Genomic DNA, 144,179 nt, shown 5'->3' with positions numbered 1-144,179 from the left:
GATGAGACCTGTTTGAACAGGTCAGTTATCTGAGGGGATCTGAAGGACAAAGTGACGAGAACTGTTTGAACAGGTCAGTTATCTGAGGGGATCTGAAGGACAAAGTGATGAGAACTGTTTGAACAGGTCAGTTATCTGAGGGGATCTGAAGGACAAAGTGATGAGAACTGTTTGAACAGGTCAGTTATCTGAGGGGATCTGAAGGACAGAGTGATGAGAACTGTTTGAACAGGTCATCAGTATCTGAGGGGATCTGAAGGACAAAGTGATGAGAACTGTTTGAACAGGTCATCAGTATCTGAGGGGATCTGAAGGACAAAGTGATGAGAACTGTTTGAACAGGTCAGTTATCTGAGGGGATCTGAAGGACAAAGTGATGAGAACTGTTTGAACAGGTCATCAGTATCTGAGGGGATCTGAAGGACAAAGTGATGAGAACTGTTTGAACAGGTCATCAGTATCTGAGGGGATCTGAAGGACAAAGTGATGAGAACTGTTTGAACAGGTCAGTTATCTGAGGGGATCTGAAGGACAAAGTGATGAGAACTGTTTGAACAGGTCATCAGTTATCTGAGGGGATCTGAAGGACAAAGTGACGAGAACTGTTTGAACAGGTCAGTTTCCTGAGAATTCACAAAACTGAACAGTTTCAGTTTGAAGGAGATGTCAATCCATAAGGACTGACCCACACACACTGCACCAAACCTGCTGAAAGAAGCACGTCCTCATGCTAATCTTCCCAACACACTGCACCAAACCTGCTGAAAGAAGCACATCCTCATGCTAATCTTCCCAACACACTGCACCAAACCTGCTGAAAGAAGCACGTCCTCATGCTAATCTTCCCAACACACTGCACCAAACCTGCTGAAAGAAGCACATCCTTCCCAACACACTGCACCAAACCTGCTGAAAGAAGCACATCCTCATGCTAATCTTCCCAACACACTGCACCAAACCTGCTGAAAAACGCATGTCCTCATGCTAATCTTCCCAAAGCCACAGTTAGCCCAGCGTCACATTTCACATGAAAACTTATGTCCCACAGTAGAAATGCACTCTCCTCAAAAAGTGAATAAAATTAATAATTTATTTCGAAAAAAACAACCCAAAACAATAATAAAATAGATAAGAAAAAGAATTTCACAGAAATCAGTTTTTGTAAGAAATAGTTCAAAACAATACAATTTGATGTATACAATATACAATACAATTATAAACAAAATATGCATCATATTTTGGGTAACAGGGGAGGGGGTGGGGATCGAATTGCAAAATTTTACATCACAAAGCATGTTTATGTAACTATATTTCCATAATAAAATCTGATTGACCAGAATTCAAATGTTTGAAAAGTGCTTTAATACAGATATATAATTTGATTATGTAAAAATCTTTTGCACAATATTATGATTCAATAATTAAAAAATTTGATAATGTGAACTATTGCAATTCAGTATAATGATAAAAAAAGGTCATGTTTAAAAAAAAAAAAAAATCTGGAAAAACAGCTTAAGAATAAGATTTTGTTTGATGATATAACAAGAGAGGCAAGGCCTTCAAGACTCACTTGTGATACACTTTAAAAAAAAAAAAATAAAATAAAAAAATGTTAAAATGTGTTCCATAAAGCTTCGGGTTAAAAAAAAAAAAAAAAGTCCTAACCAGATTCGAACCCCGCGTGTTCAGGTGAGAAGAAACTGTCTTATCCATGACACTATCGTGGCTCCTTAACTGACGTTCTTAAATTTAATATTTGAACATACTTTTTTAAAGGGCAATAAATCAATTGCGGTATTCGCAGTGAGAACGCTGTTTAAATCATATTATTCTGGTGTATCTTGGGCATTCAAAAAATCTTTAAGGGCAATAAAAAAAATTCTTTTTAAGTCCGCGGTAAAGAAGACATTGCCACAATCACACTGCAACATTTAGCCGTTTTCTCTAGATCTAGATAGATGTACAAGTTTAGTTACACCCGCCGGGAATGTAGTACAACACGGTCGATTCAATTTCTCTTTTGTTTATTCTAGTTTTATAGTTTTAAAATTGATATGAAAATTTAGTATTTTGTTAAACTAATAGCATGTAGAGCCAAGTACAAGTACTACTAAACGTCGTATGAAGTGAAAAGGACTTCATTTTGAGAAAAGTCAAGACTGGAAATTTTTTCGTTTCATCGTGATCAATTCAAGGGTATTAACTCGCATGGTTTACAATTTTTAACTGTGAATTCCGACTGATTCTATGGATATCTTTATGGCAGTTTGGGGAATAATCCAGTAAGTGAAGAGGCGTTCACAAATCTTTCTCTGAATAAATATTTAACGGTCTCCTTCTCCAACTTTCCATCACATGTTATTGTGTATTGTCCATTGAATATAGGATTGAACGGGCAGGTCAACAACTTGAAACAAAATGGCGTTGCTCGCGTTCACGAAGAATATGAGCACGCGCTTTGAATGTGTATAAATATGTGTACGCAATTGATTTTTGCCCACGACCTTCAGGGCTCAGCCAATAGATCTATAAAGTCCACTCGTCGTATTGATTTAGTATTTTCCAAAAAAGACCACTTGGGTGAATGAACATAGTGAAAGCACTGTACACTGAGAGTAAAACACACAAGCTTTTTATGTATTAAGTATAATTTCAAAATGTAATGTTTAAGATGAGAAAGATCAGTTTAAAGTAAATTAAGTCCCCTAGCATTAATTACAGAGTAATTTCCCTTTTTTACTATCTGCACAAAAACGTTTGCAAAATAAATAAAACTTCCATGCTTAGCAAAAGAAGTTCCTGTTTGAACAAAAAATGATAATAATGACTGCTCTTGTTGTTGTGTCAGAATACCACATAAAAGTGCCAAGTTTAGAGAATACAAAAAATATAAATATAACAGTAAATGCAGTTTGCATATAATTTGGCTTCTTTTTTATTTTTTTGTGCCCATTCCAGAGGTGCAATATTGTTTTAAACAAGATGACTGGAAAGAACTGAATTTTTCCTATTTTTATACCTAATTTGGTGTCAACTGACAAAGTATTTGCAGAGAAAATGTCAATGTTAAAGTTTACCACGGACACACACACACACACACACACACACACCGGGTTAAAACATAGACTCACTTTGTTTACACAAGTGAGTCAAAAATGACTTCATTATTTTGAAAACAACAACACTTCACAACACTTGATTATTCAACAAAGATTTGATTCTGATTGTGCAGTTTAACCCCTTGACTGTTGTTGATGAGTACGCTTGTCAGTGAAGGGCTGTCACCTCACTGAGGTAAGACACAGCTTACAGGTCAGGACGTCAGTGAAAGGTTGTCACCTCACTGAGATAAGACAGAGCTTACAGGTCAGGATGTCAGTGAAGGGCTGTCACCTCACTGAGATAAGAACAGAGCTTACAGGTCAGGATGTCAGTGAAGGGCTGTCACCTCACTGAGATAAGACACAGCTTACAGGTCAGGACGTCAGTGAAGAGCTGTCACCTCACTGAGGTAAGACAGAGCTTACAGGTCAGGATTTCAATGAAGGGCTGTCACCTCACTGAGATAAGAACAGAGCTTACAGGTCAGGATGTCAGCGAAGGGCTGTCACCTCACTGAGGTAAGACAGAGCTTACAGGTCAGGATGTCAGTGAAGGGCTGTCAAATCACTGAGGTAAGACAGAGCTTACAGATCAGGACGTCAGTGAAAGGCTGTCACCTCACTGAGATCAGACACAGCTTACAGGTCAGGACGTCAGTGAAGGGCTGTCACCTCACTGAGATAAGACAGAGCTTACAGGTCAGGACGTCAGTGAAGGGCTGTCACCTCACTGAGATAAGACAGAGCTTACAGGTCAGGATGTCAGTGAAAGGCTGTCACCTCACTGAGGTAAGACAGAGCTTACAGGTCAGGATGTCAGTGAAGGTCTGTCACCTCATTGAGATTAGACAGAGCTTACAGGTCAGGATGTCAGTGAAGGGCTGTCACCTCATTGAGATCAGACACAGCTTACAGGTCAGGATGTCAGTGAAGGGCTGTCACCTCACTAAGATCAGACACAGCTTACAGGTCAGGATGTCAATGAAGGGCTGTCACCTCACTGAGATCAGACAGAGCTTACAGATCAGGATGTCAGTGAAGGGGTGTCACCTCACTGAGATCAGACACAGCTTACAGGTCAGGATGTCAGTGAAGGGCTGTCACCTCACTAAGATCAGACACAGTTTACAAGTCAGGATTTCAATGAAGGGCTGTCACCTCACTAAGACAGAGCTTACAGGTCAGGATTTCAATGAAGGGCTGTCACCTCACTAAGACACAGTTTACAGGTCAGGATGTCAGTGAAGGGCTGTCACCTCACTGAGATCAGATACAGCTTACAGGTCAGGATTTCAATGAAGGGCTGTCACCTCACTAAGACACAGTTTACAGGTCAGGATGTCAGTGAAGGGCTGTCACCTCACTGAGATCAGACACAGCTTACAGGTCAGGATGTCAGTGAAGGGCTGTCACCTCACTAAGATCAGATACAGCTTACAGGTCAGGATTTCAATGAAGGGCTGTCACCTCACTAGGATCAGACACAGTTTTATTGGTCAGGATTTCAATGAAGGGCTGTCACCTCACTAGGATCAGATACAGCTTACAGGTCAGGATTTCAATGAAGGGCTGTCACCTCACTAAGACAGAGCTTACAGGTCAGGATTTCAATGAAGGGCTGTCACCTCACTAAGATCAGATACAGCTTACAGGTCAGGATTTCAATGAAGGGCTGTCATCTCACTAGGATCAGACACAGTTTTATTGGTCAGGATGTCAGTGAAGGGCTGTCACCTCACTAAGACAGAGCTTACAGGTCAGGATGTCAGTGAAGGGCTGTCACCTCACTGAGATCAGACACAGCTTACAGGTCAGAATGTCAGTGAAGGGCTGTCACCTTACCAAGACACAGCTTACAGGTCAGGATGTCATTCACCATTCTATATTTTCCTCTTGGGACTACATTTTCATTGTTGGGGGGAATGCTTTACAGCACTAACAAGCACACTACCATCAGCACCTTCCTTGGCTGCAGCACTGACCCCAGTCCACCAAGCTTCACCAGTCAAGGGGTTAAAATCCAACACTGGCTTCACCAGTCAAGGGGTTAAAATCCGACACTGGCTACACCAGTCAAGGGGTTAAAATCCGACACTGGCTTCACCAGTCAAGGGGTTAAAATCCGACACTGGCTACACCAGTCAAGGGGTTAAAATCCGACACTGGCTTCACCAGTCAAGGGGTTAAAATCCGACACTGGCTTATTGCAAAGGAGCTGTGAACAAAGTCAGTGAAGACAAACAATGACACTGATGACTGAAACTGGTGTGTTCCCCAAACCAACAGAAGAGCTTGCTGTTCCTCATCTGTACACACCTGGAACTCACTGCCTTTCTTCATTCCTCACCCTCCCTCACTCATGGCCTTTCAAACAAATCCACAGTCTCCCTCCCTCACTCATGGCCTTTCAAACAAATCCACAGTCTCCCTCCCTCACTCATGGCCTTTCAAACAAATCCACAGTCTCCCCTCCCTCACTCACGGCCTTTCAAACAAATCCACAGTCTCCCCTCCCTCACTCACGGCCTTTCAAACAAATCCAGTCTCCCTCCCTCACTCATGGCCTTTCAAACAAATCCACAGTCTCCCTCCCTCACTCATGGCCTTTCAAACAAATCCACAGTCTCCCCTCCCTCACTCATGGCCTTTCAAACAAATCCACAGTCTCCCTCCCTCACTCATGGCCTTTCAAACAAATCCACAGTCTCCCCTCCCTCACTCATGGCCTTTCAAACAAATCCACAATCACTCACCCTCCCTCACTCATGGCCTTTCAAACAAATCCACAAAAAAATGCACTGATATTAATATCATTATCATTATTGTTATCATTATTATCCTAATATTTATTACTACCATTATCATCATTATCATAATCATCACCAGTAGAACAAGTAGTATATTATCATTATTATCATCATTATTATCATTTTGATTATTACCATTAATATCATCATTGTTATCATTGGTGGTGGTGCTGCTGTTACTGTTATCATCATCATCACTGTCTTAATCATCATTTCATGCAACCAAAGGAACAAACTATAGGTAGAACCCCCCATGCCCACATCAAGAACTCTGCCCAAAGGGACATCACTGGAACCACCAAGTCATGCCTGTTGTCAACAGTACGGTGTATCATTAGGTTACAATTAGTACCGTCACCAGTTAGCAAGCCCATATATAAGACCCCTCTTGTTGTCTGCTTAATACTGATGACATACTCTGTCATCTCATGATCATCCTATTAACCAATTAAAAAACATGCAGCCTTAATCAACCACCCAGTCCAATAACATAACTGAATGCCTGCTTATCACAAATCCAATCAAATACCCTGAAGCATTAGCCAATCAAAAGAAGGCAGGATTATCACGCCCATCCACTGAAAAATGACTGCCACAAGCTTTGCTACAATCACCCAGTCAAATGAGAGCATGTATTTTCGTCAGCCAATCAAAAGAGTGAAGCATCAAGACCCTGCTGGCGGAGATCATGTGGTTGGATGTTACAGGTTTGTCTTCATCCAATCAAAGGCCACCTCATACACAAGCAGCATGATTGCCCCACCTGTCAACAACAACAAAAACAGTTTGTGTGACTTGCTGTTCAAGTCTCCTGCACAATCAAGACAAGACACACACACAAAAAAATACAAATTCGGATCAGATTCGTTTTTTAAGCAGCAGCAGCCACAACAACAACAAAACACACACACACACACACACACACACACACACACTTACTCAAACATACACACACAAACATGCACACACATACATACATACTCAAACATACAAACACATGCCAACACACACACACACACACACACACACACACACACACACAGACACACACACACACACACACACACACACACACACACACACACACACACACACACACACACACACACACACACACACACATCACATGCACTGACCAGGTCCAAGTCGTAGAATTTTGGGCAGAAGACCTTTGTACAGTGCGAAGTAACTGAAGACACAGACAGAAACATTGTACATGTCAAAGTCAGCTTCAGAGTACTTCTATCGTCTGTCAGCAATACATAAACACACACACTCATGCTCTCTCTCTCTCTCTCTCTCTCTCTCTCTTTCTCTCTTACCACACAAAGAAACTGGGTTTTTTTTTCAGAACTGCGAAAAACAATGTTAGTATGTGCAAATGTATGTGTGTGCATGTATGCATTAGCAAAAAGCAAATATAGGTTACTGACAAAACGATGTAGTCAACAGCCCATATCACCATACAGCACCATCCACATGTAACAAAACGATGTAGTCATCAGCCCATATCACCATACAGCACCATCCACATGTAACAAAACGATGTAGTCAACAGCCCATATCACCATACAGCACCATCCAAATGTAACAAAACGATGTAGTCAACAGCCCATATCACCATACAGCACCATCCAAATGTAACAAAACGATGTAGTCATCAGCCCATATCACCATACAGCACCATCCTAATGTAACAAAACAATGTAGTCAACAGCCCATATCACCATACAGCACCATCCAAATGTAACAAAACGATGTAGTCATCAGCCCATATCACCATCCAAATGTAACAAAACGATGTAGTCATCAGCCCATATCACCATACAGCACCATCCAAATGTAACAAAACGATGTAGTCATCAGCCCATATCACCATCCAAATGTAACAAAACGATGTAGTCATCAGCCCATATCACCATACAGCACCATCCACATGTAACAAAACGATGTAGTCATCAGCCCATATCACCATACAGCACCATCCAAATGTAACAAAACGATGTAGTCATCAGCCCATATCACCATACAGCACCATCCAAATGTAACAAAACGATGTAGTCATCAGCCCATATCACCATCCAAATGTAACAAAACAATGTAGTCATCAGCCCATATCACCATCCAAATGTAACAAAACGATGTAGTCATCAGCCCATATCACCATCCAAATGTAACAAAACGATGTAGTCAACAGCCCATATCACCATCCAAATGTAACAAAACGATGTAGTCAACAGCCCATATCACCATTCAGCACTATCCAAATGTAACATCAATCAACAAACTGCTACAAAAGCTATTATACTTGTCAACTAAGTCACACTACATGTACACTCCAGACTAAGTAACAGGGATCCACCAATCCATTGTGTGTGTGTCTGTGTCTGTGTGTGTCTGTGTGTGTCTCTGTGTGTGTGTCTGTGTGTGTCTGTGTGTGTCAAGTCAAGTCAAAATTTTATTTCATGATGGTAAACTGACTAAACAACAATTGCTTTTTTTTTTTTTTTACATCAAGCCATCAATGAAAAACAATGAAAAAATATTTTCAAATAATAAAGGAGAGACAGAAAAGAACTAAACAGATGAAAAGCAACAACAAAAAGGCATATATATCCAAGAATAGTTTGGTGATGAAATACACAACTACAACTCTATTTCACACACACACACACACACACACACACACACGAACACAAATGCTCCAGCACAAATACATCACACCCATCCCATTCACATACACTCATTCCTTCAAATGAAAATTAGAATACAAAGTCACTGCCAACACAAGCATATACAAAACATTTCACAATTAATAAAATTGTGTGTGTGTGTGTGTGTGTGTGTGTGTGTGTGTGTGTGTGTGTGTGTGAATGAGGACCAACACAGCACTCAGCGGATGCTGACACGCCCACCCCCCTCACCCCTCCTCCCTGTACACCAGCGCCATGGTCTGCAGACAACTCCTGTATTTGATCTGCCCCGCCACGGGTTGTGGCCCCTGGATCCGACTCTTGGCCACGTCGAAGGGAATGTTGACGACAGATGCCACGGTCCCCGCACACAGACCAATCAGAAACCTCCGGAAGAAATCCAGGGTGGTATCCTGGACAAAGACAGAAACAGTGTTCATTCTCTTGCCACCAACTTTCTGTGTGGAAAACAAAACCACTCTCCAGCGCCAAATATGTCAGAGACTGTGTCGATGCCATCCCTGGCTGCCTTCCAGGCCAGGATGGCATTCCTCCACTAACCCCTACCTTCCCCCTCCCCAACAACACAGTAACTCTCAACCACACGATTCGGGTCATGTCCCAACAACACAGTAACTCTCAACCACACGATTCGGGTCATGTCCCAACAACACAGTAACTCTCAACCACATGATTCAGTTCATGTCCCAACAACACAGTAACTCTCAACCACACGATTTGGTTCATGTCCCAACAACACAGTAACTCTCAACCACACGATTCGGGTCATGTCCCAACAACACAGTAACTCTCAACCACACGATTTGGGTCATGTCCCAACAACACAGTAACTCTCAACCACATGATTCAGTTCATGTCCCAACAACACAGTAACTCTCAACCACACGATTTGGTTCATGTCCCAACAACACAGTAACTCTCAACCACACGATTCGGGTCATGTCCCAACAACACAGTAACTCTCAACCACACGATTTGGGTCATGTCCCAACAACACAGTAACTCTCAACCACACGATTTGGGTCATGTCCCAACAACACAGTAACTCTCAACCACATGATTTGGGTCATGTCCCAACAACACAGTAACTCTCAACCACACGCTTTGGGTCATGTCCCAACAACACAGTGGACTTGTTCACTTCAAACTGGGTCAAGGGGGAATAAGTCAGTCAACTTCCTGTTGTGCTGGAAAGTTGGCTGCAGTTGTGACACTTTGTTATAGTGTGAAATACAGTCCGTTTAACATGATAATGTGAAAAACAATCCGTTTGACATGACAATGTGAAAAACAGTCCATTTGACATAACAGTCCATTTGACATGACAATGTGAAAAACAGTCTGTTTGACATGACAATGTGAAAAACAGTCCGTTTAACATGACTCTTTGATTTCAACCAAAGTTGAATATGATAGTGAACTATCTAGTCAACTAAATTCATCCATGGTGGCAAAAAAGTTTACAGAAAATCTGAAGAAAAAAAGAAAAAAAATCTGTTTAACCCCTTGACTTCTGCTGACATGTTTGCTCATCAACAACAGGCAGGTCAGTGAGGTCACATCGGAGGTGACAGGAGGTCAGGAGGTCAGTCACCTTTCCTTATCTGAATTTCTTCCCCTTGTCAATGCTTTACTTTTGCTCCTCAAATCAATCGCACCACTGAAGTACCAAAAGCAAAAAACAGAACACATGGTGATGGTTATGACAGAATATAACAACCAGACTGATGATGACAAAATGAACACTGTTATGAAGTACAATAATGATGGTTATGACAGAATATAACAACCAGACTGATGATGACATAATGAACACTGTTATGAAGTACAATAATGATGGTTATGACAGAATATAACCACCAGACTGATGATGACAAAATGAACACTGTTATCAAGTACAATAATGATGGTTATGACAGAATATAACAACCAGACTGATGATGACATAATGAACACTGTTATGAAGTACAATAATGATGGTTATGACAGAATATAACAACCAGACTGATGATGACATAATGAACACTGTTATCAAGTACAATAATGATGGTTATGACAGAATATAACAACCAGACTGATGATGACATAATGAACACTGTTATGAAGTACAATAATGATGGTTATGACAGAATATAACAACCAGACTGATGATGACATAATGAACACTGTTATCAAGTACAATAATGATGGTTATGACAGAATATAACAACCAGACTGATGATGACATAATGAACACTGTTATCAAGTACAATAATGATGGTTATGACAGAATATAACAACCAGACTGATGATGACATAATGAACACTGTTATGAAGTACAATAATGATGGTTATGACAGAATATAACAACCAGACTGATGATGACATAATGAACACTGTTATCAAGTACAATAATGATGGTTATATCAGAACATAACAACCAGACTGATGATGACATAATGAACACTGTTATCAAGTACAATAATGATGGTTATATCAGAACATAACAACCAGACTGATGATGACATAATGAACACTGTTATCAAGTACAATAATGATGGTTATATCAGAACATAACAACCAGACTGATGATGACATAATGAACACTGTTATGAAGTACAATAATGATGGTTATATCAGAACATAACAACCAGACTGATGATGACATAATGAACACTGTTATCAAGTACAATAATGATGGTTATATCAGAACATAACAACCAGACTGATGATGACATAATGAACACTGTTATCAAGTACAATAATGATGGTTATGACATGACATAATAACCACACTGATAATGACATAAACTAAAACTGTCAAAGTACAAAACCAACAGTTACGACAGAACATAAATACCTTAGATGCCGAACACTGACCTTGACCTCAGGCACTATGGATTTGACATTGTGATAGAAGCTGAAGTAGATCATGTTGAAGACGCCATGTCTGCCAAGCGTCGATGTCAACCCTTTGTTTAACCCTCGCAGTCCCAATCCATCACGAGCAACGATTTCTCTGGCTGTTTGAATGGTGCTTTTTTGCTGCACACGCCACAGCACCAATCTTTCCTTTACTTAGCTATGCATCTTTATCCACCCCCTGCCCAACCATGGCCCCCACCCAACACAGCCCCAATCTTTCCTTTACTTAGCTATGCATCTTTATCCACCCCCACCCAACACAGCACCAATCTTTCCTTTACTTAGCTATGCATCTTTATCCACCCCCTGCCCAACCATGGCCCCCACCCAACACAGCACCAATCTTTCCTTTACTTAGCTATGCATCTTTATCCGCCCCCCCAGCCCCCCCCACCCCCACCCCCGCCATGCCCCCCACCCAACACAGCACCAATCTTTCCTTTACTTAGCTATGCATCTTTATCCACCCCCTGCCCAACCATGGCCCCCACCCAACACAGCCCCAATCTTTCCTTTACTTAGCTATGCATCTTTATCCACCCCCACCCCCCACCCAACACAGCACCAATCTTTCCTTTACTTAGCTATGCATCTTTATCCACCCCCTGCCCAACCATGGCCCCCCCCCCCCCCCAACACAGCACCAATCTTTCCTTTACTTAGCTATGCATCTTTATCCACCCCCTGCCCAACCATGGCCCCCACCCAACACAGCACCAATCTTTCCTTTACTTAACTATGGATCTTTATCCCCCCCCCCCCCCCCGCCATGCCCCCCACCCAACACAGCACCAATCTTTCCTTTACTTAGCTATGGATCTTTATCCACCTCCCCCCCCCCCCAACACAGCACCAATCTTTCCTTTACTTAGCTATGGATCTTTATCCACCTCCTCCCCCCCCCCCCCAACACAGCACCAATCTTTCCTTTATTTAGCTATGGATCTTTATCCACCTCCCCCCCCCCAACACAGCACCAATCTTTCCTTCACTTAGCTATGCATCTTCATCCAACTCCCCCCCCCCCCCCCAACACAGCACCAATCTTTCCTTTACTTAGCTATGCATCTTTCCCCACCCCCCATGCCCCCCACCCAACACACACTCACTTGCACACATATCTGCACATTCACACACATACATACATTTGCACAAATGACCGCATTCACACACATACATACTGTCACGACCCCCCTAGGGAAGAGGTCAAGAACTATTTTAAAACCTAACGCCCAACCCAATTCACCCGACAACACAACCACAGAATACAGATATTTCTCGTCCACACAAAATTTATTCTCTTCCGCTCTGTCTATCCCACTCACGCAACCTTACACACACAGCCTATACTTGCAAAAAACAACAACAACAAAACAACCATATACTATAACTTCAACAACAAAAAACGAACAGAAGTCGTATACAAAACTACGGATTCTCCCAAATGTAATCGAAAGCAATTTTCCACACACACACTCAAGGAGAAGCAAATCACCCCCCCCAAACCAGGACTGGTACACAGATGCTTTAGTCTTTGACGGGTTCAGGAAGTTTTCCTCTTAAGAGGAAAACAACAAAAACAAAAAAACTGACACACGGCCCAGACAAACTTCGGCGGGTTCGACCCAAGGCACAAGCCCCCGGTCAAAAGGCCTAGGTGCCAGGACTCGGCATACAATGCCAAGCAATGGACCAGGCTGCAAGTCAAAAGGCCCGGAACACAGGACACCAGTCACAGGGCAGGAAGGGGCGAAGACCCAGGACAGCAGTCACAGGGCAGAAAGGGGCGAAGACCCAGGACAGCAGTCAGAGGGCAGGAGGGGGCGAAGATCTGGGTCACCAGACGAAAGGCCCGGGACACACAGCACACAGCGAGAGCTGGAACATTACGGAATGTTCCCCCCGTACTGAGCAATACTAATTCTAACGATATAATTAACAAAAAAAAACAAATGTACAGCACATTCAAAAATGAAAACCTGGAATATAATTCCATTGACAAGACGAATTATAGGAGTAATACACGGCACTCGCACTCTCTACACCTATCATACAGAGCCAACGCCCAATTTTACCCAACAGTGAACTAAGGTAAAATCGTATCATTTTAAAACTCAATAACAATAAAATTGGCAAAAATATTAGCCGACACAAGAAAAAGTACATATTCACTCGGTGGTAGCACACGAGTAATTAACGAAATAGATTGTGTCAAAACCTAACGTACAGCTTTCTTGTCGAACATCTTTACACACCTACATCCCTGACAGAAGTACAACCAAGCTAAATAGACAAGTGGCTTCTTACCTGCCACAGGTGGCGTACACTAACGACCACCACAAAGACACGACGACGACGAAGACAGACGAAGAAACACCGAAGTGGCTCCCATGGAGGACAGCCGGTCCTCACTTCGTATGGTGCCTAGATGTCGGGGTAGCTACCCCACCAACAACAGGAACGACCCGTACACTACGGCAGTCGGGCTGCAAAAGCCCCGAATATTGTTGCTGCCCAACAATATTTCATATTCGCTCAGGTGAGCGAGTAATATGCATGCACGTGGTTCGTGCGCAAATCAAGACTTCTACCCGAACTGAAGGATGGGAGAAGGAGGGAAAGTGAAAGAAGAGGGGGGAGAAAAACGAAGACGGGCCACACGCCCTAACTGTCGTCACAAGTTGTGACAATACCCCCCATTCAAGTTCAAACTTCACGTTTGGAACTTAAACACACCGTCACAACGACTGACGGACAGACAGACACGTGACAACTCTCGCCTTGCACTTCCGCATTCCCGAACGTCTATTAGTGGTCAAGGACAGTTACCAAAACAAAACAGTTTGTCCAGACCAACGAAACAAGAGAAGAGAAATTTATACGAAAGCTATCTTAACTTTACAGCTAGTAAGGATACGCGGAAGCGTGTGCTTCCTAATTTAAGAGTAGAATATAGAGGTATGTGCAGAAGTCAAATGGGACTGCGCATACTCTTCTTTGATTAACACTGCCGAAATCACTTTTCGGGAAATCCCGATTCTTGCTCCGGCAGACGACTGAGATAGTCGGCTCCAACATTTTCTTTTCCAGGGATAGCTTGCACTGTGAAGGAGAAAGGCTGGAGCTGCAGCGCCCACCGTGTCAGTCTACCGCTGGCCGTTTTTGCTCTGTCCAGGTATTGCAGAGGGGCATGATCGGTCTGGACGACGAATGGTTTGCCGTACAGGTATGGCTCGAACTTTTGTATGCCCCACACGAGCGCCAAGCATTCTCTCTCGATCGTGGGATAGTTCCTCTCGGCTGAAGGGTACAGTCAGAGGCATTTTAAGTAAAGGCACTCTGGAAACCCGCCCTTTAGGTACAGTTTTTTGGCACCTGTCGCAGGAAAGAACGAAGCGTTTGATGTCCCCGCACATACCTGGCCAATAGAAATGAGGAAATATTCTCTGTTGCGTCCGCCTAAACCCCAAATGACCAGACATTGGAGCCTCATGACCCAGGCGTAGCACTGTGGAACGCAAAGGCTTCGGTACACAGATCTGGGTCGCCTGGCCTCTGTGATCTTTAAACTGCCGCATCAGCACCCCATGCTTTTTAAAATAAGAGACCTCGCCTGAAGGGGTTTTCTGTAAAAGGCCTGAACCAGCCCTATCACGTGCCTGATGAAAATCAGGATCGTCATTTTGCTGGTGCTGTAAGTCTTCCCGTGACACATGGATCTGAATATCCTTGACGGGCAGGGGAGGCAAGGGTTTGGTATTTGCTGCAGCCTGGGCTCTTGTTTGAACGGCGCCCACAAGGCTGGGATCAGCATAGACGGGCACGACCATTGAAGAGCCGTCCCCTCTCCAAACACAATTCCCGATGAGAACTTCCTCAACAGGAGACTCCATGACAGCCACGTCCAAAACGCCCTGTATGAACGGGGACTGAAAGTCCACCCTGGCGATGGGCAGAACTGAGGAGCACCTTGACTCTGCCAACACCACGCGAACTGTGGCCCCAGTAAAACAGTCAGGTCTTACGAGTCGCCTGGCTACAACAATCAACTGGGCTCCCGTGTCGCGTAAAGCTTGCACTGTGTGGCCATTGACAGAAACCTCGCAGCGAGGCGAGTACTGTTTAGAAGCACAAGACGTGCAAAGCGTCGGGGTCATTGCATTAACACCCTGTGCAGGTGAGACATGAGCAATGAGTGAGACCCTCTTGGGTTGCCGGCACTCTTTGGCCAAGTGACCTGGCTTCCCGCAGTTGAAGCAGGCAGGTATTCTTGTAAAGTCTCTTCCCTTTACGTTGTTTGGAGCTGAATCCCCTGACCCATGTGGAGGTCCTTTTTTCTCCGCGCCCAGATTGAAACTGGGGTCGGAAACCCTACTACCTTTTTTGGAAACTCGAAATTCAGCTTCCGCCATGCGACCTGCTCTCCGAGCATTAACAATTTTAGTAGTGATATGGGCAACGTCCTCAACTCTATTGGGTTCCTCACGCCGAACTTCAGTGACGAGATCGGGATTGAGTGTGGTCAAGAACTGCTCCTGAAGGACCAGATCTTTAATGTCCTCTGCATCAGATTCATCCCGTCCAGCGGCCACACACCACCGGGAGAAACAAACCTTCAGCCTGCCCAGAAACTGATCAAACGTCTCTTCCGCTAATTTCCGCATTGAACGGAACCGTTTGCGGTAGGAATCTGCATCCAGACGGAATTCGTAAAGCAGAGCCGCTTTTAAGATGTCATAATCGTGTAGTTGTTCTGGTTGTAACCGTAGGCAGGCGTCTCTCGCCCGACCCTGCAAAAGGGCCACCAGGCGGGCTGCCCAGGAGCTACGCTTCCACTTGTTTAATCCCGCCACTCTCTCAAAGTGGTTAAGGAAGCTATCGAAATCGTCTTTCTCATCATACGGCACAAGCGGAAACTGATGAGCCGTGTGAGCTTCTAGCTCTTCCTGGCGCAGTTCCATTTTCCTCTCGAATCTACGTCTTTCCTCGTCATCTTTTTTCTTCCTATACTCTTCTTCTTTTCTATCCTTCCATTGTCTGTACTTTCTCTCTTCCTCCCTAGCCTGACGCTCTTCCTCCCTAGCCTGACGCTCTTCCTCCCTGGCTACTGCATCAACCACAAACCGGGCCAACGCCTCTCCAGACAAACCTAAGTCAGTGCCCAACACCCTGAACTTTGAGTACATGTCCTGAGAAGGTACGGCATTAGACTCATTCTTCAAGCCTTCATCGAAAGCACCTTCAGGATTAGCCTCCTTCAGGTGGCCCTGAATCCATCCGGACAATTCAGTCTTTTTTTCAGCACTCAGAGAAGGTGTACTGCCTTCTGCCCTGACCCCCCGTGACCCCGAACTAGGAGTAGAGGCCGCAGAAGTTTTTCGTGTTACAGGCATGTTTTCTTAATTCACAATGTGCAACAACTACACAAAACTTGAATTAAGATTAAGTCTCTAAGTCACTAACTCCAGGTCCCCACTTCACTCAACCGTCCAACAGTAAGAACCTAACAATCTAACAACCTTAATCACCCCCACAAAAGCTAACCAAAACGAAATGCCTGCAACATAAAACGTAGACGAACAAGACGATCACACCCTACCCCCCAACCCGTGTTACATTCCCTAGAACTTGCTACCCCGCATCTCCACCATTGTCACGACCCCCCTAGGGAAGAGGTCAAGAACTATTTTAAAACCTAACGCCCAACCCAATTCACCCGACAACACAACCACAGAATACAGATATTTCTCGTCCACACAAAATTTATTCTCTTCCGCTCTGTCTATCCCACTCACGCAACCTTACACACACAGCCTATACTTGCAAAAAACAACAACAACAAAACAACCATATACTATAACTTCAACAACAAAAAACGAACAGAAGTCGTATACAAAACTACGGATTCTCCCAAATGTAATCGAAAGCAATTTTCCACACACACACTCAAGGAGAAGCAAATCACCCCCCCCAAACCAGGACTGGTACACAGATGCTTTAGTCTTTGACGGGTTCAGGAAGTTTTCCTCTTAAGAGGAAAACAACAAAAACAAAAAAACTGACACACGGCCCAGACAAACTTCGGCGGGTTCGACCCAAGGCACAAGCCCCCGGTCAAAAGGCCTAGGTGCCAGGACTCGGCATACAATGCCAAGCAATGGACCAGGCTGCAAGTCAAAAGGCCCGGAACACAGGACACCAGTCACAGGGCAGGAAGGGGCGAAGACCCAGGACAGCAGTCACAGGGCAGAAAGGGGCGAAGACCCAGGACAGCAGTCAGAGGGCAGGAGGGGGCGAAGATCTGGGTCACCAGACGAAAGGCCCGGGACACACAGCACACAGCGAGAGCTGGAACATTACGGAATGTTCCCCCCGTACTGAGCAATACTAATTCTAACGATATAATTAACAAAAAAAACAAATGTACAGCACATTCAAAAATGAAAACCTGGAATATAATTCCATTGACAAGACGAATTATAGGAGTAATACACGGCACTCGCACTCTCTACACCTATCATACAGAGCCAACGCCCAATTTTACCCAACAGTGAACTAAGGTAAAATCGTATCATTTTAAAACTCAATAACAATAAAATTGGCAAAAATATTAGCCGACACAAGAAAAAGTACATATTCACTCGGTGGTAGCACACGAGTAATTAACGAAATAGATTGTGTCAAAACCTAACGTACAGCTTTCTTGTCGAACATCTTTACACACCTACATCCCTGACAGAAGTACAACCAAGCTAAATAGACAAGTGGCTTCTTACCTGCCACAGGTGGCGTACACTAACGACCACCACAAAGACACGACGACGACGAAGACAGACGAAGAAACACCGAAGTGGCTCCCATGGAGGACAGCCGGTCCTCACTTCGTATGGTGCCTAGATGTCGGGGTAGCTACCCCACCAACAACAGGAACGACCCGTACACTACGGCAGTCGGGCTGCAAAAGCCCCGAATATTGTTGCTGCCCAACAATATTTCATATTCGCTCAGGTGAGCGAGTAATATGCATGCACGTGGTTCGTGCGCAAATCAAGACTTCTACCCGAACTGAAGGATGGGAGAAGGAGGGAAAGTGAAAGAAGAGGGGGGAGAAAAACGAAGACGGGCCACACGCCCTAACTGTCGTCACAAGTTGTGACACATACATTTGCACACATGACCACATTCACACACATACATTTGCACACATGACCACATTCACACACATACATTTGCACACATGACATTTACACACATCCATACATTTGCACACATGACCACATACACATATATACATACATTTGCACATATGACCACATACACACACATACATACATTTGCACATATGACCACATTCACACACATACATACATTTGCACATATGACCACATACACACACATACATACATTTGCACATATGACCACATACACACACATCCATACATTTGCACATATGACCACATTCACACACATACATACATTTGCACATATGACCACATACACACACATACATACATTTGCACATATGACCACATACACACACATACATACATTTGCACATATGACCACATACACACACATACATACATTTGCACATATGACCACATACACACACATACATACATTTGCACATATGACCACATACACGCACATACATACATTTGCACACATGACCACATTCACACACATACATACATTTGCACACATGACCACATTCACACACATGAACGCATGTCTGTGAATACATTTTTGTCACAACAGGTTTCTCAGTGTGAACATACATGCAGGAGTGCATACACATACACACACGTTTGGAAGCTTGTGCACGCACACATAAACACATGTCTGCACACACACACACACACACACCACACACACACACATACACACACCACACACACACAGACTTGTTGAGAACAACAAACCTCAGATAAATGCAGTCTCTCTGACTGCAGTTTGACTTTGACCACTTCAAAGGGGTTGATGACAACAGCCTCTGTCATGCCGGCAAACAGTCCTGCCAGCGTCAGAACCTGGCGCCATGACACACGCAATGACCAGTGACACCAAGACACCGATAGTCATGACAACTATAAACACAACAAGAACAGCATGACAACGTTCACAACAAGCAAAAGAACAAAGAAATCCATAATAACAATAATAACACTTCATTCATACACCCTTTCTCCAAAGTTTAACTGGAAAATCAAACTGAGCGTGTAGACATTTGGATGAGATAATAAACCAAGGTCTTGTGTGCAGCATGCACTTGGCACACTGTAAAAGAACCTGTGACAAGAAAAGTGGTGTCCTCTGGCCAAATTCTGCAGAAATCCACTCTGACAGGAAGACAAATATGTGCTTGCACTCAAGGGGTTACTAAGTACATTGGGTTATGCTGCTGGTCAGGCATCTGCCTAGCAGATGTGGTGTAGCACGTATGGATTTGACTGAATGCAGTGACACCTCCTTGAGAAACTGAAATAGGACATCTTAGCGAGCTTTCAAACTTCTCATGACAACGAACTAGGACTGCTTTATATTGAGAACAGGGATCCCCAGAAATGTTCTTCTGTACATATCTTTTCATGTGTTAATATCAATAAACACACACTTTTTACCTCCTTCACTGAACAAAATGAACACGATACAGATAACAATGGAAAAAAAAATCTGAAAATGGTTGTTTCCCCTACCCCCACCCCATCCCTTTTTTTTTTCTTTTTTTTTCAAAGACCAAACACATGTAAATCCCAGATCCAAAAGATAGTCACATTTAAAAAGAAAAAAAAACCCACCTAAATGGATTTCTGCACCACTGATCAACATGAATAGTTCCTATGATTTCATGAAAAACCTACACCAAGACCTGCTGATCACAGTGCAAGGATGGCGGGCGGTTGTGGTCAAAGGGAATCAACCCCGTTAAACTGCCAAGACAACGACTATTTCTCTCCCTTTGACATGGAGTTCGCCTCTCCTTGGTGTTCCAACTTGATCTCTGGTTGCTCTTTGCCTGGCTGACCACACTGACCACACAGGGTCACGTTGCTGACCACACTGACCACACAGAGGGTCACATAGCTGACCACACAGGGTCACGTTGCTGACCACACTGACCACACACAGGGTCACGTAGCTGACCACACACACACAGGGTCACGTAGCTGACCACACACAGAGGGTCACGTAGCTGACCACACAGGGTCATGTAGCTGACCACACACACAGGGTCACATAGCTGACCACACAGAGGGTCACATAGCTGACCACACACAGAGGGTCACATAGCTGACCACACAGGGTCACACAGCTGACCACACACACAGGGTCACGTAGCTGACCACACAGGGTCACACAGCTGACCACACAGGGTCACATAGCTGACCACACACAGGGTCACGTAGCTGACCACACACACAGGGTCACGTAGCTGACCACACACAGAGGGTCACATAGCTGACCACACAGGGTCACGTAGCTGACCACACAGGGTCACGTAGCTGACCACACAGGGTCACGTAGCTGACCACACAGGGTCACGTAGCTGACCACACAGGGTCATGTAGCTGACCACACACACAGGGTCACGTAGCTGACCACACACAGAGGGTCACATAGCTGACCACACAGGGTCACGTAGCTGACCACACAGGGTCACATAGCTGACCACACAGAGGGTCACACAGCTGACCACACACACAGGGTCACATAGCTGACCACACACAGAGGGTCACGTAGCTGACCACACACACAGGGTCACATAGCTGACCACACAGGTCACATAGCTGACCACACAGGGTCACGTAGCTGACCACACACACAGGGTCACGTAGCTGACCACACACACAGGGTCACGTAGCTGACCACACAGGGTCACGTAGCTGACCACACAGAGGGTCACATAGCTGACCACACAGGGTCACGTAGCTGACCACACACAGAGGGTCACATAGCTGACCACACAGGGTCACGTCAGGCCTGGGAGTTGCACCTCATCTATGTGGTGCTGGCTGTACCACTCACCCAGAAATCCAGTTGTTGGGGGGAAATTTGTGTGCTGGCAATGGATTCTTCAATGCAGAAGCTCAAAGTGTAGTCTATAGTCAGCTACTGGGAATTCTTATTTGACTAGTTTTGATCTCTTTTTATGCTGTGTATGATCATTTTATGTTGGTATTTACAACGAGCTTGTGATTGCACAAGTTAATTTCCATGTGGATTAATACAGTGTTTTTTATTTTGATTTTTGATTTTGATTTGATTTCTAAAAATGTAAATGGCCAAGCTTGTAAGTTGTGGGTGGTTTAGATCGTTCATGTGTCCTAGAATCCAGTCATGACTGGAGGATTTATGTTCAGACACTCTGGACCTACTCAGGACCTTGAGGAAAAATCATAAAACAAACAAGTGAATATGATTGCTCAATCTAAATTTGAACTCACTAAGATGAGGTTTAAAATTCAAATTAATTAAAAACAACTGAAATAAGACAAGTTTACAAATCTGAAATATATGAAAAATATTTTTTAAAAGGCTACCCAAATACTGACCAGCTGAATAACCTCATCACAGCCAAAAGAGAAAGAGTTATGGACCCCTGCCTTACCACAGGCTGGGAAATGTATCCCCCTTACCACAGGCTGGGAAATGTATCCCCCTTACCACAGGCTGGGAAATGTATCCCCCTTACCACAGGCTGGGAAATGTATCCGCCTTACCACAGACTCGGAAATGTATCCGCCTTACCACAGACTGGGAAATGTATCCCCCTTACCACAGGCTGGGAAATGTATCCGCCATGACCAAAGGCAGGGAAATGTATCCGCCATGACCAAAGGCAGGGAAATGTATCCGCCTTACCACAGGCTGGGAAATGTATCCGCCTTACCACAGGCTGGGAAATGTATCCCCCTTACCACAGGCTGGGAAATGTATCCCCCTTACCACAGGCTGGGAAATGTATCCGCCTTACCACAGACTGGGAAATGTATCCCCCTTACCACAGGCTGGGAAATGTATCCGCCATGACCAAAGGCAGGGAAATGTATCCGCCATGACCAAAGGCAGGGAAATGTATCCGCCTTACCACAGGCTGGGAAATGTATCCGCCTTACCACAGGCTGGGAAATGTATCCGCCATGACCACAGGCTGGGAAATGTATCCGCCTTACCACAGACTGGGAAATGTATCCCCCTTACCACAGGCTGGGAAATGTATCCGCCATGACCAAAGGCAGGGAAATGTATCCGCCATGACCAAAGGCAGGGAAATGTATCCGCCTTACCACAGGCTGGGAAATGTATCCGCCTTACCACAGGCTGGGAAATGTATCCACCATGACCACAGGCTGGGAAATGTATCCGCCTTACCACAGACTGGGAAATGTATCCCCCTTACCACAGGCTGGGAAATGTATCCGCCATGACCAAAGGCTGGGAAATGTATCCGCCTTACCACAGACTGGGAAATGTATCCACCATGACCAAAGGCTGGGAAATGTATCCGCCTTACCACAGGCTGGGAAATGTATCCGCCTTACCACAGACTGGGAAATGTATCCGCCTTACCACAGGCTGGGAAATGTATCCGCCATGACCAAAGGCTGGGAAATGTATCCGCCTTACCACAGGCTGGGAAATGTATCCGCCTTACCACAGACTGGGAAATGTATCCGCCTTACCACAGGCTGGGAAATGTATCCGCCATGACCAAAGGCTGACTTGTAACGTTCAAAGGTGAAGAACTTGGTGGCTCGTTTGGGGGTCTCTGCCAACAGGGGAGGTAAGATGCCCTTGTAGAACGAGAATGGTCTGAAACAGCACCAAGACATCGTTCTGTTGTGACGACATCAACAACTTCAGTTGTATCATTTACCACCTCAGTTTTAACCTTATTAACCATTTCAGTTGTAACAATCTTGTGGACACTTACTCTTCTTGGCGGTACATCTTGTGGGCACTTACCCTTCATGGTGGTACATCTTGCGCACCCTTCATGGTGGTACATCTTGTGGGCACTTACCATTTATGTTGGTACATTTTGTGGACACCTACCCTTCATGGCGGTACATCTTGTGGGCACCTACCCTTCATGGCGGTACATCTTGTGGGCACTTACCCTTCATGGCGGTACATCTTGTGGGCACCTACCCTTCATGGCGGTACATCTTGTGGACACTTACCCTTCATGGCGGTACATCTTGTGGACACCTACCCTTCATGGCGGTACATTTTGTGGGCACCTACCCTTCATGGCGGTACATCTTGTGGACACTTACCCTTCATGGCGGTACATCTTGTGGGCACCTACCCTTCATGGCGGTACATCTTGTGGACACTTACCCTTCATGGCGGTACATCTTGTGGACACCTACCCTTCATGGCGGTACATCTTGTGGGCACTTACCCTTCATGGCAGTACATCTTGTGGGCACTTACCCTTTATGTTGGTACATTTTGTGGGCACCTACCCTTCATGGCGGTACATCTTGTGGGCACCTACCCTTCATGGCGGTACATCTTGTGGGCACTTACCCTTCAAGGCGGTACATCTTGCGCACACTTACCCTTCATGGCGGTACATCTTGCGCACACTTACCCTTCATGGCGGTACATCTTGCGCACACTTACCCTTCATGGTGGTACATCTTGTGGGCACTTACCCTTCATAGCGGTACATCTTGCGCACACTTACCCTTCATGGTGGTACATCTTGCGCACACTTACCCTTCATGGTGGTACATCTTGCGCACACTTACCCTTCATGGTGGTACATCTTGTGGGCACTTACCCTTCATGGCGGTACATCTTGCGCACACTTACCCTTCATGGTGGTACATCTTGCGCACACAGTCCACAATGGAGGTGTAGTGGTGGGGGTCCCCAGGACCTCGCTGGATCTGGAACCGGGTCTTGATCAGATCCAGAGGGTGCATGATGGACACCTCCACAAACCCTGCGTACATGATAATAATGATGATGATGATGATGATGGTGATGGTGATGATGAAGATAATGATGATGATGATGATGATGATAACGATGATGATGATGATAATGATGATGATGATGATGATGATAATAATGATGATGGTGATGATGATGATGATGATGATGACAGTGATGATGATGGTAAGAAGTAGAACAAGAAGAAGAAGAAGAATGGTAATGAAAATAAAGATTTTTAAAAATATTAATAATGATAATAATAATATCAACTATACTCATAATGAATGGCACTAGTAAGTAAAGTCAGACTCAACACCCTAGTAATCATCTGTTCACACACAGCCACACCTAAAAATGACAGGCCACACACAGCCACACCTAAAAATGACAGGCCACACACAGCCACACCTAAAAATGACAAACCACACACACCAGTGAGCAGAAAACCGCTCTAATTAACAGTGGAGAAAAAAAATCACAAAAAATGCATTACAGAACAACAGAGATTTTAGCTGGGATTTGAACAGAGGGGGTACTGGTTGGTGCCAAAGACCAGCAACAGCTAATTCCAGACAGTGGGAGCATGAATACCATCACTGCAGTAGCCAAATTTTTTTAAGTTTATTTTTGGTTTCATGGGGGCGTACTTTTAAGAGTTTTTCCCTGGAGAACCAGAGGCTTGTATGTGAGGAGCGCTTTAGACAGGTTAGACAGGTAAGGTGAAAGTGTCCCATCAAAATGGTTGTATACAAGGACTACACAACTTGACTGGTAACCAGTGCAGCTCTTTCAGAAGTTGTGAAACTGATCACACATCTGTTTGCTCAGAAAGAGCCATGCAGCACTGTTTCCACCTCACAGTAGCCATGAACGTTCTTCTGCTGGGAGACAAGAAAAAACACAACTGCAGTAATCAAGACAAGACGTGACAACAGTGGCAACACGTCACCATCATCCGTCAGCCTGTGCTTTGAAATGCACACTTCTTTGTCATGTGAGGATTGTGCATAAGAAAGCACCATGAGATGCTGTAGCAGAACTCACCAGTGTTGGATTTCTGATCCACTGTTGCACCCAAAATGGAGTTGAAGGTGGGAATTGCAACTTTGTACTGAATGTGGGCAGAAACTGGTAACCAGTGAAGAGAATGCAGAAGATGAGTGATATTGTCAGTCTTTTTCAGTTTTTGATTCAAAAGATTAATTTTGCTGCTGCGTTTTGAACTTTCTGGAGTTTTTGTATTCAGTATCTAGGGCAACCAGTGAGGAGTGAGCTACGATAATCAAGTCTGGACAACACAAGACAGCACACCGGAGTTTGTGTTACTTGAGTAGTAAGAAGATGTCAGATGGAACTGATCTTTCAAATTTGAAAGTATTCAGCCTTGCAGAGATTGTTCATGTGTTTCTTCATTGTGAGGTTTGAATCGAACATCACACCCAGATTTTTCACTGAAGACACAAAGCCTACATCTGAATCTCCAATTTTAAGACAGGAAGGCAAAGAGTTGTTTACAGACAGTCTGCTTGAAGAAATAATTATAGCTTCAGTTTTACAATCATTTACTTGTTGTTTGTTTTGATTCATCCATGCCTTAATGTCAGCAATACACCACTGAAATGCCCCAATGGGAGAGTCAAGATCAGAAAAAGTCGTTTCTTCACAGAGCTGGTTACCATCAGCAAAGGCATGGTGATTTACAGAATCTGAAAGGTAATGTTGATAATGATATAGCTACCTATAGAGCACCTGTCCTTGGTCTGAGACCAAGCTCTAAGCACTTTACAAACACAGAGTCATTTGCACAACAGGCTGCCTACCTGGGCAGAGCTGACTGATAGCTGCCATTGGGTGCTCATCATTCTTTTCCTGTCTCATTCAGTCAGGTTTCAGTCACACACACACACACACACACACACACACACACACACACACACACACACACACACACACTTATACAGACATGTAACATTTTACATGTATGACCATATTGTTTATTTACCCCGCCATAAAGGCAGCCATACTCTGTTTTCAGGGGGGAGGGGGTATGCTGGTAATGTTATTATTTCTGTAACCCACCAAACGCTGACATGGATTACAGGATCTTTAACATGCATATTTGAACTTCTTTATGCGAATACACACGAAGGGGGTTCAGGCACTAGCAGGTCACACATGTTGACCTGGGAGATGGGAAAAATCCCCAACCCACCTGGGGTGAGCACTGTCAAAGCTGTGCCATATGAAAGACGAATGGAGGAAGCCCACATCTACAAGACCAAAAAGTATGCTAGTCTAGCCAGCAGCCTGACAGATTCTGGCTTCCAAGCCAAAGTCCTCGACATGAAGATTGGTGCAAGAGGGTTTGTGAGCGCATCTGCCTACATATCTTTATGAAACAGCTGTCGATTTCTGGCAGAGAGAGGACATGGGCTCTCAAGGCAATGGCAGAAGCAGCAGAAAAGAGTTCCAGATGGATCTGGTTGAGGAGGAAGGAAAGTAAACTTCATAAGGATTAAATTTTCCTACTCAAACTAGGTGTCAGATAGCTCAGTGGTTAAAACGTCTGCCAGAAAAGGTGACTCAGTCCTGAAGTGGCGACCACCCTGGAGCCATGGGTCTGAACCTGCTGAGGACCAGGGGGAAACAGGCAGCTAAACAAGGGCACCCTGGAGTCATGACCTGGGTGTGGCCCAGCCATGTCAGTGTGCAAGGAGTTAAAGGCCGAAACACTTACTTCTTCTCAGAGGACCTTGTAGTGTCCACCTCTCCCTAAAGTTTCTTATCACTGTGGTATGGAATGGTAAATGTGTGTGTGTGTGTGTGTGTGTGTGTGTGTGTGTGTAATATTTTAGTCTTTGGTAATAAATTCTGTGGTATGGTATGGAATGGTAAATGTGTGTGTGTGTGTGTGTGTGTGTGTGTGTGTGTGTGTGTGTGTGTGTGTAATATTTTAGTCTTTGGTAATAAATTCTGTGGTATGGTATGCAATGGTAAATGCCAGGCTCCCCGCCTTGGTGTGTGGACTTTACATAAAGGAGTTAAAGTACGATTAACAATTATGTTTAATTTTTGTGCTCTTTTGCTCGGTAAATTAATTCCCAACTTAAAGATTCGACTTGTTGGCGTGTTCTTATCATTGTGAATGTATGTATTTACAGTTTTTCGTCTGGAGCTGCTGCTAGGGACAGCCCTGACAAACAGGGTGGTTGGCATGAGAACTAGCATTGTTCTCAGGTTTGGCTTCAAGCAAAGCCTCACACCGAAGACACTCTCAAATATTAGATTCTTTGGTTCACAGCAATGCACGTGTAAACCAAGCCATCAGAAACGGCCTTGACTTGGAACACATAAGGTCAAGGTTCAACACAACTGGAGCACCGATATTGACGAACAGATTACCTGCACATCCTCCTGCTACAAACTGCATGGCAGCTAACGTTGTCGCAGAAAACTCCTTGGGAGGTTTTACAGCGGGGACTGCCATAATGCTGTTGTCTCAAAAGGTCAGGGCGTCTGCTGTTAGGATTGGTAACTCCAAGTCTTTGGGAGTAGCTTTATAAGTTGGGTTTTCTTCATGAAGAAATGCATATAACATAGAAACCATATTTGCAGACTTAATCTATATGTAATTAACCCGCCGAATTTTTTGAATTTTTATTTTATTTTATCGGACGAAGTTTGTGGAAATTACAGAAATTCAAATCGTGCTCACCAACAAACACTCCCCGACAGGGGAAGCTACTCAGAAGCAGATGCAGGTTATGGTGCACCACCACACGAGCGATACAGTGTGCATGAATCTCAGGCAAGGCCTTAAATTGCCAATAGTATTTCAGTGTTGAGTAGAACATGACATAAACGTTAGTATTTGTATCAGCTTATTGTCATGACGCGATATTGTACAGTTTGTTTCAATATTAAGACATCAGTTATGTTTGCCCTTGAAGTTGAACTCTTTCATTTTACTAGTTTTATGTTTTCTACCAAAAGGCGAAATATTCTTCTTCTGCTTCTTCCATGTACACCCACGGTCAACATTTTGACCATTATTGGCATTTTAGGGAGTGCGCAGGGGTGAGGAGGGGGGAAGGGGGAGGGGTCTAGTGTAGGCCTGAAACCTTTGAAGAAAAGGTGTCAAGGCTGGGGGACAGGACGGCGTCTGCTGGCAGGCTGTTCCAGTCCCTGACTGTACGGGGGGAAAAGGCCATGTTGCGGTGTTCATTCTTGGCAGGGATCCTCTTTAGCTGTTTGCTGTGACTTCTTCTGGAACGGGTCACAACGGGGGCCTGTTGGTTGCAGTGTACGCACACCAGTTCATTGATGATTTTATACATCATGTTGAGGCGAGCTGTGCGTCGGCGTTGTTCCAGGGGGGGCCAATCCAACTCATGCAGCATCTGATCTACACTGGCAGTATTTCTGTGGTGGTTGAGAACAAAGCAGGCTGCGCGTCGTTGGACCTTCTTCAGAATGTCACAGTCATTTTTTTTTGTGGGGGTCCCTGACGCAGGCTGAGTATTCCAGCACAGGGCGGATCAGAGCTTTATGTGCCATTTGTTTGATACGGTTGGAGCTGATTTTTAGGTTTCGCTGGAGAAAACCCATTGTTCGGTTTGCCTTATTTGTAATGCTGGTGATGTGCTGGTCCCATCGCCCATCACTCTGAATTGTGACCCCAAGGTACTTGGTGGAGGAGACATTATCCAGCTGTTGGCCATGGAGTATGTGACCACTTCTGGCGTCGGCTTCCGGCTTTGATGTACAGTCAGGACGCTGCGCTTGTTAGGGTGAAACTCCATGTCCCACTGTGTCTCCCACTCACTGCACTTGTGAGGGTGAAACTCCATGTCCCACTGTGTCTCCCACTCACTGCACTTGTTGGGGTGAAACTCCATGTCCCACTGTGTCTCCCACTCACTGCACTTGTTAGGGTGAAACTCCATGTCCCACTGTGTCTCCCACTCACTGCACTTGTGAGGGTGAAACTCCATGTCTCACTGTGTCTCCCACTCACTGCACTTGTTAGGGTGAAACTCCATGTCCCACTGTGTCTCCCACTCACTGCACTTGTTAGGGTGAAACTCCATGTCTCACTGTGTCTCCCACTCACTGCACTTGTTGGGGTGAAACTCCATGTTCCACTGTGTCTCCCACTCACTGCACTTGTTAGGGTGAAACTCCATGTCCCACTGTGTCTCCCACTCACTGCACTTGTTGGGGTGAAACTCCATGTCCCACTGTGTCTCCCACTCACTGCACTTGTGAGGGTGAAACTCCATGTCCCACTGTGTCTCCCACTCACTGCACTTGTTGGGGTGAAACTCCATGTCCCACTGTGTCTCCCACTCACTGCACTTGTGAGGGTGAAACTCCATGTCTCACTGTGTCTCCCACTCACTGCACTTGTGAGGGTGAAACTCCATGTCCCACTGTGTCTCCCACTCACTGCACTTGTGAGGGTGAAACTCCATGTCCCACTGTGTCTCCCACTCACTGCACTTGTTGGGGTGAAACTCCATGTCCCACTGTGTCTCCCACTCACTGCACTTGTTGGGGTGAAACTCCATGTCCCACTGTGTCTCCCACTCACTGCACTTGTTGGGGTGAAACTCCATGTCCCACTGTGTCTCCCACTCACTGCACTTGTTGGGGTGAAACTCCATGTCCCACTGTGTCTCCCACTCACTCAGGGCATCAAGGTCCTCCTGCAGTTTTGTTGTAGTGGGTATTTGACTTGATGGGGCAGTCAGTGGCAGTGTCATCTGCAAAGAGTCTGGTGTTGGATGAGACGTGGCTTGGTAGGTCGTTCATGTAGGCCAGGAACAGGCAGAGGCCCAGGACTGAGCCCTGGGGAACCCCAGACTTCACCTGGACAAAGTCGGACCTGCTCCCCTCCACAACAACGGCCTGCCTCCTGTCTCATAGGAAGCTGGAGATCCATCGATTTGCATCCCCCCTAACACCATAGTGGTCATGTTTATGGATCAGTAGGCTGTGATTCACCTTGTCAAAGGCATGGCGAAATCCAGCACTACAATGTCAGACGGTATGCCTTTGTCCAGGTTTGATGTTAGCTGGTCTGACAGCTCAAGCAGTTGTGTCTCACAGGAATGTTTCTTGCGGAAGCCATGTTGGTGTGGAGTCAAGATGTTTGAGGACTCTAGATGCTCCCATCACGTTGCTAACAATCACGTGCTCAAGAATCTTGCACGCGACGCATATAAGGGAGACTGGCCGGTAGTTACTTGGTTTGTAGTGCTCTCCCTTCTTATACACCGATGTGACATGTGCAGTGCACCAATCATCAGGGACACAGCCAGTGGATAATGAACGCTGGAAGATGCACGTGAGGATAGGAGCCACCTCACTGGCCAAGGTCTTCAGTATACGTGGGGAGGTGTTGTCTGGGCCTGCTGCTTTTGCCGAGTTCAGGTTCGCCAGCAGCTTCTCAACTCCTGCTGGTATGATACTGAAGTCTGGCATAGTGGGGAAATCCTCTCGACTGCCCGGCATGCTTCATTTTTCATGGACTTCTGTCAGATTGTAGTCTTTGCCTTCGCTGAATGCTGTGAAGAACTGGTTGTTTAGGGCCTCAGCCTTGGCCTTCGAGTCGTGACGAGGCGGCCTTGGACCTTCAGGGGGGGAACACCTGACTGCGATGTACGCTGATGTTTGATGTATGTCCAGAACCGCTTCGTGCATGGTGTTCTGTCCTGCTCTTCTTCCTGTGGAGTGAACAGACAGTTGACGTAATGCCAGTAAGCTCGTCTCAGTTTCTCTTGCGTCTCTCTTCTCAGGTACGCTCTATCCCTTTTCCGTAGGAGGCGTCTCACTTCTGTGGTGACCCATGGGTAGGAGTCAGTTTTCTTGGGAGTCTTATAGGGAATGTTGCGTGTGATACTGCTCTGGATGGTGGTCTTGAATTTTGTCCACAAATCTTCTGCGGAGGTTGAGTCATTTGAGGCCATATTCAGTGGTGCAGTCCAAATGCCTGGGCGTAATCCAGAGTAAACTCCTTCAGTCATTGACTAATCACTTTTGTTCTGCATTGTTTTTGTTGTTGTTTTTTGGTTGTTGTTGTTTTGTGTGTGTGTGTGTGTGCGTTTCTTCTTCTTCTTCTTCCTTGTACACCCACAGTTAACATTTTGACCATTATTGGCGTTTTAGGGTTATGCGTTTTTTTTGTGTTTTTTTTTTTGTTTTTTGGGGGGGTTGGGTTTTTTTGTTTATTTGTTTTCTTTTGCTTTGGGTGGAATGGCTGTGGATGGTGGAATAATGGGGAAATACTGATGTATTTTGATTGTTTTGATTTTTTCTTCTTTTTACTCATTTTCACTTCTTAAGCTTTAGTCCCTCTTTAGGGCAAGGGCTGGATGTAAAAAAAGCATGTTACTTGCTTATCTATTACCCTCAATAATAAAGATTTTGTCTTTGTCTTGTCTTGTCTTGTCTTGCTGGATAAAATTAATATCCTCAGCCAGCCACTTCTCACTGTCAGCTGTGCCACTTACATGGAAGGACACACACACACACACAAACACACACACACATACACACACACACACACACACACACACACACAGAGTGTGTGAACATACACATGTATGTGTGCATGTACACTCAAAATGTATTTGGTGGACATAATGAGGTGGGTTGTGTTTACCATTGTGTTGTTGTATTTTGTGTGTGTGTGTGTGTGTGTGTGGTCTAGATCCACTGAATTTTATGAGAGAAACTGAAGCAAAATGTCTTCAAAATAAAGCCATTGCACATATGATATCAACTTGAAACTGAAACTACAGATACTCTGAAATAACCTTACTACATTCTGTTGTTGTTTTCTCGAATGTCCATAAAACACTAACAATTCAGGGCATCACTTGTCCCATGATGTTCAGTGTTGTGTAACATTCACTGTTTATTATCATTGAACTGAGCTAAGAGCCAACATATAGTTGATAACATTACTAACAGATGAGCAGCCATGGTGAAGTGATTATTGCTGCGGACTGCTGACTGAGAGGATGCAGGTTCAAACCTCATCAGAGGTGGCTGGGGATTTTCGCCCATGACTGCTCTGTCCCAGGACTGATTCATTGAATTTGTGCTGTAGGCTCCAGTGGGAAGACTGGAACCACACATTTGAGGGTCATCCTCTTCTTTGGGAGTGTTGCTCAAATTTCCTGTCTGTATCTCAGCCTGGTTGATGCCAGGATATATTTTAAGAGTACAGCCTTGTCAGCTGTTACCAAACTTAAATTGACTGTTGCTCAAATTTCCTGTCTGTATCTCTCAGTCTGGTTGATGAGTGCAGCCTGGTCAGGTAGTGCCATACCTAAATAGAATTTGTTGCTTAAAATGTTGAGTCCCAAACCTAAATAGACTGTTGCTCAAAGTGTCTGCCTATATCTCTCAGCCTGGTTGATGCCGGGAATGGGATATATTAGGAAAGTACAGCCTTGTCAACTTGTCCCCAATTTAAATAGACTCCTGAGATGACCTGATTAGGCTTTAGCAGCATCTTCATCATTCCCATTATCATTCACCGTCATTGGAACATGGAAAACAATCTGTCTCAAATTCTGGGACACCAAAAAAAACAACAACAAAACAAATAAAACTACTAACTGTGTGCTGAAATAGAATGGTGTGAGGGCCTTTTGCAGGTGACGGACACCTTGTCCCAGCTGTGGTAGTACTAAGTGTGTGCTGAAATAGAATGGTGTGAGGGCCTTTTGCAGGTGACGGACACCTTGTCCCAGCTGTGGTAGTACTAAGTGTGTGCTGAAATAGAATGGTGTGAGGGCCTTTTGCAGGTGACAGACACCTTGTCCCAGCTGTGGTAGTACTAAGTGTGTGCTGAAATAGAATGGTGTGAGGGCCTTTTGCAGGTGACAGACACCTTGTCCCAGCTGTAGTAGTACTAACTGTGTGCTGAAATAGAATGGTGTGAGGGCCTTTTGCAGGTGACAGACACCTTGTCCCAGCTGTGGTAGTACTAAGTGTGTGCTGAAATAGAATGGTGTGAGGGCCTTTTGCAGGTGACAGACACCTTGTCCCAGCTGTGGTAGTACTAAGTGTGCTGAAATAGAATGGTGTGAGGGCCTTTTGCAGGTGACAGACACCTTGTCCCAGCTGTGGTAGTACTAAGTGTGTGCTGAAATAGAATGGTGTGAGGGCCTTTTGCAGGTGACAGACACCTTGTCCCAGCTGTAGTAGTACTAAGTGTGTGCTGAAATAGAATGGTGTGAGGGCCTTTTGCAGGTGACGGACACCATGTCCCAGCTGTGGTCAGGACTAGGACGACTGGTTGGCAGCTTTGCCCACAGTCTGCCCAGACTCACATCAAAACTGTCTGCAGTGCAGGACTATGCAGGTTAAACATCTCTTTGATTTTGACATCGTTAGCAGTCACAAACCTGATGTTTGTATCTAATGTGTAGGTTTTGTCTTCTTTTGTTTGTTGCGTGTTTTGTATTTGCTGTTGATATGCTCATTTTTATAATTTATTCTCTACAATATACCTGTAAAGTTCACTCAGATTTCTTGTATTTTAGAAAGAGATGTATCAAACTATGGTCACATATTTTGATGGGGACATTGTTCCCATGAACTAAGTCTATCTAATGGGCTAATGGGGTACAGAAATGATTTGATCACTTTGGGGTAAAATGAAGAGAAAAAAAAATCTTGCATCCAGGCTACTACTACTACAGACAACACACAGCTGTAAAGGAAACCTGCTAAAAAAAAATATATATATATAAAAAAAACTGAAAAATAAACCCTCATGATTTGTTTAGCTCATTTTCTTCAAGTCTTGTGTTAAAAACAGATTGCATGTACAACATTTTATCTTGCATCCAAACTAACACAGACAACACATTGTTGTGGAGACCTGTTTTTAAAAAGATTTTTTTCATATTCGCTCATTTTGTTTCAGTTGTTAAGCCTTATGGAAACCCTCTGACCCGAGCCGGCATGTGGAGCAGCTGGGTTGCCTCCCCTGTGTGGCGCACGATGGCGACGCTGAACCAGATGCACCGCTCGGGGCCCCACCGACCCAAACCCCGCAAAAAGGGGCCCATGGATGGCCGCCCGCAGCTCAGGGGCGTGGTGCTCAAAACGCTCGTCAAGAAACCCAAAAAGCCCAACTCCGCCAACAGGAAGTGCGTGCGCCTGCGACTGAGCACGGGTAAAGAGGTGACAGCCTATGTCCCTGGGGAAGGTCACAACCTTCAGGAGCACAGCATCGTACTGGTGAGGGGGGGTCGTGTTCCCGACCTGCCTGGGGTCAAACTGAAGTGCATCCGCGGCAAGTACGACTTGGCGCATGTCAAAAAGTGAACCGTGGGTGGTGGTTATCATTATCGGCGTTGTTGTGAACACGTGTGTCTCTAGAGAGTGAGTGAGAAATAAATGGTTTGGTGTTTCTTATTTATGCCTTCATTTCTTTTTGTTTTGTTTTTTAACATGCGATGTGAATGATTCTTAACTGCATGTGGATTAATGAAAAATGAATATCAATGAGTATGTGATCACTTTTCTACTCTTTTTATCTTTTCTTGCCTCATCTCTCATGTCTGCTATGTGGCATCAACCTGAAAGCTGCTCATCCCAGACCCTTTATACACAGCCACACTCAGGTTCATTTCGTCACAGCCTCAACTGCCAACAGGAATGGGTCTTTGTTAGGTCAGCATGAGGTCAACAGCCTCAGCTGCCAACAGGAATGGGTCTTTGTTAGGTCAGCATGAGGTCAACAGCCTCAACTGCCAACAGGAATGGGTCTGTTAGGTCAGCATGAGGTCAACAGCCTCAACTGCCAACAGGAATGGGTCTTTGTTAGGTCAGCATGAGTTCACCGGAAAGAGGAGACTGTTCAGTCACTTCAGTGATGTGCATTTTGGGGGAGGGGGGGATCATTGTATTGTAATGTCATGTCAGATGTAATGTTGTGTAATATAGTATGTGTTTGTGCTGTGCTTATCGATATGTATATTATCTACATATGGATGGATGTGCAAACAGGTGTATTGATAAATGTATGAATGGATCTAGATATGTTGTTTTGTTTCGTAAATTTAAAAGAATTTACTTGATCCCCCTTTGTGTGTATATATATATGCACGCAGATCAAATGCGCACATCACAGATCCTGTGATTTATGTCAGTGTTTGGTGGGTTATGGACACAAGAACATACCCAGCATACACATCCCCCAAAACGGAGTATGGCTGCCTACATGGCAGGGTAACATATCTGTATATGTGTGCGTGACTGAAACCTGATTCAGTGACACAGGAAACAAATGATGAGCACCCAATGGCAGCTGTCAGTTGGTTCTACCCAGGTAGGTAGCCTGTTGTGCAAATGACTCCAAGTTTGTAAAGTGCTTAGAGCTTGGTCTCCTACCAAGGGTAGGCGCTGTATAAGTATCCGCATCATCATGATGCAGTGATGACAGTCATGAGACACTGAACTGCGCAGATGGACAGTACCTCGGTTAGTGGCTCCCTACAACCAAGGCCCACAGACCCCTGTTTTGAGCAGCCATGAGTGCTCTAGACCAGAGCTTTCCAGCTGTGTCACTTTCAAACTGGCTGCAGTCCACGGTCTTTGGAGCAGCAGCAGTATTCAGCTCTAGGCCAGAGCTTTCCAGTTGTCACTTTCAAACTGGCTGCAGTCCACGGTCTTTGGAGCAGCAGCAGTATTCAGCTCTAGGCCAGAGCTTTCCAGCTGTGTCAATGTCAAACTGGCTGCAGTCCACAGTCTTTGGAGCAGCAGCAGTATTCAGCTCTAGGCCAGAGCTTTCCAGCTGTGTCACTTAACTGGCTGCAGTCCACAGTCTTTGGAGCAGCAGTGTGTTTCCTTACTGTGGACCTGTTGCCTGTGCTTCTCACCTGGTGTTCCGCTTTGTCAGCACAGGGAGAGCACAACGTTCACGTCATCACTCTCCTCTGCAGTGGTTGGCCACCACCCCTGTGGATCTGGAGGAGAATACTCTCTTTGGGATTAGCAGAGGGTGGGGGCAGCTGCTGTCACTCACCTCCAACCACATCCACAGCGCTCTGTATCTGTGTATGTGACATAGCGTGTGTCACCACAACTACAGCTGTGACCATATCGCACAGTATATGTGAGATGGAAGCCATGTCTCTCTTTCTCTCTCTCTCCACACACGCACTATATCTCTCTCATACAAACATAGGCACACACACAACACACAACACACACACACTCACAGACCACTATCAAGTGTCACTGACCCAAACAGAAGTCTTGCACCATGTCAACATGAACTTTATTTCCACATCTCACCACCATCCACTTTGCTTCACATCAACATGGACAAGACACCACCACAGGCAACTGCTAATAGTGCAACTTTTTTAGTACAAAATACCATAGGCACATGATTTTTTAAGACTGATAAATCTTTGTTGACAAAAATAGTCACAACCACCACAGACAGCTGAAATACTGACACAGGGGTTCAATCAAGGGGAGGAGACTGACGATGGAGGAGAGGTGATGAAGGGAGTGGGGGAAGAACAGGTGAGGTGCCACACTGTCACCTCCTCCCTCCACTCGGCGGAAAAAGATGGTGTCTGACTGTCAACGTGACCTGCGCTGTTCAGTCCATGAAAATGTGGAGGGATGTTTGCCAATGGAGGACATGCAAGCATGACCACAGAGCACTCACTGCTGACGGTACCACTTGCTCGATCACATTTAGGATGGCACTTGGAAGATCACAGAAACCACTTCTGTGCTGCATGACATGCCCAGACACACGCATATCACACGCCACAGGTCCAAAGTCACATGCAATGAAGATATCAGATCAAATGGGCTCTTTCCATCCTCCCCTTGGAAAACTGTGGCTTTCCTTCCAAGAAAAGAACATGTCTTTGTTAAATCAAAAGCAAGAGTTGCTCATTTTGCTTCTCTTGCCTTGTTCACCAATGTGAGCTCTGCCTATAATCATGAACTGCCACCAGACTGAAATATTTCAATATCCTCATAATGATCATCCTCGTACTGCAATGGTCATTTAATCTTCATCATTTTAAATAGACTTGGCTAGATGCTATCATATATGTGATCAGCAGAATCTCAGAACAGTAAAATCAGATTGAAAACCTCTGTGCAAAAGTTTTTTTTCTTAGTTCGCTATATACTTTAAAAAAAAAAAAAAAAAAAAAGAAGAAGAAGAAGTTAGAACTTTTCTTTCTTCTTTTTAAACTGAATGTGGGCAGGATTCATGGGAAACAACTCTTTCCCGTGTCTTTCTCAGCTCAGCAGTATGTCGGCATGCACTAGCAACAGTAACCAGCATGGGGCACGGCAGTGCTCATCTTGACGTGATTAACCAAACCAGAAGAAAAGAAAACTGGCATGCTAACTCTAATACTTGAGAACTAACATCTGGTAACAGGCATTCAGTAAGCGACAACTTTATAACAGGAAATAACTGCCGAACACAACTGACACATCTTGGTCAGTAAAACACTTGGTTTGTACAAGCCATTGTCAGAACACTGGATCTGTAGTACAGATCACTGTTTAAACACTGAAATTGTACAGACCAGCGTCTGAACACTGGATCTCACTGTCCATTGTCTAAACACTGGATCCAAAGACCACTGAACACTGGATCCAAAGGTCATTGTCTGAACACTGGATCTGTAAAGACCATTGTCTGAACACTGGATCTGTAAAGACCATTTTCTGAACACTGGATCCACAAACCATTGTCTAAACACTGTATCTCACAAACCATTGTCTAAACACTGGATCCACAGACCATTGTCTAAACACTGGATCCACAGACCACTGTCTAAACACTGGATCCACAGACCATTGTCTAAACACTGAATCCACAGACCATTGTCTAAACACTGGATCCACTCACCACTGTCTAAACACTGGATCCACAGACCATTGTCTAAACACTGAATCCACAGATCATTGTCTAAACACTGGATCCACAGACCAATGTCTAAACACTGGATCTCACAAGATCACTGCCTGAAGACTGGATCTTTGCAGACCTGTAAATCTCTAGACCCTGCATACTTATCCGAATAATTAGATTATGTACACCATCTGTGGACCTGGTCTTGTTACAGAAAATACAATGTAGATCTATCCAGAAATACCAGTATTTTCCCTTTAGTTTAATGTCTCTTAGGATTTTCTTCCACTGACATCAGCATTTTCCCACCAACACCAGTAGTTCCCCTTTAATGTCTCTATGGTTATGTCTTCCCCACCAACACCAGTAGTTCCCCTTTAATGTCTCTGTAGTTACGTCTTCTCCCACCCCTTTTCTTCAATCAAAAGCTTGTAGACAAGCAGTTCTTAAGACGGCAGTTTCTTCAAACAAAAAGGAATGTTTACTTCATGGACACCTTAAGTAATGTTAGCGTTTGTTGAAACAATGTCCAGGGATACTGTCAAATGAACAAAAACATGGAACAAACTAAATGCACCCATGGACATTGTGTTGTGAACTGACACTGGTTCAAGAGACATGATGCTGCGTTCTCTCCATCAAGCAAACACGCTCATATATTGAAGTTCACTCCACTGTTGAACTCTGTGTGCACCATGAATATCATGTTCTCACAGTAAACAATGTTTCCACGGATACTGTGATCAATTATACAAACAGCACAGGCATTTTGTCAACAGCCACTGTCATCAATAAAAATGTAGCAAAGCACACACAGTGTTTACTGGAAGCAGTGTATGTGTGTATATATATATATATATATATTTTCAAAGACAGCAGTGTTCTCAGAAATCATAACTTTGTTATAAAGGCAGCGACACAGCATTCACGGAAGTTATGTTGTGTGCACACACCCCCACCACACAGAAGCAGTGTTCCCCGCACCTTTTGACAGGAGTGGGAGGTTAAGTAATTAATTTCTTTTCTTGTAAAACACAGTCAACCTGGTGTCCACACACACAGGTATCTTTCACTCAGCCATCCAGAATTTACTGAATATCTTGTGCCCAAAGGTGTGTAGTCCTTGTGCCCAAAGGTGTGTACAGCCGTCAAGTAATGTACTGTTATCATTGATGCTCATCACCCAACCAACTGACCAGCTGTCAAGTAATGTACTGTTATCATTGATGCTCATCACCCAACCAACTGTACAGCCATCAAGTAATGTACTGTTATCATTGATGCTCATCACCCAACCAACTGTACAGCCATCAAGTAATGTACTGTTATCACTGATGCTCATCACCCAACCAACTGTACAGCCATCAAGTAATGTACTGTTATCATTGATGCTCATCACCCAACCAACTGTACAGCCATCAAGTAATGTACTGTTATCACTGATGCTCATCACCCAACCAACTGACCAGCTGTCAAGTAATGTACTGTTATCACTGATGCTCATCACCCAACCAACTGTACAGCCATCAAGTAATGTACTGTTATCACTGATGCTCATCACCCAACCAACTGTACAGCCATCAAGTAATGTACTGTTATCATTGATGCTCATCACCCAACCAACTGACCAGCTGTCAAGTAATGTACTGTTATCATTGATGCTCATCACCCAACCAACTGTACAGCCGTCAAGTAATGTACTGTTATCATTGATGCTCATCACCCAACCAACTGTACAGCCATCAAGTAATGTACTGTTATCATGATGCTCATCACCCAACCAACTGACCAGCTGTCAAGTAATGTACTGTTATCATGATGCTCATCACCCAACCAACTGTACAGCCATCAAGTAATGTACTGTTATCATTGATGCTCATCACCCAACCAACTGACCAGCTGTCAAGTAATGTACTGTTATCATTGATGCTCATCACCCAACCAACCAGCTGTCAAGTAATGTACTGTTATCATGATGCTCATCACCCAACCAACTGACCAGCTGTCAAGTAATGTACTGTTATCACTGATGCTCATCACCCAACCAACTGACCACACAGAACCTATCAGGGCTGACAGCACTTAACTGTTCATCAATCCCATTGATCCTGAAAATATCAGAAAAATGTTGGTAACAAAAAAAGAAAAGTCAGCACAAAGAAAAGTGCAGTCATATTCATGCACACAAACCTGGCACATGCCTCAAGTGTTGATCATTGTTTTGCCAAAGGACTGACAGAGCAGTCCACGTCAGCATCATGCCTTAGCTCCACGTGCATCAGTATGACTGTACTTCAGCCTGATTTTCTTTCTGAGCAACCAAAGATGAACATCCTGTACCAAATGACTTTGTTCTGATCATGAACACTGTGCATGTACTGTTTCGTGCCAGGTGCTCTGAGTCCATTATACAGAGAGTTTGCGCCATGTAAGTACTTTCCATTATTATCATCATTATTAAGTACTATATTGTTATCATTATCATCATCATTATAAACACAAACAATCCCTTCCCTTCCCATGTCTGTAACAAACCTGGTCCACAGATCCTCCTTTCCTATCATGTGACACCTATCATGTGACACTGGTCCTCCTTTCCTATCATGTGACACCTATCATGTGACACTGGTCCTCCTTTCCTATCATGTGACACCTATCATGTGACACTGGTCCTCCTTTCCTATCATGTGACACCTATCATGTGACACTGGTCCTCTTTTCCTATCATGTGACACCTATCATGTGACACTGGTCCAAACAACATCAGCATCCTGATTGGTCTCTCTGCTAACACTGTCCAAGTAAACAACAGCTTGCTTGTGCATGCAACTTTTGCATACATGACATAAATCAGTTTCTTGAAAGAGAAAAAATACATTACAAAAATCAGAATGTTGCTACCAATGCTTATACTAAGCACAGGATACACATAAGCATGGAAGACACCCCCCCCCCCTCCTCCTCCCAATTGTTTTCTTTTTCTAAGGACATTTCCAAAGATGAAAAAGACTGAAATGTCCAGGACCTGCCACGGAAATTATCATAGCTTCTGTGGATTTTCCTCCGTGATTGACAGCTGCTCTGCACTGTTGATGGTCTGTTTGACACCGATACCACACCACCACCCTCCATCCATCCCCTGCTCTGCACTGTTGATGGTCTGTTTGACACCGGTACTACACCACCACCCTCCATCCATCCCCTGCTCTGCACTGTTGATGGTCTGTTTGACACCGATACCACACCACCACCCTCCATCCATCCCCTGCTCTGCACTGTTGATGGTCTGTTTGACACCGATACCACACCACCACCCTCCATCCATCCCCTGCTCTGCACTGTTGATGGTCTGTTTGACACCGATACCACACCACCACCCTCCATCCATCCCCTGCTCTGCACTGTTGATGGTCTGTCAGCTTCATGGTTCTCTTGTCATTTTTGGCAAGTGGCATAACCCAATGCTCCAGTCACGCCCTGAGTGCATGCATGCATTTACTGATTTCCTATCACAGTGGGTTTCTTCTACAGAAATTTTGCCAGAGGACAACACTTCTGTGGCTGTGGGTTGGGGGTTTTTTGTGGGTTTTTTTCAGTGCACCAAGTGGGCGCTGCACTGGTCCTCAATTTATTGTCTAAAAGGACTTGAAACTCAGTTTGATTTTCCAGTCAAACTTGGGAGAAAGGGCGAGATGAGGATTTGAACCCAGGTCCTCAGGGACACTGAACTGGCAGATAACCTTATAACCATTCTGCAACCTTCCTTCTTTCACATACACAGTCATACACATCCGCACACATATACCCACTTAATTTAGTTACTAAAGGTGACTTTCTATTTTTATAGTTTTTTTCATGTAAATTCCTCTAAGTAGTATAGCACATACGCATATTTTCAGGACAGATTTGCAATGAATAAACTAGAGCTGTGACTGAAGAGTTTGTTGGCCCTGTTGAAAGGATGACAAAAACTAGTATCAGTTTGAGGTGGGGGGGGGGGCCCTTCTTCCCCTTTGTCAGTCATGTCAACACATGACTGCTGGTTCATGACGATGGCACATCGGGGAGGGGGGGGGGGGGGGCACTTCTTCCCCTTTGTCAGTCATGTCAACACATGACTGCTGGTTCATGACGATGTCACATCAGGGGGGGGGGGGGGGGGGCACTTCTTCCCCTTTGTCAGTCATGTCAACACATGACTGCTGGTTCATGACGATGTCACATCAGGGGGGGGGGGGGAGGAGGGGACACTTTGTCAGTCATGTCAACACATGACAGCTGGTTCATGGTGATGTCACATCAGCAGAACTATCAGAAAGGTCCACAGCTGTACACTGTTCACTTGACACAGCCACCCTTTTTTCTGCTTCTTTCAGCTTCACAAGGAGCATCACTGCATTCCACAAAATCCATGTACACTACACCGCATCTCCTAGGCAGATGCCCGACCAGCAGCATCACCCAACACGCTTCGTCAGGCCTGGAGTGTAGGCATCAACAATGAACAGTCAGGACAAACAGCAAGAGATTGTTCAGCTGACAGACAGCAGTGCCTGGCTCTGTGATGGCGTCACAGTGAGGGCCCCAGTGTTAGATGTCACCAGGACAGACTGAAAACTGAAAGATGATTGGCTGTCTCACTGAACAGATCGCTAAAAACACATCACATGGAAGAGAACTGAAAGAGGATTGGCTGTCTCCCTGGACAGATCGCTAAAAACACATCACATGGAAGAGAACTGAAAGAGGATTGGCTGTCTCCCTGGACAGATAGCTAAAAACACATCACATGGAAGAGAACTGAAAGAGGATTGGCTGTCTCCCTGGACAGATAGCTAAAAACACATCACATGGAAGAGAACTGAAAGAGGATTGGCTGTCTCCCTGGACAGATAGCTAAAAACACATCACATGGAAGAGAACTTAAACCTTCCTTGGACTGGACGCCTTGTCCCGCCAAGACAACAAAAAAAAAAAAAAAAAAAAAGAAAAAGAAAAGAAAAAAAGAAAGAACATCACCAAACTCTCTGTATAATGCTGTCCCATCAACAGAAGAAAGGAAATCAAATCAATTAAAACTGCCTTGTCATGAGAGACGCAACAATGCACTGTCCTGGTGCACTGTGGGATAAAAGCCACAACGGTTGATAGATACCTCAGGAACGTATCTCCGCCCCCACCCCCACCCCCCACCCCTAAAAATAAATATTGAAGGTCTGCAACCTGCAGCTTCTCACACAAATGTAAATCAAGTTTAAAAAGCTCCTGGTTCTTCCAGACTGATGAGGAAACAAGCAAGAAAACGGTGGCTGCCTGCCTGCCTGTCTATCTGACAAAGTCAGCGGCAATACCTGTGTTAAAATAAAACACTGGAAAGAAAAATAAAGCTCACTGTCTACCTGACTTCAACAAGAAAACAATTGCCTGTCTACCTGATCAAGCAACTCCAACAAGAAAAAAAGTATTGCTCCTAGATTTAAAATTCAAAATAAACATAATAACAAATCTAAACAAACAAAAGAATGGTTCGTCTGCTTGACGAGTAAAAAAAAAACCACAAAAAACTGAACAAGCTTCATACTTTCTCCTTAGCAATAAAAATTACCCTACAATTTTTTTTTTTTTTCCCTAAAAAGAAACATAATCTGTGATGCCAAGACATTCAAATTATTAAAACAAATTCAAACACACTTTAAAGTCATGCACTATCTCAAATAAATACCTAACTGTCACTGAAGTAAAAACCTATTTCATTCAACTCAATCCTACCGTGGGCAGAGTTGGGGGTGGTTACTATGGAAACAGACACCAGTCTTACATGAGTTACTCACTGCCGCAAAATTCGCAAAATTCTCAAATCGTCTGTATCCTGATCCTGTTGGGATGTCAGATCATGAGCACCTCAAAAACTGCAGGCATCATCAATCAATGAACACACATTCCTGTTGTTTCAGACCAATGATCCAAAGTCGGACACCAGGTCTAAGGTCAGACATCAGGTCCAAGGTCAGACACCAGGTCCATGGTCAGACACCAGGTCCATGGTCAGACACCAGGTCCAAGGTCAGACACCAGGTCCAAGGTCAGACACCAGGGTCTGAGGTCAGACACCAAGATCTGAGGTCAGACACCAGGTCCAAGGTCAGACACCAGGGTCTGAGGTCAGACACCAGGATCTGAGGTCAGACACCAGGTCCAAGGTCAGACACCAGGTCCAAGGTCAGACACCAGGGTCTGAGGTCAGACACCAAGATCTGAGGTCAGACAACTAGATCCAAGGTCAGACACCAGGATCTGACTGGTGCTAACCTGAACCGCTAGCCATGCACAACACTGCCCTTCCACACACGACTGGCACCAACAGTCCTATATCTACAATGTATAAAACTTCAATACACTCCCAATCATCCTGACGGCAGAACCACAAAACATACAATGCGTGTTCCAAAAGACATCCTGCCTCATTGTCTTTGAGCACATAATTCATAAATAAAGGCATCATCATTATCAGTGAAACACAGCAGACACACAACAGCTCGTCTTCTTATCACTGAACGCCCAGCCAACCACACAGAATTCAGACTGGTATGGTTACTGTCTTTGTGAGAACAGTCTGCACAGACTGGTATGGTTACTGTCTTTGTGAGAACAGTCTGCACAGACTGGTATGGTTACTGTCTTTGTGAGAACAGTCTGCACAGACTGGTATGGTTACTGTCTTTGTGAGAACAGTCTGCACAGACTGGTATGGTTACAGTCTTTGTGAGAACAGTCTGCACAGACTGGTATGGTTACTGTCTTTGTGAGAACAGTCAGTCTGCACAGACTGGTATGGTTACAGTCTTTGTGAGAACAGTCTGCACAGACTGGTATGGTTACAGTCTTTGTGAGAACAGTCAGTCTGCACAGACTGGTATACTTAGTCTTTCTTGAAGGCCTTGCCTCTCTTGTTTATTTTGTTGTTTTGTTTTAATGCATTATGCTCTTTGGTTAACAGTTCTGTCTGGTCAAGGGTTTTATGAAAATTCCATGACTTCAGACGTTCATGATTGAACCCTATGATAATCTCCTGTCTGACATAACTGCCGTGCACACAATTCCCAATTAAGACAGCTGTGACTTTATCAAAGGCACATCAACATTCCTTGATCCACACATCCATTCCAAAACTCACTATAAATAAATAAATAACTAGAGAGGGCGGTTTCACTGCTGAGTCTTGCCCTGAACCCCTGCAGTAAAGTCCAGCATTGGGGCAGTTTGAGCAGTGACAGTGCTCTCCCCTTGCCGCCCTCACCATCATCACAAGTCACTCCTGGGTCCTTTTGTCTGTAGAGGGTTGGTGACTAGACCACATTATATAATAAATAAATATTCAAATTTTAAAAAAAAGAGAGAGAGAGTGAGAAAAAAAGTGTAATTTAAGTGTAGAATTTCATTCCTCTAGCTTCACAACAAAAAGATGTATTTCTTCTCCTGGAACTCAAGCTCAATGATTGTACTTTCCCTGACACAGAGAAAAGGAAACCAAACATTTTGTTTCATCATGATTCTATCATCCTGTGATAAATAAAAAGTATCCAAGAAATATCATTCTATTTCATCATACATCTTTCCTTTCTGTTCAGTTGAGAAATACTGTTAAATAGAAAGAAAGAAAGAAAAGAGGAGGATGGAGAAATAGAGGGAGAAGGGTGGAGAGGTGGGAATGGAGGGAGTGGGGGGGGGGGGGGGGGGGGCAGACAAAAAAACAAGACTTCAAAAAGAAAGAGGGTCAGTTAATCTGATTCCTGACACTCCAGATAAAATGTCCTGTCCTACAATAGCACATACATGTACACTTTGTCACACAGGTGGCCATGCCACTCCAGCCCCAGTGACAGTCAGAACCAACCACTGTCCATCAACACCAGTGACAGTCAGAACTAACCACTGTCCACCAACACCAGTGACAGTCAGAACCAACCACTGTCCACCAACACCAGTGACAGTCAGAACTAACCACTGACTGTCCATCAACACCAGTGACAGTCAGAACCAACCACTGTCCATCAACACCAGTGACAGTCAGAACTAACCACTGTCCATCAACACCAGTGACAGTCAGAACCAACCACTGTCCACCAACACCAGTGACAGTCAGAACTAACCACTGTCCATCAACACCAGTGACAGTCAGAACCAACCACTGTCCATCAACACCAGTGACAGTCAGAACCGTCCATCAACACCAGTGACAGTCAGAACTAACCACTGTCCATCAACACCAGTGACAGTCAGAACCGTCCACCAACACCAGTGACAGTCAGAACCAACCACTGACTGTCCATCAACACCAGTGACAGTCAGAACCGTCCACCAACACCAGTGACAGTCAGAACTAACCACTGTCCATCAACACCAGTGACAGTCAGAACCGTCCATCAACACCAGTGACAGTCAGAACCAACCACTGTCCACCAACACCAGTGACAGTCAGAACCAACCACTGACTGTCCATCAACACCAGTGACAGTCAGAACCAACCACTGACTGTCCATCAACACCAGTGACAGTCAGAACCGTCCATCAACACCAGTGACAGTCAGAACCAACCACTGTCCACCAACACCAGTGACAGTCAGAACCAACCACTGACTGTCCATCAACACCAGTGACAGTCAGAACCAACCACTGTCCATCAACACCAGTGACAGTCAGAACCAACCACTGTCCACCAACACCAGTGACAGTCAGAACCAACCACTGACTGTCCATCAACACCAGTGACAGTCAGAACCGTCCATCAACACCAGTGACAGTCAGAACCAACCACTGTCCACCAACACCAGTGACAGTCAGAACCATCCATCAACACCAGTGACAGTCAGAACCAACCACTGTCCACCAACACCAGTGACAGTCAGAACCAACCACTGTCCACCAACACCAGTGACAGTCAGAACCAACCACTGTCCATCAACACCAGTGACAGTCAGAACCAACCACTGTCCACCAACACCAGTGACAGTCAGAACCAACCACTGTCCATCAACACCAGTGACAGTCAGAACCAACCACTGTCCACCAACACCAGTGACAGTCAGAACCATCCATCAACACCAGTGACAGTCAGAACCAACCACTGTCCATCAACACCAGTGACAGTCAGAACCAACCACTGACTGTCCATCAACACCAGTGACAGTCAGAACCAACCACTGTCCATCAACACCAGTGACAGTCAGAACCGTCCACCAACACCAGTGACAGTCAGAACCAACCACTGTCCATCAACACCAGTGACAGTCAGAACCGTCCACCAACACCAGTGACAGTCAGAACCAACCACTGTCCACCAACACCAGTGACAGTCAGAACTAACCACTGTCCACCAACACCAGTGACAGTCAGAACTAACCACTGTCCACCAACACCAGTGACAGTCAGAACCAACCACTGACTGTCCATCAACACCAGTGACAGTCAGAACCAACCACTGACTGTCCATCAACACCAGTGACAGTCAGAACCAACCACTGTCCACCAACACCAGTGACAGTCAGAACCAACCACTGTCCATCAACACCAGTGACAGTCAGAACCGTCCACCAACACCAGTGACAGTCAGAACCGTCCACCAACACCAGTGACAGTCAGAACCAACCACTGACTGTCCATCAACACCAGTGACAGTCAGAACCGTCCACCAACACCAGTGACTGTCAGAACCAACCACTGTCCACCAACACCAGTGACAGTCAGAACCAACCACTGTCCACCAACACCAGTGACAGTCAGAACCAACCACTGTCCATCAACACCAGTGACAGTCAGAACCGTCCATCAACACCAGTGACAGTCAGAACCAACCACTGTCCACCAACACCAGTGACAGTCAGAACCAACCACTGTCCACCAACACCAGTGACAGTCAGAACCGTCCATCACCACCAGTGACAGTCAGAACCAACCACTGTCCATCAACACCAGTGACAGTCAGAACCGTCCACCAACACCAGTGACAGTCAGAACCAACCACTGTCCATCAGCACACAGCATGCATGCATCATACAGGCATATCAAATGCACACACACACACACACAAATCTCCCTATCACCTATCTGTGACTCGCATGCAGTCCTGATTCGATGTGTTCAATTGTAAGAAGAAACAATAAAAACGTGTGACTGCATCAAGAGAACCTATATCTAGATACTGCTGCAGTCAAGTCCACTTCATATTGTACAAACATCGATTCGATGAAATAAAAACCTGTGACAATATCAAGACACCCTTTCCAAACACTGCTGCAATAAAGTCTGCCAATGAACATTGTACACAATCACCAGCACGTTGCTGTGCTGTCAGTCTGAAGGACACTTTGAATCAGATATACATGCACCTTGCTCACTGCAACAGTCATAGTAAAATAAAGAAAGAAAAAGTATTGGTCAGTAAACTGAAGGTTGAACAAAACTCCCTGTGAAGACCACTCACAGGGCAGTCAAACACCTTTCATCCTTATCAAGATGGAATGCAAGGGTAATCAAACACCTTTCATCCTTATCAAGATGGAATGCAAGGGTAATCAAATACCTATCCTTCTTATCAAGACGGAATGCAAGTGTTAAACAATTATCCCGGGTTCACATTGTTAGAGACTCTAAAACTAACCCACCCTGTAAAATGCTTGTTCTGTAAGGTTAGAGCTCACATAAATAATTAGACATAATACCCATGAATGATAATTGACAACCATATCAATCAACCATAATAAAAATAATACTTAATGATGATCAATAATAACATCAGGGTCACATGCCACAAAATCTCCACTATTCACCCTCCTGTCCGATCCACAGCCCCCCCCCCCCTTCCTGGTGCAGTGTCCAATCCCCCTCCCCCCACCCTCCCTTCCTGGTGCAGTGTCCAATCCCCCTCCCCCCCACCCTCCCTTCCTGGTGCAGTGTCCAATCCCCCCCCCCCCCCCCCCCCTTCCTGGTGCAGTGTCCAATCCCCCTGCCCCCCCCCCCCACCCTCCCTTCCTGGTGCAGTGTCCAATCCCCCTGCCCCCCACCCCCTCCCTTCCTGGTGCAGTGTCCAATCCCCCCCACCCCACACTCCCTTCCTGGTGCAGTGTCCAATCCCCCCCACCCCACACTCCCTTCCTGGTGCAGTGTCCAATCCCCCTCCCCCTCCCTCCCCCCACCCTCCTGCCCTTCCAGGACCACAGTGGAAACATAAGCACGTACAGTCACCAAGCGACCACAGAGAAATCTGTTGTGATAAAAAGAAAAGAAAAAGAACCCTCAGCAACTGAAGGAATGCTCATCATTCAATTACCGAGTCCACCGCATCGTTCATCCAGCCAATCCATCAGACATCCGTACACAACACCAGTTGTTGATGTATGACACTGGCATTGTCACTCATAGTCCAGACATCCGTACACAACACCAGTTGTTGATGTATGACACTGGCATTGTCACTCATAGTCCAGACATTCGTACACAACACCAGTTGTTGATGTATGACACTGACATTGTCACTCATAGTCCAGACATTCGTACACAACACCAGTTGTTGATGTATGACACTGACATTGTCACTCATAGTCCAGACATTCGTACACAACACCAGTTGTTGATGTATGACACTGACATTGTCACTCATAGTCCAGACATCCGTAAACAACACCAGCTGTTGATGTATGACACTGGCATTGTCACTCATAGTCCAGACATTCGTACACAACACCAGTTGTTGATGTATGACACTGACATTGTCACTCATAGTCCAGACATCCGTACACAACACCAGTTGTTGATGTATGACACTGACATTGTCACTCAGTCCAGCTAACCTCACAGGGCCATATCAGTAATATCCAGAACAGAAAATAAAACCTTTGTGGTAGTTGTGTTAATAATTCCTCTGTTCAGCGTTATTGCAGCACTGAAAAAAGGGACAGCATCCAAGAACAGCAGGACAGCAGCACAGCACAGTGAATAAGGCACTCACAACAGCATCAGTGCCAGAAAAACAGGCTCTCTCACAACAGCATCAGTGCCAGAAAAAACAGGCTCTCTCACAACAGCATCAGTGCCAGAAAAAACAGGCTCTCTCACAACAGCATCAGTGCTAGAAAAACAGGGCTCTCTCATCAAATCCCTCCTGCATAAAACACATACACACACTTTTCTCCGTCCTTGCAAGTGATGATGAGAGGCCAGACTTGATGGAGGAGGATAACCCACTGAGAAGACTGAGGCAGAGCGCAGCTTTCTACAACTGAGGAAGAGCTCAGCTTTCTACAACTGAGGAAGAGCTTTCTACAACTGAGGAAGAGCTTTCTACAACTGAGGAAGAGCTCAGCTTTCTACAACTGAGGTAGAGCTCAGCTTTCTACAACTGAGGAAGAGCTCAGCTTTCTACAACTGTACAACAGGGAAAAGAAGGAGACTGGTTCTGGTCAGTTTCTTTGTTAATTTCACTTTTCACACACACACACACAGTGACACACACACACACACATGCATATATATATATATATATATAGAGAGAGAGAGAGAGAGAGAGAGGTGGGGGGGGGGGGAGAGAGAGAGAGAGAGAGAGAGAGAGAGAGAGAGAGAGAGAGATTTCTCACCCATGCAACCAACTTTTTAAATTTTGGCCAATTTAGGGGGAAGACAAGCCTTGTGTAATATCTGAAGAATTCTTGAACAATCTGACCAGCCCTTTGTTATGGCCGAAAACAATCTTTTGTTGGAGGGAGTGTAATAATGATGTTTCTGTCCAGGTTGTAAAGAAGGTATCACTGAACATCTCTAGTTGTTGAGGGGAGTGGAATAATAATGTTTCTGTCCAGGTTGTAAAGAAGGTATCACTGAACATCTCTAGTTGTTGGAGGGAGTGTAATAATGTTTCTGTCCAGGTTGTAAAGAAGGTATCACTGAACATCTCTAGTTGTTGGAGGGAGTGTAATAATGATATTTCTGTCCAGGTTGTAAAGAAGGTATCACTGAACATCTCTAGTTGTTGGAGGGAGTGTAATAATGATGTTTCTGTCCAGGTTCTAATGAAGGTATCACTGAACATCTCTAGTTGTTGGAGAGAGTGTAATAATGATGTTTCTGTCCAGGTTCTAATGAAGGTATCACTGAACATCTCTAGTTGTTGGAGGGAGTGTAATAATGATATTTCTTTCCAGGTTGTAAAGAAGGTATCACTGAACATCTCTAGTTGTTGAGGGGAGTGTAATAATGATGTTTCTGTCCAGGTTGTAAAGAAGGTATCACTGAACATCTCTAGTTGTTGAGGGGAGTGGAATAATAATGTTTCTGTCCAGGTTGTAAAGAAGGTATCACTGAACATCTCTAGTTGTTGGAGGGAGTGTAATAATGTTTCTGTCCAGGTTGTAAAGAAGGTATCACTGAACATCTCTAGTTGTTGAGGGGAGTGTAATAATGATGTTTCTGTCCAGGTTCTAATGAAGGTATCACTGAACATCTCTAGTTGTTGGAGGGAGTGTAATAATGATGTTTCTGTCCAGGTTGTAAAGAAGGTATCACTGAACATCTCTAGTTGTTGGAGGGAGTGTAATAATGATGTTTCTGTCCAGGTTCTAATGAAGGTATCACTGAACATCTCTAGTTGTTGGAGAGAGTGTAATAATGATGTTTCTGTCCAGGTTCTAATGAAGGTATCACTGAACATCTCTAGTTGTTGGAGGGAGTGTAATAATGATATTTCTGTCCAGGTTGTAAAGAAGGTATCACTGAACATATCTAGTTGTTGGAGGGAGTGTAATAATGATATTTCTGTCCAGGTTCTAAAGAAGGTATCACTGAACATCTCTAGTTGTTGGAGGGAGTGTAATAATAATGTTTCTGTCCAGGTTCCCTAGTTGTGGGAGGGAGTGTAATAATGATGTTTCTGTCCAGGTTGTAAAGAAGGTATCACTGAACATCTCTAGTTGTTGGAGGGAGTGTAATAATGATGTTTCTGTCCAGGTTGTAAAGAAGGTATCACTGAACATCTCTAGTTGTTGAGGGGAGTGGAATAATGTTTCTGTCCAGGTTGTAAAGAAGGTATCACTGAACATCTCTAGTTGTTGGAGGGAGTGTAATAATGATGTTTCTGTCCAGGTTCTAATGAAGGTATCACTGAACATCTCTAGTTGTTGGAGAGAGTGTAATAATGATGTTTCTGTCCAGGTTCTAATGAAGGTATCACTGAACATCTCTAGTTGTTGGAGGGAGTGTAATAATGATGTTTCTGTCCAGGTTGTAAAGAAGGTATCACTGAACATCTCTAGTTGTTGAGGGGAGTGGAATAATTATGATTATGAGATGGATAAGATGGGTGATGACAATGAAGTAAGCAGTTTATCACCATTCCTCTCCCCCCCCCCCCCCCCCCAACCCCCCCGCCCCCCCCCCCCCCCCCCCCCCCGGCAGTTCCCCAACCATCTCCCCCCCCCCCCCACAAGTCCACAGCTGACACACTGCCTGCACCAACAGCCTGCCCCCTGTTCCTCTGACCATGATGCCCCCTCCTCTCCCCCCACCCCCCACTGTCTGTCACTGCTCTCCCCAACAGACACTGACCACCCAAGTCTGTAATCCATACCACAGAAAACAAAGATGTGCATTATCATGAGGAGTGTGTAAGACAAGATGCTGTTCCTGCCATCCAACGTAATATCAGGACACACACACAAAAACTGCCTGTCACTGCCTTCACCCACAGAGACCAACCAGCCAGTCTGTATTCCACAGCACAGTAAACGTGATGTGTGTTATGGGGAAGTGCGCAAGACAAGGTGTCATTCTGCAGATAGGAGATTGTCACTGCCTCTCACCATACAAACCAACCAGGTGTGTAGTCCACACCACACTGCACAAACAGGTACATTCTGACGGGGAAGTGAGTTAGACAAGGTGTCATTCTGCAAACAAAGTCTGTCACTACTGCTCTCACCACAGGAAACAGTCTCTATTCCATACCACAGACAACAAAGATGCACATTATCATGAGCAGTGTGTAAGTAAGGAACCATTCTGCAGACACATTGCCTCTCACCCAGATTCCCACTCTCTATTCCATACCACAGAAAAACAAAGATGTACGTTATAATGAGGAGTGTGAGACAAAGGCGTCGTTCTGAAGGAGACACAAGACAAACGGAAGAGTAAGATGGCAGACAGACATTGTCACGCCCCTGTCAGCAACAGATAACCCACCACTCTGTATTCCACAGCACAGAAAACCCACCACTCTGTATTCCACAGCACAGAAAACCCACCACTCTGTATTCCACAGCACAGAAAACCCACCACTCTGTATTCCACAGCACAGAAACCAAAGATGTATGTCACTATGAGGTGTGTGTAGAGACAAGGCGTCTTTCTGCAGGGTCCTGAACACTAAGAGGTGTGTGTAGAGACAAGGCGTCTTTCTGCAGGGTCCTGAACACTATGAGGAGTGTGTAGAGACAAGGCGTCTTTCTGCAGGGTCCTGAACACTAAGAGGTGTGTGTAGAGACAAGGCGTCTTTCTGCAGGGTCCTGAACACTAAGAGGTGTGTGTAGAGACAAGGCGTCTTTCTGCAGGGTCCTGAACACTGTGTAGAGACAAGGCGTCTTTCTGCTGGGTCCTGAACACTATGAGGAGTGTGTAGAGACAAGGCGTCTTTCTGCAGTCCTGAACACTAAGAGGTGTGTGTAGAGACAAGGCATCTTTCTGCAGGGTCCTGAACACTGTGTAGAGACAAGGCGTCTTTCTGCTGGGTCCTGAACACTATGAGGAGTGTGTAGAGACAAGGCGTCTTTCTGCAGTCCTGAACACTAAGAGGTGTGTGTAGAGACAAGGCGTCTTTCTGCAGGGTACTGAACACTGTGTAGAGACAAGGCGTCTTTCTGCAGGGTCCTGAACACTATGAGGAGTGTGTAGAGACAAGGCGTCTTTCTGCAGGGTACTGAACACTGTGTAGAGACAAGGCGTCTTTCTGCAGGGTCCTGAACACAAAATGATGATCAGTTGTCTCTCCTAGCTGCCTGCCAACCGGCAGTGATATGTTGCAGTGAAATGAACAGCTGTGGTGGTGGTGGGGGCGAGGTGTACTTGTGTCATCCCCATATGAAGTGCTGCAGTGCTGAACACGAAGCGTGGCTGCCCAACATCACAAAGGCTCAGCAGCACCAGTGTCAGAATGTGGAGCCTTTGTCACCGCTATCTGTAGAGAAACAACACAGCACACCTATCTGTAAAACACGGTGCACCAATCTGTAAAACACAGCACACCTATCTGTACACAGCACACCTATCTGTAGCACACCTATCTGTAAAACACAGCACACCTATCTGTAAAACACAGCACACCTATCTGTAAAACACGGTGCACCAATCTGTAAAACACAGCACACCTATCTGTAAAACACGGTGCACCAATCCCAGCACACCTATCTGTAAAACACAGCACACCTATCTGTAAAACACAGCACACCTATCTGTAAAACACAGCACACCTATCTGTAGCACACCTATCTGTAAAACACAGCACACCTATCTGTAGCACACCTATCTGTAAAACACAGCACACCTATCTGTAAAACACGGTGCACCAATCCCAGCACACCTATCTGTAAAACACAGCACACCTATCTGTAAAACACAGCACACCTATCTGTAAAACACGGTGCACCAATCCCAGCACACCTATCTGTAAAACACAGCACACCTATCCGTAAAACACTGTGCACCAATCCCAGCACACCTATCTGTAAAACACAGTGCACCAATCTGTAAAACACAGCACACCTATCCCTAAAACACAGTGCACCAATCTGTAGCACCCCACAGCACATCCCCCTACCAACACCCACCAGTTTTCTTTCTAAATCATGATGCTATTTCAGTTTTCTTTCTAAGTCATGATGCTATTTGCCCAGCTGGCTGTCAAGGGGCCACCGTTCTTAACACCAGGGGACCGAAACACAAACTAACCTTAAAAGGTCAATTAAAATAATGTTAGACAGACCAACTCATCCATGTCTCATTCTGTCCATAATAAAATTGAAATCAAATTGAAAATATTGAAAATAACGTAAAAAGGAAATTCATCCACATCTGTTTCAGTACACATTCCATTCTTAGCGCACATATAGGTACCCATGGTAACAATAGGGTTTTCCCTGACAAAATTCAGAGCAATCCACTTTGATAGGAGACACCTGCAGGCAGACAAAACAAAAAAAAGAAAAGAAAAAACAGTGTTGCTGCACTGTAGCAATGCACTGTCCCTGGTGAGAGCAGCCTGAATTTCACACAGAGAAACCTGTCTGACGTTTGACATGGTTGCTTATGGTCCATATCAGGACTGTCCAACAATACGAACATTCAGCCGTCTTAAACACAAAACTGTCACATCTATTTACTATTAAGAAAAACCAGCAAAACACATTTCATGGCATATTATCTTAACCATTGCTCCTAAAGGCAAATAAGACTAGCCTGTGCTGAGGACGCCAGTCCATCATCCCCCTGATTACAAAAATTAAAATGGACAGCTAGTGCCCATCTCAGTGTTTAAAATCTCACTAACTAACTGCCAGGGAAAAACATCACAGACAGCACATCACAGACAGCAGAAAAGACAACAAAGTGTCAAGGCTTGCTGGGACAGGGAAGACAGAAAAACATCAGAGACAGCAGAAAAGACAACAAAGTGTCAAGGCTTGCTGGACAGAAAAGACAACAAAGTGTCAAGGCTTGCTGAACAGAAAAGACAACAAAGTGTCAAGGCTTGCTGGGACAGGGAAGCCCACAAAGTGTCAAGGCTTGCTGGGACAGAAAAGACAACACAGTGTCAAGGCTTGCTGGGACAGGGAAGACAACAAGTGTCAAGGCTTGCTGGGACAGAAAAGACAACACAGTGTCAAGGCTTGCTGGGACAGGGAAGACAGTAAAACATCAGAGACAGCAGAAAAGACAACACAGTGTCAAGGCTTGCTGGGACAGGGAAGACAACACAGTGTCAAGGTTTGCTGGGACAGGGAAGACAGAAAAACATCAGAGACAGCAGAAAAGACAACACAGTGTCAAGGCTTGCTGGGACAGATAAGACAACAAAGTGTCAAGGCTTGCTGGGACAGGGGAAGACAACACAGTGTCAAGGTTTGCTGGGACAGGGAAGACAACAAAGTGTCAAGGCTTGCTGGGACAGGGAAGACAACACAGTGTCAAGGTTTGCTGGGACAGGGAAGACAACAAGTGTCAAGGCTTGCTGGGACAGGGAAGACAACAAAGTGTCAAGGCTTGCTGGGACAGGGAAGACAACACAGTGTCAAGGTTTGCTGGGACTGGGAAGACCACAAAGTGTCAAGGCTTGCTGGGACAGGGAAGACAACACAGTGTCAAGGTTTGCTGGGACAGGGAAGACAACACAGTGTCAAGGCTTGCTGGGACAGGGAAGACAACAAGTGTCAAGGCTTGCTGGGACAGGGAAGACAACAAAGTGTCAAGGCTTGCTGGGACAGGGAAGACAACACAGTGTCAAGGCTTGCTGGGACAGAAATGACAACACAGTGTCAAGGTTTGCTGGGACTGGGAAGACCACAAAGTGTCAAGGCTTGCTGGGACTGGGAAGACAAAGTGTCAAGGCTTGCTGGGACAGGGAAGACAACACAGTGTCAAGGTTTGCTGGGACTGGGAAGACCACAAAGTGTCAAGGCTTGCTGGGACTGGGAAGACAAAGTGTCAAGGCTTGCTGGGACAGGGAAGACAAAGTGTCAAGGTTTGCTGGGACAGAGAAGACAAAGTGTCAAGGCTTGCTGGGACAGGGAAGACAACAAGTGTCAAGGCTTGCTGGGACAGGGAAGACAACAAGTGTCAAGCCTTGCTGGGACAGGGAAGACAAAGTGTCAAGGCTTGCTGGGACAGGGAAGACAACAAGTGTCAAGCCTTGCTGGGACAGAGAAGACAAAGTGTCAAGGCTTGCTGGGACAGGGAAGACAACAAGTGTCAAGGCTTGCTGGGACTGGGAAGACTACAAGTGTCAAGGCTTGCTGGGACTGGGAAGACAACAAGTGTCAAGGCTTGCTGGGACAGGGAAGACAACAAGTGTCAAGGCTTGCTGGGACAGGGAAGACAACAAGTGTCAAGGCTTGCTGGGACAGGGAAGACAACAAAGTGTCAAGGCTTGCTGGGACAGGGAAGACAAGTGTCAAGGCTTGCTGGGACAGGGAAGACAAGTGTCAAGGCTTGCTGGGACAGGGAAGACAAAGTGTCAAGGCTTGCTGGGACAGGGAAGACAACAAGTGTCAAGCCTTGCTGGGACAGAGAAGACAAAGTGTCAAGGCTTGCTGGGACAGGGAAGACAACACAGTGTCAAGGCTTGCTGGGACAGGAAAGACAACAAAGTGTCAAGGCTTGCTGGGACAGGGAAGACAACACAGTGTCAAGGTTTGCTGGGACAGGGAAGACAAAGTGTCAAGGCTTGCTGGGACAGGAAAGACAACAAAGTGTCAAGGCTTGCTGGGACAGGGAAGACAAAGTGTCAAGGTTTGCTGGGACAGGGAAGACAACAAGTGTCAAGGCTTGCTGGGACAGGGAAGACAACACAGTGTCAAGGTTTGCTGGGACAGGGAAGACAAGTGTCAAGGCTTGCTGGGACAGAGAAGACAAAGTGTCAAGGCTTGCTGGGACAGGGAAGACAAGTGTCAAGGCTTGCTGGGACAGGGAAGACAACAAGTGTCAAGGCTTGCTGGGACAGGGAAGACAACACAGTGTCAAGGCTTGCTGGGACAGGGAAGACAAAGTGTCAAGGCTTGCTGGGACAGGGAAGACAAGTGTCAAGGCTTGCTGGGACAGGGAAGACAAGTGTCAAGGCTTGCTGGGACAGGGAAGACAACACAGTGTCAAGGCTTGCTGGGACAGGGAAGACAACACAGTGTCAAGGCTTGCTGGGACAGGGAAGACAACAAGTGTCAAGGCTTGCTGGGACAGGGAAGACAACAAGTGTCAAGGCTTGCTGGGACAGGGAAGACAAGTGTCAAGGCTTGCTGGGACAGGGAAGATGGAAAAACAAAAAAGTGAAGGAGGAAAAAGAAAAAGAAAAAAAAAAAGCAGAAATAAAGAGAGTAACAGAAAAGAGGAAAATTTCTAACACCAAATTTCCAGAGGGCGGGGATGCTGTTGACAGTGAAAGGCACACCCCATGGCACCCCACAGGGGAGACAAACCTGTTGTGACAAAACGTAACACAAAACAAAGTAGCGCACCTCCCCCTAGCGCGTGTTCCGTCATACTGCGGCACAGAGAGTCCAGACGAGCGTTGATCTCAGTGTCCGTGGCCTGCTGGTCTGACCCTGACCCTGACCCGGGGGGCGGGGGAGGAGGAGGGGGGATGGAGGACGGAGACAGGGACAGTTGGGAGGAACGGAGAGGTGCCGACTGTGTCCTGCTCACCGCCTGTTTGCTCTGAAAAACATGGCCACCACAATCACCTGTAGTTTGTTGTAAGTCATAGTTTGCTCTGTAAAACATGGCCACCACAATCACCTGTAGTTTGTTGTTGTTAGTCATAGTTTGCTCTGTAAAACATGGCCACCACAATCACCTGTAGTTTGTTGTTGGTAATAGTTTGCTCTGTAAAACATGGCCACCACAATCACCTGTAGTTTGTTGTTGTTAGTCATAGTTTGCTCTGAAAAACATGGCCACCACAATCACCTGTAGTTTGTTGTTAGTAATAGTTTGCTCTGTAAAACATGGCCACCACAATCACCTGTAGTTTGTTGTTGTTAGTAATAGTTTGCTCTGTAAAACATGGCCACCACAATCACCTGTAGTTTGTTGTTAGTCATAGTTTGCTCTGTAAAACATGGCCACCACAATCACCTGTAGTTTGTTGTTAGTCATAGTTTGCTCTGTAAAACATGGCCACCACAATCACCTGTAGTTTGTTGTTAGTCATAGTTTACTCTGAAAAACACGGCCACCACAATCACCTGTAGTTTGTTGTTGTTAGTAATAGTTTGCTCTGTAAAACATGGCCACCACAATCACCTGTAGTTTGTTGTTAGTCATAGTTTGCTCTGTAAAACATGGCCACCACAATCACCTGTAGTTTGTTGTTAGTCATAGTTTGCTCTGAAAAACATGGCCACCACAATCACCTGTAGTTTGTTGTTGTTAGTCATAGTTTGCTCTGAAAAACATGGCCACCACAATCACCTGTAGTTTGTTGTTGTTAGTAACAGTTTGCTCTGAAAAACATGGCCACCACAATCACCTGTAGTTTGTTGTTGTTAGTAATAGTTTGCTCTGTAAAACATGGCCACCACAATCACCTGTAGTTTGTTGTTGTTAGTAACAGTTTGCTCTGAAAAACATGGCCACCACAATCACCTGTAGTTTGTTGTTGTTAGTAACAGTTTGCTCTGAAAAACATGGCCACCACAATCACCTGTAGTTTGTTGTTGTTAGTAATAGTTTGCTCTGTAAAACATGGCCACCACAATCACCTGTAGTTTGTTGTTGTTAGTAATAGTTTGCTCTGTAAAACATGGCCACCACAATCACCTGTAGTTTGTTGTTAGTCATAGTTTGCTCTGGAAAACATGGCCACCACAATCACCTGTAGTTTGTTGTTAGTCATAGTTTGCTCTGAAAAACATGGCCACCACAATCACCTGTAGTTTGTTGTTGTTAGTAACAGTTTGCTCTGAAAAACATGGCCACCACAATCACCTGTAGTTTGTTGTTAGTCATAGTTTGCTCTGAAAAACATGGCCACCACAATCACCTGTAGTTTGTTGTTGTTAGTAATAGTTTGCTCTGAAAAACATGGCCACCACAATCACCTGTAGTTTGTTGTTAGTCATAGTTTGCTCTGTAAAACATGGCCACCACAATCACCTGTAGTTTGTTGTTAGTCATAGTTTGCTCTGTAAAACACGGCCACCACAATCACCTGTAGTTTAGTTTGTTGTTGTTAGTCATAGTTTGCTCTGTAAAACATGGCCACCACAATCACCTGTAATTTAGTTTGTTGTTAGTAATAGTTTGCTCTGAAAAACATGGCCACCACAATCACCTGTAGTTTGTTGTTGTTAGTAATAGTTTGCTCTGAAAAACATGGCCACCACAATCACCTGTAGTTTGTTGTTGTTAGTAATAGTTTGCTCTGTAAAACATGGCCACCACAATCACCTGTAGTTTGTTGTTGTTAGTCATAGTTTGCTCTGTAAAACACGGCCACCACAATCACCTGTAGTTTGTTGTTAGTCATAGTTTGCTCTGAAAAACATGGCCACCACAATCACCTGTAGTTTGTTGTTGTTAGTAATAGTTTGCTCTGAAAAACATGGCCACCACAATCACCTGTAGTTTAGTTTGTTGTTGATAGTAATAGTTTGCTCTGGAAAACATGGCCACCACAATCACCTGTAGTTTGTTGTTAGTAATAGTTTGCTCTGTAAAACACGGCCACCACAATCACCTGTAGTTTGTTGTTAGTAATAGTTTGCTCTGTAAAACATGGCCACCACAATCACCTGTAGTTTGTTGTTAGTCATAGTTTGCTCTGAAAAACATGGCCACCACAATCACCTGTAGTTTGTTGTTAGTCATAGTTTGCTCTGTAAAACATGGCCACCACAATCACCTGTAGTTTGTTGTTAGTAACAGTTTGCTCTGTAAAACATGGCCACCACAATCACCTGTAGTTTGTTGTTGTTAGTAATAGTTTGCTCTGAAAAACATGGCCACCACAATCACCTGTAGTTTAGTTTGTTGTTGTTAGTAACAGTTTGCTCTGTAAAACATGGCCACCACAATCACCTGTAGTTTGTTGTTGTTAGTAATAGTTTGCTCTGAAAAACATGGCCACCACAATCACCTGTAGTTTGTTGTTAGTAATAGTTTGCTCTGTAAAACACGGCCACCACAATCACCTGTAGTTTGTTGTTAGTAATAGTTTGCTCTGTAAAACATGGCCACCACAATCACCTGTAGTTTGTTGTTAGTCATAGTTTGCTCTGAAAAACATGGCCACCACAATCACCTGTAGTTTGTTGTTAGTCATAGTTTGCTCTGTAAAACATGGCCACCACAATCACCTGTAGTTTGTTGTTAGTAACAGTTTGCTCTGTAAAACATGGCCACCACAATCACCTGTAGTTTGTTGTTGTTAGTAATAGTTTGCTCTGAAAAACATGGCCACCACAATCACCTGTAGTTTGTTGTTGTTAGTAATAGTTTGCTCTGAAAAACATGGCCACCACAATCACCTGTAGTTTGTTGTTAGTAACAGTTTGCTCTGAAACACATGGCCACCACAATCACCTGTAGTTTGTTGTTGTTAGTCATAGTTTGCTCTGAAAAACATGGCCACCACAATCACCTGTAACTTAGTTTGTTGTTGTTAGTAACAGTTTGCTCTGAAAAACATGGCCACCACAATCACCTGTAGTTTGTTGTTAGTCATAGTTTGCTCTGTAAAACATGGCCACCACAATCACCTGTAGTTTGTTGTTAGTAATAGTTTGCTCTGTAAAACATGGCCACCACAATCACCTGTAGTTTGTTGTTGTTAGTAACAGTTTGCTCTGAAAAACATGGCCACCACAATCACCTGTAGTTTGTTGTTAGTAACAGTTTGCTCTGAAAAACATGGCCACCACAATCACCTGTAGTTTGTTGTTAGTAATAGTTTGCTCTGTAAAACATGGCCACCACAATCACCTGTAGTTTGTTGTTAGTCATAGTTTGCTCTGTAAAACATGGCCACCACAATCACCTGTAGTTTGTTGTTGTTAGTCATAGTTTGCTCTGAAAAACATGGCCACCACAATCACCTGTAGTTTGTTGTTAGTCATAGTTTGCTCTGTAAAACACGGCCACCACAATCACCTGTAGTTTGTTGTTAGTCATAGTTTGCTCTGAAAAACATGGCCACCACAATCACCTGTAGTTTGTTGTTAGTCATAGTTTGCTCTGTAAAACACGGCCACCACAATCACCTGTAGTTTGTTGTTAGTAATAGTTTGCTCTGAAAAACATGGCCACCACAATCACCTGTAGTTTGTTGTTGTTAGTCATAGTTTGCTCTGTAAAACACGGCCACCACAATCACCTGTAGTTTGTTGTTAGTAATAGTTTGCTCTGTAAAACATGGCCACCACAATCACCTGTAGTTTGTTGTTGTTAGTCATAGTTTGCTCTGTAAAACATGGCCACCACAATCACCTGTAGTTTGTTGTTGTTAGTCATAGTTTGCTCTGAAAAACATGGCCACCACACATCACCTGTAATTTGCTTTGTTTTGTTTTGTTGGTGTTAATAATAATCAGTATTACTCATTATTATTAGTTCATCGTAATATGAATTAGGGGGAAAAAACACCAGAATAAGGCATACAGAAGCATCAACCACCAACAAAAGTGTTGACCTGCCAATCAGAGGCATGTTGATGCATCAACAACCAATAAAAGTGTTGACCTGCCAATGATAGGTATGTAGAAGCATCAAACAAAAAAAAACACCTTTTTTTTCTTTTTTTTTACGATGTGAGAGTACCATACAGGGATCAGGCTGCATGCTTTGAAACTCCTTAAATCTGAAACTGTAAAGTAAATTAAAAAAAAATCATTTGCATTATTATTTACAGAACCTTACAGTTGAGCCAACAGCAAAGTCAGAACTGTGTGACCAAAGGTTTCTCCAATTTTGTGAAAGGTTACGACTGAAACTAGGAGACAAGATTACACTGTCTCTCAGTGCTGCAGCCTTGGGGTCTAGCTTTGAGAACCGTCCCAACACCAACACTCTCTCTTCAGTGCTGCAGCCTTGGAGTCTAGCTTTGAGAACCGTCCCAACACCAACACTGTCTCTCAGTGCTGCAGCCTTGGGGTCTAGCTTTGAGAACCGTCCCAACACCAACACTGTCAGTGCTGCAGCCTTGGGGTCTAGCTTTGAGAACCGTCCCAACACCAACACTGTCAGTGCTGCAGCCTTGGGGTCTAGCTTTGAGAACCGTCCCAACACCAACACTGTCTCTTCAGTGCTGCAGCCTTGGGGTCTAGCTTTGAGAACCGTCCCAACACCAACACTGTCAGTGCTGCAGCCTTGGGGTCTAGCTTTGAGAACCGTCCCAACACCAACACTCTCTCTTCAGTGCTGCAGCCTTGGGGTCTAGCTTTGAGAACCATCCCAACACCAACACTCTCTCTTCAGTGCTGCAGCCTTGGGGTCTAGCTTTGAGAACCGTCCCAACACCAACACTGTCAGTGCTGCAGCCTTGGGGTCTAGCTTTGAGAACCATCCCAACACCAACACTGTCAGTGCTGCAGCCTTGGGGTCTAGCTTTGAGAACCATCCCAACACCAACACTGTCTCTTCAGTGCTGCAGCCTTGGGGTCTAGCTTTGAGAACCATCCCAACACCAACACTGTCAGTGCTGCAGCCTTGGGGTCTAGCTTTGAGAACCATCCCAACACCAACACTGTCTATCAGTGCTGCAGCCTTGGGGTCTAGCTGGCCTTTGAGAACCGTCCCAACACCAGCTGCCCTCTTGGCCAAGCGAGTGGGGATGTAACTTTGGCAAGACACTTTCCACTACAATCAAATTCAGACCCAGGTAGTCAGGACAGCAGTTACCTCCTCTGCTGTTCTGGTGGTCATGGTCGGAGCGACTATCATACATACATTACTTCCATCAGGGTGGGTTTTCCCAAGCCTGAGCTGACTATTGTACATACTTTACATGTCTGTCTGAGTGTGTATGTATGGGTGCCTAAGTCTGACTGAATGACACAGGAAACGAATGATGAGCACCCAATGGCAGCCATCAGTCGCGTCTACCCAGGTCAGCAGCCTGTTGTGCAAATGATCCTGTGTTTGTAAGTGCTTCCAGCTTGGTTCCAACGGAGGAAAGGTGCTATATAAGTATCCATATCATCATACATTACCTCCATCAGGGGGGGTTTCCCCAGGCCAGAGGTGACAGTGAGGGAGCTGTTTCTGGACAGGGGCAGGTGGGCGTTGCAGGATGATGATGAGGCCGACGCCCCCAGCACGGAGCGCCGCGACCCAAAGCTCCACTGCTGCACCCCACCCGACTGGCACATCACCAGGCGTGACCTTGACCCACTGCTGCTGGTCCGTGCTGCCACCGTGTGGAGAGGGAACGTGTTGCCCCAACTGTGTCAACACCAAGACAGACACACAGTGTAACAAGAATGTTAACACCAAGACAGACACACACCGTAACGACAATGTGTCAACACCAAGACAGACACACACTGTAACAAGAATGTGTCAACACCAAGACAGACACTGTAACTAGAATGTGTCAACACCAAGGCAGACACACACTGTAACTAGAATGTGTCAACACCAAGACAGACACACACTGTAACGACAATGTGTCAACACCAAGACAGACACTGAAACTAGAATGTGTCAACACCAAGACAGACACTGCAACTAGAATGTGTCAACACCAAGACAGACACTGTAACGACAATGTGTCAACACCAAGACAGACAGACACTGTAACTAGAATGTGTCAACACCAAGACAGACACTGTAACTAGAATGTGTCAACACCAAGACAGACACTGTAACTAGAATGTGTCAACACCAAGGCAGACACACACCGTAACCAGAATGTGTCAACACCAAGACAGACACACACTGTAACGACAATGTGTCAACACCAAGACAGACACTGAAACTAGAATGTGTCAACACCAAGACAGACACTGCAACTAGAATGTGTCAACACCAAGACAGACACTGCAACTAGAATGTGTCAACACCAAGACAGACACACTGTAACGAGAATGTGTCAACACCAAGACAGACACTGTAACTAGAATGTGTCAACACAAGACAGACACACTGTAACGAGAATGTGTCAACACCAAGACAGACACTGTAACTAGAATGTGTCAACACCAAGACAGACACTGTAACTAGAATGTGTCATCACCAAGACAGACAGACACTGTAACCAGAATGTGTCAACACCAAGACAGACACTGTAACTAGAATGTGTCAACACCAAGACAGACACTGTAACTAGAATGTGTCAACACCAAGACAGACACTGTAACTAGAATGTGTCAACACCAAGACAGACACTGTAACGACAATGTGTCAACACCAAGACAGACACTGTAACTATAATGTGTCAACACCAAGACAGACACTGTAACTAGAATGTGTCAACACCAAGACAGACACTGTAACTAGAATGTGTCAACACCAAGACAGACACTGCAACTAGAATGTGTCAACACCAAGACAGACACTGTAACGACAATGTGTCAACACCAAGACAGACAGACACTGTAACTAGAATGTGTCAACACCAAGACAGACACTGTAACTAGAATGTGTCAACACCAAGACAGACACTGAAACTAGAATGTGTCAACACAAGACAGACACTGCAACTAGAATGAGTCAACACCAAGACAGACACACAGTGTAACCAGAATGTGTCAACACCAAGACAGACACACACTGTAACGACAATGTGTCAACACCAAGACAGACACTGTAACAAGAATGTGTCAACACCAAGACAGACACTGTAACGACAATGTGTCAACACCAAGACAGACACACACTGTAACAAGAATGTGTCAACACCAAGACAGACACTGTAACGACAATGTGTCAACACCAAGACAGACACACACCGTAACGACAATGTGTCAACACCAAGACAGACACTGTAACTAGAATGTGTCAACACCAAAGGCAGACACACACCGTAACTAGAATGTGTCAACACCAAGACAGACACACACTGTAACTAGAATGTGTCAACACCAAGACAGACACTGTAACTAGAATGTGTCAACACCAAGACAGACACACACCGTAACGACAATGTGTCAACACCAAGACAGACACTGTAACTAGAATGTGTCAACACCAAGACAGACACTGTAACTAGAATGTGTCAACACCAAGACAGACACACACTGTAACGACAATGTGTCAACACCAAGACAGACACTGTAACTAGAATGTGTCAACACCAAGACAGACACTGTAACTAGAATGTGTCAACACCAAGACAGACACACACTGTAACGACAATGTGTCAACACCAAGACAGACACTGTAACGACAATGTGTCAACACCAAGACAGACACACACTGTAATGAGAATGTGTCAACACCAAGACAGACACACACTGTAATGAGAATGTGTCAACACCAAGACAGACACACACTGTAATGAGAATGTGTCAACACCAAGACAGACACACACTGTAACCAGAATGTGTCAACACCAAGACAGACACTGTAACTAGAATGTGTCAACACCAAGACAGACACACACTGTAACGACAATGTGTCAACACCAAGACAGACACACACTGTAACCAGAATGTGTCAACACCAAGACAGACACACACTGTAACCAGAATGTGTCAACACCAAGACAGACACACAGTGTAACCAGAATGTGTCAACACCAAGACAGACACACACTGTAACCAGAATGTGTCAACACCAAGACAGACACACAGTGTAACAAGAATGTGTCAACACCAAGACAGACACACACTGTAATGAGAATGTGTCAACACCAAGACAGACACACAGTGTAACAAGAATGTGTCAACACCAAGACAGACACACACTGTAACCAGAATGTGTCAACACCAAGACAGACACTGTAACTAGAATGTGTCAACACCAAGACAGACACACACTGTAATGAGAATGTGTCAACACCAAGACAGACACACACTGTAACTAGAATGTGTCAACACCAAGACAGACACACACTGTAACCAGAATGTGTCAACACCAAGACAGACACACACTGTAACCAGAATGTGTCAACACCAAGACACACACTGTAACCAGAATGTGTCAACACCAAGACAGACACACACTGTAACCAGAATGTGTCAACACCAAGACAGACACACACTGTAACCAGAATGTGTCAACACCAAGACAGACACACACTGTAACCAGAATGTCAGTGTGCAGTGTCAGTATTCAGCAATATTTAGGAGTTTCAGTTTCTCTGTATTCAGACAAATCCAAATATGCAAAACCACATCTGCCAAACAGATGCCTGACCAGTAGTATAAATAACCCAACACGTGTAATCAGGCCTTGAACGCCTGCACATATTACGTTTGTGTACTAATCAGAGTGGATTTTTTCTACAGAATTTTGCCACAGGACAGCATTTATGATGCCATGGGTTCTGTTTTCAGTGCGCCAAGCGCATGCTGCAAACGGGACCTCATTTTATCTTCTCATCCAAATGATAGCAATTAGTTTGATTTCCAGTCAAAGTTGGGAGAAGAGGAGAGACTGGGACTGGAACCTAAACCCTCACAGACACTGTATCAACAGAAAGGCAGCTTAGCCTCTCTGCTACACTTCCCTCTCTCTGCTACACTTCCCTCTTTCCCTCTCTCTGCTACACTTCCCTCTCTCTGCTACACTTCCCTCTCTCTTCCCTCTCTCTGCTACACTTCCCTCTCTGCTACACTTCCCTCTCTCTGCTACACTTCCCTCTCTCTGCATCTACAGGCTCGTCGCTCACCATTCACAGTATCTCAACCAACAGCCAAGTCCAGCACACTCACCACATGACAAATGTTTTATTTTTTGTCACAACATTTGTCATGTTGTGAGTGTGCTGAACTTGGCTGTTGGCTGAAAAATTGTGGCTGGTGAGCAATGAGCCTGTGGATGCACAATCTAATTTCCAAATGGATGAATAAAGTTATTTTGTATTGTATTGTATTGTATTGTACACTTCCCCCTCTGCTATACTTAAAAGACAGGTCTCTTCCACACACACACACACAAGAGGCCAGTACAGGGAAGCAGACACCAAACTGTTTTTATCTGCCCCTTCCAGAGCTGATGGACCTTAGAAAGACAAACCACTGCACCTCCATAAATATACTTTGACCATCATGCATCAATAATGTGCCACTGTTCTGACTGTCAACATCGAGTATTTTTTTACATATTTCTTTGTAGGTATTACTTGCAACATTCCTATAGTCACCAACAATTAGTCATTATGTCACATGCTAACTACTAAATTTATCACAAAGTCAGGCATTAACCCTTTGAGCCCTGACCACCGCTTTACCGGTGGTAGAGAAAAATGACATAATGCCTAGCCACCGGTTGAGCGGTGCGTAAACACTTGTGTCGTGTTTTGCTATTGGTTGACTAATATTGAAGAGCCAATCAGAAAAACCATAATATTCTGACGTCAGTGAACACAGTACCAACATGGCCGCGCCTTTTCACTGTGTTTTGTGCATGTGCTTTGGATAAAAAAGATCAACTTCAATATAAGTCAACCAATAGCAAAACACGACACAAGTGTTTACGCACCGCTCAACCGGTGGCTAGGCATTATGTCATTTTTCTCTACCACCGGTAAAGCAGTGGTCAGGGCACTCTTTTTATATCTGCCGTGACACATTAAATATCAATTATTTGCAAATTTTGGCTCAGGAGCTCAGGCAGAAGGGTTAAAATTGCTCAGGAACTCAGGGCTCAAAGGGTTAAAATATTTCCATTCATTTTCCTCCCTCAAAAATCATGTCTTCATTTATTCCTTGTTTTATTTCTATAATTCTTACTTCTGTCATACAAAAAAACCCATACACAAGACGTGCTTTATCTGACATCTGTCAAGAACAGGACGGACTTTTGCCAACATCTGTCATACAAAAAAAACATACACAGGATGGACTTTATCTGACATCTGTCAAGAACAGGACGGACTTTTGCCAACATCTGTCATACAAAAAAAACATACACAGGATGGACTTTATCTGACATCTGTCAAGAACAGGACGGACTTTTGCCAACATCTGTCATACAAAATAAAAACAGGACAGACCTTTTCTGACGTCGGTCATATTTGTTTGGGGGAGGCTGCCATATTCGTTGAGCCTGTTGTTTCCATGACGACAGTAATGACTTTTGGCGAAAACTGAAGGCCTGCCAAAAGACACAACGAATGATGTTACAGGTAAATACATTGCCCGCTTATCACCCCGCATTAACTTTCACAACTCTGAAAGAAAAAAGGAATGGGAATAAAAACAGGTGTGCATGGGAATGCTTTGGCAGTGACAGTTTTGATGGATTCTGATAGTTACTCACTTCTTGCAGTTCAAAACAGGCTTTATGTTTCATGCCTCTTCCTATCTCTGTGGCTGCCTTCACCTCTACACTCCATCTCGCTCACTACCATCGGCTTCCGATCCACTCTGTTTACCCATACCCAGATTCAAACACTCCACTGTTGGCCGCTGTTCTTTCTCTGTCTCTGGACCTTGCGATTGGAATGAACTTCCTCTTTCGCTTCGTCAAGTCTCCACACTCAGCTCTTTCAAGTCTGGCCTTAAAACCCACCTCTTCCCAAAATAGCCTCCCTTGCCTGCCCTTCCCTGTCTTTAGTTTCTCCAGTTTTAGAGTTATGCATGCGTGTGAATGACTGGTGCGAAAGCACTTTGACTTGTCTCTGCACAAGATTCAGCGCTATATAAATACCATTATTATTAACCAGTTGCCTGCTTTGGGATGTGAGACTTACGTCCCTTTTGTTGCAGTTATACTCCTACAGGGCATAACTCTCATGTCCAGATTTAATGAGCAATTCAGTTGCTAGTTAAAGGGAAACAACCTCCTTCTAAAATGTCTGAAGATTGTTTACATCCCTTGAACTTGCACAGTCTGTAGTGTGACTCAGGGGCAGTAGGAAATTCCACTCACTCGCAGACGTCACTGGTCAAAATGTTGTTGACAAGCAAAGATGAATCTCTGCTCATTTTTCAAATGTTTTCAGCCTTAGAAGTGGCTCAGGAAATACTGAAAAATGTGGACAGTGGGGAAAAAAAACCAGTGTGGTGGTGAGGGTGATGATTCAGGTTCATGTTTGGATTGTAAGTCAGACACCTGTCAGTCAGTGTCAGACTGAAGCCACACAAACTGACCTCATGTTGCTGACACCTGTCAGTCAGTGTCAGACTGAAGCCACACAAACTGACCTCATGTTGCTGACACCTGTCAGTCAGTGTCAGACTGAAGCCACACAAACTGACCTCATGTTGCTGACACCTGTCAGTCAGTGTCAGACTGAAGCCACACAAACTGACCTCATGTTGCTGACACCTGTCAGTCAGTGTCAGACTGAAGCCACACAAACTGACCTCATGTTGCAGACACCTGTCAGTCAGTGTCAGACTGAAGCCACACAAACTGACCTCATGTTGCTGACACCTGTCAGTCAGTGTCAGACTGAAGCCACACAAACTGACCTCATGTTGCTGACACCTGTCAGTCAGTGTCAGACTGAAGCCACACAAACTGACCTCATGTTGCTGACACCTGTCAGTCAGTGTCAGACTGAAGCCACACAAACTGACCTCATGTTGCTGACACCTGTCAATCAATCAATCAGTGTCAGACTGAAGCCACACAAACTGACCTCATGTTGCTGACACCTGTCAATCAATCAGTGTCAGACTGAAGCCACACAAACTGACCTCATGTTGCAGACACCTGTTAATCAATCAATCAGTGTCAGACTGAAGCCACACAAACTGACCTCATGTTGCAGACACCTGTCAATCAGTGTCAGACTGAAGCCACACAAACTGACCTCATGTTGCAGACACCTGTTAATCAATCAATCAGTGTCAGACTGAAGCCACACAAACTGACCTCATGTTGCAGACACCTGTCAATCAGTGTCAGACTGAAGCCACACAAACTGACCTCATGTTGCAGACACCTGTCAATCAATCAATCAGTGTCAGACTGAAGCCACACAAACTGACCTCATGTTGCAGACACCTGTCAATCAATCAATCAGTGTCAGACTGAAGCCACACAAACTGACCTCATGTTGCTGACACCTGTCAATCAATCAATCAGTGTCAGAGTGAAGCCACACAAACTGACCTCATGTTGCAGACACCTGTTAATCAATCAATCAGTGTCAGACTGAAGCCACACAAACTGACCTCATGTTGCAGACACCTATCAATCAATCAATCAGTGTCAGACTGAAGCCACACAAACTGACCTCATGTTGCAGACACCTATCAATCAATCAATCAGTGTCAGACTGAAGCCACACAAACTGACCTCATGTTGCAGACACCTATCAATCAATCAATCAGTGTCAGACTGAAGCCACACAAACTGACCTCATGTTGCTGACACCTGTCAATCAATCAGTGTCAGACTGAAGCCACACAAACTGACCTCATGTTGCAGACACCTGTTAATCAATCAATCAGTGTCAGACTGAAGCCACACAAACTGACCTCATGTTGCAGACACCTGTCAATCAATCAATCAGTGTCAGACTGAAGCCACACAAACTGACCTCATGTTGCAGACACCTGTCAATCAATCAATCAGTGTCAGAGTGAAGCCACACAAACTGACCTCATGTTGCAGACACCTGTTAATCAATCAATCAGTGTCAGACTGAAGCCACACAAACTGACCTCATGTTGCAGACACTTGTCGATCAGCTGGAAGTACAGCTGTAAACAGTCGTCATCCAGAGTGCTGGCCGTCAACAGCTGTGTACACACTGAAAAACAGTACACTCTGTGAAAACGATGTAGTGCATTCTGTGAAAAGCTCTGTAAAGGACATGGTACATTCTATCAACATTGTACACACTATTAAAAGCTCTGTATAGGGCATAGTACACTCTGAAAAGTTCTGCAAAGGGCATAGAACATTCTATAAACAGAACACAGTACACTCTGTGAAAAGCTCTGTAATGGACACGGTACAGTCTATAAATACAACATAACACACTCTGTGAAAAGGATGGTAGAGTCTATAAACACAACATGGCACACTCTGTGAAAAGCTCTGTAAAGGACATAGTACGTTCTATAAACACAGCATGGTACACTCTGTGAAAAGCTCTGTAAAGGACATAGTACGTTCTATAAACACAGCATGGTACACTCTGTGAAAAGCTCTGTAAAGGACATAGTACATTCTATAAACACAGCATGGTACCAACTGTGAAAAGCTCTGTAAAGGACATAGTACATACTATAAACACAACATGGTACACTGTGAAAAGCTCTGTAAAGGACATAGTACATTCTATAAACACAACATGGTACCAACTGTGAAAAGCTCTGTAAAGGACATAGTACATTCTCTAAACAACACTACACTGGTACACTCTGTGAAAAGCTTTGTAAAGGGCACAGTACATTCTACAAACAGAACATGGTACCAACTGTGAAAAGCTCTGTAAAGGACATAGTACATTCTATAAACACAACATGGTACCAACTGTGAAAAGCTTTGTAAAGGGCACAGTACATTCTACAAACAGAACATGGTACCAACTGTGAAAAGCTCTGTAAAGGACATAGTACATTCCATAAACACAACATGGTACCAACTGTGAAAAGCTTTGTAAAGGGCACAGTACATTCTACAAACAGAACATGGTACACTGTGAAAAGCTCTGTAAAGGACATAGTACAGTCTATAAACACAACACAGTACACTGTGAAAATCTCTGTAAAGGACATACTACATTCTATAAACGACACAGTACACCCTATGAAAAACTGTAAATAATATAGTACACACTATATAAACACACTGTAAAACACCACAGTACATCCCACATAAGTACAGCTGTAAACAGCCGCTTTGATTGGCTGGAAAGCACAATCTAAATGTACCATCCATCAGCATGGTGCTGAGCCCTTGGACAAGGCACTGAAGTCAGATTCCCGTCACTCCATCCCTGTGTGAGGACTGGGTACCTGACTGTGGCTGGGGAATGTTAGAACAGTGAGAAGAAAGGACGCCGCTCCACCTTCCTGCGCTGAGCACTAGACACACAGGACATCAATCCACTGACCTGACTGCCACATGACGGGGTCTTCACCTTTTATCAGTACCATCATTACACTAGACACACAGGACATCAATCCACTGACCTGACTGCCACATGACGGGGTCTTCACCTTTTATCAGTACCATCATTACACTAGACACACAGGACATCAATCCACTGACCTGACTGCCACATGACGGGGTCTTCACCTTTTATCAGTACCATCATTACACTAGACACACAGGACATCAATCCACTGACCTGACTGCCACATGACAGGGTCTTCACCTTTTATCAGTACCATCATTACACTAGACACACAGGACATCAATCCACTGACCTGACTGTCACATGACGGGGTCTTCACCTTTTATCAGTACCATCATTACACTAGACACACAGGACATCAATCCACTGACCTGACTGCCACATGACGGGGTCTTCACCTTTTATCAGTACCATCATTACACTAGACACACAGGACATCAATCCACTGACCTGACTGCCACATGACGGGGTCTTCACCTTTTATCAGTACCATCATTACACTAGACACACAGGACATCAATCCACTGACCTGACTGCCACATGACGGGGTCTTCACCTTTTATCAGTACCATCATTACACTAGACACACAGGACATCAATCCACTGACCTGACTGCCACATGACGGGGTCTTCACCTTTTATCAGTACCATCATTACACTAGACACACAGGACATCAATCCACTGACCTGACTGCCACATGACGGGGTCTTCACCTTTTATCAGTACCATCATTACACTAGACACACAGGACATCAATCCACTGACCTGACTGCCACATGACGGGGTCTTCACCTTTTATCAGTACCATCATTACACTAGACACACAGGACATCAATCCACTGACCTGACTGCCACATGACGGGGTCTTCACCTTTTATCAGTACCATCATTACACTAGACACACAGGACATCAATCCACTGACCTGACTGCCACATGACGGGGTCTTCACCTTTTATCAGTACCATCATTACACTAGACACACAGGACATCAATCCACTGACCTGACTGCCACATGACGGGGTCTTCACCTTTTATCAGTACCATCATTACACTAGACACACAGGACATCAATCCACTGACCTGACTGCCACATGACGGGGTCTTCACCTTTTATCAGTACCATCATTACACTAGACACACAGGACATCAATCCACTGACCTGACTGCCACATGACGGGGTCTTCACCTTTTATCAGTACCATCATTACACTAGACACACAGGACATCAATCCACTGACCTGACTGCCACATGACGGGGTCTTCACCTTTTATCAGTACCATCATTACACTAGACACACAGGACATCAATCCACTGACCTGACTGCCACATGACGGGGTCTTCACCTTTTATCAGTACCATCATTACACTAGACACACAGGACATCAATCCACTGACCTGACTGCCACATGACGGGGTCTTCACCTTTTATCAGTACCATCATTACACTAGACACACAGGACATCAATCCACTGACCTGACTGTCACATGACGGGGTCTTCACCTTTTATCAGTACCATCATTACACTAGACACACAGGACATCAATCCACTGACCTGACTGCCACATGACGGGGTCTTCACCTTTTATCAGTACCATCATTACACTAGACACACAGGACATCAATCCACTGACCTGACTGCCACATGACGGGGTCTTCACCTTTTATCAGTACCATCATTACACTAGACACACAGGACATCAATCCACTGACCTGACTGCCACATGACGGGGTCTTCACCTTTTATCAGTACCATCATTACACTAGACACACAGGACATCAATCCACTGACCTGACTGCCACATGACGGGGTCTTCACCTTTTATCAGTACCATCATTACACTAGACACACAGGACATCAATCCACTGACCTGACTGCCACATGATGGGGTCTTCACCTTTTATCAGTACCATCATTACACTAGACACACAGGACATCAATCCACTGACCTGACTGCCACATGACGGGGTCTTCACCTTTTATCAGTACCATCATTACACTAGACACACAGGACATCAATCCACTGACCTGACTGCCACATGACGGGGTCTTCACCTTTTATCAGTACCATCATTATCAGTACATAACCTATCTGCCAAACAAACCACTGACATTATCATAAAACAAGCACCGGCGCCAGAAAAAGGCAGCACCAAATGGTGTCACACCTGCAGGATCAACCTTATACACGTGGGAATTACTTTTGTTGGCACAACAACCGTCTGATGGCTCCTGGCAGACGCTGGGGTGTCCTGTTACAGCAAATAATGTTCCTAGTTTCTGACTGGCAAATATCATTAATACCCAAGCAATGCTTCTTACCACATGACAAACGAGGACCATCACTCCACAACACCCACCTTTCCCCATCAGCCGCACAAACTGACCAGGCAGATTGCCCTCCGCTATCTCCGTCTCCGGGGTGACCGGGGACTGAGGGGGGGCCAGCTGAGAGAGGTTTTGGGAGGTGGGGGGAGGGGTGTAGGCTTTGATGGGTGTGTTGAGCATGCCCTTCATCTCCCCCAGCACGTCTCTGATGGGCCCGCCCTCCATGATGTGCTGTTTTGACACACACACACAATGTGCACACAATGACTGAAACACACACACACAATGACACAAACACACAAATGTGAACACAATGACTGAAACACACACAGCACACAATGACACAAACACACACAGCACACAATGACACAAACACACACAGCACACAATGACACAAACACAATGTGCAAGCAATGACTGAAACACACACAATGTGCATACAATGACACAAACCAACATACACAGACACACAACACACACATGTACATACATACACACATGCTCATTGACACACATGTCTAATATCACTTACAGTGAAAAGACATTAAACTAAAGAATGAACGAAACAACACACTCAAACACACATCCACACAAAACTACACATGCATGAAGCATACACTGGCACACAGACAGACATGAAGCGTACACTGGCACACAGACAGACATGAAGCATACACTGGCACACAGACAGACATGAAGCATACACTGGCACACAGACAGACATGAAGCATACACTGGCACACAGACAGACACACCCTCCCAGCTCCACTGTTTCCTCTTCCCCATCTAATATCACGTTGAATGGAAAGATGTCAACCTGAACACTATGCGTTACACAGACACAGTCCAACGCACACACACACACAATTGCTCTCATGCTGCCTGCTTCTCTCCCCCCACTCCTGTCTGGTCCAGCCCTCTCCACAGTGGTCATCGTCATGCCCCAGTTCTCAGTGTCAGCCCTCTCCACAGTGGTCATCTTCATGCCCCAGTTCTCAGTGTCAGCCCTCTCCACAGTGGTCATCTTCATGCCCCAGTTCTCAGTGTCAGCCCTCTCCACAGTGGTCATCTTCATGCCCCAGTTCTCAGTGTCAGCCCTCTCCACAGTGGTCATCTTCATGCCCCAGTTCTCAGTGTCAGCCCTCTCCACAGTGGTCATCTTCATGCCCCAGTTCTCAGTGTCAGCCCTCTCCACAGTGGTCATCTTCATGCCCCAGTTCTCAGTGTCAGCCCTCTCCACAGTGGTTCATGCCCCAGTTCTCAGTGTCAGCCCTCTCCACAGTGGTCATCTTCATGCCCCAGTTCTCAGTGTCAGCCCTCTCCACAGTGGTTCATGCCCCAGTTCTCAGTGTCAGCCCTCTCCACAGTGGTCATCTTCATGCCCCAGTTCTCAGTGTCAGCCCTCTCCACAGTGGTTCATGCCCCAGTTCTCAGTGTCAGCCCTCTCCACAGTGGTCATCGTCATGCCCCAGTTCTCAGTGTCAGCCCTCTCCACAGTGGTCATCATGCCCCAGTTCTCAGTGTCAGCCCTCTCCACAGTGGTCATCTTCATGCCCCAGTTCTCAGTGTCAGCCCTCTCCACAGTGGTCATCGTCATGCCCCAGTTCTCAGTGTCAGCCCTCTCCACAGTGGTCATCTTCATGGCCCAGTTCTCAGTGTCAGCCCTCTCCACAGTGGTCATCTTCATGCCCCAGTTCTCAGTGTCAGCCCTCTCCACAGTGGTCATCTTCATGCCCCAGTTCTCAGTGTCAGCCCTCTCCACAGTGGTCATCTTCATGCCCCAGTTCTCAGTGTCAGCCCTCTCCACAGTGGTTCATGCCCCAGTTCTCAGTGTCAGCCCTCTCCACAGTGGTCATCTTCATGCCCCAGTTCTCAGTGTCAGCCCTCTCCACAGTGGTCATCTTCATGCCCCAGTTCTCAGTGTCAGCCCTCTCCACAGTGGTCATCATGCCCCAGTTCTCAGTGTCAGCCCTCTCCACAGTGGTCATCTTCATGCCCCAGTTCTCAGTGTCAGCCCTCTCCACAGTGGTCATCATGCCCCAGTTCTCAGTGTCAGCCCTCTCCACAGTGGTCATCTTCATGCCCCAGTTCTCACTGTCAGCCCTCTCCACAGTGGTTCATGCCCCAGTTCTCAGTGTCAGCCCTCTCCACAGTGGTCATCTTCATGCCCCGGTTCTCAGTGTGACTCTCCACAGTGGTCATCGTCATGCCCCAGTTCTCAGTGTCAGCCCTCTCCACAGTGGTCATCTTCATGCCCCAGTTCTCAGTGTCAGCCCTCTCCACAGTGGTTCATGCCCCAGTTCTCAGTGTCAGCCCTCTCCACAGCGGTCATCTTCATGCCCCAGGTCTCAGTGTCAGCCCTCTCCACAGTGGTTCATGCCCCAGTTCTCAGTGTCAGCCCTCTCCACAGTGGTCATCTTCATGCCCCAGTTCTCACTGTCAGCCCTCTCCACAGTGGTCATCTTCATGCCCCAGTTCTCAGTGTGACTCTCCACAGTGGTCATCGTCATGCCCCAGTTCTCAGTGTCAGCCCTCTCCACAGTGGTCATCTTCATGCCCCAGTTCTCAGTGTCAGCCCTCTCCACAGTGGTCATCTTCATGCCCCAGTTCTCAGTGTCAGCCCTCTCCACAGTGGTCATCGTCATGCCCCAGTTCTCAGTGTCAGCCCTCTCCACAGTGGTCATCATGCCCCAGTTCTCAGTGTCAGCCCTCTCCACAGTGGTCATCTTCATGCCCCAGTTCTCAGTGTCAGCCCTCTCCACAGTGGTCATCTTCATGCCCCAGTTCTCAGTGTCAGCCCTCTCCACAGTGGTCATCATGCCCCAGTTCTCAGTGTCAGCCCTCTCCACAGTGGTCATCTTCATGCCCCAGTTCTCAGTGTCAGCCCTCTCCACAGTGGTCATCGTCATGCCCCAGTTCTGTGTCAGCCCTCTCCACAGTGGTTCATGCCCCAGTTCTCAGTGTCAGCCCTCTCCACAGTGGTTCATGCCCCAGGTCTCAGTGTCAGCCCTCTCCACAGTGGTCATCGTCATGCCCCAGTTCTCAGTGTCAGCCCTCTCCACAGTGGTCATCGTCATGCCCCAGGTCTCAGTGTCAGCCCTCTCCACAGTGGTCATCTTCATGCCCCAGTTCTCAGTGTCAGCCCTCTCCACAGTGGTCATCTTCATGCCCCGGTTCTCAGTGTCAGCCCTCTCCACAGTGGTCATCTTCATGCCCCGGTTCTCAGTGTGACTCCGCTTCCACTGATTTCACTGGGCTACACAATGCCCTGCAGCTACACCTACAGCAATCTTCAGTGTTTTTCAACACACGTGAATTTTTTTCCCCCTTATCTCTTCATCTTACTACCACACACAGCAGCGTGAAAAAATCACTATTTAAAAAAAACTGACCTTTTCAAAGTCACACAGAACTTTCTGTCGTCCTCGCAACTTCTGAATGCTGAGCACAATCTTATGGCGGGCGCCTTTGGTCACTTTCTGCACACACACAGGCTAGGTGAGTTCTAGGAATGAAACGTATCAACTGGTATAAACCATACAGCAGACATGAAATTATCTGTGGGACTGTTTCTTCTTACTGTTTGAAAACAAACACCTTTCCTGTGCAACATTCCAAAGAATCATGTCTGCTGACTTGTCACTGTTTGAAAACAAACACCTTTCCTGTGCAACATTCCAAAGAATCATGTATGCTGACTTGTCACTGTTCTACCAGTCGTTGTCATTAATCTCGTTTCTTTAGTTAGGGCGGGCAAGAAGAAATTTGGGGGGACAAGTTGTTGTTGTTTTTTTATCTACCTGTCCCTAAGTCAACTAAAAGTTATCTGGGAAATTTTAAGCCTGTGTCCCTGATGAAATCATTAATGCAAAAGTGCTGAGAAAAAATGACTGAGGAGATATGACAAGCAGCAACCAAAAAAATCCACTTTATTATATATACCACTTTTGCTGTTTATCGAAAAATATTGTTAAACTTTTGTGGGGTTTTTTTGTTGTTTTTTTTCAAACACTGTAGGAATCTGTACTTTACTGTCAATTAATTGTGTGTCTCTTTTTTCTTTGTGAGGAACATGTTGCTGTGTGGCAAGTGACCAAAAATATCATTGATATCTGCTGAATGGTGGAACGTGCGGCCTTAGTTTTAAAGTATTCTGGTAAAAAGACGTTGTTTAATCACAGATACGGATCAGTTGACAGTGAGTGGGAACTTGTGGGACTGACTGAACATCTGATCAGAGAACAGACAGTCCTTGTAAAATGCAAGGCTGAATGCAGGTAAAAATAACATTCAGACACACAACGGACACAACAGGAGGAAAAAGTGCCTGAACCCCCTTCATGTGTGCACGCACGCAGAAGATCAAATACACACATTAAAGATCCTGTAATCCATGTCAGCATTCGGTGGGTAATGGAAACAACATAACCAGCATGCACACCCCCAAAAACAGAGTATAGCTGCCCACATGGTGGAATAAATAAACAAAAAGCGGTCATACACATAAAATGTAACATGTCTGAGTGTGTATGTGTGCGTGCCTGAAATCTGAATGACACAGGAAATAAATGATGAGTGCCCAGTGGCAGCCATCAGTCGGCTCTACCCAGGTAGGCAGCCTGTTGTGCAAATGACCCCATGTTTGTAAAGCACACGAGCTTGGTCTCTAACAGAGGACAGGCGCTATATAATCATCCATATCAATCATTCAATCCCAAAAAACTGTAGAAAATCCAAAGAAGTGACCTGGGCCTCTAACCACTCCTCTGTGATGCTCAGCATCTCCTCGTAGGCCATCTGACGGAACAGGTACGAGTACTTGTGCAGACGTAGAGTCTTCAGCCACACGGGGACCTCTGCAACAACACAGTGTGACACATGGTAATGGTAACCCTTTTTCAGACCTCTGTAACAACAGTGTGACACATGGTAACCCTTTTTCAGACCTCTGTAACAACACAGTGCGACACATGGTAATGGTAACCCTTTTTCAGACCTCTGTAACAACAGTGTGACACATGGTAACCCTTTTTCAGACCTCTGTAACAACACAGTGCGACACATGGTAATGGTAACCCTTTTTCAGACCTCTGTACCGCAGTGCGATACATGGTAACCCTTTTTCAGACCTCTGTAACAACACAGTGCGACACATGGTAATGGTAACCCTTTTTCAGACCTCTGTACCGCAGTGCGATACATGGTAACCCTTTTTCAGACCTCTGCAACAACACAATGTGACACATGGTAACCCTTTTTCAGACCTCTGCAACACAGTGTGACACATGGTAATGGTAACCCTTTTTCAGACATCTGTAACAACACAGTGTGACACATGGTAATGGTAACCCTTTTTCAGACATCTGTAACAACAGTGTCACACACGGTAACCCTTTTTCAGACCTCTGTAACAACACAGTGTGACACATGGTAACCCTTTTTCAGACCTCTGTAACAACACAGTGTGACACATTGTTACCCTTTTTCAGACATCTGTAACAACACAGTGCGACACATGGTAACCCTTTTTCAGACATCTGTAACAACACAGTGTGACACATGGTAACCCTTTTTCAGACCTCTGTAACACAGTGTAACACATGACAAAGGTAATCCCTCCACCCCCAGTATGTTTTTTCCCTCCTCTAATATTGGTTACTGTGAAAAGAGGTAACCTAAAGACAGAAAACACACATTTTTCCCTCCTCTAATATCGGTTATTGTGAAAAGAGGTAACCTAAAGACAGAAAACACACATTTTTCCCTCCTCTAATATTGGTTACTGTGAAAAGAGGTAACCTAAAGACAGAAAACACACATTTTTCCCTCCTCTAATATTGGTTACTGTGAAAAGAGGTAACCTAAAGACAGAAAACACACATTTTTCCCTCCTCTAATATTGGTTACTGTGAAAAGAGGTAACCTAAAGACAGAAAACACACATTTTTCTCTCCTCTAATATTGGTTATTGTGAAAAGAGGTAACCTAAAGACAGAAAACACACATTTTTCCCTCCTCTAATATTGGTTATTGTGAAAAGAGGTAACCTAAAGACAGAAAACACACATTTTTCCCTCCTCTAATATTGGTTACTGTGAAAAGAGGTAACCTAAAGACAGAAAACACACATTTTTCTCTCCTCTAATATTGGTTACTGTGAAAAGAGGTAACCTAAAGACAGAAAACACACATTTTTCCCTCCTCTAATATTGGTTACTGTGAAAAGAGGTAACCTAAAGACAGAAAACACACATTTTTCCCTCCTCTAATATTGGTTACTGTGAAAAGAGGTAACCTAAAGACAGAAAACACACATTTTTCCCTCCTCTAATATTGGTTACTGTGAAAAGAGGTAACCTAAAGACAGAAAACACACATTTTTCCCTCCTCTAATATTGGTCATCATGAAAGACATCAACCTGATGACAGAAAACACAGTGACACACACACACACTGCCCACCTCTCATGCCACTACCCTCCTCCAGAAAGCTGTCCCTGATTGGCTGCGGCCCGTCGTCATGGTGAGAGTCGCTGCCCCCGCTCCCTGACGACGTCACACTGCTCTGGGGGGACAGGGGGGCGTGCTCCGCCACACAGGGCGACTTGCCCCGCCCCACCCCCACACACCCCCCTGGGTGCGTCTGCAGCCAGTCCGTCACCATCTTCTCTGGGTTCTGCACTCGCAGGGGCAGGGGGTTGCCATGGGCGACAGAGATGGTGCGGTGCAGAGGCGTATGCATGTTGGGAGGCTGCTGCTGTGTGCTGCCTGCTGGCAAATGTCAACACTAAATTTCACACACTGTTTTTCTTCTCTTTTTTCAAATCTTTTTTTTATAGGAAACCCTGTGGGGTACATGAAAATGTTACATGTAACTAACATTTGACATGAAACACATCTAATGTTGTGCTCATAATCCATTACTATTACAATGCCAACAAGGCCAGTTTGTATTACACTCTCTGGTTAAATGTACTTACTGTCTAAAACTCAATTGTATCAGTCATAGTACAGTATACAACACCAAAATTAATGGTTGGTTGATAGATAATAATTGTAGGAGAGAAAAACTGTGCCTCTATTCAGTAACATATAAAAGATTTGGTACCGTTTATTCTATTTCTCTTGAATGTAAACAAGATGTATTCACAAGAATTTGTAAATGACTTGACTCAGACAGAGCAACTTTCTTTGCCATGGTACATCAGAATGCTTATCTCCATAAGCCAAGATTCATTACAATTTCCACAGAAGGTGTCTCACCATGAGCAATGGATGCTGCCATGGTGTCGAAGTGGGGCGGGGCGGAGGAGGTGGCGTGGAGGGGCAGGTGGCCGTTGTGGGGGTGGGGATGGGGGTGGTGCATGCTGAAGGCCCCGGCATGACTGTTGGAAGCACGAAGGCTCTGGTGTCCATTCACACTGGACCCCCCTGCCCCTCCCTCCCCCAGTCCCCCACTGGAAACCGCCCCACCTTCTGGTGGGGGGAAGTGTGTCTGGGGGTGCCAACCGTTACCGGCAGCCGTGCCCGGACTGGCAGCGGCCGTGCCCAGCAAGTGGTTCAGCCCTTCCTGTGACGGAGAGGCGGAGATGGGGGGGAAGGGGGTGGGGTTCAGGGGGTCGTGGGTGGTAGAGGTGGGAGAGGGGCGGGTGTGGGAGATGCTGTACGTGAATCGCTCCTCCAGGTACCCCAGCCACATGCGCAGCTTGGAGCGCTCGTCCTGGCCGATGGCGGGGTGGATAAGGGAGTAGGACAGCAGCTGGCGGCTCTCCTCAATGTTCACCCCGTTCTCTATCGTGTGCGACAGCACATCCGGGATCAGCCGCAGGTACTCTCCCTTGGCCTTCTCGTTGCCTGCCTGCAGCAGGGGCAGCAACTGCAGGAGCTGCACAATCACCTTCCCTTTGTCCTCCCCAAACAGGCCCGCGATGAACGCTGAAACGGTTTATCATTGTCTTGTCACAGTTTGTAATGTTTCTCACTTTCAATTATGGATATGTATGGATGGTGCGCAACTTGCTATAATGTCTACACTGAAAACAGAATGGCTGCCTACATGTCAAGGTAAAAACGGTCATGCATATAAAAGCCCACTGTACTGGTAGGTACAGCCACTCTGCGTGTGTGGTCCTAGGTACAGGCACTCTACATGTGTGGCCCTAGGTACAGGCACTGGCACTCTACGTGTGTGGCCCTAGGTACAGGCACTATGTGTGTGTGGCCCTAGGTACAGGCACTGTGTGTGTGTGTGGCCCTAGGTACAGGCACTCTACATGTGTGGCCCTAGGTACAGGCACTCTATGTGTGTGGCCCTAGGTACAGGCACTCTATGTGTGTGGCCCTAGGTACAGGCACTCTATGTGTGTGGCCCTAGGTACAGGCACTCTACATGTGTGGTCCTAGGTACAGGCACCCTATGTGTGTGGCCCTAGGTACAGGCACTCTATGTGTGTGGCCCTAGGTACACTACCGTACAGGCACTCTACATGTGTGGTCCTAGGTACAGGCACCCTATGTGTATGGCCCTAGGTACAGGCACTCTATGTGTGTGGCCCTAGGTACACTACCGTACAGGCACTCTACATGTGTGGTCCTAGGTACAGGCACCCTATGTGTGTGACTCTAGGTACAGGCACTATGTGTGTGACTCTAGGTACAGGCACTCTACATGTGTGGCCCTAGGTACAGGCACTCTACATGTGGGGCCCTAGGTACAGGCACTCTACATGTGTGGCCCTTGGTACAGGCACTCTACATGTGTGGCCTGAGGTACAGGCACTCTACATGTATGGCCCTAGGTACAGGCACTCTACATGTGTGGCCCTAGGTACAGGCACTCTACATGTGTGGCCTGAGGTACAGGCACTCTACATGTGTGGCCTGAGGTACAGGCACTCTACATGTATGGCCTGAGGTACAGGCACTCTACATGTGTGGTCTGAGGTACAGGCACTCTACATGTGTGGCCCTAGGTACAGGCACTCTACATGTGTGGCCTGAGGTACAGGCACTCTACATGTGTGGCCTGAGGTACAGGCACTCTACATGTGTGGCCCTAGGTACAGGCACTCTACATGTGTGGCCTGAGGTACAGGCACTCTACATGTGTGGCCTGAGGTACAGGCACTATGTGTGTGGGGCCCTAGGTACAGGCACTCTACATGTGTGTGGCCCTTGGTACAGATACTATGTGTGTGTGGCTCTAGGTACAGGTACTAAAATACTATGTGTGTGTGGTCCTAGGTACAGGCACCCTATGTGTGTGGCCCTAGGTACAGGCACTCTATGTGTGTGGCTCTAGGTACAGGCACTCTACGTGTGGCCCTAGGTACAGGCACCCTATGTGTGTGGCCCTAGGTACAGGCACTCTATGTGTGTGGCTCTAGGTACAGGCACTCTATGTGGTACAGGCACTCTACGTGTGTGGCCCTAGGTACAGGCACTCTACGTGTGGCCCTAGGTACAGGCACTATGTGTGTGGCCCTAGGTACAGGTACTCTGTGTGTGTGGCCCTAGGTACAGGCACTCTATGTGTGTGGCCCTAGGTACAGGTACTCTATGTGTGTGGCCCTAGGTACAGGTACTCTGTGTGTGTGGCCCTAGGTACAGGCACTCTACGTGTGTGGCCCTAGGTACAGGCACTATGTGTGTGTGGTCCTAGGTACAGGCACTCTATGTGTGTGGCCCTAGGTACAGGTACTCTGTGTGTGTGGCCCTAGGTACAGGTACTCTGTGTGTGTGGCCCTAGGTACAGGCACTCTACGTGTGTGGCCCTAGGTACAGGCACTCTACGTGTGTGGCCCTAGGTACAGGCACTCTACGTGTGAGGCCCTAGGTACAGGCACTGTGTGTGTGGCCCTAGGTGCAGGCACTCTAGGTGTGTGGCCCTAGGTACAGGCACTCCGGACAATACAGATAATGTGTAGTGACAAAGAGAAATACAACACAATATGATATCAAACATCATCACCTCAACTCTTCCACCCCCATAGGGGACTTTAGTACATACCAAAGGTTCAATCAGACACCAAAAAAACCCCAACCCAACAGCTGCCTTTCATCATATACTATTAACACTATTCTGCCCAAGCCTTTAAGTTTAACATTGTTGCCTGCCCCTGCCCAAGTAATTTTTACCTATGTGCTGACACGAGAGGGTATGGTCAGAAAAATGCTCATAAAATCTTTAAATATGGCAGATTTTTATCAAATCTGGCATTATTAAAAAATAACTGTACTTTAGTACTGAAGCCTTTAAAGGCAGGAAATTTATAATTAGTCATTACAAATTACTGCTAAAACAAAACAGAAAAAAACACAAAAAACAAGCTTTTTTCATAATACACCACAACAGACCTGAAGAAAACATGCCCTGTCTGAATCATTGGCCACTTCTTCACCTTCCTCTGCACTCGGCTCGACGAAATCATCGCTATTTTCCTCATCTACTTCATTTTCCGATTCATCATTCTCCTCCTCACTCTAAGACTCCATCATGATTTTGTTGACAGCCTCATCCAAAGTCAGTTTGCATTCAAACTCATCTTTTTTTGCTCCAAAATCACCCACACGAGATTTGAATTTTCCTTCCTTCAAATTCTTCTGGTTTGAATAAGAGTCTCTTCCCTTTAATCGCAACCAAAACTGAAAGTAGACCAGACAAACGACAACACTACGTCCGCAGGCAACAAACGCAGATCTGCACGGACATAGGTTTGACGTCCGCAGTCAGAAATGTGTTAAATATCATAGCCTTCAATGAAAAAACAACAAGAAGAAAGCATTAACAATGATTATACACAAGAATCAAGGACTGGGACAAAAAGGAACCCCAAAGCACTGACCTTCATCGTTGGCCTGTGTCTGCATGCGCTTGACGTCGGTGCATTCGGCCAGCGACTGCTGCAGCACCTGGTCCAGGAACTTGGCCTGTGGGGGCGTCAGCTTCTTTAGCAGGGAGTACAGCGCCACCGTCTGCTCACACTCACTCCACTCCTTGAACCACACTGTCACTTGGCCTACTTGCTCCCGGAAGTTGCTGTTGGCCTTCATGATGGCCACTGCTCGTGATGTCCACACAGGGTTGACAGCACTATGTCCACACTGCAGTCCACACAGGGGCACTATGTCCACACTGCAGTCCAGGGCTGACAGCACTGTGTCCACACTGCAGTCCACAGTGTTGACAGCACTATGTCCACACTGCAGTCCACAGTGCTGACAGCACTATGTCCACACTGCAGTCCAGGGCTGACAGCACTATGTCCACACTGCAGTCCAGGGCTGACAGCACTATGTCCACACTGCAGTCCAGGGCTGACAGCACTATGTCCACACTGCAGTCCACAGTGTTGACAGCACTATGTCCACACTGCAGTCCAGGGCTGACAGCACTATGTCCACACTGCAGTCCAGGGCTGACAGCACTATGTCCACACTGCAGTCCACAGTGTTGACAGCACTATGTCCACACTGCAGTCCACAGTGCTGACAGCACTATGTCCACACTGCAGTCCAGGGCTGACAGCACTATGTCCACACTGCAGTCCACAGTGCTGACAGCACTATGTCCACACTGCAGTCCAGGGCTGACAGCACTATGTCCACACTGCAGTCCACAGTGTTGACAGCACTATGTCCACACTGCAGTCCCAGAGAACACAGCAGTCCGTCAGTCTCCTCGTCCTCCACTAGAACTTGCTGCAGTGTTTGGGCATGCTGGTAGAGACAGTCAAGGGCTGGTGAGGCCTGGCTTTCACTTCTGATGTGTTGGGGCAGGCTGAATTCTTCAGATCATTGTTTCCTGAAACAGTGTTAGAAGGTCTGGCAATATCAGTATATGAACTGGAATAAGGTTGGAGGTATTTTGTTGCTGTCAGTATTGTTTTGAATCCAGCGATCATCAAAACATGGCACTGTGCAATGTATTCACACAAAATAAGATGTGGCTGCTGTGGAGAGGATTCAGCTGACTGTTTTGTGTGAGTGCATCTCTGTGTATTCTCTCAAAAATCAAACATTTAATTTAAATTAACCATGTGCTCATGTGTATACATGTACGTATGTTTGTGTAAAGTGTGTGTGTCTATGTGTATTTCACTGTATACATGCTTGTTTTTTCAGAATTTGTACTTTTTCTCAGTGTAGTTTGTGACTTAAATACACGCAAACCAACAACAACTGTTTCTTATTTCTCAGGTAAAGTTGCATCGCAGTTAATTACACACACAGACAGGCACAAAACACACACACACACACACACTGTATGCTGATACTGCCTGATCTTCTAACATTGTTCCAAAAGACAGCGTTTTGAAGACACCAATGTAATTCAACCTTCCCCATGACATGACATGTACACTACACAAGCTGACTTGTAAACAGCAGATGTAAAATCACTTCAATTTGACTTGAACAAGCCCACATAAAAAACATAAACTTGTTAAAACATCCGGTGTGGCACTAAAGAAACAACAGATAATAAAACCAGAAACAGTGGAAGTATCAAAATTATAGAGTATAGAGTATACAGTACGAAGCATTGACAATACAAATGGATAGAATATAACAGCAAGTGATCAAAGCAATGAAATAGGATACCTCTCTCTCCAACAAGCCACAAGCACAAACATGTACACATACACATGGCATAATCATGTGTCACTGCCTGAATGGGTGTCACTGTCAGCGTGTCACTGCCAAAATGGGTGTGTCAGTGTTATATTGCCTGAATGGGTGTCACTGTCAGCGTGTTACTGCCGAAGTCAGTAAATGGGTGTGTCAGTGTTATATTGCCTGAATGGGTATCACTGTCAGTGTGTTACTGCCTAAATGGGTGTGTCAGTGTTATATTGCCTGAATGAGTGTCACTGTCAGTGTGTTATATTGCCTGAATGGGTGCCACTGTCAGTGTGTTATATTGCCTGAATCAGTGTCACTGTCAGTGTGTCATATTGCCTGAATGAGTGTCACCATCAGTGTGTCATATTGCCTGAATCAGTGAATGGGTGTCACTGTCAGTGTGTCATATTGCCTGAATCAGTGAATGGGTGTCACTGTCAGTGTGTTATATTGCCTGAATGGGTGTCACTGTCAATGTGTTATATTGCCTGAATCAGTGAATGGGTGTCACTGTCAGTGTGTCATATTGCCTGAATGAGTGTCACCATCAGTGTGTCATATTGCCTGAATCATTGAATGGATGTCACTGTCAGTGATTCATATTGCCTGAATCAGTGAATGGGTGTCACTGTCAGTGTGTTATATTGCCTGAAATGGGTGTCACTGTCAGTGTGTTATATTGCCTGAATGGGTACGAATGTCTCCATTCTTAAACTTGTTAGTCAAAACATTACATGTGCTGCATAAAACTCAGTCAAATATCATGAAACAAATTCTGAAAAAAATGAAATAATCTAGATTGTACCTCTGACAAAAGATTCAAAGCACTGCACAATGATCTGGTTAAATTGGATTATAAAACCTTACACTAAATACCAGAAGTCTTATTGTCTATCATACAATCACCTAAATCTAAACCTCTGATATATTCCATTCCCTTCATCCCAGCCCATCTTAACAATTGCTACATCTACAGTTATTCTGTCTTTCTCATTTTCTGGGAATCCTCTCATAAGGGTTTGCAAATCAAAAGCTTGTATTACCGGTAGAACTTGTAAAATTCTGAGATGAAGTTAACGAACTATGTCAATGCACGAACTTAACTGATGTCAAGATTCCTCCCATCTAACCATCATCATCATGACTTGGGGGGTGAGGGGTGGCGGGGGTTGTGGAAGGGAGGTGGGGGTGAGAAGGGGGCGGGTCCCTGGAATGCATCTGGAACGCAAAATCAAATAAATATTATTTTGTGATTTCCAATATAAATGTTGACACTCCAGTTTCTCTTCCTTTCTTTACTGACACACTGGTTCCACTGTCACAATAGGTCTAGGTCGATGTTGTGTTTACCTCAGCGCTGACGAAACAATGGTTTCCACAACCATTCACACACCTAACGACTTGAGGTATAATCTCCAAAGTCAAACAAACCCACCTGTGTTCTTGAGATCTTACACTCCGTTCAAAACAAAACACTGTGTCGGTGCGCGTGTTTGTGTGTCAAACCAAACTTCCATGACACGCTTGCGTTCAAGCACGATTCTCTCTTCTGTTCCCCTTCCCCCATTCACTGCCGTTCTCGTTTCATCCGTGGTCACGCCAGCATACGGCTTTTACTCACTGCTCACTGTCCCTAAAATATTACCCGATTTCACATCCGATAAAGCCATTGTTTTTACCGTGAAATCTATTGATGTTTTGCTTTCCTATCTGGTCTAGTTGCGGATCCACATGTTTCCCTCAATCCTTTATGCTAATAATGACGTCATATGATGGCGGACACTGTACGCACGCGATTCAAAGACATCAAAACATATCAGCCTCATGCTTCAGCTCCACATCATCTGTTCATCTGTGTCAACGTGTCTCCAACGTAGCATCCACCGTTACGACACGTCACATTTGTCCTGTTTTCACGACTCAGCCGTGTCCCCTCAAAGTTTTGCAAGAGGTGTCTGTGGGCGGTGAGGTAGAGAAGGGAAAGGGTTGATCGCAGAGAAGCGTGTCAGTGTGGTGTGTGTGTTGGGAGGGGGGGGGGAGGGTCACGCACATTTTTTTCCTAGCAGGTCTTTCATTGACTCACTTGTGTAACCCGGTGTTCGGTTGTGTGTGTGTGTGTGTCTGTGTCCGTGGTAAACTTTAACATTGACATTTTCTCTGCAAATACTTTGTCAGTTGACACCAAATTAGGCATAAAAATAAGAAAAATTCAGTTCTTTCCAGTCATCTTGTTTAAAACAATATTGCACCTCTGGGATGGACACAAAAAAATAAATAATGAAACCTAATGCAAACTGCATTTACTGTTATATTTATATTTTTTGTATTCTCTAAACTTGACACTTTGATCTGATATTCGACCCAACAACAAGAGCAGTCATTGTTATAATTTTTTGTTCAAACAGCAACTTCTTTTGCTAAGCATGGAAGTTTTATTTATTTTGCAAACGTTTTGGTGCAGATAGTAAAAAAGGGAAATTACTCTGTAATTAATGCTAGGGGACTTAATTTGCTTTAAATTGATCTTTCTCATCTTACACATTACATTTTGAAATTATACTCAATACACAAAAAGCTTGGGGTTTTTTTTAAAGTGTATCACAAGTGAGTCTTGAAGGCCTTTCCTCTCTTTTCTTTTTTGTTTTTCATTTTCTCTTCCTTTTTTCTTTTTTCTTTTTTTTTCTTTTTTTAATACGCGCTGTTCTTTCATTTTCGTTCTTTGCTGCTTTTTTTTTCTTTGTTCCCTCAGTTAAACAATTAATAGAACCCAAATGACCACGCAGTGCCATTACATATCAAGGCTGAAAACTGCAAATTCCAATCCCATAGAATCTGAAGGAAAAACTTAGGCAAGGTCTTCAAGACTCAAGTGCGATAATCTCTTAACTGAAATAAACTCAAAGCAGATCTGGTGAGGAAATGATACACGCATAGATATTACCTTGACCTTTAAATTTAACAGATGTGTGTTCTGACCAAAACAAATAAAACAAATCATTACACGATGTTTGATGAACTTGAAATCGGATTTAAAGAAAAATATTACCTGTTATAATGATTCTTTTTTCTTTCTTTTTTCCAACATGCTCGCCATATTGTAATCCACGGCTGACTAGTAATATTATTCTAGTCCGCGGTCAGGTTGTGAGGTTGTCGAGGCTCTACCGTTGACCTCTGAACGGGTCTATTAACATGCATTTTGTTCTCAACGTTCAGGTTCAGGTTCAGGTATTAGGGGCGATGCCAAGCATCGAAGCCTTCTGGTTTTGTACACCCCATCGGTTTTCGTAATTTTTTGGTCAGTCACTGAGGTACTCACAAGCCCAGGGTCACCTTTGACCATCAAAGTCACACATTATTTCCTTTATGATATCGTGGTCATCAATAAGATTTTTTAAAGGCATTTATGTTAGGTGCACGTTTGTTATCTGGGGTTAGTCGACTGATCTATTCCAGTTCTTGATTACTCTGTAACTAAAAACATATTTTCTAACGTTGCTGTTTTTGTGTTGCTTCTGAAGTTTGTCAGTACTGTTTGGCGTGACAATGTTAGTTTGTGGGTTAATAAAGAAACATGCTTTGTCAATGTCATCAGCATTATTATATATCTTATACGCTTGGATCAAATCACCTCGTACCCTTCTTGCTTAAAGGGAAGGAAGCTTGAGATACTACCCTTTTTGTCATGAGAAAAATCTATATGGACCGTGCTCCGTCTTTGTACACTTCAATTGCAGCACTGACATTGACGCTTTCATTTAGCGGGGAACCAAACCGTCAGTGTTTGCATAATACGTGACAAGTCTTACCGACAATACTGTTGTCTAGAAACGTGAAGGTACGCTTGATTATACCAGTTCTCTGATTGCCTTATCATGTACAGTACCAATCCATCTGATGAAGTTAATGTACTGAATAAGACGGTCTCCCAGTTGCACTGAAAGGGAAACGTTTTTGTGCGGCCATTTTGTCACCTTGACTTTTGACCTCTGACTTAATCAAGATCTGATGATGCCATATCCATGGCCAGTAATAATACCAAGTTTGACTGATTAACTTGAGAATGGACGTAATAATGATTTTAAAATTTCATCAGTAACTGATGATGCCGTATCCATAACCAGTCATAATACAAAATTTGATTAAAATAGCAGGACGTAAGCTTAATTAATTATGGTCTCTGTGAAGCTTTTTTCACCACTACTTTGCCAAATAATGACTTTGACCTTTAACCGTCACCCTGCTAACACCCGGCATGTTATCATTTAATGTGGTGACTTAGCATAAAAATTATCCATACAAACCACTGATCTTATCATTATGTTGATTGGCTTTCAACCCACCACTTGTGGCACTGATGCCAGAGTTAAAGTTTAGGCAAGCTACAACTCGCACTCGCACACACACGCACACTGACGTACACACACACACACACACACACACACACACACACATCATTACTTAGCTTTACATTGTAAACAGACGTTGAACCCGCCCGCCGAAGACGTTACTGACTGAAAAACAGAAAATTATAACCACAAGTGCAGCCACGATCTTCGGATGCTCGCGCACATAAACCTAGCTGGGACATGCCTTTGACATTCACAATTCCGTCAAATTTTCGACACAGGATTAAAAAAAACAACAACAAAAAAACAAAACAACTGCACTTATAATTATATAATCAGGTAAACATAGGCCTATTTCACAAAACATACATGCAATACCCATATCGACAACGCCTCCCCCCCCCCCCTCCACCCTCACACACACCCACCCTCAGGCTGAAAAAAAAAAAAGAAAAAGAAGAAGAAACAAGAATTGTTCAGTTATGAAATTATGAAGTCCAGAAGACGGATAATACACGACGAATTTTTTTTATCGAAAAAAAACAATGGTGCGGGGAGAAAGGATTCGCAAGACAAGATGGAAGAGACGTCGTTAAGAGAAAGGATGAAGGCATTGGATTTCACTGACAGTGCAGAATCGTGCCACACACCGCTCAGTTACAGACTCGGCTGAAGCTTAGTTACGGTCAAAAGATCGTTTAGAATTAGCTCCACAGTTAGGTAACTTAGCTCTGATCAAAAGATCAGCAAAAGGTCTTGTGGCCTAAGCTGAAATACTATAGGCCTACTATACTACTATATTCTAGTATCTGTCGTACAATAGTCTTATAGAGGTTAGTAAATATATCTTTATCCATAAAAGTAAAAGTTCTCCTGATAATACTCAATATCAGATTCGCTTTCTTTCTAGCTGACTGAATGTGGGCATCAAAAGACCAATTTTGATCAAATATTACACCTAGGTCTTTTTCCTCAACGCACTCCGAAACAACACTAGTGGTTCTGTCTATTTTTATAACACAGTCATGTTTTGGATTATTTTTTCCTTAGTGTAGGACTTTACATCTGGACACGTTAAAATACAAATTCCACTATTTGACCATTTTAGTAATTTGTTTATATCATCTTGCAATTTCATGGAATTTTCAGTTTTATCATAAATTTTAGTATCATCAGCAAAAGCTTTACAACAGCTAATTACACAATCTGGTAAATCATTTATAAATATAGTGAATAAGATTGGCCCCAGAATACTACCTTGGGGAATCCCACTTAGAACCTGTGAAACTGATGAATAACTTTTACCAGCACGTGGACTGCCGACGCTGGAACTGCGAAGGACGAACCCGGGTGTGGCCGTGTATGGGGGAATCTAAATGAGCGGCGTTCAGCAACGCCTTGTATTTTTAATTACGCGGTTGGACCTAAAAGTTTTAAACTATCATTCAATTGACAGTGCTGGATCTGTAGCCTAGATCTAGCACTGAGGAAACAACCCTTAATTCCGACATAAACAGCTGGGGCCAATCTTGTGCTAATTTGCCACGTCCATATAATAGCATTTGAAAGTACAATATATAAAGTAAACTGGTACTTACATGCCAGCAGACAAACTATGAACTAATGACAGGATCAAGCCCATCAAACCTACAACTTGTAGCCTAAGTCACTTGCCTCACATTCTACGCGCCTAAATTAAAAAAAAAGGGGGGGAAATTAAAATAAAAGAAGAAGAAGAAGAAGAAAAGTCACTGTGAGATTGACGGACTGATGTACGGTGCAGTTTTACGGACTGTACCTATCTGGATCCGGACGTGAGGTCAGTTGTTGTTTTTTAAGAAGAAGAAAAAAAGCTTCACCAGTAGCTAAGTTCGATCGTAACTCGCACCTTTCATGTCGAAGTCCCCCCCCTTACTTGTTTCTGTCATTTCTTTTCTTATACGTGTATTATCAGTACAGGAATTGGTTATCATGCCATACTGATTCACCTCTTGAGCAAAGCGATAGGCCTCATTCGGATCAGTCACTACCACACCAGTTTGATATCAGTAGTAGATACCTATAGTTACTATCAACACCACTGACATGGCACCAGTTTGACATTATATGGCACCACTGTTAATTTTTTACACGTGTCTCATTCACTGACTTTATCAAATTTCGATGTATTTACTTATTTGCGTATTTCGCTGATTTATTGTATTAACGTTTTCAGTACACAAACCAAGTAGGATGTAGGCTCTCCAGGCCGCCTGACCGGGCGTTGGGTTTAAACGAAGGTACGTCTCAGGCGTCATGCCACCTGCCCTTTATTATTATTTTTTTAACCACATGTGCCGGTGTCGCGTATATGGATCAATCTGCGCGCTTTGCCACCTTCTTGAAAGTGCAAGTGTATGACACAAACCTAGAGTCGGCTCTCAAGGCAAGTGTATGACACAAACCTAGAGTCGGCTCTCAAGGCAAGTGTATGACACAAACCTATATTTGGCTCTCAAGGCAAGTGTATGACACAAACCTAGAGTCGGCTCTCAAGGCAAGTGTATGACACAAACCTATAGTTGGCTCTCAAGGCAAGTGTATGACACAAACCTAGAGTCGGCTCTCAAGACAAGTGTATGACACAAACCTATAGTTGGCTCTCAAGGCAAGTGTATGACACAAACCTATAGTTGGCTCTCAAGGCAAGTGTATGACACAAACCTATAGTTGGCTCTCAAGACAAGTGTATGACACAAACCTACAGTTGGCTCTCAAGGCCGCGGCCTGACCAACGCATTTAATGTTTAGGCTCCCTTTCTTTCCAAAACAGATGTGGTGTAGCGTATATGGATCAGCCCGCACGCTCTGACACCTCCTTGAAGCTGTGTGTGACCGACGCCAAATATAAAGTTTGGGGACAGCAGACTTTGAACATTCCTGCCCGATTCATGATCGCCAATCCCGCAGGACCAACACTCACTGCAGACACGCGGAGTGGAAACAGTGTTGCCGTGTCACTGACTTATAGCGTGCAGCAGTCAGTGTACGCTGTGATGGTCAGCGTGCGAGGGGTGGAGGCTGGTGCTTAGATCTGTCAGTCATGGAACAGGGGTCCGAGCCATAATATATATATATACACACACACACACACGTGTGTGTGTGTGTGTGTGTGTGTGATTATGATCACGGAAGTAGTACAACATAGGATAATATTGTTTTGGGCTTCGGCTTGTATCAGTGGTTGCTGATAATGATTATTATTCCCGATGTGGTCCGTCTTGCGTAAAGCTTACTGCGTGCGTGTCAGTAAGAACGTGCGTCAAAACAATGGCACACAAACACATAGGGTAGGTATGCCTAATTGCGAACAATCCAGTCGAACTGAGCGACCAGCTCAACTGACTCATGTGTAAAGATAGTATGTCGTTCGATAATCCGAGTCAAACGTGGTTCTTTTGTTTTTGAAGGCTTTCTCCCACTGCATGGTTGCTCCAGGAAACGTTCGTCTGCTCATTCTTTTCAACGTTTACATTTGAAATGGCAGGGGTGCCTGAGGGGAAATGCGAACGGGCAAGTCTAATTGCGAACGATGGCTTTGGGTACTGCAGACAAATAAAACAGAAGTAGGTCTTGTGACTCCGTCATTAGACATAACATATACTATTCCGGGAACCGGCAACGTACCAGACAGTTGCAGTATTGTTGGTTTTGATCACACATCAGTGCACACAGACATTTGAACATGCACACCCAACACCGAACTCCAGCACACACCCGTTTGAGAGTGCTCAGTAACTGTACAGCATCGTTCGCAAATACTCACGTCAAAATATCCTATTGTCTAATTGCAAACGACACTATTTTGCAGATTCCTGTCAAAACTGACATTCTCATCTGTCACTAATATGCTTTTTTTTAAAAATCCTCCCAGCACTGATAATGCGCATTCAACATATCCGATCAAATCAACAATTTTAAACTGTCAAAGATCAAGTCCTACAACCTAATTGCTTCCCTTGGTTTTAGGATTTTGAGAGCACGTTTGTAACCTTGGTCGGCAGTGGTGCGCGAAAAGCAGAGCGCGGAAATAGCCAGAAACAGCTGCCGTTTGACTGGTTCTTGGAAATGGATATTCATTAAGGTATTAGAAAAAGGTCGAAGCAGACGTTAAATTGTGAAATGCAACCGTCAAGAACGCTGGGAAGAGGGGCGGTGTACGAATCGTTCGCAATTACCCGCTGTACCAACCATGTATGAGGAGAAATGAAGTTTAATGCCGTCTTGATCATAGCTTATCTTTTGTTTCTTATTGCCCAGCAGACAACACAGCGCCATATCAAGGCTGAAAAAAAGAAGAAAACATCGGTCCAGTGCTGAAAACCTATTCATTTTTGTTTTAATTAGGCGCAAATAGCCTATAGTCACATAGTTCATGCACATCACTTGAAACCTCTCTAGAGGACATGCCTTTGACTGACGTTGACCTTTCCGTCAATTTGCCATCAGTCATGGGATTTAAATCATGAATAATAATAACCTGAGCATTAACACTGATAACAAGACATGAAGTGCTAAACACAGTTATAAAAACATACAAAACCAACAATAATTGCCAAACGGCACATCACTGACGTACCAGGAACACAAACAAGGCAACACTAAGAGTGCTTAGTAAAGTATCAGGCCAGAAAAAGTCAAAAATATTCGAACTTTTTACAATGAAAAGAAGGAAGCACTGATCTGATGTTTAATTTTCCACCAACAGCCATCGATGGGCACAATAGCCGAGTCAGTGATTAAAGCGTTGGATTTCAATCTGAGGATCTTGGGATCCGCGAATCTCGGTAACAGTGGGTAAAGGGTAGGGTATGTGCACACCTGCTAGTGCCTGAACCCCCTTCGTGTGCATACACACGCAGATCAAATACGCACGTTTGTTATAGATCCTGTAATCCTTGTCAGTGTTCGGTGGGTTCAAACATGAACATACCCAGCATGCCCCCACCCAACCCCGAAAACGGAGTGTGGTTGCTTACATGGCGGGATGAATAAACAAAACTGTCATGCATGTAAGATGTTACATGTGCGTACTAGTATGTATGCGTGTCTGAAACACACACACACACCCACCCCTGTTTTGAAATGCTTCCCTCTGGTCGGCGATACAAAATGCCGCTTGCAAAGAAAAATATATTTTAAAAATCTTTCGTTCCTACAGCGGTATCTGTTTTAAACGCCTCTTTGCACTGACTATACTCAACTGTTGTTCAGTGTGATTTATATTTGATTATCTTGTTACCTACAAAATTAAGCTTTTATCTGCATGCCTGTAATCTATATATAGATTTTGTGACCCTTAATCCAATAGATGAAGTGATTTGTTCATTTGGTATTTTATTATATGAATAATTTGCTATTCTACATATGAAATGGTCTTAATCTGCGACTTATTTGTTCTTAAACTTGAATTGTGGCCCTGGATGTGTGTGTGTGTGTGTGTGTGTGTGTGTGTGTGTGTGTCTGTGTGTGTGTGTGTGTGTGTCTGTGTGTGTGTGTGTGTGTGTGTGTGTGTGTGTGTGTCTGTGTGTGTGTGTGTGTGAGTGTATGTGACTGTGTGAGTGTGCATTTTTTTTAAAGGTTCCTTGTTATATATGTATTTATAACCAAGTTTAATTTTATGATTAAGACTTATTAACTAATGTATTTATATGTCGAACCTTTGTATATATATATACAATTATTGTTAACAAGTCTACTGGCTGTGAGGTTGATGGTGCAACGCCCCTCCGTCCCTCACCCCTACCATCTCCCGCCATGTTCGTGTCAGTGTTTTCAGTTCAATCATACAATCAATGTCTGCACTTTTAACAGTTAAAATAAGGGTTTATTTTCATTACGACGAGCCTAAAGGCGAATTTCTGTACTCTGTATCAGACAGTGAAGTGATTAATTGATTGATTGACCTTTGACCTGTCATTCTCTGTACCTGGATTTCTTCCTCTTGGGACTGAACTGCTTGTTTTGAGCAGAACCAATGACGTCACTGAAAAACACACAAACAGTGGTGACTGCAGAATCAATGACGTCGCTGAAAAACACACAGTGGTGACTGCAGAACCAATGACGTCGCTCAAAAACACACAGTGGTGACTGCAGAACCAATGACGTCGCTCAAAAACACACAACTAGTGGTGACTGCAGAACCAATGACGTCGCTCAAAAACACACAAACAGTGGTGACTGCAGATCCAATGACGTCACTGAAAAACACACAAACAGTGGTGACTGCAGAACCAATGACGTCGCTGAAAAACACACAGTGGTGACTGCAGAACCAATGACGTCGCTCAAAAACACACAACTAGTGGTGACTGCAGAACCAATGACGTCGCTGAAAAACACACAAACAGTGGTGACTGCAGATCCAATGACGTCGCTGAAAAACACACAACTAGTGGTGACTGCAGATCCAATGACGTCGCTGAAAAACACACAGTGGTGACTGCAGAACCAATGACGTCGCTCAAAAACACACAGTGGTGACTGCAGAACCAATGACGTCGCTGAAAAACACACAAACAGTGGTGACTGCAGAACCAATGACGTCGCTGAAAAACACACAAACAGTGGTGACTGCAGAACCAATGACGTCGCTGAAAAACACACAACTAGTGGTGACTGCAGAACCAATGACGTCGCTGAAAAACACACAACTAGTGGTGACTGCAGAACCAATGACGTCGCTGAAAAACACACAACTAGTGGTGACTGCAGAACCAATGACGTCGCTGAAAAACACACAACTAGTGGTGACTGCAGAACCAATGACGTCGCTGAAAAACACACAAACAGTGGTGACTGCACCTCAAACTCATGCCACACACATTTCGTATCACCAAGGTTTGGCCTAGTAATGGGGTTCAAGTTCATCCTGGATACACACAGACGCACTGACAACTGAGACTATTGATTACTTAAAACTCACTTTCTTTAACGAAACAACAACACACATCAAGAACTAACGATCAGTGTCAGCAGTTCTCAAATGAGCAGCAAGACAAATATAAATAACCACAGTTTTTATTGGTTCCTTAGGCTTCAGATTGTCATCAGTTTATGGAAAATGGTCATGTTTATGTCATGCACACTCATGTCATGCATGTGTGCATGCAAAAGTGCACATTGCACACAAATTCATAAAAGCTTACCAAATAATTATGAAAGACATGATATGCAAATCAGTTCCACTGTTGTCATTCAGCCCATTAGCAAAGTGTACCACCAATATGCATGTGTATCTTGACATGCACACACATACAAATGCGCACATCAGTACACATGCAAATTCTCTGTCATATTTAGTATTTACTTATTCGTCTAATGTGTTTATTATTTTCTTTTATTCTGTGTATGGTGATGTATGTATATATGTATATATCTATCTGTATATTTATCAGTGTGTGTGTGTGTGTGTGTGTGTGTGTGTGTGTGTGTGTGTGTGTCTTGTTGTTGATTCTTTCTTTTCTTTCAGCATTTGGTAGACTCTCAAGGCCTAACCAACATATTGTGTCTATGTATAGGTCAGTGATTAATCTGCACAACTTTCCATTTTTTGAAGCAAAATGTGGTATGGCCTTCTCCAGTTCTTGAAACTCAAACTGTTCATATTCACATCAGCACACACATCTTAACATTTATCTTTCTGCAAATAAAATGGTTGTTTTATTTCACATCTGAAAACAACTTTTCTTTTAATTAGAATACAATCAACATTATAGAAGCAAAAGCAAAACACACAGCAATGCACTGATTGTGTCCAGCTTGTATGCTGCCATTTCCAGGACTTTGTCTGCCATTTGTTAATACTGTTCAAGAAACAAAACAGTACTATCTACTTGCTATTGCCATGTTCCCAAAAGGGAATAACGGTTTCCATACTAGTATCCTGGGGAAAAAAGTAATAATATCAACTGGAGATTTTGTGTAGTCCAATCTGTGTCAGAACACATTGTGACGTGTATGTGCAAACCAAACTCTGAACATTTCATACAACAATGAAAAGCAAGACAGAACACATGATCACATACATAGTACACAACCACAACACGTTTTGTCCCTACTATCATGCTTAAATCCCAGCATTTGATCAAAAAGGCAGTTCACTTGAGAAGCAAGCAAACACACATACAGACTCACACACACACAAACACTCACACACACACACACTTATGGCACTTGTTGCACACACCCCTCCTCTCCCCACCCCCTACTCTCATGCCTACATCCAAATCCAGTAAGTTAACCACAGGGGTGGTTGTTATTGTGAGGAGCAAGCAAGGCAATGAGTGTTGAAGGAGGGTACACACACATGCATGAACGCACACATGCGCAGCACACACCCACTCATGCACACACACACACACACACACAATTATACATTCACACACATGGCACTTTTTGCCTCCCCCCCCCAACCCTGCCTCCAGCACCCCTGCACCCCCATATTCCCATGCCTACGTCCAAGTCCAAGTAGTTTGTCACAGAGGAGCCAGACATTTTGGCAGTGAGCGTGGAGGGCAGTCACAATGTAAGAGCACTGTCACAGCATGAAAGCAAGATCCTGATTCTTCTGCCCGGTGCCAAAGTAGATAGAGCCAAAATGGCGTGTGCCTGGCACGTGGAAGAAGACGTAGCCAAGCCACAGCATGCTTCTCAGAATCACCAGCCCACTGCCGCGATCAAACTGCAAACTCCACGATCCTGAAAGCATGTATGCACACAAACACACAAGCACCCACACCCACACATTCTCCATTTAGACAGAAGGAATGAATAAAAAAAAAAAAAATTTTTATGAAAAAAATCAAAAGCTGGCTTTTTTGTGTGGTTCTTTTAATATTCATTGAGAGATGCGAAAATGAAATGGTTCATTTGTTATAAGACCAAGGCCCATAATTGAAGGGGAAATCCTACACCAGTTAGTGCCTACACAAGTAAATCTAGTGAAAGGGGAATGAAACAAGGATAAAAGTAATTACAAATATATTATGAGAAACGTTCATAGTATTTTTACAATCTAAGATGTAACCATAGTTAGCATACATTAAATCTAAGTTGTAACCATGCACTGAGTGAGAAGGAGATAGAGACAAGATGTAACCATAGTAACCATACATGTAATCTAAGTTGTAACCATACACTGAGACAGAAAGAGATGGACAGACACTGGTCAGACAAAGCGGCACTGAGACAGAGTCAGAGAATAATGAATGCAGACTCTCCCAGAACGACAGAGTCAGAGAATAATGAATGCAGACTCTCCCAGAACGACAGTGTCAGAGAATAATGAATGCAGACTCTCCCAGAACGACAGTGTCAGAGAATAATGAATGCAGACTCTCCCAGAACGACAGAGTCAGAGAATAATGAATGCAGACTCTCCCAGAACGACAGAGTCAGAGAATAATGAATGCAGACTCTCCCAGAACGACAGTCAGAGAATAATGAATGCAGACTCTCCCAGCACGACAGAGTCAGAGAATAATGAATGCAGACTCTCCCAGAACGACAGAGTCAGAGAATAATGAATGCAGACTCTCCCAGAACGACAGAGTCAGAGAATAATGAATGCAGACTCTCCCAGAACGACAGTGTCTGACAGAACAGCATACATCAGAGACCCTGTGTGCTCAACAAAGCCAAAAGTCATGGCAGTCATGCTCTGAAAAAGCTTTGACCAACCTGACCATGCGGCAAATATAAAGATTTCAAATAAACACCCCCCTCTCCCACCCCCTGCACCCCCTCCACATCCCTCCATTACCTTGGATAGTTAGAGTTCCGTGAAATGAATGGTAAACACACACACAACGACTATGTAAAGCAGGTAACTTGAGAGACATAACAGCCACACATCAAGGAAAGCTACTGCTTCTACCACTACCACTAATAGTGCATTTACATAACCCTTCCAAATCCCTCAAAGCTACTACTTCTACCACTACTACTAATAGTGCATTTACATAACCCTTCCAAATCCCTCAAAGCTACTGCTTCTACCACTACTACTAATAGTGCATTTACATAACCCTTCCAAATCCCTCAAAGCTACTGCTTGTACCACTACCACTAATAGTGCATTTACATAACCCTTCCAAATCCCTCAAAGCTACTGCTTCTACCACTACTACTAATAGTGCATTTACATAACCCTTCCAAATCCCTCAAAGCTACTGCTTCTACCACTACTACTAATAGTGCATTTCATCACCCTTCCAAATTTCTCAAAGCTTTCTACAATAACACCTCAGTCAGTTACAAAATACACAAGAACACACACACACACACACACACACACACACACACACGCACGCATGCATGCATGCATGCACACGCATACACACATAAAGAAGTATGGAATAAGTAGATGTGGAGCCAGAAATGACAGATGGAATGGAGCGTAGTGATTATGTGTTGACTGCTTGTTCTCAGATTTGTTTTAAAGGCTGTGAGCGAGGGAGAGTGAAGGGCTGGAAAAGGCAGTGAATTCCAGCTGTGTACAGCTCAACAACCCTTCCTTACTAATGACTTGCAGGTAGGCAGCACACTTGCCCAGTCACATGCCCAGTTTTCAGGCATGTTATTGGTTTGCTTCTTGTTTTGTTCTCCAGAGAATCTGGCTTGTTCTGTGTAGAGAGATCTTCTCGTCATAGTGTAGCACCACTTTGTTTCCGTCTTCATGTGTTTTTGTTTTGTTTTATGTCCCAGAGTACCCAGTCCACATGGAACTATCAATGTTTAGGATACCAGGTGGCCACACACCACAGCAGACTCTGAACTGCTGCTGAGTCACTTCCTTGGTGTTCAGTAGTGCCTGTTCTGATTCACTGTACTGGGGACACCACCTACAAAGCCCTCTAGTGACAACAATAACTGCTTCGTCATGGAGCCAGACAGAGTGAGCGTTCCCCACAGTGTGACTTACCACCGTATCCCCACCAACCAGTTCCCCATCAATCTGCCGACACTGACAGGATTCACCCCAAGCACGGAAATGAAGGGGCATCGAAAATGAGGTTACCATGAGGGCAGGGCTTGAAAGACCACAGAATCTGGGACCATTACTTTTCTATACTGAATATGTATGAGGATGATACCATTACTTTTCTATACTGAATATGTATGAGGATGATACCATGACTTTTCTTTACTGAATATGTATGAGGATGATACCATTACTTTTCTATACAGAATATGTATGAGGATGATACCATGACTTTTCTTTACTGAATATGTATGAGGATGATACCATGACTTTTCTTTACTGAATATGTATGAGGATGATACCATGACTTTTCTTTACTGAATATGTATGAGGATGATACCATGACTTTTCTATACTGAATATGTATGAGGATGATACCATGACTTTTCTATACTGAATATGTATGAGGATGACGATGACACAGCTGTGTGAGGCTCCCCCACCTCTGGGGATGTCCTCCTCCAGGGTGTCCATGAAGTCCACAGCCTTGTCCAGATGGGCCTGCTCCAGCAGGGTCTTTTGGGCCAGGAGCACCGGGGGACGGAAGTGCATGTAGCTGCACAGCTTGGATGCTTCCAGGATGTGGAGACCTGGACAGTACAGGGCAATGTGTGTGTGTCAGTGCACAGTACAGGGCAATGTGTGTGTGTCAGTGCACAGTACAGGGCAATGTGTGTGTGTCAGTGCACAGTACAGGGCAATGTGTGTGTGTCAGTGCACAGTACAGGGCAATGTGTGTGTGTCAGTGCACAGTACAGGGCAATGTGTGTGTGTCAGTGCACAGTACAGGGCAATGTGTGTGTGTCAGTGCACAGTACAGGGCAATGTGTGTGTGTCAGTGCACAGTACAGGGCAATGTGTGTGTGTCAGTGCACAGTACAGGGCAATGTGTGTGTGTGTCAGTGCACAGTACAGGGCAATGTGTGTGTGTCAGTGCACAGTACAGGGCAATGTGTGTGTGTCAGTGCACAGTACAGGGCAATGTGTGTGTGTCAGTGCACAGTACAGGGCAATGTGTGTGTGTCAGTGCACAGTACAGGGCAATGTGTGTGTGTCAGTGCACAGTACAGGGCAATGTGTGTGTGTCAGTGCACAGTACAGGGCAATGTGTGTGTGTGTGTCAGTGCACAGTACAGGGCAATGTGTGTGTGTGTGTGTCAGTGCACAGTACAGGGCAATGTGTGTGTGTCAGTGCACAGTACAGGGCAATGTGTGTGTGTCAGTGCACAGTACAGGGCAATGTGTGTGTGTGTCAGTGCACAGTACAGGGCAATGTGTGTGTGTGTGTCAGTGCACAGTACAGGGCAATGTGTGTGTGTGTGTGTCAGTGCACAGTACAGGGCAATGTGTGTGTGTGTGTGTCAGTGCACAGTACAGGGCAATGTGTGTGTGTCAGTGCACAGTACAGGGCAATGTGTGTGTGTCAGTGCACAGTACAGGGCAATGTGTGTGTGTCAGTGCACAGTACAGGGCAATGTGTGTGTGTCAGTGCACAGTACAGGGCAATGTGTGTGTGTGTGTCAGTGCACAGTACAGGGCAATGTGTGTGTGTGTGTGTCAGTGCACAGTACAGGGCAATGTGTGTGTGTGTGTCAGTGCACAGTACAGGGCAATGTGTGTGTGTGTGTGTCAGTGCACAGTACAGGGCAATGTGTGTGTGTGTGTGTCAGTGCACAGTACAGGGCAATGTGTGTGTGTGTCAGTGCACAGTACAGGGCAATGTGTGTGTGTGTCAGTGCACAGTACAGGGCAATGTGTGTGTGTGTGTGTGTGTCAGTGCACAGTACAGGGCAATGTGTGTGTGTGTCAGTGCACAGTACAGGGCAATGTGTGTGTGTCAGTGCACAGTGCAGGGCAATGTGTGTGTGTGTCAGTGCACAGTACAGGGCAATGTGTGTGTGTCAGTGCACAGTACAGGGCAATGTGTGTGTGTGTCAGTGCACAGTACAGGGCAATGTGTGTGTGTCAGTGCACAGTGCAGGGCAATGTGTGTGTGTGTCAGTGCACAGTACAGGGCAATGTGTGTGTGTCAGTGCACAGTACAGGGCAATGTGTGTGTGTCAGTGCACAGTACAGGGCAATGTGTGTGTGTGTGTCAGTGCACAGTACAGGGCAATGTGTGTGTGTGTGTGTCAGTGCACAGTACAGGGCAATGTGTGTGTGTGTGTGTCAGTGCACAGTACAGGGCAATGTGTGTGTGTGTCAGTGCACAGTACAGGGCAATGTGTGTGTGTGTCAGTGCACAGTACAGGGCAATGTGTGTGTGTGTGTGTGTGTCAGTGCACAGTACAGGGCAATGTGTGTGTGTGTCAGTGCACAGTACAGGGCAATGTGTGTGTGTGTGTCAGTGCACAGTACAGGGCAATGTGTGTGTGTGTCAGTGCACAGTACAGGGCAATGTGTGTGTGTGTCAGTGCACAGTACAGGGCAATGTGTGTGTGTGTGTCAGTGCACAGTACAGGGCAATGTGTGTGTGTGTGTCAGTGCACAGTACAGGGCAATGTGTGTGTGTGTGTCAGTGCACAGTACAGGGCAATGTGTGTGTGTCAGTGCACAGTACAGGGCAATGTGTGTGTGTGTGTCAGTGCACAGTACAGGGCAATGTGTGTGTGTCAGTGCACAGTACAGGGCAATGTGTGTGTGTGTCAGTGCACAGTACAGGGCAATGTGTGTGTGTCAGTGCACAGTGCAGGGCAATGTGTGTGTGGTGTCAGTGCACAGTACAGGGCAATGTGTGTGTGTCAGTGCACAGTACAGGGCAATGTGTGTGTGTGTCAGCGCACAGTACAGGGCAATGTGTGTGTGTGTCAGTGCACAGTACAGGGCAATGTGTGTGTGTCAGTGCACAGTACAGGGCAATGTGTGTGTGTCAGTGCACAGTACAGGGCAATGTGTGTGTGTGTCAGTGCACAGTACAGGGCAATGTGTGTGTGTGTGTCAGTGCACAGTACAGGGCAATGTGTGTGTGTGTGTCAGTGCACAGTACAGGGCAATGTGTGTGTGTGTCAGTGCACAGTACAGGGCAATGTGTGTGTGTGTCAGTGCACAGTACAGGGCAATGTGTGTGTGTGTGTGTGTGTCAGTGCACAGTACAGGGCAATGTGTGTGTGTGTCAGTGCACAGTACAGGGCAATGTGTGTGTGTGTGTCAGTGCACAGTACAGGGCAATGTGTGTGTGTGTCAGTGCACAGTACAGGGCAATGTGTGTGTGTGTCAGTGCACAGTACAGGGCAATGTGTGTGTGTGTGTCAGTGCACAGTACAGGGCAATGTGTGTGTGTGTGTCAGTGCACAGTACAGGGCAATGTGTGTGTGTGTGTCAGTGCACAGTACAGGGCAATGTGTGTGTGTCAGTGCACAGTACAGGGCAATGTGTGTGTGTGTGTGTCAGTGCAACAGTACAGGGCAATGTGTGTGTGTGTCAGTGCACAGTACAGGGCAATGTGTGTGTGTGTCAGTGCACAGTACAGGGCAATGTGTGTGTGTGTGTGTGTGTGTGTGTGTGTCAGTGCACAGTACAGGGCAATGTGTGTGTGTGTCAGTGCACAGTACAGGGCAATGTGTGTGTGTGTGTCAGTGCACAGTACAGGGCAATGTGTGTGTGTGTCAGTGCACAGTACAGGGCAATGTGTGTGTGTGTGTCAGTGCACAGTACAGGGAAATGTGTGTGTGTCAGTGCACAGTGCAGGGCAATGTGTGTGTGTGTGTCAGTGCACAGTACAGGGCAATGTGTGTGTGTGTCAGTGCACAGTACAGGGCAATGTGTGTGTGTCAGTGCACAGTGCAGGGCAATGTGTGTGTGTGTGTCAGTGCACAGTACAGGGCAATGTGTGTGTGTCAGTGCACAGTACAGGGCACTGTGTGTGTGTGTGTCAGTGCACAGTACAGGGCAATGTGTGTGTGTGTCAGTGCACAGTACAGGGAAATGTGTGTGTGTCAGTGCACAGTACAGGGCAATGTGTGTGTGTGTGTGTCAGTGCACAGTACAGGGCAATGTGTGTGTGTGTGTCAGTGCACAGTACAGGGCAATGTGTGTGTGTCAGTGCACAGTACAGGGCAATGTGTGTGTGTGTCAGTGCACAGTACAGGGCAATGTGTGTGTGTCAGTGCACAGTACAGGGCAATGTGTGTGTGTCAGTGCACAGTACAGGGCAATGTGTGTGTGTGTGTGTCAGTGCACAGTACAGGGCAATGTGTGTGTGTCAGTGCACAGTACAGGGCAATGTGTGTGTGTCAGTGCACAGTACAGGGCAATGTGTGTGTGTCAGTGCACAGTACAGGGCAATGTGTGTGTGTCAGTGCACAGTACAGGGCAATGTGTGTGTGTGTGTGTGTGTGTCAGTGCACAGTACAGGGGAATGTGTGTGTGTGTGTGTGTGTCAGTGCACAGTACAGGGCAATGTGTGTGTGTCAGTGCACAGTACAGGGCAATGTGTGTGTGTCAGTGCACAGTACAGGGCAATGTGTGTGTGTCAGTGCACAGTACAGGGCAATGTGTGTGTGTGTCAGTGCACAGTACAGGGCAATGTGTGTGTGTGTGTCAGTGCACAGTACAGGGCAATGTGTGTGTGTCAGTGCACAGTACAGGGCAATGTGTGTGTGTCAGTGCACAGTACAGGGCAATGTGTGTGTGTCAGTGCACAGTACAGGGCAATGTGTGTGTGTGTCAGTGCACAGTACAGGGCAATGTGTGTGTGTGTGTCAGTGCACAGTACAGGGCAATGTGTGTGTGTCAGTGCACAGTACAGGGCAATGTGTGTGTGTGTGTGTCAGTGCACAGTACAGGGCAATGTGTGTGTGTGTCAGTGCACAGTACAGGGCAATGTGTGTGTGTCAGTGCACAGTACAGGGCAATGTGTGTGTGTGTCAGTGCACAGTACAGGGCAATGTGTGTGTGTGTCAGTGCACAGTACAGGGCAATGTGTGTGTGTCAGTGCACAGTACAGGGCAATGTGTGTGTGTGTCAGTGCACAGTACAGGGCAATGTGTGTGTGTGTGAGTGCACAGTACAGGGCAATGTGTGTGTGTGTGAGTGCACAGTACAGGGCAATGTGTGTGTGTCAGTGCACAGTACAGGGCAATGTGTGTGTGTGTGTGTGTGTGTCAGTGCACAGTACAGGGCAATGTGTGTGTGTGTGTGTGTGTGTCAGTGCACAGTACAGGGCAATGTGTGTGTGTGTGTGTGTGTGTGTGTGTGTGTGTGAGTGCACAGTACAGGGCAATGTGTGTGTGTGTGTGTGTGTGTGTGTGAGTGCACAGTACAGGGCAATGTGTGTGTGTGTGTGTGTGTGTGTGTGTGTGTGTGTGTGTGTGTGTGTGTGTGTGTGTGTCAGTGCACAGTACAGGGCAATGTGTGTGTGTGTGTGTGTGTGTGTGTGTGTGTGTGTGTGTGTGAGTGCACAGTACAGGGCAATGTGTGTGTGTGTGTGTGTGTGTGTGTGTGTGTGTCAGTGCACAGTACAGGGCAGTGTGTGTGTGTCAGTGCACAGTACAGGGCAATGTGTGTGTGTCAGTGCACAGGACAGGGCAATGTGTGTGTGTCAGTGCACAGGACAGGGCAATGTGTGTGTGTCAGTGCACAGTACAGGGCAATGTGTGTGTGTCAGTGCACAGTACAGGGCAATGTGTGTGTGTCAGTGCACAGTACAGGGCAATGTGTGTGTGTGTGTGTCAGTGCACAGTACAGGGAAGTGTGTGTGTGTCAGTGCACAGTACAGGGCAATGTGTGTGTGTCAGTGCACAGTACAGGGCAATGTGTGTGTGTCAGTGCACAGTACAGGGCAATGTGTGTGTGTCAGTGCACAGTACAGGGCAATGTGTGTGTGTCAGTGCACAGCACAGGGCAATGTGTGTGTGTCAGTGCACAGTACAGGGCAATGTGTGTGTGTCAGTGCACAGTACAGGGCAATGTGTGTGTGTCAGTGCACAGTACAGGGCAATGTGTGTGTGTCAGTGCACAGTACAGGGCAATGTGTGTGTGTGTGTCAGTGCACAGTACAGGGAAGTGTGTGTGTGTCAGTGCACAGTACAGGGCAATGTGTGTGTGTCAGTGCACAGGACAGGGCAATGTGTGTGTGTCAGTGCACAGGACAGGGCAATGTGTGTGTGTCAGTGCACAGTACAGGGCAATGTGTGTGTGTCAGTGCACAGTACAGGGCAATGTGTGTGTGTCAGTGCACAGGACAGGGCAATGTGTGTGTGTCAGTGCACAGCACAGTGCGATATGTCAGCATGTGGTGACCATATTTTTTTCATTTAGAGAAAGCCTACGATATCACCTGGAAATTTGGAATACTCTGAGATCTGCACAAGCTCGGCTTCCGAGGACACCTGCCCCAGTTTATCCACAATTTCTTGCAAGACAGACAATTCCAGGTGAGGGTCGGCACCACTCTGTCTGACTTTCACGAGCAGCATCAGGTTAAACGACATCGTTCAGTCGGTTCAGAAGGGATCGGACAGCTCTCTGTTTATGGATAATTTCACTCTCTATGCAACTGGCAGCACATACCCCAGCATCCAGCGATGGCTCCAGCTCTGTGTAGACAAAATTCAGGGTTGGGCAGAGGAGAACTGTTTCACCTTTTCTTCCACGAAAACTCAGTGTATCCACTTTTATAACTTTTGACAATTCTATCTGGACCCTGAAATTCATCTGGGAAAATCCACCATCCTGGTGGTCAAGGAAGCCAGAAGCTGAACTTCCTCAGCCACATTAAACAGCTGAAAACCTCCTGCCAAAAAGCTCTGAACATCATCCGAGTTGTGGCACACACGGACTGGGGCGCTGATAAGAGAACACTCTTGCACCTCTACAGAGCCCTGGTCCTGTCCAAACTGGACTATGGGTGTGAAGTCTACGGCTCGGCCAGACTGGCTTACTAGAAACTGCTGAACGGATACACCACCAAGGGCTTCGTCTCAGCTTAGGTGTGTTCCGCACCACCCCTTTGCACAGCTTGTACGCAGAGGCGGGGGAACTGCCTCTCTCCAACCGCAGATTGAATCTGACCCTGAATTACTACTTTAACTACCTTCTGAACCCCAAAATCCTGCCAACGATAGTGTCTTCAACAACCCTTTCAGCAAGAAATTTGAAGACAACCCAAACTGCATCCCTCTACTTGGACTCCGCATTCAGCCACACATGGAGAAGGCTGATCTGACTGTCAGTGGCATCTCACATTTCTCTACGTTCCCCGACAGCCCACCGTGGACCTTTAAAACACCTGAGGTCTGATTCGATCTGGCCTCGTACCATAAAGACTTCACCAGTTCACTGGCCTACAAAACTTACTTTTCATAAGTCTGCCACAAATTTTCCACCTTTCAGAAAATCTTCACCGATGATTCCAAGTCGGAGGACGAAATCGCTGCATCTGCGTTCTGTCCCGCTTTTCCTGACCAGCCCTCAACGGAACACATCTGTCTGACAGCTCAGAGTACACTGCGAAACTGACCACACTGGCTCTGGTGGTAAAACTGGTTCTCCATTCGAAACACAACAGCTTCATGATCTTTTTCAGACTCCTTGTCAGCCCTGGAGGCAATCGTCTGCAGGAATCGGACTCACCCGAACCTGCTGGAATTTGACGATGCTTTTTCTCTGGTAACAAAGAAAGGATACGATGTTGTGTTGGCCTGGGTTCCCTGCCAAGTTGACATTCATGGTCATGAAAGAGCAGACCAGCTGGCCAAGAACACTGTTAAGGAAGAATTATCGAGATCTTTTGTACCATTCACAGATATGAAGCAGAAGGTGAAGGATCTTTGGCAAGAGGAGTGGAACACTCAGATGGACAACAAGCTGTTCCAAATCCATCCAGACCTAAAAGAGACCCTCCCATCGGTGGTGAAGAATAGAAAGGAGGAGTCTGTGCTGTGCAGATTGCACACGGGGCACACCTTTTTTTTTTTTTTACTCATTCTTACTTGAAGGGCAAGGAGGCCCCTCGATGTATTCCCTGTGATGAGCCTCTCACCATGAAGCACGTGCTGACGGATTGCTGGGATCTGCATGAAGTTAGACACAGACATTACACAGCAGATTCTCTGAAGACTTTGTTTCGTGATGTCCCTCCATGGACGCTGATGGACTTCTTGAAAGAAGGGAACATTTTTAATCAGATTTGAAGGTTTTAAAACTCTGGAAGGTTTTCAAACTAGTTTGAGTGGAAAGCTTGTAGTGGTGACAAGATTTTATTGTATTTTTTTACCCCTGACTTGAAGTAGGTGCTAATGTGGCGATAGCCTTGAGCCTTAGTGGTTGGCGTGGCTCTAAACACCATAATTTGATTTAAATTGACAGCACAAGGCAATATGTATATCAGTGATGGTCTGCACAGGGCAATGTGTGTGTCAGTGACAAAACAGGGCAATGTGTATGTCAGTGATGGTCTGCACAACAGTGTGTATGTCAGTGATGGTCTGCACAACACAGGGCAATGTGTATGTCAGTGATGGTCTGCACAACACAGGGCAATGTGTATGTCAGTGATGGTCTGCACAACACAGGGCAATGTGTATGTCAGTGATGGTCTGCACAACAGTGTGTATGTCAGTGATGGTCTGCACAACACAGGGCAATGTGTATGTCAGTGATGGTCTGTACAACACAGGGCAATGTGTATGTCAGTGATGGTCTGCACAACAATGTGTATGTCAGTGATGGTCTGCACACCACAGGGCAATGTGTATGTCAGTGATGGTCTGTACAACACAGGGCAATGTGTATGTCAGTGATGGTCTGCACAACAATGTGTATGTCAGTGATGGTCTGCACAACACAGGGCAATGTGTATGTCAGTGATGGTCTGCACAACAATGTGTATGTCAGTGATGGTCTGTACAACACAGGGCAATGTGTATGTCAGTGATGGTCTGCACAACACAGGGCAATGTGTATGTCAGTGATGGTCTGCACAACAATGTGTATGTCAGTGATGGTCTGCACAACAATGTGTATGTCAGTGATGGTCTGCACAACAATGTGTATGTCAGTGATGGTCTGTACAACACAGGGCAATGTGTATGTCAGTGATGGTCTGCACAACAATGTGTATGTCAGTGATGGTCTGCACAACAATGTGTATGTCAGTGATGGTCTGCACAGCACAGGGCAATGTGTATGTCAGTGATGGTCTGCAGGCAATGTGTATGTCAGTGATGGTCTGCACAACAATGTGTATGTCAGTGATGGTCTGCACAACACAGGGCAATGTGTATGTCAGTGATGGTCTGCAGGCAATGTGTATGTCAGTGATGGTCTGCACAACAATGTGTATGTCAGTGATGGTCTGCACAACAATGTGTATGTCAGTGATGGTCTGCACAACACAGGGCAATGTGTATGTCAGTGATGGTCTGCACAACAATGTGTATGTCAGTGATGGTCTGCACAACACAGGGCAATGTGTATGTCAGTGATGGTCTGCACAACAATGTGTATGTCAGTGATGGTCTGCACAACAATGTGTATGTCAGTGATGGTCTGCACAACACAGGGCAATGTGTATGTCAGTGATGGTCTGCACAACAATGTGTATGTCAGTGATGGTCTGCACAGCACAGGGCAATGTGTATGTCAGTGATGGTCTGCACAACAATGTGTATGTCAGTGATGGTCTGCACAACACAGGGCAATGTGTATGTCAGTGATGGTCTGTACAACAATGTGTATGTCAGTGATGGTCTGCACAACAATGTGTATGTCAGTGATGGTCTGCACAACAATGTGTATGTCAGTGATGGTCTGCAGGCAATGTGTATGTCAGTGATGGTCTGCACAACACAGGGCAATGTGTATGTCAGTGATGGTCTGTACAACACAGGGCAATGTGTATGTCAGTGATGGTCTGCACAACAATGTGTATGTCAGTGATGGTCTGCACAACAATGTGTATGTCAGTGATGGTCTGCACAACACAGGGCAATGTGTATGTCAGTGATGGTCTGCACAACAATGTGTATGTCAGTGATGGTCTGCACAACACAGGGCAATGTGTATGTCAGTGATGGTCTGCACAGCACAGGGCAATGTGTATGTCAGTGATGGTCTGCACAACAATGTGTATGTCAGTGATGGTCTGCACAACAATGTGTATGTCAGTGATGGTCTGCACAACACAGGGCAATGTGTATGTCAGTGATGGTCTGCACAACAATGTGTATGTCAGTGATGGTCTGCACAGCACAGGGCAATGTGTATGTCAGTGATGGTCTGCACAACAATGTGTATGTCAGTGATGGTCTGCACAACACAGGGCAATGTGTATGTCAGTGATGGTCTGTACAACACAGGGCAATGTGTATGTCAGTGATGGTCTGCACAACAATGTGTATGTCAGTGATGGTCTGCACAACACAGGGCAATGTGTATGTCAGTGATGGTCTGCACAACAATGTGTATGTCAGTGATGGTCTGCACAACACAGGGCAATGTGTATGTCAGTGATGGTCTGTACAACACAGGGCAATGTGTATGTCAGTGATGGTCTGCACAACAATGTGTATGTCAGTGATGGTCTGCACAACAATGTGTATGTCAGTGATGGTCTGCACAACACAGGGCAATGTGTATGTCAGTGATGGTCTGCACAGCACAGGGCAATGTGTATGTCAGTGATGGTCTGCACAACAATGTGTATGTCAGTGATGGTCTGCACAACACAGGGCAATGTGTATGTCAGTGATGGTCTGTACAACACAGGGCAATGTGTATGTCAGTGATGGTCTGCACAACAATGTGTATGTCAGTGATGGTCTGCACAACAATGTGTATGTCAGTGATGGTCTGCACAACACAGGGCAATGTGTATGTCAGTGATGGTCTGCACAACAATGTGTATGTCAGTGATGGTCTGCACAGCACAGGGCAATGTGTATGTCAGTGATGGTCTGCACAGCACAGGGCAATGTGTATGTCAGTGATGGTCTGCACAGCACAGGGCAATGTGTATGTCAGTGATGGTCTGCACAACAATGTGTATGTCAGTGATGGTCTGCACAACACAGGGCAATGTGTATGTCAGTGATGGTCTGCACAACAATGTGTATGTCAGTGATGGTCTGCACAACACAGGGCAATGTGTATGTCAGTGATGGTCTGCACAACACAGGGCAATGTGTATGTCAGTGACAAAACAGGGCAATATGTATGTCAGTGTACAGCACAGGGCAATATGTATGTCAGTGATGGGTGTGAATGGTGATATAGATGGACAGCACAGGGCAATATGTATGTCAGTGTACAGCACAGGGCAATGTGTATGTCAGTGTACAGCACAGGGCAATATGTATGTCAGTGTACAGCACAGGGCAACATGTACGACATGTCAGTGACGGGTGTGAATGGTCACAACGCTGGATTCTCACCCAAGCGTCCTAAGTTCGATCCCCAGGTTCAGTGCACCCGGTGGATTTTAAGTGTGGAGATTCTGTCAGTCTCCCAGGTAACTTATTTCGATATGAGCAGACCTGCTAGTGCCTCAACACTTTGCATGTCTATACACATGCACATGATCAAATACCACATTACAAATTCTGAAACTATGTTGGTACTTAGTGGGTGATGGAAAGAAGAACGTAGCCAGCATGTACATCCCTGAGAACAAAGCATGGCTACCTTCATGGTGGGCTGAAAACGGACATACATATAGGCTCATTTGTACATATCAGTGAACGTTACAGTTGCAGCCTTCCAATCCAGAAGAAGAAAAGTGTGTGTGTGTGTGTGTGTGTGTGTGTGTGTGTGTGTGTGTGTGTGTGTGTGTGTGCAGGGATTCATGTGTTTTAACTCTGTGTGAGTCTCTGGGTAGTTTATAGATGGGACTGTGTGCATATCCTTGTGTTTTTGATATACTGGACCCTTTTCTTTTCATGTAAGTTTTTATCCATCTTTCAATCTTATTGGTGTCATTCAACTCATTGTAGTTACATGCTATAAAAACTCCCTCGAAAAAACTTTAACAACACAGGCATGCATACACTATGGTACGGTGATACTGTGCATGACCTTTCAACCAGAACTTCATATTGTCACACATGTAGCATCCTACAGAAGTGCACACATACACACACTCTCTCTCATACACATACACACACTCTCTCTCTCTCATACACATACACACACTCTCTCTCATACACATGCACATGCACACTTATAAGCATTCATTTAAGGATGTTGAAAAAGATTTTTTCTTCTTCTTTTTTTTTATTTTGAAACCAGTGTGATTTGCATATATACGTTCTGGCTAGTCATGTCAAGGTGACCTGTAGATACACCCCGTGCTTCACCTTACATGGTATGGCTCTTGTGTACAGACATTGCAACCTCTAAACCTATCCTCAGCTGACTAAGCAGCATAAAGATTTTTTTTTAAACAAACATGCAAAAGATTTGAGTAAAAGGGACACTACTTTTTTTTGTAGATCTATAGATGCAATGGCAGAATTTTTAGAGGCACTGTGGCAAAATAGCTAGGTGCTGGACTCCTGATCCAGTGTTCCCCTGTGGTGAGGGCTCAAGGCACTGTTTCAGTATGGTGTTAGTACTCTGATTTCATCACTCCATCAAGATCCAGTGTTCCCCTGTGGTGAGGGATCAAGGTGCTGTTTCAGCATGGTGTTAGTACTCTGATTTCCTCACTCCATCAAGATCCAGTGTTCCCCTGTGGTGAGGGATCAAGGTGCTGTTTCAGTATGGTGTTAGTACTCTGATTTCATCACTCCATCAAGATCCAGTGTTCCCCTGTGGTGAGGGTTCAAGGTGCTGTTTCACTATGGTGTTAGTACTCTGATTTCCTCACTCCATCAAGATCCAGTGTTCCCCTGTGGTGAGGGATCAAGGTGCTGTTTCAGTATGGTGTTAGTACTCTGATTTCCTCACTCCATCAAGATCCAGTGTTCCCCTGTGGTGAGGGTTCAAGGTGCTGTTTCACTATGGTGTTAGTACTCTGATTTCCTCACTCCATCAAGATCCAGTGTTCCCCTGTGGTGAGGGTTCAAGGTGCTGTTTCAGTATGGTGTTAGTACTCTGATTTCCTCACTCCATCCTGATCCAGTGTTCCCCTGTGGTGAGGGTTCAAGGTGCTGTTTCACTATGGTGTTAGTACTCTGATTTCCTCACTCCATCAAGATCCAGTGTTCCCCTGTGGTGAGGGTTCAAGGTGCTGTTTCAGTATGGTGTTAGTACTCTGATTTCCTCACTCCATCAAGATCCAGTGTTCCCCTGTGGTGAGGGTTCAAGGTGCTGTTTCAGTATGGTGTTAGTACTCTGATTTCCTCACTCCATCCTGATCCAGTGTTCCCCTGTGGTGAGGGTTCAAGGTGCTGTTTCAGCATGGTGTTAGTACTCTGATTTCCTCACTCCATCCTGATCCAGTGTTGCCCTGTGGTGAGGGTTCAAGGTGCTGTTTCAGTATGGTGTTAGTACTCTGATTTCCTCACTCCATCAAGATCCAGTGTTCCCCTGTGGTGAGGGTTCAAGGTGCTGTTTCAGTATGGTGTTAGTACTCTGATTTCCTCACTCCATCAAGATCCAGTGTTGCCCTGTGGTGAGGGTTCAAGGTGCTGTTTCAGTATGGTGTTAGTACTCTGATTTCCTCACTCCATCAAGATCCAGTGTTGCCCTGTGCTGAGGGTTCAAGGTGCTGTTTCAGTATGGTGTTAGTACTCTGATTTCCTCACTCCATCAAGATCCAGTGTTGCCCTGTGCTGAGGGTTCAAGGTGCTGTTTCAGTATGGTGTTAGTACTCTGATTTCCTCACTCCATCAAGATCCAGTGTTCCCCTGTGGTGAGGGTTCAAGGTGCTGTTTCAGTATGGTGTTAGTACTCTGATTTCCTCACTCCATCAAGATCCAGTGTTGCCCTGTGCTGAGGGTTCAAAGTGCTGTTTCAGTATGGTGTTAGTACTCTGATTTCCTCACTCCATCAAGATCCAGTGTTGCCCTGTGCTGAGGGTTCAAGGTGCTGTTTCAGTATGGTGTTAGTACTCTGATTTCCTCACTCCATCAAGATCCAGTGTTGCCCTGTGCTGAGGGTTCAAGGTGCTGTTTCAGTATGGTGTTAGTACTCTGATTTCCTCACTCCATCAAGATCCAGTGTTCCCCTGTGGTGAGGGTTCAAGGTGCTGTTTCAGTATGGTGTTAGTACTCTGATTTCCTCACTCCATCAAGATCCAGTGTTCCCCTGTGCTGAGGGTTCAAGGTGCTGTTTCACTATGGTGTTAGTACTCTGATTTCCTCACTCCATCAAGATCCAGTGTTCCCCTGTGGTGAGGGTTCAAGGTGCTGTTTCACTATGGTGTTAGTACTCTGATTTCCTCACTCCATCAAGATCCAGTGTTCCCCTGTGGTGAGGGTTCAAGGTGCTGTTTCACTATGGTGTTAGTACTCTGATTTCCTCACTCCATCAAGATCCAGTGTTCCCCTGTGGTGAGGGTTCAAGGTGCTGTTTCACTATGGTGTTAGTACTCTGATTTCCTCACTCCATCAAGATCCAGTGTTGCCCTGTGGTGAGGGTTCAAGGTGCTGTTTCACTATGGTGTTAGTACTCTGATTTCCTCACTCCATCAAGATCCAGTGTTCCCCTGTGGTGAGGGTTCAAGGTGCTGTTTCAGTATGGTGTTAGTACTCTGATTTCATCACTCCATCAAGATCCAGTGTTCCCCTGTGGTGAGGGTTCAAGGTGCTGTTTCACTATGGTGTTAGTACTCTGATTTCCTCACTCCATCAAGATCCAGTGTTGCCCTGTGGTGAGGGTTCAAGGTGCTGTTTCACTATGGTGTTAGTACTCTGATTTCCTCACTCCATCAAGATCCAGTGTTCCCCTGTGGTGAGGGTTCAAGGTGCTGTTTCAGTATGGTGTTAGTACTCTGATTTCCTCACTCCATCAAGATCCAGTGTTCCCCTGTGGTGAGGGTTCAAGGTGCTGTTTCACTATGGTGTTAGTACTCTGATTTCCTCACTCCATCAAGATCCAGTGTTCCCCTGTGGTGAGGGATCAAGGTGCTGTTTCAGTATGGTGTTAGTACTCTGATTTCCTCACTCCATCAAGATCTCAACAGGTATCTGACTTCAGTCAGGGAATGATAAAATGGCAGAAGAGGTTTGGGCCCTGCCACCCTATGCCTAGCCCATGACACAGTGGATATGAATTAACTGCCCCGATGATCATAACAGGTTATGGGACCTCTGAACATGAAAAAAAAGATAGAGATGCACACGGGACATGGACAGCTGACCAGTATGAAAGTCAGTCAAGTCCAGTAACCACCATCAGTCATGTCCAATAACCACCATGTCCAATAACCACCACCAGTCATGTCCAATAACCACCAGCAGTCATGTAACCACCATCAGTCATGTCCAATAACCACCACCAGTCATGTCCAATAACCACCACCAGTCATGTCCAATAACCACCACCATTCATGTCCAATAACCACCATCAGTCATGTCCACCATCAGTCATGTCCAATAACCACCATCAGTCATGTCCAATAACCACCATCAGTCATGTCCAATAACCACCATCAGTCATGTCCAATAACCACCATCAGTCATGTCCAATAACCACCACCAGTCATGTCCAATAACCACCATCAGTCATGTCCACCATCAGTCATGTCCAATAACCACCACCAGTCATGTCCAATAACCACCATCAGTCATGTCCACCACCAGTCATGTCCAATAACCACCATCAGTCATGTCCAATAACCATCATCAGTCATGTCCAGTAACCACCACCAGTCATGTCCACCACCAGTCATGTCCAATAACCACCATCAGTCATGTCCAATAACCACCACCAGTCATGTCCACCACCAGTCATGTCCAATAACCACCATCAGTCATGTCCAATCACCACCATCAGTCATGTCCAATAACCACCATCAGTCATGTCCAATAACCACCATCAGTCATGTCCACCATCAGTCATGTCCAATAACCACCATCAGTCATGTCCACCATCAGTCATGTCCACCATCAGTCATGTCCAGTAACCACCATCAGTCATGTCCACCATCAGTCATGTCCAATAACCACCATCAGTCATGTCCACCATCAGTCATGTCCAGTAACCACCATCAGTCATGTCCACCATCAGTCATGTCCAATAACCACCATCAGTCAGTCATGTCCAATAACCACCATCAGTCATGTCCACCACCAGTCATGTCCAATAACCACCATCAGTCATGTCCACCATCAGCCATGTCCAATAACCACCACCAGTCATGTCCAATAACCACCACCAGTCATGTCCAATAACCACCATCAGTCATGTCCACCATCAGTCATGTCCAATAAACACCATCAGTCATGTAACCACCATCAGTCATGTCCAATAACCACCATCAGTCATGTCCAGTAACCACAATCAGTCATGTCCACCATCAGTCATGTCCAATAACCACCACCAGTCATGTCCAATAACCACCACCAGTCATGTCCAATAACCACCATCAGTCATGTCCACCATCAGTCATGTCCAATAACCATCATCAGTCATGTAACCACCATCAGTCATGTAACCACCATCAGTCATGTTCAATAACCATCATCATCATGTAACCACCATTAGTCATGTCCAATAACCACCATCAGTCATGTAACCACCATCAGTCATGTTCAATCATCAGTCAGTCATGTCCAATAACCACCATCAGTCATGTCCACCATCAGTCATGTCCAATAACCACCATCAGTCATGTCCAATAACCACCATCAGTCATGTCCAATAACCACCATCAGTCATGTCCACCATCAGTCATGTCCAATAACCACCATCAGTCATGTCCAATAACCACCATCAGTCAAGTCCAATAACCACCATCAGTCATGTCCACCATCAGTCATGTCCAATAACCACCACCAGTCATGTCCAATAACCACCATCAGTCATGTAACCACCAACAGTCATGTCATGTAACCACCATCAGTCATGTCCAATAAACACCATCAGTCATGTAACCACCATCAGTCATGTCATGTAACCACCATCAGTCATGTCATGTAACCACCATCAGTCATGTCCAATAACCACCATCAGTCATGTCCAATAACCACCATCAGTCATGTCCAATAACCACCACCAGTCATGTCCACCACCAGTCATGTCCAATAACCATCATCAGTCATGTAACCACCATCAGTCATGTCCACCACCAGTCATGTCCAGTAACCACCATCAGTCATGTCCAATAACCACCATCAGTCATGTCCAATAACCACCATCAGTCATGTAACTACCATCAGTCAAGTCCAATAACCATGATCAGTCATGTCCAATAACCACCATCAGTCATGTCCACCATCAGTCATGTCCACCATCAGTCATGTCCAGTAACCACCATCAGTCATGTCTAATAACCACCATCAGTCATGTCCAATAACCACCATCAGTCATGTCCAGTAACCACCAACAGTCATGTCCAATAACCACCATCAGTCAGTCATGTCCAATAACCACCATCAGTCATGTCCAATAACCACCATCAGTCATGTCCAATAACTGAATTTATGATAACCTGTCCAAAGAAGTTTCGTCAACATCCTTCCTTTCCTGACTCTGTTCTGATCAATAGCACACCTGTTTCACTTTCTCCCTCTGTTCGCAGTCTTGGTGTAATCCTGGACCAGTCTCTTTCCTTCCAACAGCACATTTCGAATATCTGTAAAGTTGCCTATTTGGAACTGCGTAGAATCAGCTCTATCCGCCACTATCTCTCAACCGATGCAACCAAGACACTTGTATGCTCTCTGGTTCTCTCAAGATTGGATTACTGCAACTCTCTTTTGGCCGGCCTTCCCAAATACCTGTTAGACAGACTCCAAAGAATTCAGAATAACGCTGCCAGACTCATTTGCAGAGCTTCTAAATTTGACCATGTTTCTCCTCTCCTTCAGTCTCTCCACTGGTTGCCTGTTTCTGATCGAATAGACTATAAGCTATCCCCTCTGACCTTTTCTGCAGTCAACGGATCTGGCCCCAAATATCTTTCTGAACTCATCCATATCTATACCCCATCTCGCCAGCTCCGTTCTTCCTCTGATACTCGACTTCTCAGGATACCTCACGTCAGAAGTAAGACCTATGGACACAGATCGTTTTCTTTTCAATCGCCAAAGACGTGGAACAAGCTCCCTGATAACCTCCGTCATTCTGATTCCCTCGCATCTTTTAAATCTCGTCTCAAAACTCACCTTTTCCCTCAGCAATAAGTTCAATTGTGGCAGGTCCACAACTACATGCATGTATATGAATGTGTATTGTATGAATGTGTATTGTGTGTGCGTGTGTCTATGTAAGTTTGTGCCTGCCTATGTGTGCGTATGTGTTAGGGTAGCTGTTAGATACACATGTATGTTAAAATGTATGTATGCAGTGTGTGTGTGTGTGTGCGTGCGTGCGCGTGTGTGTGTGGTCACATTTTGGTGTGTGTATGTAACATAGATATAATGTTTTATGTTATCAAAAGCGTTTTTGTAAAGCACCTAGAGCAGATTTCTGGATAGTGTGCTATATAAGTATCCATTATTATTATTATTATTATTATTAACTACCACCAGTCATGTCCACCATCAGTCATGTCCAATAACCACCATCAGTCATGTCCAATAACCACCATCAGTCATGTCCACCATCAATCATGTCCAATAACCACCATCAGTGATGTCCTATAACCACCATCAGTCATGTCCAATAACCACCATCAGTCATGTCCAATAACCACCATCAGTCATGTCCAGTAATCACCATCAGTCATGTCCAATAACCACCACCAGTCATGTCCAATAACCACCATCAGTCATGTCCAGTAACCACCATTAGTCATGTCCAATAACCACCATCAGTCATGTCCACCATCAGTCATGTCCAATAACCACCATCAGTCATGTCCACCATCAGTCATGTCCAATAACCACCATCAGTCATGTCCAATAACCACCATCAGTCATGTCCACCATCAGTCATGTCCAATAACCACCACCAGTCATGTCCAATAACCACCATCAGTCATGTCCAGTAACCACCATCAGTCATGTCCAATAACCACCATCAGTCATGTCCAATAACCACCATCAGTCAGTCATGTCCAATAACCACCATCAGTCATGTCCACCATCAATCATGTCCAATAACCACCATCAGTCATGTCCAATAACCACCACCAGTCATGTCCAATAACCACCAGTCATGTCCAATAACCACCATCAGTCATGTCCAATAACCACCACCAGTCATGTCCAATAACCACCAGTCATGTCCAATAACCACCATCAGTCATGTCCAGTAACCACCATCAGTCATGTCCAATAACCACCATCAGTCATGTCCAATAACCACCACCAGTCATGTCCAATAACCACCATCAGTCATGTCCACCATCAGTCATGTCCAATAACCACCATCAGTCATGTCCAATAACCACCATCAGTCATGTCCACCACCAGTCATGTCCAATAACCACCACCAGTCATGTCCAATAACCACCACCAGTCATGTCCAATAACCACCATCACAACTGGAGAATCTGATTACAGTGGAGTGTCTTGCCAAGTTATTTCCCCATTCTCTCGGTGAAGAAGGCTTCAGGACACGGGGCTCCCTAGGCTGCAGCACTAAGAGCCAGAGCAATTTTGCCCTCTAGTTTAAGTCAGTCCTCAAACGGATTAAGCAGTTAATGAATTCCTATTACAGTGGAGAAACAACTGATCATACAACTCCCATTTTGCTGTTGGCCTGAGTGTCAGTCTCTGATATAAACTGAGTTTGGAGTCTGTGTATGTGCAAAGAAATATCGTGAAAAAATGTTACCTTCAAAGTTTCTGTTGCTGCACACCTCCCCTGTGGCGGTTCTGACGAAAGCTCCTCTGGGGACAATCCACACGTCCTGGTCTATTTCTGAAATGATGGAGGTCAGGCGAATCTCTTCTTTGACTGTTTTCTGTTAGGAAATCGTGACCAAAAAAAAAAAAAAAAAAAAAATCAACATCATCAAGGGTAGCTAAGCTGCTGATACAGCCAAATGTATCAGATCATACATGCTCACCCACTTGCATGCACACACACTCGCGCATACCCCCACACATGCATGCACACATCCACATCCAAACTTGTGCACAGACACACAGACACAATTGCACACATAACTGCATGCATGCACACACACATATCGACATTCCCAGTCATGTAATGATGTATTCATGCACACACACACACACATACACAAACATATCAACATTCCCAGTCATGTAATGATGTATTCATGCACACACACACACACACACACACACACACACATCAACATTACCAGTCATGTGATGATGTATTCATGCACACACACACACAACACACACACACACAACACACACACACACACATATTGACATTCCCAGTCATGTATTGATGTATTCATGCACACACACACACACACACACACACATATTGACATTCCCAGTCATGTATTGATGTATTCATGCACACACACACACACACACACACACACACACACATATCGACATTCCCAGTCATGTAATGATGTATTCATGCGCACACACACACACACACACACACACACACACACACACACATCGACATTACCAGTCATGTAATGATGCACACACACACACACACACACACACACACACACACATCAACATTACCAGTCATGTAATGATATATTCACACACACACACACACACACACACACACATATCGGCATTCCCAGTCATGTAATGATGTATTCATGCACACACACACACACAACACACACACACACATTCCCAGTACACACACACACATACACACACACACACAATCGACATTCCCAGTCATGTAATGATGTATTCATGCACACACACACACACACACACACACACACACACAGGGATGCACAAGCACTGACAGACATGTCTTTCATACTAAAGGGAGAGCACTGTGGGCCAAACACTGGTCTTACAATAGTCTGTCCTTGTCAGTTACACATGCAGGAAAACACACAGAAGAGGAGAGATAAACAAAGAAAGAAAGAAGGATGCTGAAAATGTGACCAAGGCACACACACACACACACACATACACAGAAGTAACCATTTCAACTTCTAAAACTGTTTCATCTTTTATTATGGTTTCACCCATCCCCCCCCCCCCCCCCCCCCCACACACACACTGAGAACTGACCGTTTCCTCTTCAGTTTTGGCGTCGTCCCCGTCTCCCACTGTTACGGTGTTGACATGCTCGTAGTCAAAGGAGGGGTCTCCAGTGAAACGCCCCTCGGCTATCTTGCACTCTGTCCGCATCACCTCTGTGGCAGGAGGCAGCAATGCCCACAGCATGCAGTCCTGGCTGTTGATCATCATCATCATAAGCATAATAATCAAGGTATTAGAATGATAATGGTACATATATATATATATATATATATATATATATATATATATAGTGCTTTCAAACCTCTCAAAGCACTTTGCAATGTCAAACAATAAGCACACAAGAATACACAAGAACACACACACACACGTGTGTGTGTGCGTGCGTGTGTGTGTGTGTGTGTGTGTGTGTGTTAGGCGTGTGTGTGTGTGTGTGTGTGTGTGTGTGTGTGTGTGTTAGGCGTGTGAGTGTGTGAGAGAGAGACTGCATGAAAAACCTGCAGAACTGATGTATTGGGATGAACAATAATGCTATAAAGATGGGCAAAACTAGAATATATGAAGATTAAAATAGTACTGGTTGTAATAACTGCTCAGTGCCTGTGATACTCAACACCACTGAAGTGACTCAGCAGCAGTGCATTGTCTTCTCTGGTGTCTGCAGGAAATGAGTGTGAGTAATGCCACTGAAATGGTGCAGATGATGGGGCAGCTAAAAGAAAAAACACAAACAACAGCATACAAAGCACATTCTAAAAACAGGCAAATAAATTAACCTGTAGAATGTGCTCCTTCCTCCAAATTCATTTCGGTAGACCCCCTGAGCGATGAAGTAGTCACCCCTAATCCCCGCGATCTTGCCCCAAAAGTACACTCGCTTGAACTTATTTTCGTTTTGCAGAATAACCAGAGACGTCTGAAGAGCTGCCTTCTGCTCAGGGCTCAGAATTATACCACTGCAGCCTAAATAGTTGATATCTTGTTGAAGACCCAAGGCGTCCATGCTTTGCGGATATTGTTTTTCTTCACTCTTTGAGAGTGAAACTAAGCTTAAGACGATGCGATGCTTTCCAAATGATGCCGTTACTGTTGCTAAGTTGATGGACATGCGCTGTAGATACATCCGAATTTCCTGTTTACTTCCGCCGTCTGCCACGCTTGCAGTCAGCGACAGCATCGGCCTTGGGGAGACAGGCTACACTTCGTGTTGTGAACACATTTCCCAGACAGAGTGTCCTCGGGAGTTTGGGGTGACAGATAGAGTAGACCTATCTTTTAAGGAGAATTCTGTCGGAAGCCGTTCATTTGTTTCCCATTTGTTTTCGACACTGTCGAGAATGCCGGAGGCTACTTGGACACGTTGTCAGCTTTGTTGACGAAACGATCGTCTTAAAAAAAAGCACACACACACACACACACACACACACACAAAAGAACAACAACAACAACCAAAAAAAACCCTGCATAACTTCATAACTTGATATCACCATTCTCAGGCAGTTAATCAGATTCAAGGTTATTGTAACACAGTTTAGATATTTGTTTTCAACACTTTTAAAAGAAAAAAAAAATACTGCCGAATTTGATTATACCATTCTGAGGCGTGCTACTGTCAATCAGATTTAAGGTTAGTGTAACACTGTTTAGATATTTGTTTTCAGCACTTTTAAAAGAAAAAACTGCATAACTAAATATCATCGTCCTCAGGCTTATCACAGTTGATCAGTTTTAAGGTTAACACAGTTAAGATATATATATATAAAATTTATATATATATATATATATATATATATATATATATATATATATAATTTTTATATATATATATATATATATATATAAAATTTATATATATATATATATATATATATGTGTGTGTGTGTGTGTGTGTGTGTGTGTTTTCAGCACTTTTAGAATGTAGTAATGAGTTACATAATTTTGCCCCAAACTGTTTAAATCCCAGGGTTTGTTCAGTTAGATAATGATTTTTGTCTTCTTTCTGCAAATTTTTTGAGTTATTGAAATATTTTTTAAGTGAGAAAAATACGCCAAAGATTTTTTTGTAAGTGTAAACAGTCCCCTTTTAGTTAAAGAATTAAGAGTCGATAGGTTCAGTAGGTGTCAGTGTCATAAAGTTGATCTGAGCTGTTTGTATTTAATTCAGATTCTGACAGTGATTGATGTGCTATGGATTGGGTTGTTGTTGTCATTTTGTTTTTAATCTCCTAGATCAACTGATGTGCACACTGCTTGTGTCAGAACCATCTTCCTGTGTACATGAATTAGTTATGTGCATGCAAAGTAATCATACATGTCACAACTGTTGGACAAAGTTCAGGAGATAGGTACTGAAAAGAAAAAGACTGAATGTACTATTTTTGCTGTGTTGGGAATTTGTTTAATATGAATGGGTGTAGTTGTTGGAATATGGGAGAATGGTAAGATTTTGTGTTGTTCCATGATGGTTAAGCATTATGCTGCCTTTTTGTCAGCAGATGATAAATATTGCTGTGTCTTGTTTCTTAACTCAGTTTGTGTTGGTTAGTGTGAAATGAATTAACATTTGATTGGTTGCAGGATGGATCCTGATGTGGAAATCATGTTTGTCACCGACGTTGGAATGCTGATCCCCAAAGAGAAAACCACTGTGTGCATTTCCCGTGAATTCAACAGACAATCCTTACCTGAAGATGAGGCTTCCATCAGTAAGGTTTGGGCCAGTCGTCTTCAAGAGAACCCTCGACTTTTCAACGGCACAAAATTCCGGGTGCATTCTGCATCCCGTGAGGGTGCAGGTACTGTGACCCTCAACCTGGGCCTGACGGACTACCGTCAATACCTGGGCACAAACTGGGCACCCTGGGTGGGGCAGTTGCAGGCCAGAGGTCAGCAGGAGCTGTCCAACCCTCAGGCCTACCTGTCAGACCCCCTGGGTGTGGGGGCCTTCGTGGTCACCTCAGATGACTGCGTCATCTTTCTCAAGCGCAGCCTGCACTGTGCAGAGGCCCCTGCCATGTGGGACATACCAGGTGGACACGCAGAACCACAGGTATCAGTTTTACATGCACAGCTCCTGAATGGTTCAAAATGTTGGGAGTCCCAGGGACTCTTACCATAATTGTTTGGGTCTCTGATTACCTTCACAGGGTCACTCTGTTGCTGCACATTCTGATCAAATCTGCATGGCTACACACACATATACAAAAGCAGGCACATCTTGTAGTTACAGCCATCAAGGCTTCTAGGCAAAGAAGTGGACACATGCATTTTGGTGGAAAGAGCAATGAAGAGAAAAGCATTGTAAAAGGGAGGGAAGGCGAAGAGAAACAACTCTTCTTCATAGCAGGACATGGAAACCCTGATACATTATTTTCACTCCTTTTATGTGGACAGTTTTGTTCTTGAACATGTTTTAATGTCAAAGGGAGCAGCTCAATATATATATATGTTTATTTATTTATTTATTTTTATTTTTTATTATTATTATTTTATTTTAATGCAGTCCATCTTTTTCATTTTCAAAGTGTCAGGGACACATATTTATGTATTATCAGAAGCCTAGTGTATGTAATGTACTCACTGACACTGCAGAGGAAGTGTGTAAATATTGTATTTGTGTTTTTGTCATTGTTCTTGCTCATGAAAGCTGGGTAGTGTGTGTCTTCAATGCTCATGTATATATAACTTCCAATATCTTACTTTCCTATCTCACCAGTGTTATGTCTGCGTCAAACCTGTGCATGTTGTAATCAGCTCATGTTGGATCCCTCAGAGCTTCACTGGTGTCTTGGTGTTTTTATAAGATGTCTCTCTCTGGGGGTGTTGTCAGCAAGTCTGTTACCAGAAACAGAGGACCAAAACACTGTCCATGTGAAATGAACAGAAGTTGAGTGTGTGTGGTGTTCGCAGTGAGGACAGAACTTCTTCCCACTTAAACCGAACTGTGTGGGTGTGATGGTGTGTGTTGTCAGCAGTGAGGACAGATGTGAACTGTGTGATGGTGTGTGTTGTCAGCAGTGAGGACAGATGTGAACTGTGTGGTGGTGTGTGTTGTCAGCAGTGAGGACAGATGTGAACTGTGTGATGGTGTGTGTTGTTAGCAGTGAGGACAGATGTGAACTGTGTGGTGGTGTGTGTTGTTAGCAGTGAGGACAGATGTGAACTGTGTGGTGGTGTGTGTTGTTAGCAGTGAGGACAGATGTGATCTGTGTGTTGTTAGCAGTGAGGACAGATGTGAACTGTGTGGTGGTGTGTGTTGTCAGCAGTGAGGACAGATGTGAACTGTGTGATGGTGTGTGTTGTTAGCAGTGAGGACAGATGTGAACTGTGGGATGGTGTGTGTTGTCAGCAGTGAGGACAGATGTGAACTGTGGGATGGTGTGTGTTGTTAGCAGTGAGGACAGATGTGAACTGTGTGATGGTGTGTGTTGTTAGCAGTGAGGACAGATGTGAACTGTGGGATGGTGTGTGTTGTCAGCACTGAGGACAGATGTGAACTGTGTGATGGTGTGTGTTGTTAGCAGTGAGGACAGATGTGAACTGTGGGATGGTGTGTGTTGTTAGCAGTGAGGACAGATGTGAACTGTGGGATGGTGTGTGTTGTTAGCAGTGAGGACAGATGTGAACTGTGTGGTGGTGTGTGTTGTTAGCAGTGAGGACAGATGTGAACTGTGTGGTGGTGTGTGTTGTTAGCAGTGAGGACAGATGTGAACTGTGTGATGCTGTGTGTTGTCAGCAGTGAGGACAGATGTGAACTGTGGGATGGTGTGTGTGAACTGTGTGATGGTGTGTGTTGTTAGCAGTGAGGACAGATGTGAACTGTGTGATGGTGTGTGTTGTTAGCAGTGAGGACAGATGTGAACTGTGGGATGGTGTGTGTTGTCAGCAGTGAGGACAGATGTGAACTGTGTGGTGGTGTGTGTTGTTAGCAGTGAGGACAGATGTGAACTGTGTGGTGGTGTGTGTTGTTAGCAGTGAGGACAGATGTGAACTGTGTGGTGGCATGTTGTCAGGAGCTGGTGGGCAGAGCGTCCCTGGAGCAGATAGACATCCACCAGATGGAGCCTTCAGCAGTGGCCCAGGAAATCTTCCACTCCATCCTGCGAGAAGTGAGGGACGAGGTAAAAGAGACATGTGGGGGTGGGGGTGGAGAAGGGGGGTGGGGGTGGGGAGTGTGGCTGTCAGTGGCTGTCTGTCAGTTTGTTCAGCCACTTCACTTGCCCTTTATTGTTTGACAAACCTGTGTCAAATTGTGCTCACCTGGGCTGTGGATTCTGTGTGTGGAGGAGAAAGACAAATCTGTTTACCTTTGAATGGTGGAGTATTACCTGGCTTGTGGTCATTAGTGTGTGAAGAAAAAGAAGGAAAATTATTTACCTTTAAATAGTAGAGTTGTGGTCATTGGTGTGTGAAGAAGGAAAATTATGTACCTTTAAATAGTAGGGTTGTGGTCATTGATGTGTGAAGAAGGAAAATTATGTACCTTTGAATAGTAGAGTTGTGGTCATTGGTGTGTGAAGAAGGGAAAATTATGTACCTTTAAAAAGTAGAGTTGTGGTCATTGGTGTGTGAAGAAGGAAAATTATGTACCTTTGAATAGTAGAGTTGTGGTCATTGGTGTGTGAAGAAGGAAAATTATGTACCTTTGAATGGTGGAGTTGTGGTCATTGGTGTGTGAAGAAGGAAAATTATGTCCCTTTGAATGGTGGAGTTGTGGTCATTGGTGTGTGAAGAAGGAAAATTATGTACCTTTGAATAGTAGAGTTGTGGTCATTGGTGTATGAAGAAGGAAAATTATGTACCTTTGAATGGTAGAGTTGTGGTCATTGGTGTGTGAAGAAGGAAAATTATGTACCTTTAAAAAGTAGAGTTGTCGTCATTGGTGTGTGAAGAAGGAAAATTATGTACCTTTGAATGGTGGTGTTGTGGTCATTGGTGTGTGAAGAAGGAAAATTATGTACCTTTGAATAGTAGAGTTGTGGTCATTGGTGTGTGAAGAAGGAAAATTATGTACCTTTGAATAGTAGAGTTGTGGTCATTGGTGTGTGAAGAAGGAAAATTATGTACCTTTGAATAGTAGAGTTGTGGTCATTGGTGTGTGAAGAAGGAAAATTATGTACCTTTGAATGGTGGAGTTGTGGTCATTGGTGTGTGAAGAAGGAAAATTATGTACCTTTGAATGGTGGTGTTGTGGTCATTGGTGTGTGAAGAAGGAAAATTATGTACCTTTGAATGGTGGAGTTGTGTCATTGGTGTGTGAAGAAGGAAAAATTATGTACCTTTGAATGGAGAGTTGTGGTCATTGGTGTGTGAAGAAGGAAAATTATGTACCTTTGAATAGTAGAGTTGTGGTCATTGGTGTGTGAAGAAGGAAAATTATGTACCTTTGAATAGTAGAGTTGTGGTCATTGGTGTGTGAAGAAGGAAAATTATGTACCTTTAAATAGTAGAGTTGTGGTCATTGGTGTGTGAAGAAGGAAAATTATGTACCTTTGAATAGTAGAGTTGCGGTCATTGGTGTGTGAAGAAGGAAAATTATGTACCTTTGAATGGTAGAGTTGTGGTCATTGGTGTGTGAAGAAGGAAAATTATGTACCTTTGAATGGTGGAGTTGTGGTCATTGGTGTATGAAGAAGGAAAATTATGTACCTTTGAATGGTGGAGTTGTGGTCATTGGTGTATGAAGAAGGAAAATTATGTACCTTTGAATAGTAGAGTTGTGGTCATTGGTGTATGAAGAAGGAAAATTATGTACCTTTGAATAGTAGAGTTGTGGTCATTGGTGTGTGAAGAAAAAGAAGGAAAATTATGTACCTTTAAATGGTGGTGTTGTGGTCATTGGTGTGTGAAGAAGGAAAATTATGTACCTTTGAATAGTAGAGTTGAGGTCATTGGGTGTGAAGAAGGAAAATAATGTACCTTTGAATGGTGGAGTTGTGGTCATTGGTGTGTGAAGAAGGAAAATTATGTACCTTTGAATAGTAGAGTTGTGGTCATTGGTGTGTGAAGAAGGAAAATTATGTACCTTTAAATAGTAGAGTTGTGGTCATTGGTGTGTGAAGAAGGAAAATTATGTACCTTTGAATAGTAGAGTTGCGGTCATTGGTGTGTGAAGAAGGAAAATTATGTACCTTTGAATGGTAGAGTTGTGGTCATTGGTGTGTGAAGAAGGAAAATTATGTACCTTTGAATGGTGGAGTTGTGGTCATTGGTGTATGAAGAAGGAAAATTATGTACCTTTGAATAGTAGAGTTGTGGTCATTGGTGTATGAAGAAGGAAAATTATGTACCTTTGAATAGTAGAGTTGTTGTCATTGGTGTGTGAAGAAAAAGAAGGAAAATTATGTACCTTTAAATGGTGGTGTTGTGGTCATTGGTGTGTGAAGAAGGAAAATTATGTACCTTTGAATAGTAGAGTTGAGGTCATTGGGTGTGATGAAGGAAAATTATGTACCTTTGAATGGTGGTGTTGTGGTCATTGGTGTGTGAAGAAGGAAAATTATGTACCTTTGAATAGTAGAGTTGTGGTCATTGGTGTGTGAAGAAGGAAAATTATGTACCTTTGAATGGTGGAGTTGTGGTCATTGGTGTGTGAAGAAGGAAAATTATGTACCTTTGAATGGTGGAGTTGTGGTCATTGGTGTGTGAAGAAGGAAAATTATGTACCTTTGAATGGTAGAGTTGTGGTCATTGGTGTGTGAAGAAGGAAAAATTATGTACCTTTGAATGGAGAGTTGTGGTCATTGGTGTGTGAAGAAAAGGTAGGACAAAATTGTTTTTGTTTTTAGAATGGTGGAGGATAGCCTGGGTTTTGGTGACTATGAAATTATGTGAAGAAAAAGAAGGAAAATATTCCTTTGTAGTTGAACATGGCCATGGCTGTGGTCATTGTGTGTTTTTGGAAAAGGAGGGAATTTTTATATTCTCCAGTGGTGGAGTATGGCACAAGCTGTAGTCGTTATGTATGAAGAACAAGTAGCAAAAAATCCCTTTATAGAATAGTGAAGTATGACCCTGGTGTGGTCAATGTTGGTAAAGAAAAAATAGAGATTTTACCTCGGTTTTTGTTGTTTTACAGCAGTGGAGTATGGTCTGGGCTGTAAAGAAATGCAGAAAAATAGAACTGATGACGTTTGATGCAGGTGAACATCCCAGAAGAACACCTGTCGGAAGCGTTACTGATGGGCATTGCTAAGAACACCACCAGTGCCGGCAGACCCAGCCTGGAATTCCTTGTTAGGTGAGCAGCCATCCTTTGTTTTACTAGTTGTTTGTTTGAGCACTGGATGAGTATGTAGGTAGGTGGGAGGTTAAAAGTTTGAATAGTAGACATAGCCTTGTGGCATAGTAAGGCAGGGTCCAGTGCTGGACATAGCCTTGTGGCATAGTAAGGCAGGGCCCAGTGCTGGACATAGCCTTGTGGCATAGTAAGGCAGGGCCCTGGACATAGCCTTGTGGCATAGTAAGGCAGGGCCCAGTGCTGGACATAGCCTTGTGGCATAGTAAGGCAGGGTCCAGTGCTGGACATAGCCTTGTGGCATAGTAAGGCAGGGTCCAGTCCTGGACATAGCCTTGTGGCATAGTAAGACAGGGTCCAGTCCTGGACATAGCCTTGTGGCATAGTAAGGCAGGGAAAGCCTTGTGGCATAGTAAGGCAGGGATAGCCTTGTGGCATAGTAAGACAGGGCCCAGTCCTCTCCTTGCGCCTCTGTAACCTTCCCTGACCGAAGTCGATTAACACCTGAGTGGAGTGAGGAAAACTGCAGTGCCTTTCCCCAAGGACACAGCACCATGCCCAAACGGGGCCTGGAACCCTGGTCACTGGTCAACACTGGGTCACAAGTCACACTGATCACTGGTGAACACTGGGTCACAAGTCACACTGATCACTGGTCAACACTGGGTCACAAGTCCATCACTGATCACTGGTCAACACTGGATCACAAGTCACACTGATCACTGGTCAACACTGGATCACAAGTCACACTGATCACTGGTGAACACTGGGTCACAAGTCACACTGATCACTGGTGAACACTGGATCACAAGTCACACTGATCACTGGTCAACACTGGATCACAAGTCACACTGATCACTGGTCAACACTGGATCACAAGTCACACTGATCACTGGTCAACACTGGGTCACAAGTCACACTGATCACTGGTGAACACTGGATCACAAGTCACACTGATCACTGGTCAACACTGGGTCACAAGTCACACTGATCACTGGTCAACACTGGGTCACACCACTGGTCAACACTGGATCACACCACTGGTGAACACTGGGTCACAAGTTACACTGATCACTGGTGAACACTGGATCACACCACTGGTCAACACTGGATCACACCACTGGTCAACACTGGATCACAAGTCACACTGATCACTGGTCAACACTGGGTCACAAGTCACACTGATCACTGGTGAACACTGGATCACAAGTCCATCACTGATCACTGTGAACACTGGATCACAAGTCCATCACTGATCACTGGTCAACACTGGATCACAAGTCCATCACTGATCACTGGTCAACACTGGGTCACAAGTCACACTGATCACTGGATCACAAGTCACACTGATCACTGGTCAACACTGGATCACAAGTCACACTGATCACTGGTCAACACTGGATCACAAGTCACACTGATCACTGGTCAACACTGGATCACAAGTCCATCACTGATCACTGGTCAACACTGAACCAAAAGTCCATCACTGACCACTGGTCAACACTGGATCACAAGTCACACTGATCACTGGTGAACACTGGATCACAAGTCCATCACTGATCACTGGTGAACACTGGATCACAAGTCCATCACTGATCACTGGTCAACACTGGATCACAAGTCACACTGATCACTGGTCAACACTGGGTCACAAGTCACACTGATCACTGGTGAACACTGGGTCACAAGTCACACTGATCACTGGTGAACACTGGATCACAAGTCACACTGATCACTGGTCAACACTGGATCACAAGTCACACTGATCACTGGTCAACACTGGATCACAAGTCACACTGATCACTGGTCAACACTGGGTCACAAGTCACACTGATCACTGGTGAACACTGGATCACAAGTCACACTGATCACTGGTCAACACTGGGTCACAAGTCACACTGATCACTGGTCAACACTGGGTCACACCACTGGTCAACACTGGATCACACCACTGGTGAACACTGGGTCACAAGTTACACTGATCACTGGTGAACACTGGATCACACCACTGGTCAACACTGGATCACACCACTGGTCAACACTGGATCACAAGTCACACTGATCACTGGTCAACACTGGGTCACAAGTCACACTGATCACTGGTGAACACTGGATCACAAGTCCATCACTGATCACTGTGAACACTGGATCACAAGTCCATCACTGATCACTGGTCAACACTGGATCACAAGTCCATCACTGATCACTGGTCAACACTGGGTCACAAGTCACACTGATCACTGGATCACAAGTCACACTGATCACTGGTCAACACTGGATCACAAGTCACACTGATCACTGGTCAACACTGGATCACAAGTCACACTGATCACTGGTCAACACTGGATCACAAGTCCATCACTGATCACTGGTCAACACTGAACCAAAAGTCCATCACTGACCACTGGTCAACACTGGATCACAAGTCACACTGATCACTGGTGAACACTGGATCACAAGTCCATCACTGATCACTGGTGAACACTGGATCACAAGTCCATCACTGATCACTGGTCAACACTGGATCACAAGTCACACTGACCACTGGTCAACACTGGATCACAAGTCACACTGATCACTGGTCAACACTGGATCACAAGTCACACTGATCACTGGTGAACACTGGATCACAAGTCCATCACTGATCACTGGTGAACACTGGATCACAAGTCACACTGATCACTGGTGAACACTGGATCACAAGTCACACTGATCACTGGTGAACACTGGATCACAAGTCACACTGATCACTGGTGAACACTGGGTCACAAGTCACACTGATCACTGGTCAACACTGGATCACAAGTCACACTGATCACTGGTGAACACTGGATCACAAGTCACACTGATCACTGGTGAACACTGGATCACAAGTCACACTGATCACTGGTCAACACTGGATCACAAGTCACACTGATCACTGGTGAACACTGGATCACAAGTCCATCACTGATCACTGGTGAACACTGGGTCACAAGTCACACGGATCACTGGTGAACACTGGATCACAAGTCCATCACTGATCACTGGTCAACACTGGGTCACAAGTCACACTGATCACTGGTCAACACTGGGTCACAAGTCACACTGATCACTGGTCAACACTGGGTCACAAGTCCATCACTGATCACTGGTCAACACTGGATCACAAGTCCATCACTGATCACTGGTCAACACTGGATCACAAGTCCATCACTGATCACTGGTCAACACTGGATCACAAGTCACACTGATCACTGGTCAACACTGGATCACAAGTCACACTGATCACTGGTGAACACTGGATCACAAGTCACACTGATCACTGGTCAACACTGGATCACAAGTCCATCACTGATCACTGGTCAACACTGGATCACAAGTCCATCACTGATCACTGGTCAACACTGGGTCACAAGTCCATCACTGATCACTGGTCAACACTGGATCACAAGTCACACTGATCACTGGTCAACACTGGATCACAAGTCACACTGATCACTGGTCAACACTGGATCACAAGTCACACTGATCACTGGTCAACACTGGGTCACAAGTCACACTGATCACTGGTCAACACTGGACCACAAGTCACACTGATCACTGGTGAACACTGGATCACAAGTCACACTGATCACTGGTCAACACTGGATCACAAGTCCATCACTGATCACTGGTCAACACTGGATCACAAGTCACACTGATCACTGGTCAACACTGGATCACAAGTCACACTGATCACTGGTCAACACTGGATCACAAGTCACACTGATCACTGGTCAACACTGGATCACAAGTCACACTGATCACTGGTCAACACTGGGTCACAAGTCACACTGATCACTGGTCAACACTGGACCACAAGTCACACTGATCACTGGTGAACACTGGATCACAAGTCACACTGATCACTGGTCAACACTGGATCACAAGTCCATCACTGATCACTGGTCAACACTGGATCACAAGTCACACTGATCACTGGTCAACACTGGGTCACAAGTCACACTGATCACTGGTCAACACTGGGTCACAAGTCCATCACTGATCACTGGTCAACACTGGATCACAAGTCCATCACTGATCACTGGTCAACACTGGATCACAAGTCACACTGATCACTGGTCAACACTGGATCACAAGTCACACTGATCACTGGTCAACACTGGGTCACAAGTCACACTGATCACTGGTCAACACTGGATCACAAGTCAATCACTGATCACTGGTGAACACGGGTCACAATTCCATCACTGATCAGTTCTTTATGGAGGCTCCAAACACATGCAGGTGTATGTTTGTATGCACCTAAATTTGTATTCAGATTTTAGTCATACTAGTCATACTTTCAGCAGATTTCTCCATGACTTTCAGGTTTCTGTTCCTGGAGAGCGTGTGTTGCCATAGTCTGACGCAACCCATTGTATGTTTATTGTTTAGTGTTGTTTTTGTGTGTGTTGAGGATTGATAGTCAAGTATAGGTCTTACTGGCTGTACTCAACGTCAGTAACTCAGTTACACAGTTACTTGGTAGCACTGTGAAATAAGCATCTAGAACAAAACAGATTTGATTGATTTTTTTTTTTTTTTTTTTTAAAGAGAAAACCAAACTGAGGGTTGTGAGATGTGGCAGTGTACAGGTGTTCTCTGTCAGGTGGATGGTGGCAGAGTGGTTTAGATGCTTATCTGCTAATACAGTTGGGGTCTAGGTTTGAATCCTGCATTCACCCTTTCTCCCAATTTGATTGGAAAATCAAACTGAGCTTCTAGTCATTCAGGTGGGATGATAAGCCAAGGTCGCATGTACAGCACACATCAGCACGCTGAAAAAGAACCCATAGCAACGAAAGTGTTGTCCTCTGGCAATAATCTGTAGAAGAAATCCACTCTGATATGTGCACATATATATATGTGTGCACTCAAGGCCTTACTAAGCATATTGGGTCTCTGGTCAGACATTTGCCTGGCAGATGTAGTGTAGTTTAAACTGATTTGGGGGAAGGCAGTGACTGTTGTTTGAGAAATGGAAACTAAAGCTGAAAGGTGTCCCCAGGTGCAGTCTGTCGAAGGAACAGGTGCTGCACAGCTACAGACAGGGCAGCCAGTCAGAGGCTGACGAGTCCACCAGTATCATGCTGCTGCCGGTCAGCACAGTGGTCTCCCTGCAGACCTCTGACCCTGCACTGTGGAGCCAGGTGGCGCCCTCTGCCAAAGGCTGCATCTTCCTCTACAACCTGGCCCTTGGTCACTGATGCTGCTCCTTCTCCATCATCCCCTTCATCTTCATCTTTCTGTCCTTCTCCTTCTTCATCTTTCACTCCTTCTTCTTCTTCTTCTTCATCTTTCACTCCTTCTCCTTCTTCTTCTTCTTCATCTTTCACTCCTTCTCCTTCTTCATCTTTCACTCCTTCTCCTTCTTCATCTTTCACTCCTTCTCCTTCTTCATCTTTCACTCCTTCTCCTTCTTGGTCTTCTTCTTCATCTTTCACTCCTTCTCCTTCTTGGTCTTCTTCTTCATCTGTCACTCCTTCTCCTTCTTGGTCTTCTTCTTCATCTGTCACTCCTTCTCCTTCTTGGTCTTCTTCTTCATCTTTCACTCCTTCTCCTTCTTGGTCTTCTTCTTCATCTGTCACTCCTTCTCCTTCTTGGTCTTCTTCTTCATCTGTCACTCCTTCTCCTTCTTGGTCTTCTTCTTCATCTGTCACTCCTTCTCCTTCTTTGTCTTCTTCTTCATCTTTCACTCCTTCTCCTTCTTGGTCTTCTTCTTCATCTGTCACTCCTTCTCCTTCTTCATCTGTCACTCTTTCTCCTTCTTTGTCTTCTTCATCTTTCACTCCTTCTTCTCCTTCTTCATCTTTCACTCCTTCTTCTCCTTCTTCATCTTTCACTCCTTCTTCTCCTTCTTCATCTTTCACTCCTTCTTCTTCTTCTTCATCTTTTACTCCTTCTTCTCCTTCTTCATCTTTTACTCCTTCTTCTCCTTCTTCATCTTTTACTCCTTCTTCTCCTTCTTCATCTTTCACTCCTTCTTCTTCTTCTTCATCTTTCACTCCTTCTTCTCCTTCTTCATCTTTCACTCCTTCTTCTCCTTCTTCATCTTTCACTCCTTCTTCTTCTTCTTCATCTGTCACTCCTTCTCCTTCTTCTTGGTCTTCTTCTTCATCTTTCACTCCTTCTCATTCTTTGTCATCTTCATCTTTCACTCCTTCTCCTTCTTCTTCGTCATCTTCATCTTTCACTCCTTCTCCTTCTTCTTTGTCTTCTTCATCTTTCACTCCTTCTCCTTCTTTGTCATCTATCTTTCACTCCTTCTCCTTCTTGGTCTTCTTCTTCATCTGTCACTCTTTCTCATTCTTCGTCTTCTTCATCTTTCACTCCTTCTCCTTCTTCGTCTTCTTGGTCTTCTTCTTGATAATTTCAGCCAGGCTGGAAAACTAAAACATCAAGCTGGTATCACAAAGTTAAACCCTTCCTAACAAGCTGGGTTGTCTCTTTTCAACTGGACAATGTCTGGACTTGGTGACAGTCGCTGCAATAATTATGTACACAAAGATGGTCACTTTAAGTTGGTCTTGCAGCATTTGCACCTTACTCTGCACACCACTGTGCAGGAGCAGTGAATCAGTTCACATCATGTTTCTTGAGCTTTTGTAAGTGGTCCACAAAGGTCACCACGTCTTTACCTCTCCTTTTTGCAATCCCCACCGTTCTACCTCCATGAATGGGAAAGGATGATTTAGCTGAAAGGGGAATGTGGAAATTGTATTATACAGAGAGCATATATCTTATGGGTCTTAATGCACCGTCCCAGAGTTCCGGGGCAGACGTAGAGACAGCCCAGTCCGAGGAGACGGGATCAATCCACTGTCCGAGGAAATGTGGTAGCGGCCCAGTCCGGGGAGACTGAAGCGGGACAGACCTGGCTGAGGTCTGATGAGGCTGGTGCAGCCTGGAGACAACACGTGTCTTGAAGACTATGACATGTCCGAAAGAACCACGAAATTTGTGTGTGCGGCACAAGACCAGAGGTGATGTGTGTTGACTGTTCAGTTCGTGGACCCACAACAACACTGAACAGCAGAAGTCAGCATTCCCCAGGCTCAAAATCGGATGTCTGCGTTTGTGTGTTTGTGTGCTTGTGTATACTGTGTACACTGATTGCTTGTAAGCAGAACAATTTGTGAATCTTTTTTCTTGTTGTTGTTGTTGTTAAATCATATAGGCTCAGGGGCAATACCTTGTGTCTGTTTTGTTTACGGAAGAGTGCGGGAGAGTGAGACTGAACTCGCATGTGAATGTTTGTTGCCTCCCTTTAGTCTGTCTTTCACTCTCTTGCATAACACTCTGGACACAGATTGCTCAGAGAATCAAACAGCGGGGCAACAGACTGCACAACGATGCACTCAGGAACTTAGATAGTGTGGTTATCCGTCATCATGGGGAAAACATCACTATGGTTTGCTTACAAACAGTCCTCGTCTTCTATGCTTTTCTTTTGCTTCTGCTGACAAGCAAAGCCATGGTTGACGTGATTTCTGCTGAACAACAACAAAATGATGAGTGACAGAGGGAAGGGAGGGGGGGGGGGGTGGGGGTAACAGTGTTGATATGTATATGATACAAATCATATGTGTGATATGTGTGCACACACACACACACCATCTTTTTCACACTTACAGGAAAACACGTACATGAGCAAACGCACAAACACTTTATGACCACACACATACAGAAACATAATATACACACAAACGTTCATAAACCACACACATACAGAAACATAATATACACACAAACGCTCATAAACCACACACATACATGTGGGCACACATGCATGCACACGCATGCACTCTCACTCCCTCAACCACTTACACACACGATCTGCATCCTTGTCAAGAGGCTGGAGCTGTGCTGATTTTACGTCAGCTGATTATGGGGCAATGCTCATCATGACTGCAGTTAGCAAGCGTTAGTTTGATCTGGATCTAAATCCAAGTCCCAGAGACTCATGCATTAGCTTATTGGAATGAAATATTTGCACATTCACGGTCACTCTGCTCTTTTGTAGCTGTATAATGTATATTGTAGCTGTATAATGTATATTGTAGCTGTATAGCTGTATAATGTGTAATGTAGCTGTATAATGTAGCTGTATAGCTGTATAATGGAGCTGAATAGCTGTATAATGCATACTGCATGAGGTCACTCCTCCACTTGCCATTCCTGTCTCTGTTTCAATAGTGCAGAGAGAAAATAGGAATTTTCCTGTGCCTTTTTCATAAGGAGACTTAAAGTTTACTTAGTTCTGAATCTTTTGACACCACATGGATATTTTATTAAGGATAATTCTTGTTTTTTTAAGTTAGAGGTGTTTTTTTCATGAGGCGATTTCTCCATTTCTAGTCCTCAGGCACCCCAACATTGAAGAAAATCATGGAAAAGAACAACTGTGATAGATAGATCCACTTTGGTTTGTGGGTTTTTTTATGTTAATCTGTGATGATTAAACTTTAAGAAAATATATAGATGTAAAAAAAATGATACTTTTCAATTTTAGTGAACTGCATCACACATATAAAAGTGGGTATTTCCCCCCAGAGGGTTTATGTCTGTGTATTTCCCCCCAGAGGGTTTATGTCTGTGTATTTCCCCCCAGAGGGTTTATGTCTGTGTATTTCCCCCCAGAGGGTTTATTTCCCCCCATAGGGTTTATGTCTGTGTATTTCCCCCCAGAGGGTTTATTTCCCCCCATAGGGTTTATGTCTGTGTATTTCCCCCCAGAGGGTTTATTTCCCCCCAGAGGGTTTATGTCTGTGTATTTCCCCCCAGAGGGTTTATGTCTGTGTATTCCCCCCCAGAGGGTTTATTTCCCCCCATAGGGTTTATGTCTGTGTATTTCCCCCCAGAGGGTTTATTTCCCCCCAGAGGGTTTATGTCTGTGTATTCCCCCCCAGAGGGTTTATGTCTGTGTATTCCCCCCCAGAGGGTTTATGTCTGTGTATTCCCCCCCAGAGGGTTTATTTCCCCCCATAGGGTTTATGTCTGTGTATGTCCCCCCAGAGGGTTTATTTGGATACATGTGTCACCTTCAGACTGCTGAATCCCCGTCAACTGATGTCAGTGTGGAGGGTCAGTGTGGAGTCAGTTGAAGTGCAGTTGAACTGAGGTCAGTGTGGAGTCAGTTGAAGTGCAGTTGAACTGAGGTCAGTGTGGAGTCAGTTGAAGTGCAGTTGAACTGAGGTCAGTGTGGAGTCAGTTGAAGTGCAGTTGAACTGAGGTCAGTGTGGAGTCAGTTGAAGTGCAGTTGAACTGAGGTCAGTGTGGAGTCAGTTGAAGTGCAGTTGAACTGAGGTCAGTGTGGAGTCAGTTGAAGTGCAGTTGAACTGAGGTCAGTGTGGAGTCAGTTGAAGTGCAGTTGAACTGAGGTCAGTGTGGAGTCAGTTGAAGTGCAGTTGAACTGAGGTCAGTGTGGAGTCAGTTGAAGTGCAGTTGAACTGAGGTCAGTGTGGAGTCAGTTGAAGTGCAGTTGAACTGAGGTCAGTGTGGAGTCAGTTGAAGTGCAGTTGAACTGAGGTCAGTGTGGAGTCAGTTGAAGTGCAGTTGAACTGAGGTCAGTGTGGAGTCAGTTGAAGTGCAGTTGAACTGAGGTCAGTGTGGAGTCAGTTGAAGTGCAGTTGAACTGAGGTCAGTGTGGAGTCAGTTGAAGTGCAGTTAGTGATTTTTAGTCACTTGTCAGTTGTGTGACTGATTTTTGCAGAACAAAAGTGGCACTGTCTCAAGTGCACTGTCTCAAGTACAAAATGGTGACTGACATCCTGACAGGCAATCACTGTCTCATCTCAGTGAGGAAACAGCCCTTCACTGATGAATAAACTCATCACAACAGTCAAGGGGTTAAAACTGTGGTGTCTTTTTTCTGGGCTGAAAATGTGTAATTTATACATGTTTTGTTTTGTTTTTGTTTTTTAAGAAAGTGGGTATCCTTTTTTCTTGAGGTAAAAAATAATCCTTCAAAAAGTGTGTTTTTTCCTGACAGGTTTTATGTTAGCAGGTGTTTTTTGTGTGGAGGGCATATGTATTTGCAAACAGTGTTTTTTGTTTGTTTGTTTTTTGTTTAATTTTGGGTTTTCATTAGCAAGTGTGTGTCTTTTTTTGTTTGTATACAGAGTGTGAGTTTTCTGGGAAATGAATAGCTGTGTGCTTTGTGCAGTTCTTCAAGGGGGATCAGATTTTTTATTCTTATTCTATTTCAGTAATTTGCCTTCCGCCTATCTTTCATTCTATGTTATTTTGATATATTTCTAGTTATTTGTGTATTTTGTGTAACCTTAAAAACAACATTTTATACAAACCTATCAAGGTCTGACAGGCTGTTTGGTTTATGCATTGGTCAGGCTTTTTGTTTTTTCTCCTTTTTTTTAAAGCAGGTGTAGTGTAGCTTATATAGTTTGGACACTTTGAAGCTGAAACTAAGACTTCAAGGGCTAAGACATCTTGAGATGCACGTACAAGAGCCTTCCAGGTGAAGGTTGCCATGGAGATGTGTGAATGTCACTTGGGTTGTCATGGAGATATATGTATATCACTTGGGTTGTCATGGAGATGTATGTATGTAATGTGGGTTGTCATGGAGATGTGTGTATGTCACTTGGGTTGTCATGGAGATATATGTAACTTGGGTTGTCATGGAGATGTATGTAACTTGGGTTGTCATGGAGATATATGTAACTTGGGTTGTCATGGAGATGTGTGTATGTCACTTGGGTTGTCATGGATATATATATATATATATATATATATATATATATATATATATATATATATATATATATATATATATATATATATATATATATATATTACTTGGGTTGTCATGGAGATGTATGTATGTAACGTGGGTTGTCATGGAGATGTGTGAATGTCACTTGGGTTGTCATGGAGATATATGTATATCACTTGGGTTGTCATGGAGATGTATGTATGTAACATGGGTTGTCATGGAGATATATGTATATCACTTGGGTTGTCATGGAGATGTATTTAACTTGGGTTGACAAGGAGATGTATGTATGTAACTTGGGTTGTCGTGGAGATATATTTAACTTGGGTTGTCATGGAGATATATGTAA

General features: G+C 44.8%; 6 protein-coding genes and 1 long non-coding RNA gene across 9 annotated transcripts; 2 read left to right on the top strand and 5 right to left on the bottom strand.

Annotated features, from left to right (window-relative positions):
• Positions 1-5,948: 5,948 nt before the first annotated feature.
• LOC143281344 (mitochondrial 2-oxodicarboxylate carrier-like) lies at positions 5,949-28,001 on the bottom strand. Its single transcript, XM_076586545.1, has 8 exons — positions 27,880-28,001; positions 24,352-24,484; positions 23,211-23,340; positions 19,449-19,556; positions 11,482-11,646; positions 8,833-9,014; positions 7,045-7,097; positions 5,949-6,671 (listed from the first exon to the last, which is right to left on the bottom strand). Exons 1-8 carry the CDS (start codon positions 27,962-27,964, stop codon positions 6,610-6,612), a joined length of 918 nt encoding a protein of 305 aa, XP_076442660.1. The 5' UTR covers positions 27,965-28,001; the 3' UTR covers positions 5,949-6,609.
• LOC143281343 (uncharacterized) lies at positions 12,717-18,673 on the bottom strand. The gene is made up of 2 exons (XM_076586544.1): positions 13,834-18,673; positions 12,717-13,404 (listed from the first exon to the last, which is right to left on the bottom strand). The coding sequence occupies exon 1, from the start codon at positions 16,917-16,919 to the stop codon at positions 14,673-14,675; it is 2,247 nt and encodes a 748-aa protein (XP_076442659.1). The 5' UTR covers positions 16,920-18,673; the 3' UTR covers positions 12,717-13,404; positions 13,834-14,672.
• A 204-nt stretch (positions 28,002-28,205) lies between the features above and the next one.
• LOC143281783 (small ribosomal subunit protein uS12m-like) lies at positions 28,206-34,917 on the top strand. The gene is made up of 3 exons (XM_076587076.1): positions 28,206-28,285; positions 33,745-33,856; positions 34,424-34,917. Exons 2-3 carry the CDS (start codon positions 33,757-33,759, stop codon positions 34,825-34,827), a joined length of 504 nt encoding a protein of 167 aa, XP_076443191.1. The 5' UTR covers positions 28,206-28,285; positions 33,745-33,756; the 3' UTR covers positions 34,828-34,917.
• Positions 34,918-36,762: 1,845 nt separating this feature from the next.
• On the bottom strand, positions 36,763-42,380 carry LOC143281341 (uncharacterized). The gene is made up of 2 exons (XR_013055119.1): positions 41,069-42,380; positions 36,763-41,013 (listed from the first exon to the last, which is right to left on the bottom strand). It is a non-coding gene; the product is annotated as an uncharacterized LOC143281341 (long non-coding RNA).
• Positions 42,381-52,959: 10,579 nt separating this feature from the next.
• On the bottom strand, positions 52,960-86,902 carry LOC143281782 (protein Smaug homolog 2-like). Of its 2 annotated transcripts, none has more exons than XM_076587074.1 (11): positions 86,526-86,902; positions 82,945-83,616; positions 82,144-82,452; positions 80,429-80,538; positions 79,075-79,161; positions 75,715-75,913; positions 71,929-72,017; positions 69,306-69,406; positions 64,357-64,588; positions 58,666-58,864; positions 52,960-54,620 (listed from the first exon to the last, which is right to left on the bottom strand). In XM_076587074.1, the coding sequence occupies exons 1-11, from the start codon at positions 86,731-86,733 to the stop codon at positions 54,592-54,594; spliced, it is 2,235 nt and encodes a 744-aa protein (XP_076443189.1). In that variant the 5' UTR covers positions 86,734-86,902; the 3' UTR covers positions 52,960-54,591. The 2 variants fall into 2 exon arrangements, with proteins under 2 accessions (XP_076443189.1, XP_076443190.1); XM_076587075.1 differs by having other exon boundaries at positions 82,144-82,449.
• A 14,229-nt stretch (positions 86,903-101,131) lies between these two features.
• Positions 101,132-125,939, bottom strand: LOC143281339 (radial spoke head protein 9 homolog). The gene is made up of 5 exons (XM_076586541.1): positions 125,612-125,939; positions 124,866-125,031; positions 123,502-123,631; positions 104,121-104,267; positions 101,132-101,393 (listed from the first exon to the last, which is right to left on the bottom strand). Exons 1-5 carry the CDS (start codon positions 125,836-125,838, stop codon positions 101,233-101,235), a joined length of 831 nt encoding a protein of 276 aa, XP_076442656.1. The 5' UTR covers positions 125,839-125,939; the 3' UTR covers positions 101,132-101,232.
• A 47-nt stretch (positions 125,940-125,986) lies between these two features.
• LOC143281340 (uridine diphosphate glucose pyrophosphatase NUDT22-like) lies at positions 125,987-143,817 on the top strand. 2 transcript variants are annotated; one of them, XM_076586542.1, is made up of 6 exons: positions 125,987-126,085; positions 127,413-127,884; positions 129,848-129,955; positions 132,977-133,074; positions 138,104-138,294; positions 139,862-143,817. In XM_076586542.1, the coding sequence occupies exons 2-6, from the start codon at positions 127,414-127,416 to the stop codon at positions 139,933-139,935; spliced, it is 942 nt and encodes a 313-aa protein (XP_076442657.1). In that variant the 5' UTR covers positions 125,987-126,085; position 127,413; the 3' UTR covers positions 139,936-143,817. The 2 variants fall into 2 exon arrangements, with proteins under 2 accessions (XP_076442657.1, XP_076442658.1); XM_076586543.1 differs by lacking the exon at positions 125,987-126,085 and adding an exon at positions 126,267-126,462.
• The last annotated feature ends 362 nt before the right edge of the window (positions 143,818-144,179 follow it).

The sequence above is a fragment of the Babylonia areolata genome, chromosome 4 (assembly GCF_041734735.1).
Source record: "Babylonia areolata isolate BAREFJ2019XMU chromosome 4, ASM4173473v1, whole genome shotgun sequence".
NCBI lineage: Eukaryota > Metazoa > Mollusca > Gastropoda > Neogastropoda > Buccinidae > Babylonia > Babylonia areolata.
The sequence above is the reverse complement of the archived record's forward strand: the minus strand, read 5'-3'. Positions and strand labels throughout refer to the sequence as shown.

What these genes read in the sequence shown, in the direction of transcription:
- LOC143281343 (XM_076586544.1), bottom strand. Translation starts at nt 16,919, where the DNA reads ATGCCTGTAACACGAAAAACTTCTGCGGCCTCTACTCCTAGTTCGGGG.
- LOC143281344 (XM_076586545.1), bottom strand. Translation starts at nt 27,964, where the DNA reads ATGGCAGTCCCCGCTGTAAAACCTCCCAAGGAGTTTTCTGCGACAACG. An exon ending in TGTAGCAGGAGGATGTGCAG is followed by an intron (nt 24,485 to 27,879) that starts GTAATCTGTTCG and finishes TCATGTACGCAG; the next exon opens with GGTTTGTGGAGGTGTCCATC. An exon ending in AATTCTACGACTTGGACCTG is followed by an intron (nt 6,672 to 7,044) that starts GTCAGTGCATGT and finishes TGTTGTTGACAG; the next exon opens with GTGGGGCAATCATGCTGCTT.
- LOC143281783 (XM_076587076.1), top strand. Translation starts at nt 33,757, where the DNA reads ATGTCCCAGCTGTGGTCAGGACTAGGACGACTGGTTGGCAGCTTTGCC. An exon ending in TGCAGTGCAGGACTATGCAG is followed by an intron (nt 33,857 to 34,423) that starts GTTAAACATCTC and finishes ATTTTGTTTCAG; the next exon opens with TTGTTAAGCCTTATGGAAAC.
- LOC143281782 (XM_076587074.1), bottom strand. Translation starts at nt 86,733, where the DNA reads ATGAAGGCCAACAGCAACTTCCGGGAGCAAGTAGGCCAAGTGACAGTG. An exon ending in GGCAGCATCCATTGCTCATG is followed by an intron (nt 82,453 to 82,944) that starts GTGAGACACCTT and finishes GACATTTGCCAG; the next exon opens with CAGGCAGCACACAGCAGCAG. An exon ending in TTCTGTGTGACTTTGAAAAG is followed by an intron (nt 75,914 to 79,074) that starts GTCAGTTTTTTT and finishes GTGTCAAAACAG; the next exon opens with CACATCATGGAGGGCGGGCC.
- LOC143281339 (XM_076586541.1), bottom strand. Translation starts at nt 125,838, where the DNA reads ATGGACGCCTTGGGTCTTCAACAAGATATCAACTATTTAGGCTGCAGT. An exon ending in CAGCAACAGAAACTTTGAAG is followed by an intron (nt 104,268 to 123,501) that starts GTAACATTTTTT and finishes TGTACTGTCCAG; the next exon opens with GTCTCCACATCCTGGAAGCA. An exon ending in GGAGGAGGACATCCCCAGAG is followed by an intron (nt 101,394 to 104,120) that starts GTGGGGGAGCCT and finishes ACATGCTTTCAG; the next exon opens with GATCGTGGAGTTTGCAGTTT.
- LOC143281340 (XM_076586542.1), top strand. Translation starts at nt 127,414, where the DNA reads ATGGATCCTGATGTGGAAATCATGTTTGTCACCGACGTTGGAATGCTG. An exon ending in GTGGACACGCAGAACCACAG is followed by an intron (nt 127,885 to 129,847) that starts GTATCAGTTTTA and finishes GCATGTTGTCAG; the next exon opens with GAGCTGGTGGGCAGAGCGTC. An exon ending in AGCCTGGAATTCCTTGTTAG is followed by an intron (nt 133,075 to 138,103) that starts GTGAGCAGCCAT and finishes AGGTGTCCCCAG; the next exon opens with GTGCAGTCTGTCGAAGGAAC.